Source organism: Artemia sp. Qi Xiang Cuo, chromosome 19 (genome assembly GCF_049724085.1).
Source record: "Artemia sp. Qi Xiang Cuo chromosome 19, ASM4972408v1, whole genome shotgun sequence".
NCBI classification, from domain to species: domain Eukaryota; kingdom Metazoa; phylum Arthropoda; class Branchiopoda; order Anostraca; family Artemiidae; genus Artemia; species Artemia sp. Qi Xiang Cuo.
In genome coordinates this window covers 16526022-16650114 of record NC_142812.1, presented here as the reverse complement: position 1 = coordinate 16650114, position 124093 = coordinate 16526022, and the positions used below count along the sequence as shown (strand labels likewise).

The 124093-nt window shown below is 35.5% G+C and overlaps 1 protein-coding gene across 1 annotated transcript; it reads right to left on the bottom strand.

Annotated features, from left to right (window-relative positions):
- Positions 1-2573: 2573 nt before the first annotated feature.
- On the bottom strand, positions 2574-50494 carry Faa (fumarylacetoacetate hydrolase). The gene is made up of 9 exons (XM_089105604.1): positions 50384-50494; positions 37425-37535; positions 33871-33992; positions 29040-29180; positions 26547-26797; positions 16930-17136; positions 9533-9681; positions 6308-6425; positions 2574-2787 (listed from the first exon to the last, which is right to left on the bottom strand). The coding sequence occupies exons 1-9, from the start codon at positions 50465-50467 to the stop codon at positions 2705-2707; spliced, it is 1266 nt and encodes a 421-aa protein (XP_088961730.1). The 5' UTR covers positions 50468-50494; the 3' UTR covers positions 2574-2704.
- Positions 50495-124093: the final 73599 nt, after the last annotated feature.

The window sequence follows — 124093 nt, the reverse complement described above, 5'->3', positions numbered from 1 at the left end:
GGGACATGAAATTTGCTCGAAGACAGTAAATAAGATAAAAGGAAGAAAAAAAAAGGAAAAGTGAATGAAAAAAACAAGACAGTTTAGAATTGAACAAAGAATGAAAGGAAGAGAAGAAGATACACTTCTGATAACCTTCGGAGCCCCCCTTTTGGTGCCCCAATAGAAAATATTTGAAGCACCAAGACCATCGAAATAGAAGTATTTTTCGCCCCCTGGACCTATTTTAGCTCTTAATTTTCACCCCAATTTTCTAAAAATCTCCTTTTGTTTGTTTCAGAATTATGAAGTTTTTAGGGAAGAAACACTCCTTCGTCAATGTTGCCACATGTGAGTAGATTTTTCGGGAGCAATGTTCCCGGAAAGTAGTTACCCTTCCAAAATTTCAGTCTTAAATTAACATCAATGGTGGCACTCCTATATACCTTAGTATCTTGTACTGATACTGCAAATATAGAGCTAATCTTGAATTATGTTTTTAATCACCCAACGAATTCCCAGTAATACTTGATAAAATCAAAATAAAATTTTAAATATTCACAGAAACAGAAATCTGTAATATTTCAAGCAACAATGACGTCAAAATAAAAATATTTCATACCTTAAGACCCCGATTTTCTAAGATTCTCCTTTAGCTGTTTCAGAATTATGAAGTTTTTTAGAGCAGAATGACTCCTTCGTCAAAGTTGCCACGTAAAATCGTGAAAATAAATAAGCAACAGAAACAGAAATCTGTAATATTTCAAGCAACAATGACGTCAAAATAAAAATATTTCATACCTTAAGACCCCGTAATACTTCCCAGTAATACTTGATAAAATCAAAATCAAATTTTTAATATTGACTGAAACAGAAATCTGTAATATTTCAAGCAACAATGACGTCAAAATAAAAATATTTTCACAGAAATCTGAATATCTGAAATCTGAATAGATTTCAGACCCCGATTTTCTAAGATTCTCCTTTAGCTGTTTCAGAATTATGAAGTTTTTTAGAGCAGAATGACTCCTTCGTCAAAGTTGCCACGTAAAATCGTGAAAATAAATAAGCAAAACTAATTAGTTAAATTTGACAAAGCTTTTCGTCTTCAGAAACTTAAACATTAATAATTTGTGATTCCTAAATACAATTAAATCTACAGAGGAAGCTATACCTTTTTAAGCTATGCCTTAAGCTTCTTCTAAGCTATACCTTAAGCTTCTATAAGCTTCTTAAGCTATACCTTCTTAAGCTATTACCTTCTTAAGCTATACAACTGCATCCTAAAAGGAAAGCTATACCTTCTAAAGCTATACCTTCTTTTCCTTCTCAAATAAACATTAACAATCTGTCGACTCCATAAAACAACTTAACCCTCAAAGGAAAGCTATACCTTCTTAAGCTATACCTTCTTTTCCTTCTCAAATAAACATTAACAATCTGTCGACTCCATAATACAACTTTACCCTCAAAGGAAAGCTATACCTTCTTAAGCTTTTTTTGTGCCTACTGTTTTCAGCTTTTTTTTTCGCTGATTTTTTACCTTTTTTTAAAATGTAGAATCCACTACAGAAATTATTAACTGCAAAACTTCCAAAAACTACAGAAAAGCATGCGGGGAACTCATTCACTAGAAATTGAATTCCCAATTTTCCCCTTTATTAAGACAAATGGTTGTGTAGGTTTCCACGGTTCAAACAATCTGATTATAGTTCGGATACTGATACTTGTATCAGTATCAAGTATCTGATACTTGAGCAGTGTCTCAATTGTGTGTCGTCTGGCAAATCTTCATCTTTATTTTTATAACGTAAGAAACATTCACTTTAATTTCTGATAAGGTCATTTAATAGCCTACGAAGTATTTCCTTTTATTAGCAGTATCTACACACTTAGGACCCATTTTTACAAAAATGGTAGTTGAGCTCATCAATCATTGAGCTCATGATCTCATCATCCATCGGAATAAAAAAATCCATTGGTAAAAAGAAGTGGATATTTCCATTTAGTTCTACACTGGTCTCAAGACAGAGCTAAACTAGAGCTATTGGTCAAGTTCAACAAGAGGTGGACGAGAGAAGCGTTTAAGCTCAGGAGGGAGGGACAAGGATCGAGTGGAGGGAGAAGGAGGGTGGGAACAAACTGTCGCTAAACAAATCCCGCACCAAAACACAAGCTCACGGTTACGCGAATGAATGAGCTCATCGAATGGTAGTTGAGCTCATTAATCTTTGAGATAATTAGCTCATCAATCTTTGAGCTAATTGGCTCATCATCCATCGAAGTGAAAACAGCCATTGGTAAAAAAAAGGAGGATATATCAATTCGGTTCTGGTCTCAAGACAGAACTAAAGTAGTGCTATTCGCCAAGTTCAACAAGAGATGAACGAGAGAAGCGTTTAAGCTCTGGAGGGAGGGACAAGGGACGAGTGGAGGGAGAAAGAGCGTGGGAACGAGCTGTCACTGAATAAATCCCGCAACCAACACACAGGCTCACGGTTTACGCGAATGAATGACTTCCAACCAGGTCAGAGCTTCGTGAAAATTGGCCCTTACATGGCAGAGATTTGCCAAACTAGCACTAAGATCAAGAATACCAATACCAAAAGTGTATTAAAGAATAAAGAGATTAAAGACATTAAAGATAATTAAAGACTGGAGAATAGATAATACAAAAGTAAGAAAGGAATGGACGGAATTGCAGATAAGCATCTTAAATGGCACTTCATTGACTTATTGGATACGCAGGCAAGACCTTCCCAGTAACCTCACCAAAACCAACTCTTACTCCATCTTTTTGGCTGTGACCTGAAAAATTTTATTACCTTTAAGTATCATAAACATTGAAAAAAATTGCCACCTAGACCTACCTAAAGATTCACACCGTAAAACAGCGTTTTTCTCAGTGACGATTCTGGTATCTCTTACGTCCGTAGTAAAATCTTGAATATCGCCCCCTCCCCCTGTCTCCTACAAAATTTGTAGGTTTAACTTCAACAAAATATTAACAAAAGCATTTTCAATTTATCAATTAATTAATAATTTATTGTTTGATTTTTTTAAATTTATTATTTTTTCATTTTTTTTAACTTATTCTTATTTTAGCAATTAATAAATAATTTATTAATTATTTTCATTTATTAACTTGTCCCTCAACTTTATTTTAAGAAAATAAAATTAAAGAATGATTATAACTGTTAGATTACTTATTTGAAATTATGTGCCCACAAAAATTCGGCACCCAGGGCGAGAGCCCCCTCTACCTCCCCCGCCCTAAAAAAACGCCTCTGTTTAAGTACCAAGGACATACAAAATTGTTCCATGTACCCATCTTAGGTCTATTCATTCCCGAAAACAGGGTTTTTATGAGATTTTTTATGTTTGTTTTTTTTTGTTTATTTTTTTTGTATGTTCAATGTTACCACATTGAACAATGAAAATGAATAAGCAAGACTATTTAGTTAAATTTGGCATAGGTTTTGTCCATAAAAAAATGAACAATTTGCTAATTCCCAAAATGAACTACAACACTTTCAAAAGAAAGCTAGACCTTTTGAAGCATAATGTTGCCACTGATCGGCATGACCTTTTTATGGTGTTTGAAAATAAAACCGTTATTTATTTACCTCCCTTTTTGTATCTAGAACCCGCTACTACCAAATGCTGTATAACTACATATGGAGTATTTGAATTCCCAAGTTTTTCAAATTTTGTAATATATATTTATGGTTTTGCAAAGTTTTTACTTAACCAATTAAAACTAAAATACCTCATTTTAACTGCCTATAGTACTTTAAGTCAAAATTTAGTTGCTGACCCATTACATAGATCTAAGTTTTAAGAGAGGCAATAAGGATGTTAAGTAGAGCCGGGCGTGATGAACTCTTCTAATCTGCTTGTTTATGAATTAAGACAAAGGTTCCTAAACTTTTCAGAGCTTCTCACACTTTTCAGGTTTGCTCGGAAAAACTGATCAATCACGCCGTAAAATTGTGTTTTTTTTTTAAATTCTTTGAACCACCCTCTAGCGAAAATATTTCAGTACACCTATAGACTTGACTTTTATTAACATATATCAATGATGGTTATAATCTATCATAGAAATACGGCTATGATCATATCCAGTCATAGGACTGACTTCTGGGGGGTTCTTTCGGAAAAAATCATTAATCATGCCTCAGCAAATATTTATGGCAAACTCAATATATATATATTCACGTCTGGGCAAATTATACTTAACCAATTCAAACTAATATATCACATTTTAACTGTCTTTAGCACTTTAAGCAGCCACAATGCAAATTATACTTAACCAATTCAACTAATATATCCCATTTTAACTGTCTTTAGCACTTTAAGCTGGCGCAATGCAACTTCTTAAAACCAATTCAAACGAATATATCACATTTTAACTGTCTTTAGCACTTTAAGCAGCCACAATGCAAATTATACTTAACCAATTCAAACTAATATATCACATTTAAACTGTCTTTAGCACTTTAAGCTGCCGCAATGCAACTTCTCTTAACCAATTCAAACTAATATATCACATTTTAACTGTCTTTAGCACTTTAAGCTGGCGCAATGCAACTTCTGAACAGCTAAGAATATATTTGCTGGCCCACAACATAGATCTGAGTTAAGCAAAAAAAAGCGCTAACAAATTAAGTAACGGAGTGTTGATGCACAGCAGTGCTAAGATTAGATTGCAGTACAAATGATAGAGGGGATTCTGAGCTAATAGAAAGACCAAACACATTGGAAGGCGAAAAAGAAAAGAGGAATTAGTGTGTACAATCATGTTAATAATTTGCACAATTTAAAGAGTGCGCCATATAGTCCTTGTCGGTGAACCGTGTAAGACCAAACAAAAAGCAGGTCGTCCCCGAATTGAATTTACACGCCACTACTACTACTACTACCAACTCACCGCAGAACCAAGCCCGAATGCGGGGAATGTCGTAAAGAAAGATTTAAGGGGAAAATGAACTTCTTGGAAGGGTGTAAAGAGCTTTAAACAGATTGGAATAGAGGAGGAGCGCACGTAGCTGTGCTGGCCTCAGGGTACTTAATGCTGCAGGGTTGTTATTAATGGTAGGAGAATTAAACCTGTGCATGTTGTGCAATATTTTTAATGTGTGCATTGATATGTATTACATTAAAGTAGTGATCATTGTAATTCTAGCTTAGATTGGGTGCTTTAATGCCTTTGGTTTATTTTTGGGACGTATTTGTGAGCCACTACTTGCAGTCCTTCAGTGCATAAGGATGTTGGAAAGAGAAGCGGAATATCCTAGTTTTTAACTAGCCGTTGTAATTATGTCAAATTTTGAGCCAATAAAGAGAACTTTTAACCTGATTGGTTATTTTGAATAGAATTTTGGGCCAATGATAAGAACTCGGAACCTGATTGGTTACTTTGAATTTAATTTTAAGGCAGTTAAAAGAACAAAGAGTTTTCTTTTTAGTTACAACAGTTCTAAAAAGTAAACAATGTGGTAGAAGTATGCATAATAAAACGATGATTTATGAACAAGGGAGTTCAAACTAAAAATCATTTTGTGCGAAACACTTCCAAAACCCCATGGGAGTTGTTATCAAGAGTGGGGGAGTAGTGAATATATATATATATATATATACACACACACACGCACGCAGAGAGAGAGAGAGAGAGAGAGAGAGAGAGAGAGAGAGAGAGAGAGAGAGAGAGAGAGAGAGAGAGAGAGAGAGAGAGAGAGAGAGAGAGAGAGAGAGAGAGAGAGAGAGAGAGAGAGAGAGAGAGAGAGAGAGAGAGAGAGAGAGAGATGTAGAGAGAGAGAGAGAGAGAGACACACACACACACACACACACACACACACACACACACACACACACACACACACACACACACACACACACACACACACACACACACACACACACACATTGTATTATATAATAAAACGATGATTTATAAACAAGGGAGTTCAAATTGAAAATTGAATTCCCCCTTCCCCCAATGGGAGGGGAAAACAACTGAGCTATATATATATATATACACACACACACACACACACACACACACACACACACACACACACACACACACACACACACACACACACACACACACACAATATATATATATATATATATATATATATATATATATATATATATATATATATATATATATATATATATATATATATATATATATATATATATATATATATATATATATATATATATATATATATATATATATATATATATATATATATATATATATATATATATATATATATACATATATATATATATGTATATATATTAAGGTATCGCCTACTCCGTATTATAACTTCATCATGATCCAAAAGGAATTTTCTAGTTACTCCATCCTCCAACGGAATTTCCTTAGAGCCTCTCCAGCTCAGTTCAAGCATTGAGCCAAATTCGTGAGCCTCCTACAAAACAAAACAAATTTTTATAATATCTCTTATTTCTTCAACATTTGAGGGGTTTCCGAAATAGCAATGTATGTTTCTCACTTTCTAATTTTACAAGTGGCCTAATGTGACGATCTAAATAAAAATACCGTGCAATTCTACGTTTGCAGTTTCTAAATAGCCTTTGTAGTTTCAAGTAGCCTCTTCTAAGTAGTTTCTACAAGTGCCGCCTAGAGATTAGTGTTTCTATAGATGGCGTATAGTAAGAAATAGATGGCGAAGATTAAGGATCAAGTGCAGTAGAAAATAATACTAATGACACATAAGAGACTTAAAAACTTCATGTCCTAAAATCTAAAAAAAACGCATAAAAAATTTATAGAAATTTTATTACGCTTTTACGAGTGAGAGAAAATTTTCAGGGTGGAAGGGGGTTTAGCCCGGGACAGGGGCGGATCCAGGATATTTTTAGGGGGGGGGGCAAAATAGGTTGATCCGATAAACTTGCGTTAGGGGCAAGTTTACGTAATCTTGTGGTAATTAATTAAATAACACTACTTTAGACTACATTTTAGTGGTGGGGGGGGGGGGGCTGGATCCAGTCACTAGCCCAGGAGCCACTGGATGATGTAAAAATAAAGTAAATAATGAAAAAGATGTAAAAATAACACAAAAACTTAGGTTTTTAGCTTCGTTTGGTCTATCAGCTCAGTTTTAGCATTGATTCAAATCCGAGAACCTTCTGCTAGATGAGTCAACTTCGAATATATATCTTAGTTCCTTTATGTTATAAAGTTTCCAAATAATAGTGTATTTTGCTCACATTACTTATAGAAATATGTTTTGATACACTATTCTACACCCCCCCCCCCACAAGACTCTGTAGCCTGGAATGCAGAGAAAAAGAAAACACACACACACACACACACACACACACACAAGGAAAATGAAAAAGACAAGAAGCCAAATTCAATTGACTACTTGACGAGTGTTGTGCCATGCACAACACATGCAGTGTTGTGCATGGCACAACAAACAAAAAACGCCACAATTCCAAACTGGCCCAGAGACATCAACCTCACGAGGGCAATAAGAAACAGAGAATACCGGTGAATAAAAAATTAGACTATCTAAAGATTATAAATTATTAACACGCTTCCCTTGAAGGCCCGAAACGAGTGCCACATTTTAGATGGCGTTTTTGGGCGTTTTGGACTGCATTGTTTACTTTTAGATGGCACTTTTTAGGCACTTTTTAGGCTGCACGTTTTTTGCGAAATTGAAAATTTTACAACAGGAAAACAGACTATTCTCAAGAAATTTGCTTTTCAATCAAGTTGGCCAATAGTTATAAAAGGAACTGTAACACAGGGATAAGACATGACTTTGAGTCAGGAAGACAATAATAAATAATATAAGTAACAATAAATAATAATAAATAAGTAATAAATCATAAGTCCGACAGTATTGCAGGCAGCACGAGAAACAGTTAGGCGATTGACTGGTCAAACCAACCGACAGGATTGATATCAAATGTTGCCAAAAATACAAAAAATATTACGTAGAATGCTCAGAAACAAGAGATAGACTAGTTTTAAGCGCCACAGCACCTTGACATTGAAGAAAAACGAAAGACATAAAAGTTGACATAGACTAAATTTTACTTTGAAACAAGATTTTAAGAATTAATCCACTAATATATATTCGAGCTAAAATTTCAAATTCAGCTAGTCATTTTATTAAACATAAATAAAAGTCAAATGACAGAAAAAATTAGTCAATGACTAAATCAGTCATAAAATCAAAATGACATGTTTACATTTAAGAACTTATGGGCATTTTCGAAAACGTGAATTGAGAAAAATAAATTGACTTCGAGACTGTTTTCAAGTTGAAAATCATCAAGAAGAGAGTAGATTTGAAAACTAATCAAGTTTTGAGTTGAAATAATAAGAGTTAAAAAGCCTTTGTGTTCCCTCTGATTTTGCGACAAGCCTACAACTGTAAACTGAAACTAAAACATAATTACAAATTTAACGTGCGCGAAGATAACTGTAACATGATAACTACAACTACAACAATAACCTGTAACTGCAATGTAACTACAACTGTAACGGGGACAAGATAATTATCTCATTAAATTCGTTAATTTCAGAAAAAAAAAAAAAAAAAAAAAAAAAAAAAAAAATTATACCCATTTGTGTAGCTTTTCAATCCATTTTTGTACCAGGAAAAATTGCAAAACAAACAAAAATTTAATTCGGTAGGCGGATAAAGCTTGATTTAAGCTACTGAAAGATATCAGAATTGTTGACCATATACATGTTGACCATAGATCAAGACTATAAAACCTCAAGACATTGTTGAAATATAACTTACAAAATTAACAAAATCTTACAGGCATTTTGGTCCCTGAGAAACATTTTTGGCCATCCCTTAAGATTTTGGTAAAAATTGCACCTTTTAAGGGTCACAAAACCCCTCTGAAAGAAAATCTGATGCTTGCCCTTCCCCTAAAATGTTAACTGAGTGGTAACGATTAGAATAACAACCCTGGCGAAGAGACTTGTCATGATCTAAAACGCACGAGAGCAATTTGGCCCCTTAAGATACATTTCCGCCCTTCTCTTAAGAATATTTTGGCACAAAACTGTATCTTTTTCAGTTCAAAAAACCTCTCCCTCAGGAAAATTTGATGCTCATCTCCTCCCCTAAAACGTTGACTGAGTGGTACAGATGCGGGTAACAACCCTGCCAAATTGATTTGTAATGGTCTAAAACGTTTGGGAGCAATTTAGCCCTTAAGAAACATTTTCATCCTTCCCTTAAGAGAATTTTGGCACAAAATAGTATCTTTTTAGGATAACAATCCTGGCGAAGAGATTTGTCAAGAACGCCAGGCGTTTTGTCTAGAGAGGCGTTTTTAGACAAACGTTTGAGAGTCTTTAGGCTCCTTATAAATCATTTTCGTTTCTTCTCTTATGGACATTTTGACACACAACTGCACTTTTTTAGGGTTATTAGGCCCTTTTTCCAGAAAATCTGATGCTAATCCCCTCTACTAGAAAGTTGACACTGAAGAGGATAACCAACCCTGGAGGAATGAGAAGAAAGACAATACATACAGGGCCACTAATAGTACCAGAAGCAAGTAAATCTCCAACTCTTAAATTACAGCCAGAGGAAGCGTGATGAATAAGCTGTTGCTTCATTGTCCAATACATATATTTGAAATTTGATTTGGTTACAACTGACTCCTTCGTGGCACATCCAGCTGAAAAAATAACAAATATATATCGTCAATATATATCGTTACACCTTATGATCTTATTTGACATTTTAATAAATTGAGAGATGACAGGTCTGAAATTAGATATCATCGCTGTAACATTTTAATGGTTGTATCTGAGATTTTGACAGATGGCAGATCTGACGGTTGAAATCGTCACTACTGAACCAAATGATCGCATCTGACATTTTGACAGATTTGACATTTAAAATCGTTGGTGTTACATCTAATGGTCGTATCTGACATATTTAATATTTGACGGGTCTTACATTTGAAATCGCCGCTGTTATATCTAGTGGTCATATCTGGCATTTTGACATATTTGACAGATGACAGACCTTATATCTGACATCGTCGCTGTTGCATCCAATGGTCGTAACAGACATTTTATAGTATGACAGATGACAGGTCTCAGAATTGACATCAACGCTGTCCAATCTAAAAGGTTATATGTGACATTCTAACAAATTTACAGATGTGACATTTGAAATAAATAATTCCTTAGACCACACTGCTTTTCCATTTACAAAGAATTAAACAAGAAAAACGGGTTTTAATTTCTATAAAGCAGTGTATACAAACACTTAATTAAACAAAAATACTCCGAATATTTCGGTCCCACATCCGGGAGCCTTTCTCAACGGAAAAAAAAAATTCTTACAACAACATAAAAAACATACTAAACAAACAAAAGAAAAAATATAAATAAATAGGAAAAGAAAATTCACATATTAAATGAACACTTCCATTCACTGGCGTATAAACAAAATCGAATGTTTATATTGATTGGAACACACCTTCTCACATTATATAAATGGAAATCTGTCAAAAAATGAAAATATATTTATACTTAAACTAAAACACTAAAGGTCAGCTAACCCCCGGCCCATAACCCCTAATTAGATCTCACAAGTTCATCACCCAGTGTTTGAACTCTAAATTGAACAGATTCGTTTGCTTGCAAGCTTAGCTGCAGTTCGTTTACCTTTCCGAGCATTTAACCCAGTCTGACCTTTGTCCGCAAGGTCATCTTTCGTATCCGAACTATTATTAAAAATAATGCTGGTTGAAAATTTTACCTGCTTTTTAATTAAACTATTATAAATTGAACTGATCCTAAAATCCCCTTCATATCTATTGATACTAATACCCCCATATATTATCTTTTTTATTTCTATAATTTCCCTGAAGCTTTGTAAAAGTCCTACAGACGTATCTACTATTTTTGTTTGATCAAGTAAAATACTGTGATGAGGAAAATTATAAAGATGTTCTGCAACAGCTGACTCAAACGTTTTTGGTGTTTTGTTTTGTTTTAGAGCGCAATCTATGGCATTCTTGTGCTGCTGTAGCCTATTTTCTAAAATCTGTTGTGTTCTTCCCACATAAAATTTACCACAAGAGCATGGAATTTTGTATACTCCCTTGTGCAAATTTCTCGGTACCTTGTCTTTCCCTTTATTTAACAACGAGCTTACAGTTTGTCCTGATTTAAATGCTGCATTCATATTATGTTTTTTAATTCTCTTCTTAATTTTTGTGACAATATTGGGATAAAAGGCAAAGTTATGTAATTTGTTTCTTGATTTGACCCATCTTCTTCTAATATTTTTGGTTCTATCAACTTTTTTTTTCCTTTTTTCAATTAGTTGAGAAATAACATTTTCCGGATAGCCATTACCTACTAGAATATCCTTAATAAAAATTAGTTCATTGCTTATGTATTCTGGTGATACTAATTTTAATACCCTATCAACTAAATAAATAACCACACCCCTTTTTACCAGGATCGGATGATTTGATGCGAAAGACAAGTAACGGTTGTAGTCGGTTTACGGTAAATTGAAAACGCTAGTTTGTTATTATTTCTATGGATCAAAATATCAAGAAACGGTAACTTATTATCTGTTTCCTTTTCAATTGTAAAAAGTAATTCTCCTCCCAGATTATTTAAATGTTCCAAAAAACCTTCAATTTGTGATTCCCCATAATTCCAAATAACTAAAATATCATACATATATCTGCCCCAAAATTTAGGTTTTAGAAAATATGTTTCTATAGCTAAATTTTCTACATACTCTACATAAGTATTTGCTAACAACGGAGTTAAAGGCCCTTCCATTGCCAATCCCCTAATTTGATGGTAAAAATTATCTCTAAACGTGAAGTAATTAGTATTCCTACTAGTTATTCTGACTAAATTTAATATAGTTTCCAGTTCAATTCCCGAAGATAATTCTCCTATCTCATTTTTACGTTCCTCAAGTTTTTTTGGATAAAATACTAAACGATTTATCAAAAGGAATCTACGTATACATTGATTTTATATCAAAACTGAACAATCTAGATTCTTCTGATATTTCTACACTTATAAGTTTATCTTTTAAAAATTCCAAGTTTTTTATACACGAATCTTGGAGTTATAATAAAGTTTTAAGTGTCATTGCTGCCCAGTTCTCGATTTTTACCGTTGGTGAATTAGTTGTTGAAACAATAGGTCTTAAAGGGATACCTGTTTTATGCATTTTTGGCAAACCATATATTCTTGGGCTAACTGATCCCAAATATACATTGCCAAAAATACATAAAACAGGTAAATTTTTTTTAACAACTCACTAGAACACCAAGCCCCTGAATCCGACACAGCTGTCTAATCGACCCCATTCAATTCATAGCTTCAGTCTTTACCCCCTCCCATAGAGTTCACATTTTCTTTAAATCCTTTCTTATCCCAAAACGTTCAGGGACGGCCGGCCTTTCGTTTGGTCCTGGCCAAAAAGTACAATCTTTAGCACAAAAAGCACATCCCCATCTGTAAAACAAGGCCTAGCCACCTTAGTCTTTCTCTCATTATAGCTCTGGAAAATGGTATTGAACCACATTCTTTACAGAGCTTATTGTTTGATATACGGTCAGTCAAACAGTCACCTAAAACTAGAAAACTTTAACAAGAAAACCAGAAAACTAGAAAACTCTAGAAAACTTTTAGCAAATCTTCCTCAACCAGTCAAAGCACCCAGGCTTCAAAGCCATATTAAATCGCTTCTTAGCTTCGTTCAGAGTCAATACAGCAGAAAATACAGCAACACGGCATTATATAACCGTGAATACGACAAATACATCGGCCGTAATACATTATAAAGTATTGCCGATACCACCCAAATTCTACAATTTGTTATTGCCCCAAATCAAAAAATTGCTATTACACAAATTATTTTTTTGATTGGTTACTGATGAGCCTACTAATCTGCATATATATATTAAGAGAGGACAGCCGTCTCCCAGCCTGTTTTCTATCTAGATTTTGACAATTCTGAAAATCATCCAAAAGAATCGCAAATGATCTTCACCCTCAGAGGCCCTAAACTCCCTCTATTTTTCAATGAGTCAAATCAGAGCCAACGCTATTATTTATTCATACATTATCTTTTTTCCCCAGCACAACTTCACAAATCCCTCTAGTTGGAGCAAAACTTCCTACCAGCACAACTCCCTCTATTTTTCAATGAATCAAATTAGAGCCAACGCTATTATTTATTCACATGCTATCTTTTTTCCCCAGAACAACTTCACAACTCCCTCTAGTTGGAGCACAACTCACAACTCCCTACCGGCACAACTTTCTCTATTTTTCTATGAGTAAAATCAGAGTCAACGCTATTATTTATTCATACACTATCTTTTTTTCCCCAGCACAACTTCATATGGAACAGGTGGTCGTAAAAACTTCGGAGGGGACTCATTCGAGCGGGAATTGAAAGGGATAGTGCCCTATTTAAGATTCAGAAGTGATCGGAGGGCACCAAGTTCCCCTCCCACGCACTGTTTAGCTGCCCTTCCTCCAAAGATATCCGTTCAAGATTTTGAGATAGCAATTTGTTTTAAAATAGCCTAAAAGTCAATCAACTATGCATCCAGGGATAACATGCCACTCACAGCCCCTGGGACAAGGACTGTAAGTTATGCGAGTTGTCATTGATTACATATAGGGTTTGTTATTGGTAAAGGGGGCAGGTTGAACCTTGGATCTCAAAAAAAGGCTTGTTTGGGATTCAATTATTAGTTGACAGTAGCTTTTGTCGTTTTTGGTTTGAATTATAATAGGACTTCATTTCTTTTCGACTTATGGCTCTTTACTTTTCTTTGAAAAACTTCTTTTTCGCATAGTTTTAACAAAAAAACAATTACAAATGAAAGTTCAAATAGAGATAAAATCCTTTTAATAGACAGTGTTTCACAAATAGTGATTGAAACTCAAAAAAAGTACCAGATATTTGGGTCACATATGCAGTGACCGTCATGAGTAGTAAAACTAAATTAAAACAATTAAAAACAATAGTTAATATACGAAACAAAATAAAACTACATATTGTTTAATACTCTAATTCTTTTCAAAGCAAAAGCGGAAGCTAGCCTCTTTGACCCTCTTGGATCCGGTAATAATCTCATTTCCAAATTCTGGTTACTACATCCCACATATGAGCTTCCACAAGTACATGGGATCTGATAGACCCCACTTTGTTTCCCCAATGAAGTTAGATCCTTCCCAGAATTTAGAAAACTACCTAAGGTATTATTAATTTTTAAAGCTACCTTTAGACCATTACTCTGTAAAATTCTTTTAAGTTTTTCACTTAGCCCGGGAATATATGGCAAGAAACAAAAAACATCCTTCTCCCGATTTTTCTCCAAGACTTCCTTAGAAATCTCTAGAAACTTTTTCCTTCTTTTTGAAAAAATCTGGTTCATTAACCACTCTAGATACATGTTACTTTATTAGTATTTTTCTTAGAAAAGACAACTCCTCGTCAAAAAATTTTGGAGAGCAAATACTAAAGATCCGGTCAGGTAAAGAAATGATCAAAACAATTTTGACTTGGCGAGCATGACCGAAACTATAAGACAAAAATCTATTGTTATTTGTCGGTTTTCTGTAAATTTTAAAATCCAGACTATTTTCATTTTTTAAAAGAAGAACATCAAGAGACAGTTTCTCGTTCTCTTCTGATTCAACAGTAAACTATAATCCCCCCCCAAACAATTGGGGGGGAATATAATTGTTTTTATGTAGAAATTGGCGGGGGGATATAATTGTTCTTTTTTAAGTAGAAATTATCTACATAAAAAAACAATTATAAACAATTACGATTAAAATTTGCAGGATTAGAAACAAGTATAGCATTAGGACAAGTCCCAAATCTTTTCTTAAGATAAAGGAATAGAAAAAAATATATAAATAAAACAGAATATATGACAATTAAAAATGAAATATAAAGTAATAATAATAATACAATTGAAATTAATAAAAGTAAACACATATACAATTAATGATACAATTAACACAAGTAAAAATAATAGCAATAGTGATAAAGTAATAAATAATAGTAAAGTAAAACAGTAATGAATTGTAAAAAGTAAAATGGTGTAAAATAGTAAAGTAAAAACATATTACTATATGCGCTAGAAATAGCACATCCAACAATTCCTTGAAAACTCACTTAATTAGACCCTATCATCCGCGTCACGCCTAAAAGGTGTATCTTACAATTTTAAGTTTCTAAGATAATTTTCATCATATTAAAACTTATCACTTTTTTGTCACTGCCGTATAACATTTTCTTGCAACATGTAACATTTTTGTTGTTGTTGCACTGCAATAGAAGTGAAATGCTACAACCTAGTAAAGAACGGCCCAAGGTAGCAAAAAAAAAGAAAAAAAAAGTTAAATGGGTTGGCTAAAAAAAATTGAGCCAAAAACAATTAAACGGGTTTTTAAGCCATCTGGTGTAAAATATTTTTATATAGCACTATTTTTAATAAAGCGGTTTTCATTCACATTCAGCAAAGAAGTACTTAAGTAATTTGTTCTAACGAGCAGAAATTTTTCAGAATTTTGAAAGCGGACGAAACCCTTCACAAACGACATCCAATTGAAATAGGAAGTACATCAATTCCAATAGTGAACCAATTGGATTTTATTTCCCCCAAAATCAAGAAGTGTAGAAAACAGTTCGTGGTAACGAACTGTAAGTAAGGAGCGACCCGGCTCAATATTAACCGAAACTCTAAAAAACGAAATTGTGATATGAATAGACATATCAAAAGAGTCAGATTTTTATGCTGATTTCAAATATATAAGTTTCATCAAGTTTAGTCTTACCCATCAAAAGACTCTCTTTGACTCTCTGTCACAACTTTATTTTTAAAACAATAAAAAACTTTAGCGTAAAGAGCGAGGTGTTGAGGAGGGGACAGCCCCTTTCATATACAGAATAATTTCTGTAATTTCTGGTCGTTTTAAGTTTTAATGTCGCTCCTTACTTTTAGTCAGAAAAACTTGTTTTTTTATTAAATAAAATACATAAACGACTATGCAAAAATGATTCAACAAATAAAAAACAACGATTTACAATATCCTTAAAAACAAAACTGAAAAGAAGGCCAATATAAATTGAAAATCTCGAACACTTTTAAATTCTGAAAAGTGGGGGAAAGGGGCGAAGCTTATGCATAGAGAGAATATTTTCAACCTTACGATACAAATTATCTATCTTAGCTAACCTCAACGGCTCTTACTTAAATCTCGAGACTAATTCTTTGTTACTAAAACAAATTAACAGACAATTTGTTAATGAAACGAAACACAGTCGAGAAGTTTGCTGAATGTAAGATTTGAGAAAACCGATTTCATAGCCACAAAGACAAGTGACGTGTGACAGAATGCATTGGACGTGTATAATCTGGGCTATATATTGGCACATAAGAGGCGGGGGAGTGGTATGGTTAGGCTAAGGGCACTGTCTAGATACTTTACCCCTACCCCCTAATGTGCAAATATATAGGCCAAATTATATTATTAAATAAACTAAAAGTTATATGAAAGTTATATTTCATTAGGATTAACCTAACTTCGCTTCTTAGGTGTGTTTCGTTAGTTAACAAGTAACCAAATTCGAAATCCAAGTAAAAAAAAAAAAAAAAAAAAAAAAAAAAAAAAAAAAAAAAAAAACTTGCTCCCTTATATTAGGGGTTTACAGTTCTGACCTTGAATAAGGAAAATCACGTTTTAGCATAGGCAGTACTGATGCATCTGTACTTTTTTTTTTTTTTTTTTTTTTTTTTTTTAATTCCTGATTATATACAAACTCTCATAGTTTTCATGGTTGTGAGGTAAATTACCAAACCTGAATGGCTGTGAATTATAATCACATATAAAGCTCTATCAATACATACGTCTTATGGCAACCTCCAGATTGATATCAAAATTATATGGGTCCTCATGAACAAGATGTTTCATAGGTACAGGATCTTGAGGGAAATTTTCTATTGTGAATGGTTTCAAAGCGTCCATTGTAACAACCCAGGGCGAGATAGACGTTCCAAGGTTCTTAGCCAGGAAGGGTCCAAGAGGAACATACTCCCATTTCTGAATGTCTCGAGCTAGAAGAAAATAAAACCCAAGTCAGGGTGAGTAGTAGTTCAAGGTATGTAAGAGGGTCAGGCATGAGCATAACAAGTATTTTTGTTCGGGAGAGGGGGGGGGGGCAAAACAAACTAGTAAAAACACAACCAAAATTTGTTTATATTTTTTTCAAAATTTGTAAATTATTCCTTACGTTTTTATGATTCGGAAGAAATCTAGGAGTTCAAACTTCGTAACCCCCCCCCCTCCCTGGATATGGCCTTCGGGTCAGGTAAAGATGAGCTCTGAAACAAGATGGCAAAATTATGAAGCAGACCGCCACTGTGTGATTTCCAACAAGTAGAACCAAGGTCCAGGTCCAAAGCTCCCACGTTCCGAACGGATCCAAAAAACTCCCTATTTATACAAAAGAATAAATTTATCTTTCTTGCACGAAAAGATATACTGTAGTAAACTAGTAAAGAGCTAAAAAAAGGTAACGGTAATGTAATAGTAAAATAAAGTAAAATAAAGTGATAATAATAAAGTAATAGTGATAAAAATAGAAACGTGTTATACAGTAAGCAATTTACTGTAATAAAGCGCAGCAATAAAAAATAAGAGAAGAAGAAAGAATCGATCAGACACGTAGAAAAGAAGGGGGCTACAAGACTACAAGCAATAACTCATTTATTCTAGAAAATGTAATTTTAGGAAGTAGAGATTACGAAAACGGGACTCAATTTCTTTACTTTCCTACCCAGCCAACTTGACTAGGGTCGAGTTGGTATTAGGAAGGTATTAGGAAGGTATTATGAAGTTATTAGGAAGTTAGGTATTAGGAAGTATTAGGAAGTTAGGATCTTTTTGAATTTTATTGAAGGTTTTTTTAATATTTGCAAAGTAGTATACCTGTTTCCTGCGAGGTGTCCTTTCAACAGCACTGTCTTTGTACGGGGTGGGGAGTTGGTCGGAGGGAGGTTGGACGGAGAGAGTTGCAATAGGTTTTGAGTTTTAAGCTGCCGTTTCACAAGTACCATTTTTTTTGGGGGGGGGGGGGAAGACGATTTTGACTTTTAGTTTGAATTTTACTTTATTGAAGACTTTTAACTTTGAGTCATGTTCATGATTTTGTTTAATTTCTTCAATTTCACTAAGGACAACTACTTGTTAGGTGGCCAAAATGTCTATAGAGTAATGTACTAGTTACTGTTTCACCGGCACTTTCTTATCATCGACACGTTGCTCCTCCCCGATAGTGCTTAGGAATTTTTTCAGTGCCAGTTTGGTTTCGTTGACGAGCACTCAGGGCGTCTTCAACAACCAAAACGGTGAAAACTTGCAAAAAATTTTAAATAGTAATTGAGGATATGGCGTTTAAATGGTACCTAACATAAGTAATGTGCCAAAAACAATAGGCTTATTTAACCTTATTTAGGCTTATTTAATAGGTTTATTTAACCGAGGATTTGTGCATGAGGTAAGTCTGTGCGAAAATGGTCCCCAAAGTGCTCATAGACGAAATGAAGGCCCCAGTGTCATGACGTGTGATGACCTGTTTGAACGTTACGAAACCAATTTTGACTTCTTAGACATAGTGAAAATTGGTGACAAAACATAGCTTTTCGAATATAATCCTGAATCTGAACGTCAGAGCAGCGAGTTGCACACCAATGGGTCTTTTCGGCCAAAGAAAGCAAAAAACGAGCAAATCGCGGTTAGAGGTCTTGCTCACCTCTTTTTTTGGACAACAAAGGTTTAGTGCATCACGAATTCATGATGGGCAGACAGTTAACAACCGGTACTGCTGTGAAATGCCATAACGGTTAAGGCAAATGGTTCAACAACCACAAAAAGACATTTCTGACGATTGTACCACGATAATATACGGAGTCAAACCGAACTCATTGTTCGCGAGTTGATCGTGAAAATGGACGTCGCTACACTCCCTAAGCCACTGTTCAACCCAGATTTGGACCCACCGAGCTTCTTTTCATTCCCGAGAATCGAGAGATCATTCAAAGGACATCACCATGAGATGGTGAAAGGGGTAAAAACGCTTCAACCACATGTCTATGAGAGATCCTCGTTGATGCCTTCCAGGAAGCAGAGGAGGAGTAGGCAAAACGCTGGATCTTGTTGGAAGGATAGTATTTGAAAAGTGTTCGTACGTTTATGTTGAGTAAATGATGTTTAACGACAAAATTACCGGAACTTATGGGACAGACCCTGAAGGTTAAGTTTAATCACCAATTTAATTTTACTAGAATCAAGTCAATTAATTAAACTATATAAAAAATCTCATATCTACTTTTCAATAATTGCATTTTTTTGTCATTTACTCCCCTTTTCTATGTCTCTGTCCCTACTTTTCTCTACCATTTTTTTCCATATCGTCGCTGTTACGCCTATAGGCCAGACATTTTTAAATTTCTTAAACAATTACCAAGCAAGTTTGCTAAGGTACATTCAAAGGTATAATCAGCAGAATAATGTATGTTCGGTAACACATCGTATCTAATATGTTTAAACTTCACAAATAATTACCAAAAACCATTTGCCGAGTCAGATTCAAAGGAAGGATCAGCAGGACATGAATGTTCAATAAAACATCAGTCCTTCTAATCTATATTATCCTGCTGACCTTCCCCTTGAGAACAGCTTAGAAAAAGGTCTTGGACAATAACTACAGATAAGTGAAAATGCAACGTTTCGGCGTCAGGACAACTACATATAATTTAAGAAACCGACTATTTTTTACTTAGCCCAACCCCAAAAGCAAGCTTTTGGGGGTAACAATATTTCTTGCATTGTTTAATCTATTGTGAACCAGTTTAGCGCTTTTAAGAATTTAAGAATTCCTTTTAAGAATTTTTCAACTAATCAGATTTTTTTTTTGAAAAACCTGATTGATTAGCGCCATCTGAATCTAGGTTATGGTAAAATTTCATCGTGAATTTTAGCAATTATAATTCACTGCTTGTATTAACTAGCTACTGGTTGCAGTGACCAATTAACGGCAGAATGAAGATTACTTTTCGAACAGAGAACTTTTGGTTCCTTAGTTTTACAAATATATTTTAAGACCACACTGGCTATACACAAGGCCGGACCCGGGGGGGGGGTTGGCCCCCCCCCCCCGAAATGCTTGTCTGACTCGTAAAAACGTAACAAAAATGGATATAAACACATGTTTTATGTCTTTTTATTTTTTGTGTGTAAATTCCCCCCCGCCCCCCAAAAAATCTTTGAGTAACCCATCAGGTTACGCAAAAATTTTTAATCCCAAAAGTTTGTCTGGTGCCAATTCTTCTAAGAGGTTAAAAAATCTTCTTTTTTTTCTTTTTTTTTATATTTTTGATACCAAAAGTTCGGCGTCAGGACGCTGACGTTCGGCGTTTCGGCGTATATGTAATTTAAAACACCGACTATTTTTTACTTAGCTCAATCCCAAAAGCTTGTTTTTGGGGTAAAAATTTTTCTTGCATTGTTTAATCTATTAGGAATCAGTTTAGCAAAATGAGTTGATTGATTGTGACTCTTGAAATTTAGTCCATTTATAGATTTCTTAAGGTTTTTTAGGTTGTTCTTTCTAATTGAAAGTTTCTATCTTTTCTATTTATTATTGGTTTTTCCATTAAGGCAGTTGTTGAACAGTATCAATAATATAATATTTCAAAGCTTTTCAGCCATATTACAAGAAATAGCATAAAAATAAAACTGGTAACAAAAGATGAATATAATCAATAAATTAAATTAATGTAAATTAATTATTTTAAATAATTACAGTCAATAAATTCGAATTTAGTTGAAGGAGCTTATTCTAGAGTTAACAATAGAATGCACGTATCCTCAGAATCATAAAACGCTTCCTTAGTGAAACTCCCCAAGATTTACAAGTTAGAAAGATGTATTTCCTAGTCTATGGAACAGCATTTCGACAGACGTAAAAAACTGATATAAATCAAGTTATTATAAATTAAATTGAAATTAGATGGTTATAACAAAACGAAATAATAATAAAAAAAGAGAAAAACGAGGATTATACAAGCCAGTGAAACATATGAACTAAAATGCAAATATTTCGGTCAAGACCCCCGCTTGACCGTCCTCAGTGCAGGATAATAACATCAAAATTACTAATAAAACTCCATGGATACTATAAAAAAAATTCAAACCTTGAAACGAAACGCAACTAGAATTTGAAAACCCTCTCCATGTAACGGTGAGAGGGTAACTGAATGAAAAAATACAGTATTGAATGGGAATTCAATTTTTTAATTTATACAGAACATTTTTAAAAGCTAAACGCTTTCAGGGTAAAACATCATCAGAGATTAGGTTAGATTGCAAAATGTGATTTTTTTTAATATTTAAGTAAAAACGATCAGAATTTATTAGTTCATTATAAATGGGGCTTTAATAGGTTTCTCCCGTGTCTCTATTTAGAGCAACCTTTCGGTGAATGTACTTTTTTTATCTCAACTGCCTCCCTGAAAACTTGAATGAGACCTTCAACAGGGGCAATAATGGAGGTATTATCGAATAAAACGAAATGGTGCGGGTTGTCATACACATGCTGAGCTAAGGCGGAATCAAAAGTCTCAGGCATTTGGCATAGCTCCATAGCTTTGTCGATTGAGGACCTGTGTTCCAACAATCTCTCGCCCAATTGCTTATGGGTTCTTCCAACATAGAAACAGCCGCAAGAACATGGAACCCTATAAACACCACTGCCCAAATTAGGGCTCGTTTTATCTTTACCACAGTTAAAATAGTTCTGGATTTTATTAGAATTTTTGAAGGTAACATTTAAGTTATGTTTTTTAAGTATTCTTTGCAATTAGTCACCTAATTTGCGAAAATAGGGCAAAACAGTAAAAACTTTCTTATCACCCACTAAAGGGATGATATCCGTTGGAGGTTGTGGAGATGATAAATCGTTTTCTGCCTTTTTTTGTCTTTTTTCTATGATGGATTACAGTAACTTAATGTGATATCCATTGCAAAACAAAATGTCCTTCAGATAATTTAATTCTTTGATTATATGAGCCTTTGAACAAATTCTCATGATGCGATCAATTAAAGATATAACTAATCCTCTTTTTACACAAAGAGGGTGGTTGGAAGAGAAATGCAAATACCTATCACTATGTGTAGGTTTTCTATAAATTGAATATTCAAGGCTGGGAGATTTGTTGAAGATTAAGACGTCTAAAAAAGGCAGTTTATGATTATCTTCTAGTTCCAAGGTGAACTGAAGGTTGGAATCGAAACTATTAAGATGAAGTAAAAAAAAAAAGACACAATTTTGGCCAGTTTTGATGCCATTTCGATGTATACATCATGTGATATAAAAAAATGTGAATTTGCTCTTCAAAAGAAACTAGAAGATAATATTGACCGGATGGATTACAAAACATTAGATATTGAAACCATTATGCAACTTGTTCGCCTTTGCAATAGATATTCCTTATATTTTTTGGTACAACAATCAATTTTTTACCCAAACAAATGGGCTCCCTATGGGTACAAGCCTTTCAACTTTTTTGGCCACTTTTTACATGGAATTTATTGAAACCTCCGCTTTGAATACTTTTCCTCTGAAACACCGCTTCTGGGGCCGGTTTGTCGATGATGTGATCTCCGTCTGGAATCACGGAGAGATAGAACTTAACGCTTTTTTACTTCATCTTAATAGTTTCGATTCCAACCTTCAGTTCACCTTGGAACTAGAAGATAATCATAAACTGCCTTTTTTAGACGTCTTAATCTTCAACAAAGCTCTCAGCCTTGAATATTCAATTTATAGAAAACCTACACATAATGATAGGTATTGGCATTTCTCTTCCAACCACCCTCCTTGTGTAAAAAGATTATTAGTTATATCTTTAGTTGATCGTATCATAAGAATTTGTTCAAAGGCTCATATAATCCCAGAATTGAATTATCTGAAGGACATTTTGTTTTGCAATGGATATCCCATTAAGTTACTGGAATCCATCATAAAAAAAAGACAAAAAAAGGCAGAAAAGGATTCATTATCTCCACAAACTCCAACGGATATCATCCCTTTAGTGGGTGAGAAGAAAGTCTTTACTGTTTTGCCCTATTTTCGCAAATTAGGTGACTAATTGCAAAGAATACTTAAACAACATAACTTAAATGTTACCTTCAAAAATTCTAATAAAATCCAGAACTATTTTAACAGTGGTAAAGATAAAACGAGCCCTAATTTGGGCAGTGGTGTTTATAGGGTTCCATGTTCTTGCGGCTGTTTTTATGTTGGAAGAGCCTATAAACAATTGGGGGAGAGATTGTTTGAACACAGGTCCTCAATCGACAAAGCTATGGAGCTATGACAAAGGCTCGAGACTTTTGATTCCGCTTTGGCTCAGCATGTGTATGACAACCCACACCATTTTGCTTTATTTGATAACACCTCCATTATTGCCCCTGTTGAAGGCCTCATCCAAGTTTTCAGTGCGGCAGTGGAGATAAAAAAGTACATTCACCGAAAGGTTGCTCTCAATAGAGACACGGGAGAAACCTATTTAAGCCCCATTTATAATGAACTAATAAATTATGATCGTTTTTACTTAAATATTAAAAAAAGTTACATTTTTCAATCTAACCTAATCTCTGATGATGTTTTACCCGGAAAGCGTTTAGCTTTTAAAAATGCTCTGTATAAATTAAAAAATTGAATTCCCATTCAGTACTGTATTTTTTCATTCAGTTACCCTCTCACCGTTACATGGAGAGGGTCTTCAAATTCTAGTTGCGTTTCGTTTCAAGGTTTGAATTTTTTTTATAGTATCCATGGAGTTTTATTAGTAATTTTGATGTTATTATCCTGCACTGAGGACGATCAAGCGGAGGTCTTGACCGAAATATTTGCATTTTAGTTCATATGTTTCACTGGCTTGTATAATCCTCGTTTTTCTCTTTTTTTATTATTGTTTCGTTTTGTCATGATTAGCCAGTGTGGTCTTAGAAATTATTTAGATGGTTATAAATTAAATAGAAAATTAGGTTTGTTTTTTTTTTAGAAAATCCAACCTAATTAAGGTTTGAGATTAAACTTAATTTTCGGGAAAGACAAAGAAAACGTTCTAAAAAGAAAGAGGGTACTAGTTCACTCTAAATTTTATTTGAATAACCTTAGAATATCTTAGAATAACCAGGAAAAGTTTGCATTAAATAGATTAAAAATAAATTTTTAGGTTATATTAGGTTTTACCCCCTCCTTATAACCACAAAAACACGTAAGCCCGGCGTAACATAGAGGTTATTGCCATTAATGTTTGTATTCTTGTCTGTGGGAAATACATCTGATTGGTTAAAAGTGATCGTATGAAATTACTTTCAACCAATCGGAGGCCTTTCCCACTGACAAACGTACAAAATTTAGTTGCAATAAGCTCTATTGAATGCGAATAAGGTCTGTTTCATGAACTATTTCTGCGACCCTTTCAATCATCGATAAGAGACACGTACTCAGGTTATTAATGAGTAAAAAATAAACTCCATAAAGCATATTGTTTACTAACAAAAGTTAAAGGGTTTCACACTACAACTCCACTTTGTAAACTTTACATAACTCCTATTTGGGAACTTTATACAACTCCACTTTGGAAACTTTTTTTTGCAACAGAACAGAAATAAGCTAAAATTTAATTTTACTGCAACGTTGTTCAGTACTTCAAGCATTAGTAAAAAAAAAAAAACCATTTTTTTTTATATTTCTGAGAAGATGAAAGAGCTATCGCTAAGTTTTTTTTCGTAGCGGTACAAGTCATTTTGTCACACAATTGAAATTTTTCTTTTTTTTATCTCAAGCGAAGGCTCAAACTTGGCGATTCTGGCCAACTGGTTGGAAATAAAGTTGATACCATGCTAAGCTCAGAGAACAGCTTTCAAGTCCATGTATCCCAGTCAAGGCCGTATCCAGGAGGAGGGCGGTTAGCTCCCCCCCTCTGAGATTTTGTCTGACCCGTAAAAACGTAACAAAAACAAAAATGGATACAACAATTTTTTATGCGTTTTTGATTTTTTTTTGTACCCCCCCCCCCCCCGAAAAAAATCCTGGACACGACCTTGATCCCAATCTGAGCCTTTCCTTGATTTTTTTTCTTTTTAATGGAAGCGTACCTTTTTTACACGAACGCGTTAATTAGCAAAAAATAAAAAACTAACTTATGGGTTTGCTGCCTTTTTTGTGTGCTAACATGATCAGAAAACTGGGCTATCTAAAAAAAATGTTAGATAACACACGCGCGTACTTCTGAGATTTATTTCTGAGAGATGAGTTTATTTAATACTAATGATATTTAATTAACACTGATACAATTAAATATTATAATATCAACAAAATATTAATCAAATTAAATTAAATTTATCGAACTAAATTAAATACATTCATATCAATTAAATTAATCAATAAATTATATTTAACTATAACAATCAATAATTTATTAATGAATATTAAAAAAATGAGTTTATCTAATATAAAAGATGAGTAATGTTTAAACAAAGAGATTGAGTGCAAATGAAAGTGATCGGTTCGATTTAAAAACCGGTAAAAGAGTCTCGGATTTTCCGTATAACCATCATTTATATATCTATCATCAAGATCGCACCCAGGGGGGGGGGGTTAGGGGAGTTTGATCCCCTCCCCTCGCCGAAATGTTTGTCTGACTCGTACAAACGTAACAAAAAATGGATATAAACAAATTTTGTATGCGTTTTTTTAGTTTTTTTTTTGTGTGTACCCCCTCCCCTTCAGTACAATTAGTTTACTAGTCACAGACCTAAGAAATCATTATTTAGGAGAATTGTTTTTTTCTTGCGTAATAATACCATATTATAATTATATTTTAATATACCATATAATAACAGCATATAATATATTATGTGTAATAATATACTAAAACATATTATAACATACATGATAATTTTACATTATGTAATGATAGAGTCTAATATATTGTATTACTAAAATACATTTTAAAAATTAAAAATAATTAAAATACAATAATAGTCATTTCTCGCTTAACTGATGATTTTAAGAGTCTTTTTTTTTACTTTTTTATTTTTTTTCTCTTTGCTTACTTCTCTAGTATTTTATTCTAACGTCGTGAAAGAGGATATAAAAAAAAACATTGTTTATTACTACAAACGGTATACATGCTTAATCTTAAAGAAATTGGTTTACTTGCAACAGATTGTTTGTCAAAAAACTTTATTTAGTAGAGTTGTTTGTTTCTACTTTAATTACAATAATATCATACATGTAATAAACAATATATCATAATATACATGATAATATTATACTTTATTATGATATTTTCTGATATATACTATAATATATTACAATAATTCAATATGATAATTTTATAACAGTAGTAATATTATTATATAATAATATATTGCAATAAAAACTCACCACTCCAGTCATTAACAAGAACCATTCCAAAAATAAAGTCTTCAGCATTCTCCATGGAAATTGTTTCACCAAGCTTATTTTCTTTGCCAACAATGAACCCCATTTCTAATTCAAAGTCAAAGAGCTTACATGGGCCAAAAACAGGAGGGGCATCGTCTTTAGGGAGTGTTTGACCATTTGGCCTTCGTATGGATGTGCCACTCACCACAACAGAGGAGGCACGTCCATGGTACCCAACGGGAAGATGCTTCCTTAAAAAGAATATCTATCAAATCTTTGTTTGAAATTGGTTATTTGCATAATACAAGGCCAAAATGACCCAAATTCTGTCTCGGTACAAAAACAGTTTAAATCCTGAGACGGTGAAAAACGAGTCATGTCTAAGCCATGAATTAGCTTGGTACAAGATTTACCAAAGTGAAAAGTTAGGACAGGTATAATACATACATAATACATACTATAAAACACTATAATACATACTATAATACACTATTTAATACATATATATACATACATATATACATTATATATAATACATACTATAATACACTAGGACAGGTATAATACTTTTATTGCCTGGTCAAATATGCACGTATATGTCTATTGATTTCGCTAAACCAGTGGCAGATCCAGGGGGGCTGGAAGGAGGGGAGCGTACATGGGGGAGCTAACCAATATTTGCATTGGTTAAATGTCCAAGAGCCTGTAACCGAAATCGAAGCTAAAACTGCAATTTCAGTCACATATCTGAAATGAGTATTTTCTGAAACGGTTAAACCCGATCCTGGTGTTAGCCAATCATGTGTTCGCCAACCGTCCTCTTCAGCTAGCCGTCTAAGGCTAAACGTAAAGCAGGTCATCCACGGTTGGGGTGGGAGGATGTCGTTAGAAAAAATTTAAGGGAAATGGGAACTTCCAGTAAGAGTGTAAAGAGGGAGACTTTAAGTAGATTGGGATGGAGGAGGAGCGTGCGTAGCTGTGTTGGCCTCAGGCACCTTGATGCTGGAGTGTGTTGTTAGTAGTAGTAGTAGTCATGCATTAGAAACATCTCATCAATTTAGCCCACTCCCTATTCGCCCAATTACAGATCCTCCCTATTGGCCCAATTAAAGATTCCGACAAATTCCCAATTACAGATTCCGATTGGCCCCAATAGAGACTCCCTATTGGCCCAATTACAGCTTCTTATTAGCAATAAAACACACACAGCTTGATACAGTTTTTTAACTTGATATAGTAAAGAACGATAAATAAAAGTTCAAACTGAAACTCTTTCTAAAGCCCTTAAACATAGCATTTAAACCAGACATTAGTACACCTAAAGTTGATGAGAAGCTTCTGTGATGAAAATCCTCAGAAGCAAGTGTAAAACTAATAAAGTGTGAAGTGTAACTAATAAAGTGTAAAGCAAGTGTAAAAAGTGTAAAACTACAAAACAAGGGGACCAATCTTCGCTTGATAAAATGAAAGACAGTTTTGAATTTCTTTCGCTAAACGACTTTAATTTCATTTCATTTTTTTATTTTATTCATATATTCATACATTGGACGTCTGGGTTAATTGTGACGTCATTCGCATGAAAAGGCCCTAGACGAATTTTCCCAAAGTTGTGACAAATCTATATCGCTTTTTTTCATCAGAAAATGATGGTATGCCAATTTTCAGAAAAAGAATTATATGTAAAAATGCACAAATAAATATCAACACGATTGCTCTTCGTTCAATGAATTAAGGTTAAGACATGGCGCAGTCGCCACCTCACGAAGGAGGACCACAGTACCCATTGGGAAGAAATTCCCTAAAAAAAAACATTTGTTTTAAGCCTTTCATATACATTTTATCTAAGTGAGAATAAGTGCACTAAGTTTTATTTAAAATACACTTGCAACACACGTGAGCATGCTCCATAAGAAATGGAGAACATCTTTGAATAAAAGGGCGCGATAATACGCAGGGTTGTCATGATCGAGGAACAAATTTATATATTTTAAAAAACTATCAGTTTCTTTAGGGACGGTCGTGGCAATGCTATTTTACTCAATAAAGAACATCAAATTGGACTCCCTAAAAGTATGTACTAGACATGCTAATAGAATAACATGCTCTAATTGGCTAGCAATCGGGAAATGTATCTGAATCGGGATTGTGAAGTGAAATTAAAATTGAAAATCAATAATTTTTTAATTGTCGTTTGCTGAAATTACATCACTGAGTTCGTCGTGTTCGTAAAACCTAAACTAAAAGTTTCAGATTCTTATACGGAATCTTTAGAGAGAGTCAGTCGGCTTTTTTTAGTCGTGGTAACAAACCAAAACACTAAAAAATTGAATTTTTAGAACAATATAAAATCGGTATGAAAATCGGCACGATTAGTTATCAATTGGGCATCGGTGCATTTGCTTTCCCACAAAACATGTCACCAACATTTGTCGCATTGTGAATACTTTAGAAAAAATCGGTACAATCAGTATGAGAATCGGTATAATTACTTACCAATTGGGCATCAGAGCATTTGCTTTCCCACGAAACATCTCACCAACATTTGTAGCATGGTGAATACTTGAGTAAAAATCGGTATAATCTCCGATTGTCACAGGTAAATGCATTTCAACGTCCGATTGTCGCACTAATGCTCTAGAAAACAATTAATTATATCTATGAGTATAAAAAAAGAAGAAAAGGGGCTTTATTAAAAGAAACTAACAAATCAAGAACAAATCAGATTTTTATAAACGTGTATGGGTAAACATCACCCTACATGCACAATCACTACCAGCCATTTTACCCCCCCCCCAAAAAAAAATATAAATTAAAAAATAAATTAAATATTAACGACCTAATGGGATGGCGAAGACACAAAATAAAAAAATAGTCGTCTACTCTATCTCCTCGTCTCCCTCCAAAGAAAACAAAACAAAAGATGTAGATGGCACTTCGAAGATGGCAGTAACCATCAATAAAAACAAGTAATATGGTTGCGCAGCTTTTGACAGGTAGTCACCGAAATCTCAGCCATTTTTGGCATGTAATTGATGTTTAAGTGAGAGTTCTTTGAAGTATGAACAAATTTAGCATTGAGTTTCACTAAACATTTTTTTAAGCAAAAGCCAATACGCCTATGCAATCAATGATTGAGTTGGACACGGTGTACGGGGATTGTGCCCCATTATCCCCAACAGAGAAATCTTGAATTAAGGTTTCTTAATTACATTCCTGGCTAATGAATTAACTGCCTTAATGATTATCTTAATTAGCTTAATGATGATTTCAATGAGAATAATATATTGGCGATTCAATTAGAATGGTCCCAATCTAAAAAAAACATATTCTATTTTCTCTCGCATTTTTGTGGGTGATGTCAAATAAATATTTGATTTCATGGATGTTTTTTTTTAATAATTAATTGTTGCAACGTAGACATCATTTAAGATTGAATTTTCACTTCTTTTTCGCCAGTCGAAAATTGGGAGGTTTTTCTTTTCAAACCTGGCTCAATGTAACTATTTTTGTGCACAATTACGGCAACCTCATTTTTTTAAAATGTTTTTTTATGGATTATGTTTTTTTATAGATGAACGTTCAGGGCACCAAAGGAAGCAACCCCTGAAGATAACACAACTATTTTTCACAAAATGGTGCTAAACGACCGTGGAATTAGAATGAGAGATATACTATAACACAACTAATGTTCACCAAATGGTGCTAAACGACCATGGAAATGAGAGATATACTATAACACAAGTAATGTTCACCAAATGGTGCTAAACGACCATGGAATTAGAATGAGAGATATACTATAACACAAGTACTGTTCACCAAATGGTGCTAAACGACCGTGGAATTAGAATGAGGGATATAATATAACACAACTAATGTTCACCAAATGGTGCTAAACGATCGTGGAATTAGAATGAGAGATATAACAGAGACTATGAACACGTAGGGAGAACTTGTTTGCAACATAATGAATCAAGATTGCTCCATCATTTACAATCAGGAAATTTTGAGCACATAAATCTAAAGATGGCCGTACCCGCTTGGGAGGCGATGATTCTTCGGGGTGCCCAAAACCACCAATAAATGACGAGAACATCACTAAAGTTGATCGAATGGTGATAAACAAGAATTTAGAGTGAGTGATAAAACAAAAGCTATGAATATGTCTCAAGAACTTGTTTGTCTCATAATGAATCGAGGTTTTGACAACAGAAAGCTGTTCGGGCGCTGGTGTCGTCTTTGAACTAATTAGACCAAAAACCTGTTCCTATGAGCATTTTCATCTCTGTTGGCGCTGTTTAGGAGCAACAAACCGAACACTTGGCGCCAAATAATTACTGTGATGAAACTTGGACGCACCATTATATGCCATTCAAAAATACAGCCGACTGAAATGAGAAAATAAGTTTCAAATAAAAAGCAAAACTGCTGTTTCTGCTAGGAAACCTGATAGCCACTGTTATTGGACTAGCAATGGAGTTATCTTAATCGATTTTACACAAAAAGAGAAAATCATTATAGGAGCATACTAGCTATGATTACATGACAATTGGAGGGCAGAAATTAACGAAAAACTGACAAATTTCCAGAAAAAATTATGTTTTATCTTAACAAGATGTCCCCCCATACATCAACGGTTGAAATGGTAAAAATCCGCATATGACAGTTGTAGCTACTTTACCACACTCCTTACCAACTACATTTAGCGCATTTTGTTGAAGAAGGATGGTATGAGGAGGCCCAGAAAAAGCCCAAAAAACTTTCGTTCCTGATCAGTTTGAAACTTGCTGCCATATGTCCTTGGGCCAAGAGAGATGAGATTGAGGAAACAGGCCCCCTAAAGATGGGTCAAGAAAGTTTTTTGATCGTTTGGTAAGTTTCAGCTAAAATACCTTGGGCCCAGTGAGCCAATATTAAAAAAAAGCGAAAAACTATAGAAATCCCTGGAGCAAAAGGACCCTAATGTACAAAAAAAGTGAATCTCGGGGGAGAGTCCTTCCCTCCAAATAAGCTGCAAACAAAAGACCCAAAACACTGTTTTTTCTATTGGATCGTTGTTGGACTAAGGGGACCAGAAATGGAACAAAAAACTTCTTGTCATTGATCAGTACGAAACTTACAACCATAAGTCCCTAGGCCCTAGAAAAAGGTTTGTCGGGTCCAAAAAACGAACAAAACACTTTTTTCCTAGCACCGATTTGGAAAACCACAGATAGCTATTTCGATCGGTTTGAAAGTAATATTTACATAAAATCAAGAGAACCTTAATGAAGGTAGAATTTTGAAGAAAAAAAATATAGGTTGTATTTATATGTGACCAACCTCCAAAAATGTCAATATTTGTAAAATTCTTCCTAATTTCTCACATAAACGGCGTCTCTTGGGGGGAAGGGTAGTGACAATTGAAATATGAGCCTAAAACACATTTTAGAAGCCGCCAGAGCACCTAAACCCATACAATTTTAAAACGCTGCAAGAAAACGCTACGCTTGGCCATCCCTTAAATCCTGGAGAAGTTAGATTTCCCTTACAAAGCAATTAGATCTCACTTGCACCCATCTCCAGAAACGTCAATTTTGTATACTTCTTCCATTTTCTCACATAAATTGCCTCTCTTTGGGGGGGGGGGGGAATAACTAAAATGTGAGCGTAAAAACACATTTAAGAATAAATCAGAACCCCCACACCCACCCAAAGAATAAAATCGCCCTATCTCCCTCAGACCTGTGAAAGTACTGAAAGCATTATTAGGTAACATGGCTAAGATTTTATAATTTTAAATGACTTTAAAGTCTATACCATAATGCAATATAGGAAAAATATATAGCATATATTTTTAACATATAAAATAGTACCGGGAGACAATTTGAGCCTTTTTTTGATGTCATGACGTTCAAATGGACCTTAAATTAGAATTAGTGCCTTTGTAAAATTATGTTTTTTTTATTGGACCTTTAACTGTTGCCTTGGCTTGTCTTTTGTCATTATGAAAGACATATCACCGAAATTTTGTTTCTTTTACTTGTTCAGGTGGTGGAACATAAACTTCTTTTTCTTCCAACGATTTATCTCGTGCAGGGGTTTTGATTTTCAAAGGTATGGTAGGCATTGATGACCATCTTTGTTTCTTTTATTGTTCAGGTGGTGCGACAAAAACTTCTTTTTTTCCAACGATTTATCTAGTCAGGTTTTTGATTTTCAAAGGTATGGTAGGCATTGATGACCTTATCCATGTACAAATCCCAAACCCAATCATCATCGCTATCATTTTCAATGTGTTTGGTTTGTTTTATCTCGGCTTGTCTTTCGTCATTATGAAAGACATATCACCGAACCTTTGTTTTTTTAACAAAGGTATGGTAGGCATTGATGACCCTATCCATGTCCAAATCCTAAACCCAATCATCCTCGCTATCATTTTCAATTTTGACACGTTTTGATTCTCGCTGTCCAGGTTGATTTTCATTGACTCGCTCACATGTTCGGTGCCGCATGTCTTCTAACCGCGTGAATCTTTGCTCTTCATTTTCATTTTTGACTTGCTCACATGCTACGTAGCGCATGTCTTCTAACCGCCCGTGTCTTTGCTCTTCATTTTCATTTTGACACATTTTTGGATTTTGACAATTTAGCAATGACCTTTACTTTAGCTGCCCGTATTGGTGTCGTCACAATTGATGGTCCAGGTTGTCGATTTTTACATCTTATCACGTTTGATAGTTCAGGTGTTGGTTCCAAAGAATCATCATTTATAGTAACTGCAACTGCAAATTTTCGTTTTTTGGGCCTTTCAACATACATTATATTACATAACTAATTGTTGCGTTAGAAACTTAATAATCATATTTATGATATACATGACATCATACAAGAAAGTTCTTATATGATATCGTAAGAAACGGTTGTATGATGTGCCAGCATAGTACATAACTTCATTTGCAAAAACTAAAATTAAGGCTCTTAACGAGTTTTCTCAGACTTCTGACCTATCTAGATCTTTTTTTATGTGAGAATATCCCAAGATACCAATTTTCCCTGGAAAATATGGAGCCGTTTTAGAAAAAAAATACATACGTAAATAAATACATACACATACAATTATTGCTCGTTTATAAAGATATTATATAAAAAAATTGAATACATGAAAATATATATTTGTATATTTAATATATATAATAAATCATATTTCCAAAATTCAATATAGTATAACACGATATCTATAAATTATATAATAATATACAGACTATAACATGTAATTTATATGAAAAGTATTTTTAATATTTATTTTTCCTATTTAAAATATATAAGAAAAAAAGGAGAAATATACCTTTCTCTGAGATTAGTGTCATCTCTTAAAGTCCCATTCTCCTTGTCGAGTAAAGACCTCAAGTACGTTCGTGCTTCTCTCCATGCTGGTCGACCAAGTGCAATGAAGTGATTTAATGTTTTCTAAAGCACAGTAATGAAATTAGCCAAACAAATAAGAGAAGAAATGATGGTAAAAGGAAGATAGGCTAAAGGCAAAGTAATAAGAAAAGGACTCTTTTGTGACTTTTATTCATTGGTTTTAGAGAGGCATTTTAACTCCAGCTGTATGGCGACCAGCCATGACATTACAGGTTGCTGACCTGTAATCAATTTTTAAGTACTTACAATAAATAATGCAGAATGCAAAGTATTTTTTAAAGCACTTTTGAAAATCTAAAAGCAGGAAGGGGGCAATTTTGATTTTTCTTTTACCCATTTTTTTTTAAAGGAAATGCTAATGTGGAGGTGGGGCAAAAACTTCTAGGTAAAAATCCCCCATTGGACTGGTATCCTTCCTACAAATTGGTCTCAAAACAGTTTTTGATTGTTATGTATCGTAAATTAATTACCTCATCCTCTTTCATCACTAACTTTTGCATAAGAAGAGCACAAAAGGTAAGTAGCAAAGATAACAAAAGGTAAGTACAAGCAGTAGCGGATCCAGGGGGAGGGCGAGGGGGCGCACCCCCCTAAAGCAGTCTAAAGTAGTGTAATTTACTTAATTAACGCAAGTTTGTGTTAAGCAAACTTGCTCCAAACGCAAGTTTATCGGATCAACCTATTTTGCCCCCCCCCCTGAGCACAAGGGCAACAAAAGGTAAGCACAAAGGTAAACAACCATGGGTGCATTTTCACGAATATACAGGGAAGGCAGATATTGTTTTAAAACAATTTTTAATGACAATTGTGTTAATTTTTTTTCAATGAAAATGTCTAAAATAGATATTTTTCTACATATAGAAAATGAATGGGCAAAAAGATTTAGGGGAAAATCCCGTCCCCCACCGAATAGTCTTCCTTGCCATAAATAAAGCAGTTTTTAATAATTAAGAATCGTGGATTTATTACCTAAACAAATATCAGATTATATAGAAAAAATTGCAATCAATGGCGTCAATTCACAAAAATTAAGGAGGATGAATTTTTAAAATCTAGGGAGGTGATTTTGCGATTATTTTTCAATTTCTTCCATGAAAATAACGAAAAGGGGCATTTTTTTTTTTATCGAAAATACCTAAAAAAGAATTCAAAATCTGGGACCCCAAAAGAATCTAGAGGGCATATGCTACCCGCCCCTCAATTTTAGGCCACTAATTGGAATAAGAGAGCAGATAATGAACCCCGAGCCCCCAAGCATCTAAGAATGGTAACTGCATTAACATTACAGCAAGCAAACAGTTTGCGCTAATAAACTGTAAGTAAGGAACGACTCGGCCGAATAGTAACTAAAACTCAAAAAATAGAATTTGGGAAAAAATATTTATTTTTAACGTTACCTGTCAAAAGCTACGGGACTGAGGAAATTTGTCTGGTTTTCAAAAAGAGGGGAGGGGGGTCAAAACTCCCAATGGGTTAAGCAACCTTAATGAAAATCACACCATCAAATTCAGCATATCAGAGAACCCAACAATAAAGGTTACAAGCTCCCATCTACAAAAATATGGAACTTCGTTTTTTGGCTAGAAAAAAGATCACGGACACGTGATTATTTGTTTGTTGTTTTTCCTCCTAGATATGATCTTACCAAGCTAATGGTCCTAATTATCGGAAGAGGGTTCATTCGACCGGAAATCAAAAGTTCTAGTGCTTTTTCTGCCTTTTCTGGGATTTTCTACAGAGATTTTCCATGGGGAGAATTTTCGGTGGTGACGAGTGTTCCCAGGGGCAATTACCAAGGGGAAAATTTACACGGGACGATGGAAGGGAATTTCCTGACATGATTTGAGAAACGGTCTGAAATTGAATATAAAAAAATAATTTTTTTCAACTAAAGCAAAGAGAAACATTAAATCCTAAAACATACAGAGATTTTTCCATTTATGAAGGGGCTGTCCCTTCCTCAAGCCTCGTTCTTTACGCGAAAGTTTGACTTTTTATCATAATTATTTAAGAATGACTGCTCAAACACAAGGGCCATCAAATTTGAACGGGAAGTATTTTTAAAGAATTTTAAGAATTTAGCGTAAAGAGCAAAGGTTGCAGAAGTGGCAGCCACCCTCACATACAGAATAATTTATATCCGTTTTATGTTTTAATGTTACTCCTTACTTTCAGCTTAAAAAAACTGATTTTTAAACAACTTTTTGCCTAAGAAAGAACATTAGATCACTAGTGAAAAAGGACAATTGACAATAACAATTTTTTTTGATACAATCTTTCTTGGGAAAATAACGAACATGCAAATGAGAACATCTTTCTTCCAAAAAATAGGAAATTTTTTTATTTTTGTCGATAGAAGTTTTATGATTCGTTTTGTGATTTGTGAGCCTACGTTTGTGATCAAAAACGCTTCTTGATTGATTCTTGTGTCCTTGAACCCTGCAGTGTTTTACTGCAGCTGAGTTCCTACTCTGGGTCCTTTATTATCCAGCTGAGATCAAACCTACAGCGCCATCACAGGACATTTTCATACGCGTTTGATTTCTTTGATTTTTCGTCAAGTTCACACCCATTTTTCAAAATTATAAAATGCTTTGATCCACACTTGAAATATTTGTGCAATAGGAGAGCCATTGTCACCCCACAGAACATATACGCCTATTACAGTCTTGATCCAACAATATTGCTCAGAATGAAGCAACATTAGGGGGTTGGGGTGGGGGGGGGAATAATCCTCCCAAGATTTGAAACTAACGAATTGCACATGTAAAATATCAATGCTTTTGTTGCATGTATGGTTATCAAAATACATTTTTAGGAGTTTTACCAAGCTACTCATTTCATTACATACGGTTTGTTACCACAAACTGTTGGATTATCGTAACAAGCCCTAGTTAACACCCAGTCAAAAGTAGAGGGCCCAAAATACCCCGTGAAGATAATGGAACTAATTAAATAAGAAGGATATTCAAAAACCGTAGATTAAACCCTACCAACATACAGGGGGACATACAGAATTTCCAACTAGTATTGGTATCGAGGAAACCCCTCAAAAACATCTACTGGCTTTAGTTAGTAACTCTTCCCCCAACACAGATGTTCTATCTATTCTTTGCCTTACAAATTGTAACCTACCTATGTTCACAGTATGCTCCGAGCATGACGTGATTCTGCATCCTGACAATATCAAACAGCTTGTAAAACATAACGGAAGTATGAAGTCTTTTCAAACATTTCCATATCAATTTGCATAGTCAGAAAATCTTCAGAAAAAAGAGCTATGTCTACTTACGTCAAAGGGCCCATGAACAATAAAATCACCTTATTTGGTTAATATACAAGCCACTCCCCAGAAAAATCTACTTTTTTCTAGTTTTAAGCCCCATCCCTTAGCACGGATGTTTAGATCCTCCTTCTCCCCTTGTATATGCACTTGTTTTTACATCTACTAAAAATGATATATAAGAAACAGACCTCAGTGAAAACATGTTGTTGGGAAGATAATACTGGTCCTGAGAACAGACGTCGAATCACAAACAAATCCAAAATCCATTCTCCAATGGCCACGCCAATGTGATTCTCCTCCTTAAAAATAAATTCAACATTTAAGTTATTCTGTTTCGATTAGTTAAGTGTGATACGCGAGCAGTAGTTGCCAAACTAGGAGGGTTTAGATACCCCTATCCTCGAGAGAGATTTTTGTCTCTTTTAGTATAGGTCAGATTCAAAGGGAAAGTAAAACTTCAATAATACATTTCTGATAAAATAATTTAAAGATCGCTTTAAGCTATAGATCTCTCTAGGCTATATAAAAAAATTATTCAAATAAAACTGGCACATATATTTTGATTACTCATTACTATCAATCTGAATAATATTGGCTTCAGATCAGTGCAGCTTTTATTTACAGGTAATTATAAAAATTATTTATAGGTAACTTCCAGGTTCAGCATGGTGTAGCATTTATTTACAGGGTGGTATTACATTTTTTATGGCTTTGAACAGCCTCTCACAACCAAAGGGGGGACACTGAAGCTATGTCAAATTTAAAATATTCCCAGAGCCTCTTCTCCCCACAATCCCACCCAAAAGTAAACAATGCCATCTAGTCAATCTGAATAATATCGGCTTCAGCTCAGTGCAGCTTTTATTTACAGGTAATTTATAGGTAATTATAAAAATTATTTATAGGTAACTTCCAGGTAAGTATTGGCTTCAGCTTGGTGCAGCATTTATTTATAGGGGGGCATTACATTTCTTCATGGCTTTGAACAGCCCTTCACAACCAAAGGGGGGCCACTGGAAGTGCAGAAGGTTGATTTCTGTTCCTGGTTCCATTTGGTTTTACATACTTTTTATGGATAAAAATGCTGCTTAACAAGAAACAAGGAATAATAAGAACCCCCACTTTTTTAAAATGTTCCTACCACCAGTCATTGTCAGTTATCAGCATTTTTAAAGTTGTCATTTTTTGCTGGTAGATAGTTCACTGAGAACGACTTAGGGGCAATTAAACATAAAAGGCAAAACTGATCACATAAGCAAACATCAAATTTCTGCTTCTGGGTTGCAGAGGCCTCAATTCACAAAAATGTAGGGGTAGGGGCAAGAATTGTTTATAATATTTTTCTTACCAGAATAATACTCGTAGTTCAATATGGTAGATAGCAAAAACACAGAATAGCTATGAAATATATATAAAAAAGTGCTTTTGAAAACTAGGAACGCATGCCATAGGTGCCAAACAGGTAGATTTAAGATAATCTGTCTTTATAATGTATCTTTTAAACCTGAAATCGTGTTTTGTTTTTATGACCCACTTACATTTTGGCCTAAAAAAGAAACTTAATGTTCTGCTTTCCCTTATTGAAAGAAATTTTGATCCCTAAGCCTTAAGTTACTGTTCAACTATGCAATATTGTATTTAAGTCTTAAATGAACCTTTCAAATTCATTCGATAGCTTCAATCTGATTCAAAACTTTCAAATGAAGAATCAAATGAAGCTCAAATCTAAATAAGAATAGACTGCATACTTCTTTAAGAGAAAATATGCCAACAAATATCATTGTCATTATCATTAACACATATCATTGTCATTGTCAGTGGCATTATATCATTGTCAACTGTGAGGTTTTGTACAAGGTTATTCTAGAGGCCTAAACACGAAGTTTAGGCTCCCTTTTCTGCAAAAAAAGAAAGTTGGACCCCTGCTCCTTAACAGTTGCATGCACTAAGAGTAAGGAAATAAGGAGAGTAAGGCTCATTGAGAGTAAGGAAATTTAGGTATAAAAGCATAAGTTTTGGATTCAGGCATACTCCCTCCACCTACAAAAAGATCCATTGAAGCTCCTCCATAACATCTGATGCCCAATTATACGCCTCCAGAGGTGAACTTATCAAGTCTAAAATGAATAGACTTAGTTAAAAGAAAGTCCAAATTGACTTTTTATTTCATGGGAATACGTACGTTCTTAGGAACCAACAAACCAGCTTGAGGTACGCTTATTACTGTATCTGAAACTGGAAAGCTCAATATATAGTTTCTTGATATATTTGAACTGAATCGCTGACTCAGAGACTTCACTCGAGTGGCTTTTTGGCACCCTTTGGGCTAAATTTGCAATAAATGCCATAAAATGGCAGTAAGTGCTACTTTGTCTTGGCAAAATGTATTCTAGTAATTAAAAAATTCATAGAATGTTAAATTTTGTTTCTAATGAGGCTTCCTATGATATTCTAAGATTATGGCCCAATACAGTCGCCCCTGGAAAAAATAAATACAAAACAATCCCTGCAACTATCAAACCTATCCAGTACTGCATTACATTATTCTTTAATGTAGGTTATATGGTTAATTAGATTGGTTAATTATAGAGTTAATTATATTATTGTTAGTTAAACGAAACATAATTAAGAATTATGCTTAGGTTAGATCTGAGAAAACTGGTTTCACACCCACAAAGACAAGTGTCAAGTGACAGAATAGATGGGAAATATATAATTTGGGCTATATATTTTAACATTGGGTGGGAGTAAAGTATTTAGACAGCATGAAGTTATAAACATTTCTTACATCATAATATGCAGAATAATCATAGCTAACACATTTTGTATGCAGACCCCCTACATTTTACCCCTCCCCACTGCTAATGTGCAAATATATATAAATGGCTATACATGTGCAAATATATAGCCCAAATTATACATTTCCCATCTATTCTGTCACTTGTCTTTGTGGCTATGAAAATGGTTTTCTCAGATCTAACCTAAGTGCAATTCTTGAGTGTGTTTCATTTGATTAACAAGTACAGGCTATATGTTACCACAAAATACAAATAATCAATTTTTGGTAACATTAATTTCAAGGGATATTTCAGGGAATCCAATTTTCAGGGAATCTTTAATAAGATTATGTGATTAATTTTAATACTTATAGATCTTAGCTGTGTGAATCTCTTAATGCGTTTCTTAATTGTGTTCTTATTATTTGTGTGGACTATATTTCTGACAAAAAGAAGTGTCCACAAAACTAAAATTATATCACCTGCTTAGGGGTGGTAGTGGCCACCTTCAAAGAGTATCCATGAGTGCACCAGGGGTACTCAGTATTTTGTATCAAGTATTTTGCAGGCACCAAGACATGGCTAATTGTAGAAAAAGCCAAGACAGATAGATCTGAGTGATTGAGAGGCAAATCTGGGATAAACCCTTTTTAGGATTGTATAAAAATGATGTCAGTTCATTTGTTGACAGATAAGCCTGTCTATCATCAATCCATACATGATTCCTATGACAGAACTAAGATAGGTAGTTACACAATTAATGGAGGAAAGATTGTATTGATTTTGGGTTGATGCATGACTGACAATATCCACTGGACTTGTATACAAAATCTGGGACTGGATTTGCTGAGACTCAGAGGCAGCAACAAAAGTGAACCTAATCCTAATAGGCCTAATGGCCGCTTCTAGTCTAAAGGTGGAATATTTTGTCATAGGATTGCAACATGACCAACAAGTCCCCTGGACTTGCAAGCAAACAGTGAAACCTATAGTTTTCTAAGTGTTTGGTTAAATGGCATGTGTAAACAGCGGGAGTAAGTGTTACTCTCTTATTGGACTAATACTTGTGTGTTAGCTTTTGGAAAGCTAGCACTGATTGTGTGCTCAGTCAAAGAGTATCCCTGAGTGTACCAGGTTTTAGCAGTTGCTAAAAGGAAAGGTCTTGTAGTACATGTGTGAACAAATGGTGTCAGAGCCCAGAATTTAAATACTGATGGACTCCTGTGCCCAGTAGAGACAATCCAGATGGTTTTTCTGTAATATAGGGGATAATAAACTTTTCTATATCTTGGGAGGGGAGGGGTGATGAGGCAAAGGGTATTTGAAGCCTGAGCCTCAATCCAGATTGTATGTGTCTACCATGTAACAAAACTTGATGTCACCTGATAATTTGAAACCCTAGACTCCAATATGGCCTTAGTTGGCCAGATATAGCCATAGGCTATAAAAAGAGTCTACTGATTTTATGGGTTTATCACTACCTATTGTATTTATTTCTTACCAACAGTTGGCAGGAGGATGGAAACATCTTGCTCACTGCAATAACCTTTCCAGCCCAGGTTGCTTGAGGTGAAAGGAACCAGGGTGGTTCATAGGCAGAGGTTGCCAGCTGGCAACCCATCTCAACCAAAACGTTGGAAAAGAGACAGAGCTTGCTAGTCACAAAACACAACTCTAGAGGTTGCTATTGAAAATATGTGCCCCAAAACAGAGAATAGGACAGAAAACACTACCAGGACATCAAAAGCAAAGAGCTTTGCCAATATTGAAGCCTGAGCCTCAGCCCAGACTGTATGGGTGTACTCTGCTACAAAACTATGTCATCTGATAAATTAAAACCCTAGGCTTGAACATGGTCATAATGGGTTATATACAGCTATAATTTTAAAATAATAATTTTTTGTCAAATTTTAAAAAGCAGCAAAATTCTGAATTTATTAGCCTTGGGCTATTAAGAGCAGAGAGCATTAGAGGTTCTGAGATGGAATCACAACGTCAGCAATTATTGTATTGAGAAAGGGCACTGAATGGTGAATCTAATGGTATATTTCTTTATTCCCTGCCTGATTTCTGCCCAATATTAAACCATAAACATTTTCCTTTCCTTTCACGTGAACCTTCCTCCAATACTCTATGACAGCTGGTTTGATAATCACCCCCAGAAAAAAGGAGGCACATAAAGGCTACCTATACAAAATGTGATTTCCTTTGTTGACTAAGGTGAAAGACTGCCAACATCTAATTATGGGTTTTTGACAATGGTAATTTCAATGATATACAAATACAAATGCTATAGATGACAGCCTTTTTTCTTTCTTCGAAGGTAGCAGAGTAATGTGGGTTAGAATTCATTGCACAAAAGAAATCAAATGGCAAAACGAAATGCACCATTATATCACCTTAAATTACAGCTTGAAGCAATCTAAGGATTTCTCCCTGTGAAACTCCAGAGTTGATGATTGATAACTCGTTTTCATTGTGCTCAGTGACTAGTTGCAGTCAGATGACCAATACATTCCCAGTCAATTTTCTACTCCTTTGAGGACCACTCAGCATCCAGTCATTGTCTCAAAATGCCAACAGAGCCAGCAGTAATGGTAACTTCAGAGAGTTTGTTCCAGTCATTGACAATTCTTGAGGAAAAGGATTGAATGATGACTTCAGTTGGGGTTGACTGCTTTGCAAGTTTCAGCTAGGGGTAAGTGGTATATGCAGGGATGGGATGGGGTAAAAGGTGGGACATGGTACTTATCTGCCATCTAGCATTCTTTAACAAATCCAATAAAGCCACCTAGTATAGTTCATTCAATGGCAGACATTACAGTTCTATCATTTTGGTAAGTTGGTATTTTTGTTTTTGAGAAAATCGACTTCAGAGTTTTGGGCAATCAACAAAAAATATTTGGGCAATAGTTTTTTGTGCTTTATTTTGTAATGATTTGCAGTAATTGTGTGTGTAAGATAGCAAACAAAAGCTAAAACATCAGGCCACATCACGAGGCTATCTTGTGGAAAAATATGTAACAGTAAAAAAAAATCGGACACAATTTACAAGTAGAGGTTGCATGGTATATACTGGGACAATGACAAGTGGTTTGTTGTGGGACATGATATGCCACATGTTGGAACCTTTGGTTCTTGTTTTTTAAGATAAATCCCCTTTCTTTTTCTCGTTTTTGGTTTGTAATTATCCCCTTTCCTCTTGGTGGTAATCTTTAATTTTCTCTTAATAGTGGTAATGCCATTTTCTTTTGTTGCATAGGCAGTTAAAGTCACAAATTGTAACTGTGTAGTTCTACAGGTGAGTCACCCAGTTAAAAATTTATTTTGGATAGCAAATTTTGGGTGAAATTGATGGGGAGAGAAAACGGTAATAAAGTTGATTCATTTGAGTTGACGTTACAACTGGTGAGGGCTTGGGTTGGTTGGAAATAGCATGTTTATGGATAGAATCCACCCACACCCAATAGGCTGCTTGGTCATTCTAGGGGCAAGGTTTTGTAATTGTCTTTAGGTCTTATATTGAGTTCAGAGAATATAGTAAGAGTTCTTTTCTTTATAACTTTGACTTTTTTGATTAGCCTAGGCAGTCTGAAGCCTAGAGAGAGGCTGAGAATAAGATTAGCTTGGTATAGGAAGAGAATCCTATACTAAACAAGAGATCTTTCCTTGAGGGAAAGAAAAGCGAAGCGGGGGGTTTAATCTTATTGGTGCCTGAGGCCAAATAGTGTGGCACTTTTATACTGCAGGGAAAGTACACTTGTCAAAGAACCCTGATGGTTGAGACGGAACTGCCAGAGACAGAACAAGTAGAAATCCGTGGCGCTTGAAAGTTACCCTGACTCTGAAGTACTGCCAGGTTACTCTCTTAGGATTAGAGATTCCCCAAGAGTGGCGTAGGCACATTATTAACATCCTCATCTCCCCCCACCTCTGCCACTACCACACGAATTCTTACAGTTCAGTCCATACATTGCATCTTTTTTTATCTGTTTTTACTTGTATCCTAATGATAAAAATAGCTCATACATCTTTTTTTTTTTTTAATTTGACATCAAATAGAAGAAAATGCCACAATTTCCAAGAGCTAAGTGGGAGGAATATTCTAAATTGGTCGCTGAAAAGAAATTTCACCAGCATTTCATGATTAAAGCAGCTATTGTAGCATAGACCTAGAGGCTGGCTTACCAATTAGGGCAGTGGCAGAGAAACATGGAGTATCCAGGGTTGTCACCAGACCAAAAAATTTCGTAATGTTCAAACTCTTAAATGTAACTTTTGATAGGAAAGTTTCTTTTCAAGGCAGGATGCCTTAATTTCGCTATCAAGAGTGGTACTTAAAAGAGGGAGGGGACTTTTGTTGCCTATATAATTTGAAAAATATATTTTATATTATTATATAATAATAATTATTATATTATTTTTATATAATAAAAAATATATTATTAAAATCTTCCCTCCAACTTTTAAAAGATGCCTAAAAAGTATACAATAATAACAATTTATGCTTCTTTACCTTGAGGAATTTCCTATTTATTCAACTGTAAGTGCTGCTTCCGGTTTACCTGCACAACAGAATGACACCCCCCCCCTTGGTGCGTGTATATAACCTCAGGCTACTTTGCTTATTTTTTTTTTAAATTGACATTATTGGTGTTTTAAACCAAAAGTGTTTGAATCTATTTACTAGAACCAAAAGTTGATGAGTAATGCGTACAAGATAAAAGGCCAACCAATAAGCACGCGACAACTTAGAGTTTTACAGGAAAGAAAATAACCAACTAGATTTTTTTAATTGTTAAACTTCAACTTAAACAATATTAATAAATCTAGCTTCTTAAAAAGACCCAAAAAATCATTTTAATTGCTCCCTTCCCGTCTAATATTTTAGATTGGCTTGGTCTCAGTCACGCCTCCTCCAGCTTCAAATTTGCATCGCTTCTACATGAAGATTTGAGCAATTCCAAGTGACAGAGACTTTCTTTTGTTCTTATTTTATCGAAAAAGAAATATTTCATTCGTTGTCTTCAGTTCCTGTACAAAACAGCAGTCACTTACATAAAATGCCTTTTTCCGTTTTTAATTTGAATTGTAAATAGCGACGAAGACCACACTTCCTTTCCATCATAAACAACAAGTATAACAGCATGGAAATTTTTATACAAGACAGTGGAACGCAACTTTTAAATAAGTATTTCGACCCGATGTCAACCAGTCCTGGTTGAACTTCCTTGAAGTAATGCTATTAGGGCTGTTTTGAAAATTTTAAAAGAACTTTTTTCAGTTTTAATGAGGGAATTTTAATGTAAGTTTCTTTTATATTGCTTTTTTCTTTGTTTGTTTTGCTTAGTACGGCCCTTGGATATAGGGTCGAAATATTCTTTTGAAAGTTGCGTTCCACTGTCTTGTATAAAAATTTCCCTGTTGTTCTACTTATTGCTTATAATTTGAATTGTAACTCCAAACCAAAAGAAATCAAGAAATAAAAGAAGAGTTCATATAATTCAACCACAAGAATGTTAGTTTAAAGTTTGATGGGTCAAAAAAAAAAAAAAAAAAAAAAACTCATTTTCGAATTGAACTAAAAAGTAGAGAATTATTTTTTTTTTCTCAAGAATATATTAATAGCCTATAAGTGAATGTGAGGGGCACAAAAAAAATTGGGTTTTACATAACATAAACACCAAATTTATTTAGGTTTTGAATGCATAAGCGAAATAAGTCGATGATTTGAGGAAAACAAGTAAAAAAGATCAAATTATGAAAAAACGAAATGTTTTTTGCCCTTAATTTTCGCCTGTATTTAAAAATTCTCGAAAAAACATATTTTCAAATTTTAATTTTCCAATTAAAAAAATATTATGTCTCATCCAACATCACAAACTAAGTTAACACAGCCTCAGAAAGTACTCATACAGTTGTGCTATACTGATAAATATGGGAAGTAACTGAAAATTCGGAAGTGGTTGGAAAATAGTTCAAAAATTAAAAAAAATTGTGCAACAAAAAAATAAATGGAAGATGTAACAAAAAGATCAGTGAGTTAATAAAAATGAACTGGAAATGGTTTAATTTAAAAAAAAATTAGGGGGGATAGTAAAAAAACCTATAATTTAATAAAGAAATTCCAAGAAATTTAAGTTCTCAGGAGGTTGGGACCCCAACCCAACCTGCGTGGTCCCTATGAATCAGTGTTTAAATAAACAGCAAGCCTACCCTATACAGATACTGGACTGTTTATCTTCTTCATAAAAATGGGCACTAGTCTAGTTGTCTTTTTCTAAAGCCAAATATTTAGTGATTGTCCTTTTCTGAAGAAAACATGCTAAACACACAAGCAGTACCATTATATTCTTTATTTTATACCATTTTCAAATATCATGGCTCCTTTTCTGATAGTACAGATGGGGAGGGGGAGTATAATGTCAAAAAAGTGACCATGATACTTGGGAAGTCTACCATAAAATCGAAAATTCTGGCTCAACTAACCCTCCTCTGTGATTAGATATAGCTTGGTTATAACCAAAAAATGGCTCATTTTTAAAGTTTCATGTATTTTGTCAATATCAGCTGTTAATAATCCCATATAAAAAGAGCAGGTTTTGTATATAACCTGATATTATGTCCAACCAATCAGAAAGGGGGGGGGGGGTTGTTACCCAAAGAATAATACATATATCGTTTTATAATCACATATTTAAAAAGAAAATATAAAGAAAATAACTTTTATTATTATTTACCTGTTTTTATTATAAATTTGTCTTCCTGAACCTTCAGCTAGCCCCTTTCCCATATCAGTTCAATATGACTGTTGACTGAACAAGATTCAAACTCATATGATGAAATTGAAAGTTGGTAAGGCAACTAACTGACTATTGTTACTTGTCACTAAGCAAATGATAATCTTATGCTCATGATGTTTTTTAACTTATAATGTGAGTAAGCAAAGTGGGTATTTTCTCATCCTAATAACTGAGTAATTGCATGATAAGATCAAATGACCGCAATGTGAAAGAACGTTGATACTCATGTCAGTACAATTAAAATGGGAACAGTGGATTTTTTTTTACAGGGGAAAAAATAGATTACTCAGAAAATGTGAAACTTACTTATCATTCAAAAGCGTAACATAATTATAACATAAATTCAAAAACGTAACAAAAATGTAACGTTTTTTAGTACTGTAATGTAAACGTACTGTTTTATTTAAAACGTACACAAAATGGTACAAATGTAACCTTGGTGGCAACCCTGGGAGTATCATGTTCAGCCCTTCACAGACACTTCCAAAAATATTCAAAACTCAGTGTTGATGGAAAAGCAAATTACAGCGGTGCCCAAAAGTTCGAATTTGCTACTATTTTTATGCCTGAAGAAGAAGCATCACTCTCTCAATACCTGCTGCAAGCAAGCAGAATGTGTTATGGTCTGACCAGTCAAGACATCAGTACCCTTGTTTACAACTACACCATTGCAAACAACAAGACTGTCCCAGACAGCTGGACAGACTCCAAAGAAGCCAGCATGGACTGGTTAACTGGATTTTGGGCTCAAAACCCAGAGCTTTCGCTTAGAAAACCAGAGGTAACAAGTTTGGGGCATGCCACAAGCCTTAACAAACACAATGTACAGGAGTTTTTGACCTACTTGCAGTCAGTTTTTAAGAAAACTCCATTTACAGCAAGTGACATATTCAACTGCAATGAAACCTCAGTCACTACTGTTTGTGTTCCTCCAAAGGTTTTTGCCAAGAAGGGTAGGAAAATAGTGGGCAAAGTAACCTCAGCTGAGCATGGTGTGTTTGTGACTATGGTTGGAACTATCTCTGCCAGTGGGCAGTACCTTACCCCCTACCTTATATTCCCACACAAGAAATTTCAACCTCACATGCTAACTGGTGCTCCTGCTAACTCTGGGAGAGGAGCCTGTTCATCCTGATGGGTAAACCAAGAACTGTTTCTGGAATATCTCAAACATTTCAAGACTTACTTGCATGCTTCAACTGAAAGCCCAAAGCTTCTGATAATGGACAACCATGAGTCCCATATCTGTTTCACAGTTGTGCAGTTTGCAAAAGACTCTGGCATCACTTTACTAACAATACCACCTCACTGCACCCATTGGACATTTGCATGTATTTTCCCTTCTAATGCCAATACAACAAGGCTATGGACAACTAGATGCTGTCCAACCCAGGGAAGACCATGACAATATACAAGATTGCATCTCTTGTTGGCCAGAGCCTCCCTGTATTGTTCATACGAAACAACATAATGAGGGGCTTTGAAAAGGCAGGGATATGACCCTACAACCCAGACATCTTTACAAAAGAGGATTTTCTAAACTCCACTGTAACTGACAGACCTGTACCTTATGCTTTCAATTCAGTTGAACCTAGAAACAACCTGGCCAAAACTCTAAGTACAAGTGGGCCAGAACAATCCTCTACACCTGTTTCACTTACTATGACGCCAGAACAAGTTTAGCCATACCCTAAAGCCAAGCCACATGTACTGAGTGGCAGAGGCAGGAAGAAAGGCTCTACAAAGATTCTTATTGACACTCCTGTGAAAAGACTTGAAGAACAAGAGGCAGAAAGAAAAGATAAGAAAGCACATGGTGGCAGGGCTAGAGGAAAACTTGGGACCATTGGAAGAGCTAGAAAAGCAGAAAAAAAAGACCAGACAACAAAAAAGCTATTTGTGGATTCAGAAGGAAATGATGATGAAAAAATTATTCTTGATGATGACAGTGATGACTCAATGAAACTAGGTAAATCAGAAGATGAAAGTTAGAAAGAGGAAGAGATCTTTGACAGTGTCTCTACAGGAGATTTTGTTAAAGTTGTTTACAAAGAAGAGTATTTTCCTGGGTCTGTCCAAGAGAAAAACAAGAGCAATATCAGAGTGAGTCTCATGTGCATGGCAGGTCTAGGAAAGTGGAAGTGGCCAGACCAAGAATACTCAATATTTTATTGAAGGGAAGACATTTTGAAAAAGTTGTCACCTCCTACCCCAGCACCCAGTACAGCTTCCAGAACAGCATCATACTTTGTGTTTGCTGACTGGTAGTCTAGTCTTGTGCCTAAGTTATTTTTACTTTTGAAGTTGAATTTTTTTATATAGTTTTTATATGATGAATAGTTGAAGTTTTCTACCAATGCATGAATCTTTTTACTATGTCCTAGAGTATACCACCTCAAGTCCCAAGATATACCACCGCCGGTACTTAGGAATAAAAATGGTATAAGCAGGGACACTCCTCTTTTTTTTCTTCTAGCTATACAAGAAAAATCTGGAAAAATCACAGTTTATACAGCAATTCTGGGGCTTTTAATTGAGTCATAGACCATTTTTCTGCTGAAATGTTAACCATGCATTTTGGAGGTTTTCCAAAATCTGTTCCTGTATATACCAGTCTCCCCTAGTCACTTCTGGTTCTTAAAATTAGGACCAACAACAAGAAAATGCTAGGAGTGTTGGCTTTCATTAGTTAGTATATTAGAATGTCAACACCTCTTTTTCCCCTGTAAACAATTGTTGAGAGTTTCAGTTTAGCTTGCTTTGCAGCGTAGGTGAGTTTTTGCATGCCAGATACCATTTTAGTAGCATTTCTTCCCAGAATGACATTGTATCTATTAAAATATGGGGACACTAAAGACATTTCAACTTCAAGTTTGGGCCAGACTAGTCCTTTGTAGAGAAGACTAATGACTCTGGGGGAACAATTGAGAGTATATTCTTCATCTGTCCCAGAGTTGAACTAGCACAACTCTGGACAGGGGGTGGGGGCAAAAATTTCTACATTAGGGGGGGGGCAAATTTTGTTTCTGATGTAAATGGGAGATAAGTTTAAACTTTACCAACACCCTCCTCCACTAATGTAGAAATATAAACCCTGAATTGGCATATATAGGGGGGCTGAAATTCATTTCCAATAGTAATGATTATTATATTTGTAATCAGCATAAAAAAAAAAGGCATCAAATGGTGTATTCACTTTATTCCTAACTCAATAATATGATTTGGTAGAAATTTACCATTATATATATAGGAGTGGGGGTAAAATTCATTTGTGAAAAAAATGATTAGACTATTATATTTGGAAAGAGCATAGCCTAGGATAAAAAAGGCATTGAGTGGTATGTTTACTTTATTTGTAAGTCAATAATATGAACTGCGAAAAATTTACCATTTCTATATTGGTAAGGCTATTAGACAATCCAGAAAGCCAAAAAACAATGGGTCTTATTTTTTAGGTCTATTAGGCTAGCCTAGATCAGAACAGCAACTGTAGTCTAGGCATTTGCTAGCCATTATACAATTATTCTTTAAGAGAAATAAACCAAAATTATTTGACTATTTTCCTACATTTGTGTTCTTTCTTGAAAATACACCATATGGTAAATTATCAACAGAAAAGTCTGAGTTTTCCTGAATGCTTATCCAAGACATGTTTTTGATTTTTGAAAAATGCGCTATTTTTTTGCAATAGATGACGTATTTCGACATTTAAATTACATTCAAATTGTATCCGTGGGCCTTCAGAGACTGGATTCTGTCTCAGACTCTGTACAAGTTTCCTGCTCAGAATGGTTGAAAGTCCAAGGTATTAGTATTTTCAGAAATAGGAAATTCACAATAATTGTCATCTAAATATGTATTTTCAGTTCTGAAAATGTTGCTTGATAGTTCGTATTTTCAGCTTTCAACCATTCTGAGCGGGAAACTTGGACAAAGTCTGAGACAGAATCCAGCGTCTGAATGTCCACAAATAAGCTAGATTCTAGAAAAGAAAAGGTAAGGTAATGTTTGAAGAATAGTCTAACATTTAACTGTTTAGGCAATCATTTAACTGTTTAACATTTAACGTCTAACTGTTTAGGCAATCAGACGAAAACCTTTCTTTCGTCTGATTGCCTAAACAGCTGGTGAATTTACTGACTTATTTACTGGCTCTTTTTTGCCAAATCCAGAAATAAAAAAATAAAAGTTACAGAAGAGGTTTATTCTATCCAGAATTTTGTTTTGGTTTCTGACTTTTTTGTAAAACGTGAAATATAGATATGCTTTTAGTATAAAAAGCTTCTGGAATACACTGTTTGAAATCGGAAACATAAATGCATGAATGTCTAGTGAATTTATCAAAAGTTAAAATGCCCCGGGTGAGTATTCATCAAACTCTTGACTTTTCTTTTCGATTTCTTTAACTGACGGTTTCCAAAATTTTACGTATCGTTTAAAATTTCAGATATAAAATTTGCAACTGAGCACTTTAATTAATTCCTTACGGTTAGCTTGCTGACTGCAAAACAACACGACATCATTGTTTTTTTTTTTCAGTGTGTCAGCCAAATTATTGACTCCTTTTCCCATGTAACAATAAACAGAAAATTAAGAGCGGCAGTCAAAATCAACAGATTTTCAATTTCCTATCAAGATTTCTAGAAAGTTCTTTCCGCTAATTTGTTATTAAAGACAAAATGGACGTAGCTTTTTTCAAGCTTAAATAGCCGTATTTCGTCATCACGGGCGTATTTTACACAAACCTTTCAACTCAGATTTATTTTTTTCTTATCTAATGTACATTTTGAGCCATTTTTGGCTGACTTTATATGTTTGAGAAAGATTTTCCATAGAGAATTAGATATTTTATTTAAAATAAAACTATTATACGATTTTCACGGTATTTTGGATAATCTACTGGTATATAATTTGTAGTTACTTACTAACTCCTTTAGATTCCTTTTATATTCGGCATTTTCTGGAAAACTAGAAGACAGGTAGCAATTTACACTAGCTGTCTACATTGGTTATTTAAGCTAGTGTAGACTACAAACTGACTCCCAGTTTTCCAGGGTTTTATTTTCTGCCGGTCCTCAAATTTGTCCTTCTAGGTTTCAATTAGTGGGAAAGTTTCTTTATTTGACCATTTCTGGGAGTTTTTAAAAACTTTCTTTCGTTTCAAACCCCATGGCTTTCTTTTTAAATTCATTGTAAAGCTTCCAGAAAGCAAACCATCTTCACCCCCCAATTTCTGGTATGCCGAACCATTTACCGGGGTCTTTTTTGTCGTACCCAGGAAATGAAACTGGAAAGGCAGTATTGATCTAAACTCTCCAGATTTTCTGCTTTTTTGGTCTCAGTTTTCTAGAAAACGCCGAATCTAAAACAAGGCTTTAATAAATTACTTAATGGTTACCCAAAGCAATTTTTCGTTGAGAGTTAACGTTTTTTAAATGTTAGACTATTCTTCAAACATTACCTTACCTTTTCTTTTCTAGAATCTAGCTTATTTGTGGACATTCAGACGCTGGATTCTGTCTCAGACTTTGTCCAAGTTTCCCGCTCAGAATGGTTGAAAGCTGAAAATACGAACTATCAAGCAACATTTTCAGAACTGAAAATACCTATTTAGATGGCAATTATGATTGTGAATTTACTATTTCTGAAAATACTAATACCTTGGACTTTCAACCATTCTGAGCAGGAAACTTGTACAGAGTCTGAGACAGAATCCAGTCTCTGAAGGCCCACGGATACAATTTGAATGTAACTAAATGTTGAAAAACGTCATCAATTACAAAAAAATAGCGCATTTTTCAAAAATCAAAAACATGTCTTGGATAAGCATTCAGGAAAACTCAGACTTTTCTGTTGATAATTTACCATATGGTGTATTTTCAAGAAAGAACACAAATGTAGGAAGATAGTGCTTTGAGATTAATAAGAATATAAAACTATCATTTACAAAAAATATTCGACGCACAGTAAACACTATTTATAGTCTCAGAAAACCATTTGTTACTACTGGCCGCTTGTAGCGCTAAAGAAAAGACGTACTCAACTAAATGAGTGAAAAAATACCTTAGCCCCCCAAAAAATTTTAAATAAAGAAATTAGTACCCTGCAATAGAGCAAAAGACGTGAATTTCAAACACAAAAGTCCCCACTCTAGCTCATACAGAAGGCTATCAACTTGGGAAAAAAACCTACAAAATTAAAAATGTTCAAAAGTGATTTATTTTATATTTGAACCAGAATTTCTGAAGATGACAAAGGACAAAAAAATCTTTTTCTGTATTGACTTAAAAACTTTTACACTTCCTCCTCCCCCGCTCCGTTTAAAGTTGCTCCATAAAGTCCCGCTCCGTATTCCAAATATGGAAAATTGTCATTCTATCAAACAGTTCGTGGTAACGAACTGTAAGTAAGGAGCGACCCGGCTCAATGGTAACCGAAACTCTAAAAAACGGGATTTTGATACCAATAGATACATCAAAAGAATCAAATTTTAATTCTGTAATTTCAAATATATAAGTTTCATTAAGTTTAGTCTAACCCATCAAAAGTCAAGTGCCTGAGAAAATTTGGCTAATTTTCGAAAAAAGGGGGAAAGACCCCGTAAAAGTTATAGAACCTTAATGAAAATCACACCATTCTATTCAGCGTATCAGAGAACCCGACTGTAGAGTTTTCAAGCTCCCATCTGCAAAAATGTGGAATTTTCCATTTTTTGCCAGAAGAAAGATCACGGATGCGTGTTTATTTGTTTTTTTTCTATTTGTTTTTTTGTTTTTTTTCCCAGGGGTGATCGTATCGACCCAGTGGTCCTAGAATATCGTGGGAGGACTCATTGGAACGGAAATTAAAAGTTCTAGTGCCATTTTTAAGTGACCAAAAAAAATGGAGGGCAACTAGGCCCCCTCCCACGCTCATTTTTTTCACAAAGTCACCCGATCAAAATTTTGAGATTGCCATTTTGTTCAGCATGGTCGAAAATATGATAAAAATGTCTTTGAGGATGACTTGATCCTCCACCCTCCCCCGGGGGAGTGCTTAAAGTTATTAAATTTACTCAAGTTTAACAGTTAGTATTGGTTATTGGGAAGCATACAGTCTTTTTCAGAGGAGATTTTTTCTGGTAGGTGGGGGAAGGAGAGGGTCGGGGGCTATATGGAAGGATCTTTCCATGAAGGAAGTTTTCATGGGGGAAGGGACATTGCTATGAAGGGGGCGCCGGATTTCCCAGCATTATTAAAGAAAAAGATCAGGAATTAAATAAAAAAAACAAGTTTTTCAACTGATCAACTGATTGTGATTAAGAGGTCATTTTTCAAGAACTGGAAAAAATTCGAACATAGTTTAAAGAGCAGGGTATTGACTAGGGGGCGAACCCTCTAATATACGTGTTAAAAATTTATGAATATATAAGTTCGTTACGTAAGTTAATTCTAAGTTACGTATATTTATTACTAATAAAAACGTTCGTAAATAAAATTAAACAAGTTTCGTGAAAGCCATTTAACCAAATATAATATGCAAATTTTGTTTTAATTATTCATGTACGGTGAGCCAAAATCAAAACCTGCATTAATTCAAAAACGTTCAAAAATTAAATAAAAAAAACAAGTTTTTTTAACTGAAAGTAAGGAACGACGTTAAAACTTAAAACGAACAGAAATTATTCCGTATATGAAGCGGGCTGTCCCCTCCTCAACGCCTCGCTCTTTACGCTAAAGTTTTTTTATTGTTTAAAAAAATAGAGTTGTGAGAAAGTCAAGGGACGTTGGCCCTTATTACCAGGTAAATGTCGCTTTTTGTTTCTTTTGCTAAATTGAACTATTCACACTAAGGAACTTTCTGGTTCATTCATTTCTTTTTACTTCGTATTCTTCGGTTTTTCCTTTTTTTGCATCGCAGACAGGCTAATTGGTTGGATAGTAACTGCGTAGTTAGAATGATTCGTCCCTGATAGAAGTGGATTTTTGGACAGTCAGACCAGGGCTTCCACTATCCCCGAATTTTCGGGGATTTCCCCGAAAATCTAAGTGTCTCCCCAAAAAAAATATTTTTCCCCGAATCCCCGAAATTTCCCCGAAAATCACTCAACCACGGTTCGACCCCTAGGGACTATCCTTAGCAAACATTACTTTACATACCATCATTTTTCACTGCTCTCTTGTTCGTTAATTTTCGTCTCCTGTGTTGCTTTGCATAAGAACCAGACCGATACAATTTGATTATAGACGGTTTTTTAAATGTTCACAAAAGTATTACTTTCTTTTACTTAGGTTTAATAATTTCAAAGGCAGTATTGCAAATGGTATAAGATTCTTACATTTAAATCATTCGTGGTCAAGTATCTTGACAAAATTAGCCAAGAATTATATTTAAAGTTGTTTAACGGAACGCTCAGTTAGATTCTGGATTTTGAAATTGAACTTCTAAAGAAAGAGAATTGTTTTGAAAACCGAATCATAAGTTTAAATTTGGTTTTCTTTTCCCGTTTTCGGTTTTGGACATACTGTATTAATGTTTAATACTTAATAGTTGACCGCATAATATATTGAAGAAATTGATCTTTTTGCCAGAAATTCTTACCATTTAAACTTTTGTTTCATTCGGTATGTAAAATTTAAGTTCTTTTCTTTTTATCTGAGAATGGTATTTGTCATACCACCCTTTATCCTCAAACGTATTCACCCAGCACTCCCCTCAAAATTATTATTCTGGCCCTTCACCCGTGTAATATTTTCAGTGACCTAATATTTTAAACTGTAGTTTTAGGAACCTTTTACGGTCTTACAAACCTGTTAGATAGGCAAAGGAAATTTTACGGAAAATATATTCTGCTCAAATTCGGGATAGCCAAGTAAATTTGTTTAAATATCTAAGGCCTACCTTTACAACCTCTAATGCTTTAGCAATTAATAACCCTGTATGAAGGCGAATTCTGAAATAAAATATTGTTTTTAAAAAAATGTGGTATAATTTATTTCTTCCGCCCTAAATACGATCTTCTTATCATAAAAAATGCACAACTCCCTCCCCCTCCTAATGAGGCAAAATTTAGCTACAGACTATGTAAAAGGTTGGAGAATGGAGGATTCAAAGGGAAGCAACCCCAAAAATATTATCCATAAAAAAATTACGATAAAGCTTTAAGTAAAAATTTGGGTATTAGGCTTATATTGTTTTCTTGTCAAGTTTTAAATATTTTCGGACTTATTTATCATGAACAGTTGGTTAATAAAGCCAAATAATATTAGCGTGAAGTGAAAGAATTAGTAAATTTTATAGGATTTGTAGCCTACAGCTATCATGTCCAGGCATTAGATGGGCTGATATAAAAATGAGACTGCATTAAGTATTATATTTGGAATATGGAGGGTGGAATATGGATGGCTCCCACCACAGGGTTGGTGGGAGGGTTGGGGGCTAATCGGTGACTATATAGTAATTATGAGGTAACCAAAAGAAAGAAAAGCATAGTAGAAACAAACAATGAAAAACATGTATGTTCGGAGGAAGTATTTTCCGCACGGCGGTGGGTATTTTCCGAGGATATTTTTTGCGGGGGATATTTTCCACAGGGGTACTTTCCGTGGGAGGTTTTTTTCTGAGGGGGGGGGGGGTAAACACCTAAGTCCTTAGAAGCAGCATGAAAAACCAATTATGTCTCAATTGTCGTAAAAATTCTCTTTTTCCTTTAAGTTTAAATTTACTTGTTTAGTTTAGTTCTTGTTTGTTTTAAGTTTTAATATTACCCCGTACTTATAGGTTGAATTTGTCTATTCAATTTACTTAACTAGAAACCACAAACAATATTTGTTTTTGTTTTTAAATATTATAATGAATTTCTGAGATTAATGACTTAATAAAAAATTGCTACTCGTGTTTACAGTTCACATTTGTTCACTATTTTTCTTTTCTTTTTTTGAAAGCAATTTTGAAGTTTTTGCTGCAATATCAGCAATAAGTGTTTTCAGCTATGGGTTTCAATCCCGGGCTCTGGCTCTAAAACCTATTATGTAAAAGGCTTGATTTACTACACAGATACAAGCCCTACTTGAGCCTGAAAACGAAGCTAAAACCAATTTTGGCTCCCAAATTTTCGCAACGAAATTCCATTTTGTTTTTTTCCCCGAAAATCCCCGAAACTTGAAGATTTGTCCCGGAAAACTCCCCGAATTTTTAAGACTTGTCCCCGAATTTTAATTTTCGAGAGTGGAAGCCCTGAGTCAGACTTGGGTAAAGTTTCTCGGGGGTGAAAAGGGAGAACTACTCCTTTCATTGGAGGTGACGCAAAGCTTCACGTTGTACACTGTGAGGGCTAGGATTAGCTGGTCCCCATGTGTCGTACCTTGGTTGGTTTTTATTTTTGTCTACGAGACGAGAATTATTTTTCAGTTTTTGTATGAGATTTGATTTGAAAAGAAGTAAGCTTTTCTTTCTACTTTTGATTTTTTTTTTACTAACCTAAAGTTGAGATGGGTTATTTTATTGAGTAGAGTTTGGCACAGGGAGAGTCCTATTTTATTTGAAATATATTTTCAGGTGGAAAGAAGAGTTTTTAGATGATTTTTGGGCTTGATGACTTAGGCCCTTTCAATGGCATCTTGTGCCAATTAGTTTGGCTCATACATACCGTGGAGAGTGCACTTGTCTCATCCCAACTGGATACTGGAAATCAGTAAGGGCAGAACACGTAGAATACGGGATGCGTTGGAGCTAATTGTGGCACGGTAATGCCAGAGAACTTACATTAGTAGCTTCAGGACTATACCTGGTAGCCCATTAGATTTACAAATATTGGGAACCGAATAGTACACGATAGACTGTGAACTGCTCAAACAGGATACTATATCCTGGCGGTGGCCAGTAGTGGCACTTTGCCACATAAGCCGGCACCACCAGACCTTAAACTGGTGGCAGCTACAGGCTGGGAGCACTACCGGGACATGGTAGCAAATTCAGCACGCGTTTTCGAAGATACAAATTAATTTATCATATTAAAAATTGCTTAGAGAAACACAGAATTAAATACACTAATGTTTAGTAAAAATTCGACGAGCCTGGCTCCACTCAAGAAAAATGCTTATGAAAAGAACTATATCAAGGTTTTACTTCGATTTAAAATTTTTGTAGAAAAATATTAGAAATTAGGAACCGCTAAAAACAGTACAAGATAATGGCTGAGGAATTCACAAGAGTAAAACGTTCCAGCTCTGTTACGTGAAAGGAGCTGTGCCCAGGCAAAATACCGAGAATTGCAGGATAACAGTAGAATCAACGGGAAGTTCACTTCCCTCAATATCCTCAAGCGGCGATTTGACAATAGACGTATAAAAGCATAAAACACCCTCGAAAAGTCTAGAAATGAGGTCACCTTTCAACGAAACAAAATTTCAATCAGGGAGCAATATAACTGATTTGTACATGGGAGGCAACTTTCCAACAAGCTTACAAATAGAGCGATCTCTAGTACGAACAGAGGGGGGAAACCAGGATAGACAGCAGAGGCAAAACTAGTGATCATAGGCAGCGCAATCGCGCTGCCTAAGTATAGAACGATGTTGGCACAACGTATTTTTTTTCCCTTTAGACCAGGACACTTCGTATCGAAGGGAGTTGTCGTAGAAACTTGAAAAAGGCTCATTGGATTGGAAATTGGGATGGCTAGTTCCCTTTTTAATAGTCGAAAGTGATTTGAAGGCAACTAACACCCCTTCCACGCCCACCATTTCCCCAAACACATCCAATCAAAATTTTGAGATAGCCATTTTGTTCAATGTAGTTAAAAATTTTAGACTTTAGGTCTTTGAGGATGATAAACCCCTCAGAGCCATCGGGGCAAGGATTGTAAGTTTTGCCCTGGGGAAATAAAGGTTTTTATAGATAGTGATGTTGTAGAAACTTCAAAAAGGGCTCATTCGATTGGAAATTAGAAGGGCTTGTGCCTTTTTTAATCGTCAAAAGCGACTAGAAAAACATATAATGTTTTTTATAGGAAGCGTTGTCATGTAAACTTCCAAAAGGAATCATTCGATTGGAAATTGAAACGGCTAGTACCCTTTTTTAATAGTCGAAAGTGATTGGAGGGCAAGTAGCCCCGATCTCACGCACATATGTTTCCTTTTCATTAAGAAGAATAGACACGGTTAAGATACATTTGATTTTTTGTTAAATATTTGATCATTTAAGAAATTTGAATTTTATTTTTGACTAATAAGAAAACACTCCTTTAAGATATATCTGATGTATTAAAAATAATATTTGGTCATTTAAGAAACCTGAGTTTTATTTTTGACTAATAAGAATACATTTGGTTAACATATATCTGTTCTATTAAAAAATATTTAATTATTTAAGAAACTTGGGTTTGATTTTTGGTTAATAAGAATGGACATGGTTAAGATTCATTTGATTTATTAAAAAGTTGATATTTAAGAAAGTTGAGTTTTATTTTTACTCATAAGAATGCACTCGGTTAAGATATATCTCATGTATTACAAAAAAAAATTGATCATTTAAGAAACTTGGGCTCTATTTTTGATTAATAAGCACACACGGTTGAGATATATCTGATTTATTACAAATATTTTATCATTTAAGAAACCTGAGTTTTATTTTTGACTAATAAGAACGCACTCGTTTAAGATAAATTTGATCTATTAAAGAATATTTGATCATTTAAGAAACTTGGGATTTATTTTCGATTAAGAAAAATAGACGCGGTTAAGATACATCGGATTTATTGAAAGTATTTGATCGTTAAAAAAAAGTTGGGTTTGATTTTTGATTATTATGAATACAAGTTCAAGTTCAAGTTCAAGTTCATTTAATTTCTCATTAAATCACTACAAGACAAAATAACACTTTTACAATATGAATCAATGGAAAACAAAATATTTACAGAGGGTGCCTACACAGTGAGTTATACTCGAAAACAAAACACACGGTTAAGATACATTTGATCTATTAAAAATATTGTTGGTTTAAAATTTGAGTTTTATTTTTGATTAATAAAAATAGACTCGTTTAAGATACTTCTGATTTATTAAAATATGTTTGATCATTTAAGAAACTTGGGGTTTATTTTTGATATTTGATATTTGATTTACTAAAAATATTAGATCATTTCAGAAACTTGAGTTTTATTTTTAACTAATAAGAATACATTTAGTTAAGATATATCTGATCGATTAAAAATATTAAATCATTTAAGAAACTTGGGTTTTATTTTTTGGTTAATAAGAATATACATTGTTAGGATATATCTGATTAATTAAAAAATATTTGATCATTTAAGAAACTTGAGTTTTATTTTTTGACTAATAAGAACACATTTGTTTAAGATTTATGTGATCTATTAAAAAATAATACATTATTTAAGAAACTTGGGTTTCATTTTTGGTTAATAAGAATAGACTTGGTTAAGAAACATTTCATCTATTAAAAACATTTGATCATTTAATAAAGTTGAGTTTTATTTTTGACTAATAAGAATGCACTCGGTTAAGATATATTTGATTATTTAAGAAAGTTGGTTTTATTTTTGATTAATAAGAATATACATTGTTAAGATACATCTGAGTTATTAAAAATAATTGATAATTCAAGAAACTTGAGTTTTATTTTTGACCAATAAGTTTACATTCGGTTAAGATACATCTGATGCATTAAAAAATATTTGGCCATTTAAGAAACTTGGGTTTAATTTTTGATTAATAAGAATACACTCGGTTAAGATATATTTGATCAAACAGTTCGTGGTAACGAACTGTAAGTAAGGAGCGACCCGGCTCAATGGTAATCGAAACTCTAGAAAACGGGTTTTTGATACCAATAGATATATCAAAAGAATTAGATTTCAATGCTGATTTCAAATATATAACTTTCATCAAGTTTAGTGCTACCCATCAAAAGTTACCCGAGAAAATTTGGCTGATTTTCAAAAAAGGGGGAAAGACCCCCTAAAAATCATAGAATCCTAATAAAAATCATACCATCATATTCATCGTATCAGAGAACCTTACTGCAGAAGTTTCAAGCACCTATCTGAAAAAAGAGGAATTCTGTATTTTTTGCCAGCTTGAAGATAACCGGTGGGTGTGTGTTTTGTTTTTTTTTGTTTTTTTTTCCAGGGGTGATCTTATCGACACAGTGGTCCTAGAATATCGAGGGAGGACTCATTGGAACGGAAATTAAAACTTCTAGTGCCCTTTTTAAGTGACCAAAAAAAATGGAGGGCAACTAGGCCCCCTCCCATGCTTATTTTTTTACAAAAGTCACCCGATCAAAATTTTGAGATAGCCATTTTGTTCAGCAAGGTCGAAAATATGATAAATATGTCTTTTAGGATGACTTAATCCCCCGATGTTCCCAGAGGGAGGGCTAAAAGTTATGAACTTTACCCAATGTTAACATATAGTATTGGTTATTGGGAAGTAGGCCCTATACAGAAGTTTTCAGGAGGTTTTTTTTTCTCGTAGTGGGAGAGAAGGGTGGGTCGGTGGTTATGTTGGAGGATCTGTTCATGAAGGAAGTTTTAATGGGGGAAGGGAAATTGCCATGAAGGGGGCGCCGGACTTGCCAGCAATATTTATTGTTTATTGGGAAGTATACAACCATATTCAGGAAGGATTTTATCTGGAGGGGGGGGGCTAGAAGAGTGGGTTACTCTGGAGAAGATTTCCGTGGAGGATGTTTCTTTGGGGTATGGGACATTTCTATGAAGGGGGCGCCGGATTTCCAAGTATTATTTAAAAAACGATCAGAAATTAAATAAAAAAAACAAGTTTTTTGAACTGAAATGTAAGAAGGAATATTAGAACTTAAAATGAACAGAAATTATAACGTATGTGAGGGGGTTCTCCCCCAAGTCAATACCTCGCTCTTTACGCTACAGTTTTTTTTTTAGTGCTTTCAAAAGAGCTATCTATTCTAATTAAACGGCCTTTGTGATTCAGGGGTTTGTTAATAAAATTTTTTTTTTTTTTACTTTTAACGTAATAAGCGTGGTATTGACTAAGGGGAGAACCCCCTCGTATACGTAATAACATATACGTAATAAAAAAAACAATAAAAAAACAAGCGATACGGCTCAATAGTAATCGAAACTTTTAAAAACGGAATTTTGATGTCAATAAATGTATCAAAAGAATGTGTTTATAGTGCTGATTCTAAATATATAAATTTTATTAAGTTTAGTATTACTCATCAAAGGCTACGAGCCTGAGAAAATTTACTCGATTTTTTAAAGAGGGGGAAACATCCCCTACAAGTGAAAGAATTTTAATGAAAATCACACCGTCAGATTCAGCGTATCAGAAAACCCTATTACATAGGTTTCAAGCTCATATCTGCAAAAATCTGCAACTTTGTATTTTTTGCCAGAAGAAAAATATACGAATATAGAAGTTAGTTACGTAAGTTAATTTGTAAAGACATCCATTTAGCAAAAGAAAAGTAAAATTTTTATGCAAATAAAAGCTGCATTAACTAAAAAACGATCAGAAATTAAATAAAAAAAACAAGTTTTTTAAACTGAAAGTAAGGAGCGACATTAAAACTTAAAACGAACAGAAATTATTCCGTATATGAAAGAGGCTGTCCTTTCCTCAACGCCTCGCTCTTTACGCTAAAGTTTGACTCTGTCTCACAACTTTATTTTTTAAAACAATAAAAAACTTTAGCGTGAAGAACGAGGCGTTGAGGAGGGGACAGCCCCTTTCATATACGGAATAATTTCTGTTCGTTTTAAGTTTTAATGTCGCTCCTTACTTTCAGTTTAAAAAACTTGTTTTTTTTATTTAATCTTATTAAGAAAGCCATCCAGTCGTAATAGAGGCTCTCAGATTAAAAAATTCTTGAATTAACTCTTTTGGTATTAAAATTTCCAATTCTGAAGATGAAATGGTAAAAAAAGAACCCATTAGTATGCATTGGAATAAAAGCTTTTACCCTCTCCCCATAACGGGCCAACAGGGTTGCCAATATTGCACAATTCCTGTCATTTTGATAGAAGTTTAGTGAAGGTGGTAGGATTACCGTATATAGAGAAAAAAAAATTATACAGAGAAAAAAGATTTCACAGGTGGAACCAGACATTATCGTCATTAGTTGTCTCCAGAGTGTTCTGTCTTGGATGAGCATTGGAGCTTCATTAGGGTTGATTTTCCAGGTAGTGAGTTGACCACGGACGACTATGGTTTAAAATGTTGCTAGAAGAGTACGCCTTTCTTCTTTTTACCTTCCGTTGAATACTAATACCCGAAGGATGGCGATAAGATTTATCAACAGGTAACGTATTACCCGAACAATAAGAAAGAAGCTGCTTCTAATTGTCAACTATTAGTTTTATGTTTGCCCTTTCTTTGAGCGGTATCATCTCTGGATATCTCACTCAAGAATATCCACCACCAGCCACATTTTTTATTGGTTTCGGTAGTCCAAAGAAATTTAGCTCCTCATTGTCATGACAACGCAAGGATACATTTCCAATGAGATCCCCATTAATGCTTGTTTCATAGTTCAAGTATTTCTTCTTGTCAGCATTCAACGCAACGATGATTTTATCGTGTGCACACACTTTCTTAGAATCCCTATCTAGAAGGATTTTTAAATTCTTAGAAATTTACTACACCTTCACATACAAGTATTTAAATTCAATTTTAAATACCATATTCAAATAGTACATAAGAGGAATTTTTATGCTTAATAGTTTACCAATGCTTGGGGATTCGTAAAAAAATTAGTTGGGAATGTGGTGGGAGTAAAATTTTTCTGCCGCCTTCATTTTTATGATTTTGGATTTGGCTTGATAAAAAGTGTATTAAAAGGGCCGGTATATCAGAAAGCGAGTAGTGAATACTGGTTGTTTTCTGCTCTAGGAGCTAGCTATGTCTGATAGGTATCTTGTGGGGGGGATAATTAGAAGGGTCTGTCCAAAATTCTGCTTTGAGATTAATAAGAATATAAAACTATCATTTACAAAAAATATTCGACGCACAGTAAACACTATTTATAGTCTCAGAAAACCATTTGTTACTACTGGCCGCTTGTAGCGCTAAAGAAAAGACGTACTCAACTAAATGAGTGAAAAAATACCTTAGCCCCCCAAAAAAATTTTATAAAGAAATTAGTACCCTGCAATAGAGCAAAAGACGTGAATTTCAAACACAAAAGTCCCCACTCTAGCTCATACAGAAGGCTATCAACTTGGGAAAAAAAACTACAAAATTAAAAATGTTCAAAAGTGATTTATTTTATATTTGAACCAGAATTTCTGAAGATGACAAAGGACAAAAAAAATCTTTTACACTTCCTGCTCCCCCGCTCCGTTTAAAGTTGCTCCATAAAGTCCCGCTCCGTATTCCAAATATGGAAAATTGTCATTCTATCTTATTAAGAAAGCCATCCAGTCGTAATAGAGGCTCTCAGATTAAAAAATTCTTGAATTAATTCTTTTGGTATTAAAATTTCCAATTCTGAAGATGAAATGGTAAAAAAAGAACCCATTAGTATGCATTGGAATAAAAGCTTTTACCCTCTCCCCATCACGGGCCAACGGGGTTGCACAATTCCTGTCATTTTGAAAGAACTTTAGTGAAGGTGGTAGGATTACCGTATATAGAGAAAACAAAATTATACAGAGAAAAAAGATTTCACAGGTGGAACCAGACATTATCGTCATTAGTTGTCTCCAGAGTGTTCTGTCTTGGACGAGCATTGGAGCTTCATTAGGGTTGATTTTCCAGGTAGTGAGTTGACCACGGACGACTATGGTTTAAATGTTGCTAGAAGAGTACGCCTTTCTTCTTTTTACCTTCCGTTGAATACTAATACCCGAAGGATGGCGATAAGATTTATCAACAGGTAACGTATTACCCGAACAATAAGCAAGAAGCTGCTTCTCATCGTCAACTATTAGTTTTATGTTTGCCCTTTCTTTGAGCGGTATCATCTCTGGATATCTCACTCAAGAATATCCACCACCAGCCACATTTTTTATTGGTTTCGGTAGTCCAAGCTCCTCATTGTCATGACAACGCAAGGATACATTTCCAATGAGATCTCCATTAATGCTTGTTTTATAGTTCAAGTATTTCTTCTTGTCAGCATTCAACATAACGATGATTTTATCGTGTGCTCACACTTTTTTATAATATGTCATTTCAACTTTTTTGAAAATATGATGCAGGTGTTTATCCTTCCAATGTACGAAAATTACTGATTTAATGCATACAATAAGCTAGGTAGTGTTGATAACCAGCCATAGAGTACTACTGGGACAGCCGCGTAGTGTCTATGGACAGCCATAGAGTACGATTGATATAGTTGCATAAATAAAAAAAACAAAATTGAATAATTTTCCGTCCAAAATATTCCATGTTAGAAAAAAAAGAAAAGCGCAACTACAAACATAATTGTTCTAAAAGTAAAAGTCACGAGTAACAAATCTATAAAATTCTCATTTTGTATTTCGAAAATATTAAATGGGAATTTTTTTGTTTTAAGTATATTGTCATTCTAACATGTAAAAAAAAGTTGAAAAATTTTCTTTGTTAAAAAAAGAAAAAAAATATAAGTTCAAACAAAGTTAAAAAAACAAAGTTAAAATAATAAAAAAATGGGGAGAGGCTTATTTTTTTTTTTTTTGGGGGGGGGGGGGTATTGGGGCCCTTGAAGGTTGGGGTCCTTGGTGGTTGGGTACTTTGATAATTAGGATTCTTGATTGTTGAGGTCCTTGGTGGTTGATGTCCTTGATGGTTGGGGTCCTTGATGGCTGGGGATAAAAAAAGTATAAAATATTGAGGGAGGGGCCAATAAAGTTGGGGACAGGGGTATTAGGGCCCTTGTAGGTTGGGGTCCTTGGTGGTTGGGGTCCATGGTGGTTGGGGTCCTTGATGGTTGGAGTCCTTGGTGGTTCAAATCCATAGCCACCTCACTACTTGATTTCTAAGGATTGTACTGGATTTCTAAGGATTGTTCTGGATTTCTATATTAGAATTCTTTTCTCGGCTCCTACGACTTTATTTTTTTTTTAACTTTAGGCATACTCCAATACTAAACAATATTTTATATTAGCCGCACTACTTATTTGGTACTTGTGCATTATAACGACTACAGCCAAGGAGTGAAGCTAGGTTAATCGAATTAATCGATTTGTGAAATGTTGAATATATTCTGATCATATTTTGACACTTAAATAATATGACGCGGTAGTAACTATTCCCTCAGACTTACCTTTAGTTGATAAGCAATTTTAAGCCTTTACCTTATGTACTTTATTTTATGTGATAGTAAACCAAACATCTGATAATATATTTTTTATATTTTTATTCTGTTAGAACTATTTTGGATTTAGTTTGAACGCTTTATAGTATGTAAGAAGTATTTTGGACGTTGTTAGAATTTTTTTTGTGTTCTGTAACAAACATTTTGTGTTTTGCTGCAACTATTTATTATTCTGTTAGAACTATTTTGGATTTGTGTTAAGTAATCTTTGTTTTTTTAGAATGATTTTTTCTCTGTAAGAACTATTTCGGATTTTATTAGAAATTTTTTCTGTTTTATAAGAATTATTTGTGTTTTGTAAGAACTATTTCGGATTTTGTTTGAACTTTTTATGTTTTGTAACAAGTATCTGCATTTTGCAGTTACTATTTTTTTAATCTTTAGAAGTATTTTGGATTTGTATAAACTATTTTTGAATTTTGTAAGAATAATTGTTGTTTTATAGCAACTATTTTTGGTTTTATGAGAAGTTATTTTGCTGTTTAAGATATATTTTTATTTTGTAAGAATTATTTTGGATTTTTTTTAAACTTTTTGTATTCTGTGAGAACTATACTCGATATGGATAGAATATTTTGTGTTGTGAAACATGTTGTTTTTGCAGCAACTATTTTTTATTCTGTTAACACTATTTTCGATTTGTGTAAAGTATTTCTTTTTGTATTTTTTTATGAAAAATCTTGTTTTGTAATAGCTATTTTGGAGTTTATTTGAACTTTTTGTAATGGCAAGAATTATTTGCGTTTTGCATGAACTGTTTCGGGATTGTGCTTGAATGTAAAAACTGTATGATGTAAAAACTATTTGTATTATGTAAAAACTATTCCGAATATTGTTAGATTTTTGGTGTTTCGTAACAAGTATTTTGCATTTTGCAGCCTCTATTTGTCTATTCTATTACAACTATTTTGGATTTGTGTAAATTATGTTTCGTATTTTGTAAGAAATATTTGGGGTTTTGTTAGGAATTTTTGTATTTTGTAAAAGTTGTTTCTCTTTTGTAAGTGGTATCGTGCCACTCTGTTCTCGAGGTCGGATTTTTCATGCCTTGGATCTATTAAACCCCAAGAAAATACTGAAAAATATGATAAAAATATTAAAATATGGAAAATAATCTCTTAAAACTATCAAAATCTCGTTCTATTATCCCTAAAAAATATTCAAAACATGAAGCAGATTTTAAAATATGGAAAATAATTGCTTAAAATCTCAGAATCTAGTATGTATTTAGACGAAAAGGCCCCAAGATATGTGTGTAATCGATTTTGCTCTGCCATTCAGCTCTCGAGATTGAATTTTTTCATGCCCTGAATCTACTAAACCCGGGAAAAATAAAAAAATGTGATAAAAATATATTAAAATTTGGTCAATAATGTTTTAAAACTCTCAACTTTGGCCCTTAAGCCCTAGGAAGTATTAACAAATTGAAAAAAAATGTTAAAATATGAAAAATAATCGATTAAAATCCAAAAATGCTAGTATATCCTTAGTCGAAATGGCCCCCAGATGTTTGTCAATACGCTATCACTGTGTCACTCTGTTCTCGAGGTTGAATTTTTTCATGCCATGGATCTATTAAATCCAGGGGAAATAATGAAAATATGAAAAAAGATATATTAAAATATGATAGATAATCTCTTAAAATTCTCAAACCTCGGCCTATAAGCCCTAGAAAATATTAAAAATATCAAACAAATGTTAAAATGTAGACAATAATCGCTTAAAACATTCCACAGCTGGTATGTTCTTAGTCAAACTGGCCCCAAAATACAATAAAGTAGCTACTGTCGATGGCTAGACATAAAGTACTGCGGGGGCAGCCGCATAAATAATTCTGGAACTGATGGACCTTAGAGTGGAATTGGCGGAATTGGAATCGTTTAATCAGTGAGCAGAAGTGGTGGATCTGAAACTGACGGAACCGGAACTGTGGAATGGGTGGCAGAATCTTTGGAAACATGGTCAGGACTGTAACTGGGCGGGGGGGTGAAACCTTGGGAACTTCTCTTCAAGTTTAAACGTTCGATTTTAGTTGATAAGGTTATTTTTGTAGATAAATGAGTAGGGACCCATTATCCAATCCGACGGGGCACCTCTAATGCCATCTATAACCAGTCTAACTGTACAAGATCACGTGTCACTTTTTAGGCCTTTTTGATGGTTATATTGTTTGTTGGTCACGAGTGTTATGTTATGTTGTTGTTGTTTCATGGTTATGTTATGTTGGTTGGTTATGAGTGTTATGTTGATGTTGTTTCATGGTTATGTTTTGTTAATGGTTATGTGGCTTGATGTTATGTTATATCGATGTTATATTATATTGCTATGTTATGTCATTATGTTGTTATGTTATGTTATGTTGCTGGTTATGTTGTTTCATGGTTATGTTATGTTTGTTGGTTATGACTGTTATGTCGATGTTGTTTTCATGGTTATGTTTTGTTGATTGTTATGTTGTTTGTTGGTTTTGTTGTTTTGTGGTTAAGTTGTTATGTTGATGGTTACGTGGTTTAATGCTATGTTATTTTTACGGTTATGTTATGTTATATTATGTTATGTTGATTCCGTTTCTTAGTTATGATGTTACTTGGTTATGTTATGTTTGTTGCTTATGTTATTTTGTTCGTTTTTTCTATGCCTATTGAATACAGATGGGAGTTTACAACATTGCCAGATAAGAGAGAGTCTAACAGGACGATGTTATTGATCTACTAATGGAACAAGATCGCAGTGGATATAAGGAAAGATTTTTGCAATAGTTGCTATTAGTGTGAGAATAGAATTCAAGGAGTGAGAATAGTCTGACTTTATTCGTTCAGATATATTTGCAATAGTGAGTGGAATGTTTACACTATTAGACGTTGATAGCGGAGTTGGTAGCAGCAGCAATTATACAAGAGCACCAAACATGGCGGTAGAAATCACAAGAGGATCACGGCTTTGTCTTGAATGGGATGAAGTAGATTCAAGATATGCGTTATCATTGAGAAAATTTAAAATGGAGGATCAATTGTGCTTCGCTGCAAAAGTTGATATAGCACATATGAATAGACTTCAAAGTGCTTTGAATGCAATAGTGAAGTATATAGAGAACAATAAGTTGTATCGATAATTGTATATGTGTAATATATTATTGTTGTAATTATACACACACAATAAAATTGTTTTGAAATCGAAAATGTCCCCTTTCTTTTTGTTAGATTTTAGGTTATCGAATATTCTTGAAGAAGAACGAATCATGGTTAGTCTAGAGTCAGCAGTGAGAGTGTTAGGATTAAAAAAATGAATAAATTTGAGAAAGAGAGAATTAGATCGAATCTTGTGATTATGGAAAAACGTTTGATTCTGGATGACGATTTTCTCGAGTTATCTCTTCAACGGAAGATATTCTCTTAGGGAATACCTGACAATATAATGAAAACTTACTCTCCCCTATTGGACTATTGTATGAAGCTTTTACGACGTGACTCAAATGCTTTTACTCAATTTACTGATATATTAATTGAAATAAAGCAGAATAATATCGTGGATATACTTTTGAAAACATTGCCATAGATTCTATGTAGATGGCTACCCCTTCGAAAGAGGTTATGTAACGTCACAGAATTACTCCTCTTCCATCCCCCTCTGAATTTATCGAATGTGGATCTGTTTCTTTTTAGCTGTGAGAGAGTTGACATCGGAAACCAAAAAATGTTCTATACATGTCCACTATGCATGTACACTCTTGGCAGTTGGTCATCATGTGAGAATTGTACAATTGTTGATGACTATAATGAAAAGTGCAAATTATGCAATCCACGTAAATTACATAGAGGCTATGCAGTACAAATTAAAGACTGTAATTCATGTCTTGAAGAGATTTTTGATTCTCACCCTAGAGGGCAACTATGCTCCAATTGCCACTATGACAAATGTGATCAGTGGGAGAATACTTATCCCGGTATGATTGGAAAGAGCCCCAAACGCGATTTTAGTTTATTTCTACGAGATTGGTATTGTCGTGGTTTTAAATTATTTTGGGAGGAAGAATCATGTTTACGATTCAACTGTTTGGGTAACAATACAATTTGGTTTCTACGTCATCTTTGTGACAACACTGCCTATTATGACTATAAACCTAGTGATTTTTATTTGACTGTTACCGAATGTGATTCACCATTTGAAAATACTGTTTGTAATATTGCTTCAAATAGACAAACTGAATCAAGTGAATTTCACAATAAGATTGTACATAGTATCACTGGATATACAAAGAGATACAATAAGAGTGAAGTTACGTTATACTGTAGAAAGCGTGACCCTGACTTTGCAGCCAATCAAGATCAATATACAGTGAATTCAAATGATCTACCAGCATTAGTGGTTCTCGAAAGGTACCTATACATAGAAGAAGAAGAAATCTAAAGTGTAGAATAAAGACATTATTGTATATATACATTTTTCTTTATTAATAAACAAATTCACATACATTTTTAAGCACTTTACTCATAGGGCACTAAAATGAATATTATACAGGTCTGAGAGAATATTTTCCACCATAAAGTCGTTCATACGTGGATTGTCTATATAAATGTTGAGAAACTGCTTGTAAGTATAGCCGCGACATCTGACCAAGAAAAATAGTAGCACATGGAAACCGTAGCTTTTAGTCCTCAGATCCTGTACTCTCTTCCGATTTAAAATAATAGTTTACCCATTGCTCTCAATATAGTTGCTGATGTCAGGAGTGTAGAATGTATAGGGTAGGCCGAGAGGATCCAAAAATTCAAAGCGTCTTCATAGTTTAAAAGATGCATAAACAATGGCCGGTATTCACGGTCCACGGACTTCTATTAACAATGATTAGGGTATTGTTGGCACCTTGAATTTTTCCAAGGAAGTCCGAGGGCAGACAATAGGATCTGTATTTGGACATGTAGGGGTCCATATTAAATACATTGATTATTTGACTGGTTTTCATGGTGCAAGATCTAGTAGAACACTGCCTTCGGGAGTGATTTCCCAATAGGTTTCAAATTGATTTAGCGAGATTAGTGCAATACTCTCAGGTAATGGGTTGGCAAATTTACAGTCTAAACGCACACTCCCCGTTCGTACTATACTCATATCTTGGGTGCCAGACAGGTCTAGTAAAATAATACCATGTGTTTTAGCGAAAATTTCTTCGGTTATACCATTTTCAAATAGTTGTGAATCATGATCTAGGGTTTGCATTGTCAGCTCATACAATGTCCTATAGGATTTATCAAAAGATAGATTGTAGAGTGGGATTCCATTTACTTTGCAGACAAGTGATGAAAGCCAAAACAGTTCAAATTTATGTGGACAGTCAGTTCACTATCCTATCGCTCTAGCGCTTTTTACAAATGTCAATGTAATTTTTACAGAATTTCGCCATTGATAAAGGTTTAGTCGGTGAAGGTAAGCAAGCCTGTGACAATATGACGTTCATTGGTGATTGTATGAGGGACCAGTAGTTTAATAGTATTTCCACTGGCTCTCAGTTTTTCCACTGCCAAAGCAACAGAACTCATAACTTGTTGTTTTCGTACATTTAGTATTGCCGAGGTGAGGGAGAGAGTTAAATCTGGATTGGCAGCAACTTCTTTTCGCAAAATGTAATCGGATGGAGCAAGTGTCAATTTTATATCAACTTTAATATTAAGTGTTAGCCATTGGGGTATATTATATATTTCATGATATATTTTTCCAACTAGATGTAATTCACTAGTTTTAGCATTTTTAAGTGCATCTGTATTATCAGTATCTGTAATATATTCATATCCATTGGAGGTGCCTCTCAGTTCCTTGTATGACTTGGGTGTCATCAACATGAACTGCATATAGCTTGTATAATTTGAGAGATTGTTGCTTGTGCTCACCAAAGTGCCATTTATGTAGACAATGATTTGACGAAATAAATTATTTAATATACAATTTTCAAAGGATATTTTTATCAGCACGAACTGGCACTGTATTGTCGGATCTCCGGACTTTCATTCGTAAATCTATAAATATCGAAGACATTTCCATAAAGTAGTCTTCATTGGAATAAATTTGAAATTGGATATTATCGGAGAGGGGTTGTCGAGGAGAAAATTGTTCATAGTATCCATGTTTTACACTCACACCAACATTTTATGCATTGAATAGATTTAAAGATGAAGTGATTGAAGGTTGGGAATCCTTATGCGGTAGATATGCCATTATTCAGTCTATGAAAAGAAATCCAGTTTCCATCTAACAATTCTCTTCCTGGGGCTTCTTCTTCTGTTTACTGTGCGTGTCGTCTTTTTCCTTCTTTTCTTTCACAGGGGTTATGTCTTTCGTTGGTGACCTGAGTGGAGACTGATGAGTGGTGCACTGTTTTTCGACCTTTTTAAAGCTTTTCCATTTTGGTGAGATTTCAATTGTTCACCAAGGGTTCACGCACTGGACCTAGGATTTTCTGAAGCACTTTTTTTTTTAAAATCCTTGCCAGAGCTCCAATCGTATAGTAAAGAGGATGCAAAATCTGTCTCAGCCGGTACAATATATTTTCTAGCCAGAGGTAGTGCAGAGCGAAACAGCTTGGTAAACCAACTGCCAAGACCATAGCCAGACATTGATGGGCGACCTTTGTAATAGTCCATTTCATTGCCCAGTTGTCTTGGGCCAAAGTATTATCATATCAGTCAATATCAGGTATGAATACAACTTTTCTATTAGTCATCTTGTTTGTTTTGAACATCGACAACAATGGGTCGAAAATGGCATGTAATCACAGCCAAACCTTTTGATATTGCTAGGGGATCACCTTATTCAGTTCTTAGTGTTAACTGACAGAGTTCCAAATAGGAAGTGTTTACGGGGATACACTGAAGATGCTTTATATTGTAGTGATGATTCTGTTCTTGATTGGTTTTTCGTTCAAGAACTCGTAGGAGGGGGACATTGCTATTGCCAACTCTGGATGTTTCAGCAAATGAAGCGTAGAGAAATATACGAGTGTCCGTGGAGAAGGCAGGCGGGTAGTCAGCAAAAATAAAATTAGTGTTTCCAGCACTTTTACCATTGATTATATTGAGCTTAAAGCCAAGAACATCTTTTAGATTATCATTGAAAAAAACCTTCTCATCGCCAATGGGTGAAATAATGTAGATCTTGCCCTCTTCCTTTGAATAGTTGAAATGAAAAGCTCCTTTTTTACGAGCGGAAATTCTTTTATTGATAAAATGACATAAATCATTCATACAGGTGAGTTCTTTGTAGGTTAATTCAATATATGGATAATACATCCAATTGATCATTTGAATTTTATACTGTTTACTATCGGGTGGTGGCAGCAAATCATGGGGTCTAATTTTTATATCATATTTGCGATCTTTTCTCAGGATGTCATATGTATTTTTGAGAATACAGTCGACAAGAGCCACTTCATACGCACCGTCGAATTTGATAGTTGGGGAGAGTTTCGGCCAAAAATCAGTTGTTCTATTCAAATCATTGTAGAGAGGATCAGAAACATTGGACATGAATGTCACAAAGAAATCATTGAGCATTGTTAATGTCTTCAACTGCAACCCAAGAATCAAAATTGGAGTTGTATCCTAGCCAACGAACAAGCAACTGTTTCTTGCCCCTACGAGTACGACTCTTTAATATCTTTTCAATTTGATAAATTTCACTACTGTTTCTAACTTTTTGTAGTTCATATTCAAAAAACCGCTGAGGTTCTCATCATCTTTGGTGTCTCGCAGCCGATATGTCGTGGGTTCAGTGTATAGCATTTTGGAAACTTTAAAAAGTTCAGGGCTCCATGAATAATTCCCCTTTTCAAAAATATTGGTGGTTCTATTAATTCGAAAAGTATCGCCAACATTGAATTTTTTCTTCACATTTTTTTGTTGTTGTTTTTTCACTGGAATATTGCTTTAGGAAAGCAACAAATGTATTTTCACCGCAATGAGCTTCCTGAGGGCTAGCACCGGACAGGGATCGATGTGGTCGTTGGTTATATATTTGTATGATTTTATCTAAATCATGAATAAAAGCAGCAGTATTTTTAAAAGCAGTATATTAATAAAAGCATGCAATATCTTAAAATTAATAAACGAATCGTTCTTATCAATCGTTCAGCCAATGCAGCCCTTATCGGACTGTGACTATGATAGATCTTTGTATTATATTTCAGTAGAAAATTTTGCACATGAGGATTAACAAATAAACTACCGAGATCTCATTGAATTTTTCTACATAAATCCTGTTCAAGAATACTTTCTAAAGCCTGAGCAACTTCAACACCTCTCTTTGATCGCAATGGAATGGCATATGCACAGCGAAAAAAGACACTGATTGCCACTTGAATATATTTGTAGGGTGTATTGTGATGCAGTTGAATCGCGTCTAGAGTTAAAAGATCAGTTTGCAAAATATGCAGAGGGAAAAAAGCCTTAGTTTGTCGATATTGTTTGCCACGAAGCCTACGATTCCGATGCAGTGTGTAACTCCGCTCATTTTCTAGATACTCTTTTGCATTTTTGAATGTACTGCCACCTATGTCAGAGGCAGCTTTAGAAAGCGTTGTGGGGGAGCTTAGACTTCCCACTTCACCGATATTTTCATAGACATGTTTCAAAACTTCGTCCATTTTGAATGCAAACACGTAGTGTAATGTCCACTCCCCTTTTGCACACTGGAGGGTGGTGCTTTTGACAATGAATTGAAATCAATACGTCTTCGCTTTTGTCTAGCTGTCGTTATCATCGTTGGTTTTATCAAATCATTGCTGCTGCTACTAGGAGTGCTAGTATTTTCCAAGATTGATTTATAATCTTCTTCTTTTTCTTCTATTATTGGCAGTAAAAAAGCTTCTTCTTCTTCTTCTTCTATTATTGGCAGTAAAAGCGTAAAAAGGCTACCGCCCGCTTGATGGAGACGTTTTCTTTTAAAAATTTTTCCTTTGTTTTTGCAAGCCAAGGCACGTACAGTGGAACGATTTTGCTTTGTCTGTTGTCTAAAACCTTCTGGCAAGTGTACATTGCCCTCAGTTAAATTTAAACAAAGTTCAGATATTAGATTAATAAATTCTTTGTCAACACCATGTTTGAGTATGGCCTTCCTGAATGGGGGTTTTGAACCGCCTAGAACGGAAAATAAATGCCGTTGTTCGTGTAGTTTCTTCAATGTCATGATGGCAACTAATAGTCTTTTCTACTGTTCACCGGAAGATATACAGTAATTTCTTTGTCGAAAATATCTGTGACTACACGTAGATCCTTGGGAGTATTCTGATTAAGATCTAGCAAAATGTACCCATAGGGCTTGTTTGTCGCCTGGCTGTTCGCTGAAATCAGAAATTGGAGGGCACCTGGATATATTTGCTTATTGAGAGTAATTAGAGACCAAGAATCACGAACAACTCGGTAGATAATATAGATGGTGCAATTCAAAGCAAGGGTTCTCATGCACTTGCTCTGACGAAACAGATTGTGTAGAACTAGGGTTATGGAATTGTGTTCATGATGAGAGCGAACTGTAAATAGTTGTGGCATTTCCTGTGAGAACTGTTCAATTGATTCAGCTAAATCATCAATAATCAGCCATGAGTTTGGTTCAATACTATTGAAAACGCTAATTCCCCGTATGAATTGTATTTGCATGGATGTGGCAGTGGCAATAGCTTTTATTTGATCGTAGGACTCTTGGCAAATACTATAGAAATAATAAATTTTCTTTGGTTTTTCCAAAAACTTTTATTACAATTTTAAATTATTTTAGCTAAAAGTGTCGTTTTGCCTGACATTGAAGGGCCACACATAAACAACCTGAATGGTGTTTTAAATTGATACATACTGCCGCTATTGACAGCAGTCAGACTACAAATTACTGTAAATCAAAATTTTCTAATGAATGAATAATTATTTTCCCTTAGATCTACCTAGTATGTTATTCAATAACAAGAACAACAAAAACATATTTTTTTAATTTATTGACAAAAACAACTTAAAATACAGCAAGAACTACAATAGCACACACTATTTGTACAACAATAGCAACAGAACAACATTTTTCATTTATTGACAAAAAAATTAAAATACAACACGAATAGCAGCAGAGTTGAACACTACGACTAAAATATTAGAGACCTGACAATTGACAACATTTAAAAGATCTCCCCCCACACCTTCGGGGCTGAAGGCCGCGGGCCGAAGGCCAGCTGCGGGCGGGACCTCCCCCCGGAACCGCGCGGAAAACGGAAAAACAAACTCTGTATACAATAGCCGCTGCTGCAAAATGATGATGATTTTAATTGTTGTTGCCCCACCCGCCCACCAAGTCCTTTTTTTGTGAATTTAAGTTAACTTATCCAGACCGAGTTGGTTTCGATAGTCCACACATTCAACTCGATCTGAAATTCGATAGTGACCGTCGGGGAGTACTTTTACACCATTCTCAAGCACATAGATCTTGTCGGTTATGCATGACATGGAATTTTTTCCCACTCTAATAGTGGAGTTCCTATACTGTAGAGAGTGAATTGCTAGCACTTTTGCTCTTGGCATTAGACAACTGTCCACACAGTTTCTGTAGACACTCATGTCGAAATTATTTTCTACAAAGTGTGTAGGCACCCCTTTGCACGCCTGCTTTATATTCTTGCCGTGTGTTCCCACACAGTAAACTTTAGGAACAGGGAACACCCCTCTGGCTATTAAATCACTCTCCGTCTCCGATTTTAACATTAATAGTTTATTGGGGGCCTGGCGTTTCACCAACTCGTGGTAGATGCTCTCATTCCAATCAGTGTAGTCCATCCACAAGCTGATATGCACCCCATTTTCCAAATCGTTTAATAAATTCCCGGTTTTAACTTTTAACAAAAGAGAATCTGTGTCCCCATAGTAAACTTGAACCTTCCCTCCGTTGACCACTGTACCTTGCACACATTGTAAAAGAACGATAACATGAGTTTTTTGGAAATTTCAAGTACTGAACTACCCACCGCAGTATTCTTATTCAGGACAACATTTCTCTTTTTTCTGTGTAGAAGAACCATATTCGGCTCTAAACTCGTGAATGTTGTAAAATTTGGATCGGCGATAATTCGTGCACATTCTTTGGGGCATGTTACGACGTCACAACGTGATCTGTTTCGTACGCTTTCACACATTTTTCTAAAAGCTGAATTTAAAATAAGTTTATACATTTCTTTTTCGACTTTATTTTTTGTCTGTGAGCGTTTACTGATAAAAGTGGCAATAGACGCTTTCAAGTAGGGTTTCTGATTGAATTGCAGGGCCCTGTGTATTTTTGTGACCCTGAAATCATTGATCACCATCCATCACATTAGGACTCGGTGAACAACAATATTCTGTTTCGGGTTGTGACGTGCAAAAACTTTCTGCTTGGAGGGGGTTCAATGCATGCCCATATTTTTGACCAAAGATCGTTTGTATGAGCTCACAGAATCTTTGGCCACATGTCTATTCATGCACGGAAAACAAAATCTTTTACTGTCTCCTGAAGTTCCACTGGTATATGTCCGTCAATTTCAAAGAACCATCCTTGTGGACCATTTTCCTCGACAGTGTAAATGTTGGAGATGAAACAAGGATTTTAAATCCAATCGTAAATGCCACATGGTAAACAGTAGTGATACATTGCCTAGGAGTACAATGAGTTCATGTCAAGAAAAACTACATTGGACTTTACACCATCAGCAGAGTTCTGGCCAGTTGGATACGTTGTTAGGACTCGATCCCCATGAAAAACATATCCCCCTCTCATTGATCTTTCTGAAACTAGGTGTTGATCCACATCGGTGATCATCCCTATTTCCTCCCTACTAATTTTTACAATTATGTCCATGACGAGGTACGGTGTTGAAAAATAATAGCCAATGTCTAGCCCGAATTCTGAATAAATTTTATCTGTATTTTTGCAGACAAAATCCAAAAGAGTTAACACATCACTGACCAAGTACATTCTACAATAATCCCAATCATTTTTACAATTACCCTTAGCCCATACCCTCTTAGCAAATTAATAGTCCTCGTCAGTGCAGCCACTATTGGTAAGTGGATTATAGAATGCATCGATGGGAGGGAGTTTCTCCTCAATAACCGTGCACCATAGCAGTAATATTCAAATGCATATATACCTTTACAAGTCAATAATTCATACATTTCACTGTCTGCAAAGCGCTGTTTAAGCTGAGGGAAACTATCAAAATTGTCACTTTTCTGCACTTGAATGAGTTGGCTGAGAACCTTTTGGAAAAAACTGTATGAATCTACAAAACGGATTTTATTCCAGCACGTATGCCCATTATCCACTGCCTGCCATTTCAACTCTAAAAGCACTAGCTTCTCAGCAGATTTGGGGATAATATTTTAGGTAAATGAGTCATTTACCCATGGACTATCTGCTCCCCCTCCTTCCCTGTGCATACGTGCCAAAGCCGGTAAAATAAATTTCAAATTATAATTTGAATTGTGAGTGAAAACCGGTATAAAAAACTGCTGGCTTACATTCACATTGCACGATTGGTGCGCCACACCAAGAAAATTACAACCCCCCGAAGATATTTCCTGCCACAAGTGATCATGGTCGCAGACTTTCTCCTTCCCCCCTCTAGTCTTTTCCCCCCTAGTCTCTTTCCCCTTAGTCCCCTCTTCAAATTCCCCCTTACAATCCCAGCATATTTTCTTATTTTTAATGACCAGGCGAATCTCTACTGACAATATTATTGGGTAGTGGGTATTTCTCAAACGGGAAATAGCTCCATTTGCAGTGACAATTAATTTATTCAATGCTTTGATCATGAAATCATCCTCGTCCAATGTTTTGACATAGTGTTAAAGCTGTCTCTTTGTGCGTGGGCATAGGAAGCTACTATGGCTTGATATTCTTTGATACGATTCGGAAATTGGGGGTCATTGATATCCACCAGCTTAGCCTCACAATCCAAACATATTTTATTGCTTTGCAGGAGCGTATTCTGAAAATTTTTAAAACTTAAAATTGCACGGTCACCCGAAACTGTTTCCACTGATTGATAGCTATGTATTTTACAATGTAACATGTGATTTTGTAGCTTTAAATCACTACGAAATCTAGACAGGCACACTGGGCAGTAAAAACATACCCCAAATTCCTTACCCCCCCAGAACCCAACTAATATCCGTAATAGGATTGAAATGGCCAATTGAATTGGGCACACTAGGCGGTGTGTACAACAACCAAACCCAGTGTTTCACCGATTCAATCAACGGGCCCCTTACTGGCAATATTACACCCTTTTTATTAGAACGCACAACCTCTTGGAATTCCGTTTCATACTGGAGCACAGTAACACCGATATTTAAATGTGCATATGCCTGTTCAAAAATATCTATTGCCATGAGAGTTACCGGAAATTTTTCCGCTAAACAAGAAAAATCTACTGGGGGAAAATCAGACCCCTCCTTCCCATGCACGGCCCAGTAGTGCAAATTTTTCTTTGTAGCATCATCTGCTAGAGGTTGGAAAGCCGATATGAGGAAAGTTTACATGAAACATTTTTGACTTGTTTTGAAACAGATTTGTTGAACACCCTGATATCCTTCTAAATCAGGATTATATTTTAAAACTGTACCCGTGTCCCTATGCCTCCCTCTTAATATAAAATCTAATTTAAATTTACATATATTTACACTTAAATTTTTAACAAATAAACCACTGACCTGCTTCCATTCTCATTAGAATTTTCGAGAAGAGTGATTATATTCTCGACCCATTGCATAAATAGAGTATCGTAATTTTCCAAATGAGGAAACACTACCAACATCTCAGTGTTTACATGATGGTCATACACCTCACTATGACTCTCATCTAGATAAAATATTTTTAAAACAATTGAGGCTTTGATACTGTACCGACCCCCCACACCTGAATCTGGTTTTCTACAAGTACACTAATTTTTTCTACATGTTCATGAACGATATAAATGGGGTATGTTATAGAATTTCCCCCCATAAGTGTATTAAACGGATCACTAAATTTTGCAGTAAAAACGGCTATTGTATTCAATATCGAATTTCTTGTTGAAATTCCGGTAGCGACGAGAATTGTGTATCATTACCACCTTCCCCTTGTATATCATCATTAGCTAAATCCTCTCCCCCTGTGTATCACTATCTAAACCCCCTCCCCCACTTTGTTCAATAATAGGGCTGGTCCGTGGAGTAAAATCTCCCAGTTCACTTAGCATACCCTCGAGTGTATCTGGGCCGAGTGTATCTTGGCAGATGTGAGAATCTGCCAAGGCCATTTGTTCTTCAATTATACTTGGTTGAACTGGGACGATGTCCATTAAATCAGTGGGGGGAGGGTTCTCATCTAACTCTTTGGAAAAATTATCTAAAATTTGCATTGTATTCCGGCTCAACCACGGAAAATCACCCTCTGAAGTAACTGCATTGCCTTGTTCAGCTGTACTAGCGTCTACATCTAAATAATTATTCAATAAATTGTCAATAAATCCGTGTCAGAAGGTATATCGTCTAAATTAACTCTATCATCACCATAACACTCCCGTAAGGACTTACCGTATTGTTCGAGATCTTGTTCGTCGATAGCTGGTGTTTCAGTGACCTGATCGTCTTGAAACACTATTGGTGGTTCAATTTGGATCATTTCATGACTTGTTTCTTCAGCTGGAGGGGATGGTAGTGCAGATAGAACCGATGTAACCTATAACGAAACAACCACTTAATTTCAAGGTGTATAAAACACCCTATTTTTTTTAAAGTAGTGACTATATTTTCATATCATTTAAAACATTTGCTTAAAAAACACGCTTAGTAGTAGTAGTAGTAGTAGTAGTAGCAGAAGCAGTAGCAATATTACTATCTGTGTGCACATAGTACCATTTGGATAGTTCACTGTCCCCCTTAACAACTCTATATATATCCTGAAAGTTTCACTTTAATACCCCCTATGTATTACTGTTATATCATATTTACAACCTAAATAAACAAAGTAGGTTCTGATTTTTTCCAACATTCCCTGAAAGTTTCATCTTAATACTCTTTATCTGGTTTGGAAAACCCAGGATCTTACTTGCCCCCCTTTGCCACATCGAAAAAATTTTTAAAAACTTACATTAAGATCTGCAGCTTGCATGTTGAGGGCTGAAGGAGGCTCATTCTCGCCTTGTATGGAGGGCGTTGGTCTTGAAGGCCCCGGCAACGCTTGATAGGGGGTGGACGGAGAAGCAACGTCACAGCCATGTATAGGCAGGGTAAACTGCATATACATGCAGTGATGTCATGACCTTGCACGAATTAGGCAGGCAGAGCTGGCCTGGAAGGAGCTGAAGGTCTTGGCCAACGGCCAAACTGGACAACTGATGTCCTCAAAGGGGTTTTATCAGTTGTTCTCACCCTCTTGTTGGATGGGGGACATTGCTCAAAATTTTTCTTAAAAAGATATTACATTTTAGTTTTTCATTTAGCGAAAAACCGGGAATTATGGGGTGGGGGGGATAAATTGTCAAATTTAAATAATTACTAGACTACAAACTCATAGCATAACTTTCGATATGTTATAAGCTCAAGAAACAGGGGGTATTTAGATATAGACTTGTTAATACAGTTCCAGCATATAGGCTTTAAATTAGATGAAAAAATGTTCGTTAACCAAGTAAATAGGCTTAAAATTTGCGATCAGAGGTAAAAATGCTAGCCAATTTACACTTATTATAGACTTCATGCAACCCCACTCCCCTAAATTAAAGACATTGCTTTCTAGCCTTGTACATCAAAGTTAAAAACCATAGTCTTCACGCTCTCCCCCCTGAGAATATAAAAGAAACTTTATCGAAAGAAAGGTATAGAATTAAATAATAGACACTAGTAAAGCTAGAAAAAGGAATAATGGCTCTCGTTTTCCCGCGAGACATTTCAAGATGTACCTAAAAATATGCACTCTAAATGGCTGTTAGCATCCCCCCGCCTTTTACATACTTTCCATGTCCTAAAGATCTGATAGGCATTAATTTGCAGATAGTTAATTCCCCTCTTTTATACAACATAGAATTACGCAAAGCATTGAAACCTCACAAGCTTAATTAACAGCAATCTCTTTCCAACCGAATGTTGTTTAAGAAGCTCCCCTCTTGCTGGAGATTACAGCCTTCATCACATACAGTTTTTTCTAGACTGCAAAGAGAGCCGATTCTATTTTGATGGTTTTAAACGCATGATAGAGAAATAAAAGTGTTTGGGCAAAATAATTATTTTTCGAACGAATTAATTGATGATAAATGATGGGAGGAGGGGGGAGGGTTTACGCAGTGGAAAAAACAGTGTATTTTGAAACAAAGTATAAAGTTGTTTGTTTTTTTTTGGGGGGGGTATACCCTGAATTTGAATATATTGGGGGGGGCGGACTACAAAAAATGATTTTATTTGTAAAAAAAAGAAAATTTACTAAACAGAACTAACATTATAAATTTGTGTAGCTATAACTTCTAAATCCACAGTATTCGTTGTTTGCTCCATTATGTCTTGAAGCGATATGTTACTTTAACCAGAAAGCGTGATCATTATAAACAAAATCTCAAGGTTAAATTGTGATGTAAGAGAAACCTTACATAAATCCATTGACCTAGAAATAGGTGTCAATGATCTTGTCCCGTTAGACTCGCTCTTATCTGGCAATGATGTAAACTCCCGTCTGTATTCAATAGGCATAGAAACATCTCTGATTTGCCTAGAAAAAGGTACATAATCCTGTTCCGTTAGACTCGCTCTTATCTTGCAATGATGTAAACTCCTGTCTGTATTCAATAGGCATAAAAATATCAAACAATATAACATAACCAAAAAACATAACAGAACCAAGAAACAACATAACTAACAAACAGCATCAACATAACATAATATAACATAACATAACATTAAACCACATAACCATCAACATAACAACATAACCACCAAACAACAAAACCAACAAACAACATAACCTTCAACAAAACATAACCATGAAACAACATCAACATAACAGTCATAACCAACAAACATAACATAACCGTGAAACAGCATAACCAGAAACATAACATAACATAATATAACAACATAACATAGCAACATAACATAACATGAATATAACATAACAACAAACCACATAACCATCAACAAAACATAACCATGAAGCAACATCAACATAACACTAATAACCAACAAACATAACATAACTATGAAACAACATCAACATAACATAACACTCATAACTAACAAACAATATAACCATCAAACAGGCCTAGAAACAGACACGTGATCTTGTTCATTTAGACTGGTTATAGATGTCAGCAGAGGTTATAGATGGCCCTACTGAAATTGGTAAAAAGGGCTTAGGAATGATAGTTTGTACCAGAAGGTCTAAGGGCCTGCTAAAACGTGCCGCGGTGGCGTGAAGAACCACGGGGCATCACGAAGCGGTTGGCTTACGAAAACACGAATCAATGAATTTAAAGCATATTTTTTATCAAGAAAATATTTGAAAAATGCTTTAATAATGATAATATGTATCAAAGAGACGTAACAGGCCAGCCAAATGATGGGCATGAATTGACATGGTGTATCACGAAGGGTTTCGCTAGCGAAAACACAAACCAATGGATTCAAGGTATATTTTTTTATCAAGAAAATATCTGAAAAGTGTCTTAGGAATGATGATATGTATCACAGGGATGTCACGGGCCAGAGACGTATTGCCAAGGTAACGTGAATTGACATGATTTGTCATAAGGGGATGGCTTGTGAAAACAAAACCAATGGATTTAAAGCATATAGTTTTTTCAAGAAAATGTCGTAAAACTGCCTTAGGAATGATAATATGTATCACGAGGGGATGGCTTTCGAAAATTTAAACCAATAGATTTAAAGCATGATCTTTATTATGAAAATATCTGAAAATGCCTTAGAAATGATAATATGTACCACAGGGATATCACGGGCCAGCCACATGTTGCCACGGAGGTGTGAATCGATAGGGTGTGTCAGAGGGGATGGCTTGCGAAAACATCAACCAATGGATTTAAAGCATAATTTTTATCAACAACATATATCTAAGAAACGCCTCAGGAATGATAATATGTATCACAAGGATGTCACGGACCAGTCAAATTTTGCCAAGGTAGCTTGAATTGACATGGTGTATCACGAGGGGATGGCTTGTAAAAATAAAAAGCAATGGATTTAGGGCATGATTTATATCAAGAAAATGTCTGGACATGCTTTAGGAATGTTAATAGGTGCCATAATTTGCAAGGTGCCAGCCATAGTATCAGTAGTGTAGCTATAACAGTTTCAGGAGGGCAGGTAGCCAATCATTCCAGGAGGGCAGTACCCATACCATACAAGCACACAGTACCCCCTTACTGTGTCAATTAAAGGTACGGGGCAGATGGGAAATTACTGTGTCAATTAAAGATACGAGGGTGGTACCAAATTACTATGTCAATTAATGGTACGGGGCAGATAGGAAATTACTGTAACAATGAAATGTAGCAGACAGATAGGACATTACTGTATCAACTAAAGAGACTGGACAGGTATATGGATGTTTTATGTTTATGGATTTTTATTGTTCATTGTATTGGTATTATATTTCATGTTTTATTGTATGGGAGTCTGATTGTTATTACAGAGATGGTTTTTTGATATATGGCTGTATATGCGTGTTACTGTATGATTGATTATACGTATTATTATATGGTTGGTGTTTTATTTAATGTTTTTTTTGTATGGATGTTTTATTGTATGGATATATGGTTTTTCAATCATCATTCCAACGGGGCTTTCCCCTTGCATTCCAACGGGGCAGTATGGTTGGTGTTTTATTTAATGTTTTTTTTTTGTATGAATGTTTTATTGCCCCTGTATTCCGATGGGGCAGTATGGTTGATGTTATATTTAATGTTTTTTTTTATATGAATGTTTTATTGTATGGATATATGGATTTTTATTTTAATAGTTTTTTATTGATGTCATTTTATTGTACTCTAATGAAGATATTTTTCTTTTCCAATGATACGATTTTTTACATTCTAAGGATTTTCCCATTGATTTTTATGAAATTTATGTTTGATGTAGGAATCGAACGTGAGACCAGTGATTTCCTAAGGTAAAAGAATGACACGTTAATCGTGATACTATTTTTTACTTTCTATGTATCTTCCCATTGATTTTTATGATATTTGTGTTTGATGTAGGAATCGAACGCGAGACCATTGATTTCCAAAGGTAAAAGAACGAAACGTTAATCGACTAAGCCAACAAGCCATTGAACATATTATGATTTTAGAAATACATCTAATGCATTTTTTCTTGGACACTGCCCAACTTATTTTAAGCGTCACAATATCGTAACAAGTTCATTCCATTGAACTGGATCAAGTTCAAGCACATTCGATTTATCAATTGGATTTTTGATAGGTGTTAAAAGTAACCTGTTTCGGGGCATTTTTATGGCATCATCGTGAGAATATGCATACCACGATGATTTGAGATGCATACTAGACAAACAGTTTCTTCTGATGCTTGGGCCCCAAGTCCTATCCCTATCCGTCAACCCTATCCCTACACCCTCCCTTGTTTGACATCTCTTAGAATGACATGAAAAATACTTAAAACAAAAAATTCACATTTAATTGGAATAAGCAAACACCCACCCAGACACACAGGCAAAAAGAGTGAGAGAGACAAAAACACATACAAATACGTAGATTCAGACACACCATCTGAGAAAGACATGCATTTGGAATAAGCAAACACCCGCCCAGACATACAGGTAACAAGAGCGAGAGAAAAAAAACACATACAAATACGTAGATTAAGACACACAAACTGAGAAAGACATGCATTGGAATAAGCAAAAACCCGCCCAAACACAAAGGCAAAAAAAGTGAGAGAGATAAAAACACATACAAATACGTAGATTCAAACAGACATACTGAGAAAGACATGCATTGGAATAAGCAACACCCGCCCAAACACACAGGCAAAAAAGAGTGAGAGAGACAAAAAAACATACAAATACGTAGATTCAGACACATAAACCGAGAAAGACTAGCATTGGAATAAGAAAACACCCGCCAAGACACACAGCCAAAAAGAGTGAGAGAGACAAAAACATACAAATATGTAAATTCAGACACACAAGCTGAGAAAGACATGGATTGGAATAAGCAGACACCCACCCAGACACACAAGGAAAAATAGTGAGAAAGACAAAAAAACATACAAATACGTAGATTCAGACTTATAAACTGAGAAAGACATGCATTGGAATAGGCAAATACCCGCCAAGACACACAGGCAAAAATAGTCAGAGAGACAAAAACACATAAAGATACGTAGATTCAGACACACAAACCGAAAAAGACATGCATTGGAATAAGAAAACACCTGACCAGACACACTAGCAAAAAGAACGAGAGAGACAAAAACACATACAAATACGTGCGAGAGAGACAAAAACACATAAAAATGCTTATATCCAAATATACAACCCGAGAAAGACATGCATTTGAATAATGAAAAATACGCACAAACACCTGGGTTAAGATAGTGCGATGATTCTAATCACTTAGAAATACGTAGATTGAGACAAACAAACAAAGAAAGACATGCATTGGAATAAGCAAACACCCGCGGAGACACAGGCAAAAAGAGTGAGCGAGACAAAACACATACAAATACGTAGATTCAGACATACAAACCGAGAAAGACATGCATTGGAATAAGCAAACATCCGCCCAGACACACAGGCAAAAGGGGTGTGAGAGACAAAAAAACATACAATTACGTCGATTCAGACCAATAAACCGAGAAAGACATGCATTGGAATAAGCAAACACCTGCCCAGACACACAAGCAAAAAGAATGAGAGAGACTAAAAAACATTCAAATACGTAGATTCAGACACACAAACCGAGAAAGACATGCATTGGAATAAAACAACAACCACCCAGACACACAGGCAAAAAAGAGTAAGAGAGACAAAAACAAATACATATACATGGATTCAGACACATAAACCGAGAAAGACATGCATTTGAATAAGCAAACACCCACCAAGACACAAGGGCAAAAAGAGTGAGAGAGACAAAAACAAATATATTTACGTAAATTCAGACACACAAATGAGAAAGACATGCATTGGAATAAGCAAACACCCACCCACACACACAGGCAAAACGGTGAGAGAGACAAAAACACATAAAAATACGTAGATACAGACACACAAACCGAGAAAGACATGCATTGAAATAAGCAAACACCCGCCCCAGAAAGACAGGCAAAACGAGTGAGAGAGACAAAAACACATAAAAATACGTAGATTCAGACACACAAACCGAGAAAGACATGCATTGGAATAAGCAAACACCCGCTAAGACACAGAAGCAAAAAAAGTGAGAGAGACAAAAACACATACAAATAAGTAGATTCAGACATAAAAACAGAGAAAGGCACGCATTGAAATAAGCAAACAACCGTCCAGGCACACATGCAAAAAGAGTGAGAGAGGCAAAACACATACAAATACGTGTTAGAGAAACAAAGCACATCCAAATACGTGGATTCAGACACATAAACCGAGAAAAACAAGCATTGGAATAAGCAAACCCCCGCCCAGACACACAAATAAAAAGAGTAAAAGAGACAAAAACACATGTGAAAATGTAGATTCAGACACAAAAACCGAGAAAGACTTGCATTGGTATAAGCAAACACCCGCCGAAACACACAGGCAAAAAGAGACAGAGAGAAAAAAAGACACAAAAATATGTAGATTCAGTCACCAAAGCTGAGAGAGACTTGCACTGGAAAAAGTAAACAACCACCCAGACACACTGGCAAAAAGAGTGAGAGAGGCAAAAACACATACAAATATGTGTGAGAGATACAAAAATACATACAAATACATGGATTCAGACATATAGACCGAGAAAGACATGAATTGGAATAAGCAAACACCCGCCCAGAGACACAAACAAAAAGACTGAGAGATACAAAAACACATACAAAAACGTTGTTTCAGACAAACAAACCGAGAAAGACATGCAGTGGAATAAGCAAACACCCGCCCAGACACACAGGCAAAAAGAGTGAGAGAGACAAAAACACAAACAAATACGTAGATTCAGACCCACAAACCGAGAAAGACATTCATTGGAATAAACAAACACCTGCCCAGACACACAAGCAAAAAGAATGAAAGAGACTAAAATACATGCATATACGTAGATTCAGACATACAAACCGAGAAAGACATGCATTGGAATAAGCAAACAACCGCCAACACACACAGGCAAAAGAGTGAGAGAGACAAAAAACACATACAAATACGTAGACACACAAACCAAGAAAGACATGCATTGGAATAAGCAAACACCCGCCCCAGACACACAGGGAAAAAGAGTGAGAGAGACAAAAACACATAAAAATACGTATATTCAGACACACAAACCGAGAAAGACATGCATTCTAATAAGCAAACACCCGCCCAGACACACAAGCAAAAAGAGTGAGAGAGACGAAAACACATACAAATACACAGATTCAGACAAACAAATCGAGAAAGACATGCATTGGAATAAGCAAACACCCGCCCAGACACACAAGCAAAAAGAGTGAGAAAGACAAAAACACATACAAAAACGTAGATTCAGACACAGAAACCGAGAAAGACATGCATTGAAATAAGCAAACACCCACCCAGACAAACAGGCAAAATGAGTTAAAGACGCAAAAACGAATACAAGTGCGTGTGAAAAAAACAAAAACAAATACAAATACGTGAATTTAGACACATAAACAGAGAAGGACATTCATTGGAATAAGAAAACACTTACTCAGACTCAAAGGCAAAAAGACTGAGAGACACAAAAACACATACAAAAACGTAGATTCAGACACACAAACCGAGAAAGACATGCAGTGGAATAAGCAAAAACCCGCCGAGACACACAAGCAAAAAGAGACAGAGACACAAAAACACATACAAATACGTAGATTCAGTTTCACAAACTAAAAGAGACATGCTTTAGAATAAGCAAACATCCGCCCAGACACACAAGCTAAAATAGTGAGAGATACAAAAACGCACACAAATACATTGATTCAGTCACACAAACCGAGAAAGACATACATTGGAATAACCCAACACCCGCCTAGACACACTGGCAAAAAAAGTGAGAGAGACAAAAACACATACAAATACGTAGATTCAGACATACAAACCGAGAAAGACATGCATTGGAATAAGCAAACACCCGCCCAGACACACAAGCAAAAAGAGTGAGAGACACAAAAACACATACAAAAACGTAGATTCAGTCACACAAACCGAGAAAGACATGCATTGGAATAAGCAAACACCTGCCCAGGCACAAAGGCAAGAAGAGTGAGAAAGACAAAAACACATACAAATACACAGATTCAGACATACAAACCGAGCAAGACATGCATTGGAATAAGCAAACACCTGCCCAGACACACAGGCAAAAAGAGTGAGAGAGACAAAAACACATACAAATACGTAGATTCAGACCCACAAACCGAGAAAGACATGCATTGGAATAAACAAACACCTGCCCAGACACACATGCAACAAAGAGTAAGAGAAACAAAAACACATACATTTACGTAGATTCAGACACACAAAGGAGAAAAACATGCATTGGAATAAGCAAACACCCGCCAACACACACAGGCAAAAGAGTGAGAGAGACAAAATCACATACAAATACGTAGACACACAAACCGAGAAAGACATGCATTGAAATAAGCAATCACCCGCCCAGACGCACTTGCAAAAAGAGTGAGAGAGGCAAAAACGATTACAAATACGTGTGAAAGATACAAACACATACAATTACGTGGATTTAGATATATAAACCGAGAAAGACATGCATTGGAATAAGCAAACACCCGACCAGACACATAAGTAAAAAGACTGAGAGACACAAAAACACATACAAAAACGTAGATTCAGACACACAAACTGAGATAGACATGCAGTGGAATAAGCAAAAACCCGCCGAGACACAAAGGCAGAAAGAGACAGAGAGACAAAAACACATAAATATACGTAGATTCAGACACAAATAATAAAAAAAACATGCATTGAAATTAGCCCCAACCCGCCCAGACAAACGAGCAAAAAGAATGTGGCACACAAAAACACATACAGATACGTAGACTCTGTCGCACAAAAAGAGTTCGGCGTGCATTGGTAATGGCGAGTACTCACCCTGAAACACAAGCAAAAAGAGTGAAAAAGACAAAAACACATACAAGTACGATGAGTTGGACAAAAGTACCATAACCAAAATTCCTTAGTATACGCACACACCCGCCCAGACACACAGGAAAAAAGTGTGAGAAAAAAACATACAACTACGTAGATTCAGACATAAAAACCGAGAAAGACATGCATTGGAATAAGCAAACACCCGCCCAGACACACAGGCAAAAGGAGTGAGAGAGACAAAAACACATTCAAATACGTAGATTCAGACACACAAACCGAGAAAGATATGCATTGGAATAAACAAACACCTTCCCAAACACACAAGCGAAAAGAATGAAAGAAACTGAAAAACATGCAAATACGTAGATTCATACACAACAACTTAGAAAGACATGCACTGGAATAAGAAAACACCCACCAACACAAACAGGCAAAAAAGAGTGAGAGAGACAAAAAACACATACATTTACGTAGATTCTGACACACAAACGAGAAAGACATGCATTGGAATAAGCAAACAACCGCCCCCACACAGGCAAAAGAGTGAGAGAGACAAAAACACATACAAGTTTGTAGACACACAAACCGAGAAAGACATGCATTGGAATAAGCAAACACCCGCCCAGACACACAGGCAAAAACAGTTAGAGAGACAAAAATACATACAAATACGTAGATTCTGACACATACATTGAGAAAGAAATGCACTTAAATAAGCAAACAACAGTCCAGATATAGAGGCAAAATGACTTAGAGAGGCAAAACACATAAAAATGCGTGTGAGAGAGACAAAAACACATACAAATACGTGGATTCAGACACATAAATCGAGAAAACAATGCATTGGAATAAGCAAACACCCGCCCAGACACACAAGCAAAAAGACTGAGAGACACAAAAACACATACAAAAACGTTGTTTCAGACAAACAAACCGAGAAAGACATGCAGTGGAATAAGCAAACACCCGCTTAGACACATAAGCAAAAAGAGTGAGAGAGACAAAAACACACACAAATACGTATATTCAGTCACACAAACCGAGAAAGACATGCATTGGAATAAGCAAACACCCGCCCAGACACACAGGCAAAAAGATTGAGAAAGACAAAAACACATACAAATACATAGATTCAGACACACAAACCGAGAAAGACATGCATTGGAATAAGCAAACACCCGCCAAGACACACAGGAAAAAAGAGTGAGGGAAACAAAAACACATACAAATACGTATTTTCAGACATACAAACCGAGAAACACTTGCATTGAAATAAGCAAAGACACGCACAGACATACAATCAAAAAGAGTGAGAGAGGCAAAAAAACCTGAAATAACGTATATTGAGACCCATAAACCGAGAAAAACGAGTAATGGACTAAGACTACACCTGAGCAGACACAGAGATAAAAAACTGAGAGAGGATGAAAAACATAATAATACGTGGATTCAAACTCATAAACAAAGAAACAAAGGCATTGTAAAAAGTAAACGCTTTACTAGATACTTGGCAAAAAGAGTGATAGAGACAAAAACACATACAAATACTTAGGTTCAGACACAAAAACCGAGAAAAACATGCACTGGAATAAGCAAACAACCACCCAGATATACAGGCAAAAAGGGTGAGAGAAACAAAAACACATGCAAATACGTGGATTTCGTACCACAAACAGAGAATAACATGCAATGGGATGAGCAAAAAACCGTCAATATTCGAGAGAAAAAAGAGTAAGACAGATAAAATCTCATACATTGGAGTATATTTTGACAAACATGCGTAAAAGAAATGCACTGGAATAATCAAGCAACCGCCCAGACACACAATCGAAAGAGTAAAAAATAAAAAACACATTCAAATATGCAAATATAGACACACAAGTCAAGAAAGTCATGTATTGGAATAAGCAAACATCCACTACAGACACACAGGAAGAAATAGTGAGAGAGACATAAACATATACAAATATGCAGATTCAGGAGCAAGAAATGAGAAGGACTTGCACTGGAGTAAATAAAACTTGCCTAGACACACAGGCAAAAAGACTAAAAGAGATAAAAAAACATAAAAATAAGCAGATTCAGACATACAAACTGAGAAAGACATGCAATGAAATAAGCAAACAACCACCCAAACACACAGGTAAAAATAGTTAGAGAGGCAATAGCACAAACAAGTAAGTGTGATAGGGACAAAAACACATCCGAACACATTAATTCAAATATATAAACCGGGAAAAACATGCATTGGAATAAGCAAACACCCGCTCAGAAACACAGGCAAAAAAAGTAAGAGAGACAAAAACACATACAAATACGTAGCTTCAGACACACAAACCGAGAAAGACATGAATTGGAATAAGCAACCACCCGCACAGAGACACAGACAGAAAGAGTGAGAGAGAAAAACACATACAAATACGTAGATTCAGACACACAAACCGAGAAAGACATGCATTGGAATAAGCAAGCACCCGCCCAGACAAACAGACAAAAAGAGTGAGAGAGACAAAAACACATGCAAATACGTAGATTCAGACAAACAGACCGAGAAAGACATACATTGGAATAAGCATACACCCGCCCAGAAAAACAGGCAAGAAGAGTGAGAGAGACAAAAAACGTATACAAATACGTAGATTCAAACACACAAATCGAATAAGACATGAATTGGAATAAGCAAACACCCGCCCAGAGACACAGGCAAAAAAAGTGAGAGATACAAAAACACATACAAATACGTAGATTCAGACACAAAAACCGAGAAAGATATGCATTGGAATAAGCAAATACCAGCCCAGACACACAGACAAAAGAATGAGAGAGACAAAAACACATACAAATACCTAGATTATAACACACAAACCGAGAAAGACATGCATTGGAATAAGAAAACACCCGCCTAGACACACAGGAAAAACGAGTGAGAGAGACAAAAGCACATACAAGCACGTAGATTCAGACACATAAACCGAGAAAGACATGCATTGGAATAAGCAAACACCCGCCCAGACACACAAGCAAAAAGAGCGAGAGACACAAAAACACATACAAAAACGTAGATTCAGACACACAAACCGAGAAAGACAAGTAGTGGAATAAGCAAACACCCGCCCAGACACACAGGCAAAAAGAGTGAGAGAGATAAAAACACATACAAATTGATTCAGTCAAACAAACAGAGAAAGACATGCATTGGAATAAGAAAACACCCAACCAGACACACAGGCAAAAAGAGTGAGAGAGACAAAAACAAATACAAATGCGTAGATTCAGTCACACAAACCGAGAAAGACATGCATTGGAATAAGAAAACACCCGCCCAGACACGTGGCAAAAAGAGTGAGAGCGACAAATAAAACATACAAATACTTAGATTCAGACACACAAACCGAGAAAGACATGCATCGGATTAAGCAAAAAACCACTCCAGACACAAAGGCAGAAATAGTGAGAGAGACATAAACTTATACAAACTCGTAGATTCAGGCGCAAAAAATGAGAAAGACTTGCACTAAAGTAAGCGAAACCCGCCCAGAAACACAGGCAAAAAGACTAAGAGTGGCAAAAACACATAAAAAGACTTAGATTCACACAAAAAAACCGAGAAAAACAGGCATTGGAATAAGCAAACACCCGCCCAGACACACAGGCAAAAAGAGTGAGAGAGACAAAAACGCATACATTTACGTAGATTCAGACACATAAACGAGAAAGACATGCATTGGAATAATCAAACACCCGCCTAGACACACAGGCAAAAGAGTGAAACAGACAAATAAAACATAGAAATTATTACATTTAGACACACGAGCAAAGAATGTTAAGTATCTGATTAAGAAATAACCCACTAAAGACACCAAGGCAGAAATAGTGTGAGAGACATAAACATATACAAAATTTCAAATTCAGGCGCAAAAACTGAGAAGGACATGCCCTTGAGTAAATAAAAACTACCCAGACACACAGGCAAAAAGACTAAGAGAGACAAAAACACATAAAAATACGCAGATTCAGATATGCAAACTGAGAAACACATGCATTGAAATAAGCAGACAACCGCCCAGACGCACAGGCAAAAAGAGTAAAAGAGGCAAAAACACATGCAAATACGTGTGAGAGAGACAAAAACACATACAAATACGTTGATTCAGACACATAAACCGAGAAAAACATGCATTTGAATAAGCAAACACCCGCTCAGAAACAAAGGAAAAAAAGTGAGAGAGTCAAAAATACATAAAAATACGAAGATTCAGACACACAAACCGAGAAAGAATTGAATTGGAATAAGCAAACACCCACCCAAATTCACAGGCAAAAGAGTGCAAAAGATAAAAACACAGGCAAATATGTAGAATTAGTCACACAAACTGAGAAAGGCATGCATTGGAATAAGTAAACAGCCGCACAGAGACACAGAATAAAAGAGTGACAGAGAAAAAAAACACATACAAAAAAGTAGATTCAGACACACAAACCGAGAAGACATGCATTGGAATAAGCAAGCACCCACCCAGACACACAGACAAAAAGAGTGAGAGAGACAAAAACACATACAAACACGTATCAGACACACAAACGGAGAAAGACATGCATTGGAATAAGCAAACGCCCACCCAGACACACAGGCAAAAAGAAGTGAGAGAGACAAAAAACGCATACAGATACGTAGATTCAGACCCATAAACCGAATGAGACATGAATTAGAATAAGTAAATACCCACCCGGACAAACAGGCAAAAGGAATGAGAGAGACAAAAACACAAACAAATGCGTAGATTCAGTCACACAAAACGAGAAAGACATTGGAATAAGCAAACACCCACCTAGAAACACAGGCAAAAAGAGTGAGAGAGACAGAAGCACATACAAAGACGTAGATTCAGTCACACAAACCGGGAAAGTCATGCATTGGAATAAGCAAAAACCCGCCCAGACACAAAAGCAAAAAGAGTGAGAGAGACAAAAACACATAAAAATCCGTAGATTCAGACACACAAACCGAGAAAGACATGCATTGGAATAAGCAAACACCCACCCAAACACACAGGCAAAAAGAGTAAGAGAGATAAAAACACATACGAATACATAGATTCAGTCACACAAACAGAGAAAGACATGCATTGGATTAAGCAAACACCCAACCAGACACACAGGCAAAAAGAGTGAGAGAGACAAAAACACATACAAATGCGTAGATTCAGTCACACAAACCGAGAAAGACATGCATTGGAATAAGAAAACACCCGCCCAAGCACGTGGCAAAAAGAGTAAGAGAGACAAAAAAACATTCAAATACGTAGATTCAGACACACAAACCGAGAAGACATGCATTGGAATAAGCAAACACTCGCCCAGACACACAGGCAAAAAGAGTGAGAGAGACAAAAACACATACAAATACGTAGATTCAGACACACAAACCGAGAAGGACATGCATTGAAATAAGCAAACACCCGCTCAGACGCACAGTCAAAAAGAGTGAAATAGACAAAAACACATACAAACACGTAGATTCAAACACACAAGCCGAGAAAGACATGAATTGGAATAAGCAAACACCCGCACAGAGACACAAACAAAAAGAGTGAGAGAGACAAAAACACACAAAAAATTGTAGGTTCAGACACAATAACCGAGAAGACATGCATTTGAATAAGCAAGTACCCGTTAAGACTCACGGGCAAAAAAAGTAAGAGAGTCAAAAACACATACAAATAAATAGATTCAAACACACAAACCGAAAAAGAAATGCATTGGAATAAGCGAACACCCGCACAGAGACACATAGAGAAAGATTGAGAGAGAGAAAAACACATACAAATACGTAGATTCAGGCAAACAAACCGAGAATACATGCATTGGAATAAGCAAGCACCCGCCCAGACACACTGACAAAAAGAGTGATAGAGACAAAAACACATACAAATACGTAGATTCAGAAAAACAAACCGAGAAAGACATGCATTGGAATAAGCAAACACCCGCCCAGACACACAGGCAAAAGAATGAGAGAGACAAAAACACATACAAATACGTAGATTATGACAAAGAAACCGACAAAGATATGCATTGGAATAAGCAAACCCCCGCCCAGACACACGGACAAAAAGACTGAGAGAGACAAAAAACGCATACAAATATGTAGATTCAGACACATAAACCGAATAAGACATGCATTGGAATAAGCAAATACCCGCCCAGACACACAAGCAAAAAGAGTGAGAGAGACGAAAACACATACAAATACGTAGATTCAGTCACACAAACCGAGAAACACATGCATTAGATGAAGCAAACACCCGCCTAGACAAACATGCAAAAAAAGTGAGAGAGACAAAAACACATACAAATAGGTAAATTCAAACACACATACCGAAAAAGAAAAGCATTGGAATTGGCAAACACCCACCCAGACAAACAGGCAAAAAGAGTGAGAGAGGCAAAAAAACATAATATTACGTCGATTCAGACCAATAAACCGAGAAAGACATGCATTGGAATAAGCAAACACCCGCCCAGACACTTGGCAGAAAGAGTGATAGAGACAAAAAACATACAAATACTTAGATTCAGACTCACAAACCGAGAAAGGCATGGATTTGAATAAGCAAGCACCCACTCAAACACACAGGCAAAAAGAGTGAGAGAGACAAAAACAGATACAAATAAGTAGATTCAGACACAAAAACCGTAAAGATATGCATTGGAATAAGGAAACACCTGCCCAGAAACACAAGCAAAAAGAGTGAGAGAGACAAAAACCACATACAAATACGTAGATTCAAACAATCAAACCGAGACAGACAAGCTTTGGAATAAGCAAACACCCGCCCAGACACACATGGAAAAAGAGTGAGAGAGACAAAAACAAGCACAAATACGTAGATTCAGACACACAAACCGAGAAAGACATGTATTGGAATAAGCAAACACCCGCCCAGACACACAGGAAAAAAACAGTTAGAGAGACAAAAACACATACAAAAACGTAGATTCAGACGCACAAACCGAGAAAGACATGCATTGGAATAAGCAAACACCCGCCCATACACACAGGCAAAAAGAGTGAGAGAGATAAAAACACATATAAATACGTAAGTTCAGACACACAAACCGAGAAAGACATGCATTGGAATAAGCAAACACCCGCCCAGACACACAGGCAAAAAGAGTGAGAGAGATAAAAAAACATACAAATACGTAGATTCAGACACACAAACCGAGAAAGACATTCATTGGAATAAGCAAACACCCACCCAGACACGTGGCAAAACGAGTGAGAGAGAAAAAAAACATACAAATGCTTAGATTCAGACACACAAACCGAGAAAGTCATGCATTGGAATAAGCAAACACCCGCCCAGACTCACAGGTGAAAAGAGTGAGAGAGACAAAAACAAATACAAATACGTAGATTCAGACACACAAACCGAGAAAGACATGCATTGGAATAAGCAAACACCCGCCCAGACACACAGGCAAAAAGAGTGATAGAGATAAAAACACATACAAATACGTAGATTCAGTCACACAAACCGAGAAAGACATTCATTGGAATAAGCAAACACCCGCCCAGACACGTGGCAAAAAGAGTGAGAGAGACAAAAAACATACAAATGCTTAGATTCAGACACATAAACCGAGAAAGGCATGCATTGGAATAAGCAAAGACCCGCCCAGACTCACAGGTGAAAAGAGTGAGAGAGACAAAAACACATACAAATACGTAGATTCAGTCACACAAACCGAGAAAGACATTGGAATAAGCAAACACCCGTCTAGAAACACAGGCAAAAAGAGTGAGAGAGACAGAAGCACATACAAATACGTAGATTCAGACACACAAACCGAGAAAGACATGCATTGGAATAAGCAAACACCCGCCCAGACACACAAGCAAAAAGAGTGAGAGAGAATAAAACACATAAAAATACGTAGATTCAGACACACAAACCGAGAAAGACAAGCATTGGAATAAGCAAACACACACCCAGACACACAGGCAAAAAGAGTGAGAGAAATAAAAAAACATACGAATACGTAGATTCAGACACATAAACCGAGAAAGACATGCATTGGAATAAGCAAACACCCAACCAGACACACAGGCAAAAAGAGTGAGAGAGACAAAAACACATACAAATGCATAGATTCAGTCACACAAACCGAGAAAGACATGCATTGGAATAAGAAAACACCCGCCCAAGCACTTGGCAAAAAGAGTGAGAGAGACAAAAAAACATACAAATACGTAGATTCAGAGACACAAACCGAGAAGACATGCATTGGAATAAGCAAACACTCGCCCAGACACACAGGCAAAAAGAGTGAGAGAGACAAAAACACATACAAATACGTAGATTCAGACACACAAACCGAGAAAGAAATGAATTGGAATAAGCAAACACCCGCTCAGACACACAGTCAAAAAGAGTGAGAGAGACAAAAACACATACAAATACGTAGATTCAGACATACAAACCGAGAAAGACATGCATTGGAATAAGCAAACACCCGCACAGAGAGACTGACAAAAAGAGTGAGTAAGACAAAAACACAGACAAATACGTAGATTCAGACACACAAACCGAGAAAGGCTTGAATTGGAATAAACAAACACCCGCATAGAGAGACGGACAAAAAGAGTGAGTGAGACAAAAACACATACGAATACGTAGATTCAGACACACAAACCGAGAAAGACATGAATTGGAATAAGCAAACACCCGCCCAGAGAAGCAGACAAAAAGAGTGAGAAAGGGAAAAACACATACAAATACGTAGATTCAGACACACAAACCAAGAAGACATGAATTGGAAAAAGCAAACACCCACACAGAGTAACAGACAAAAAGAATGATATAGGCAAAAAAACATTCGAATACTTAAATTCAGAAACACAAACTGAGAATGACAAGAATTAGAATAAGAAAACGCCCACCCAGAAACAAAAGTAAAAGGAATGAGAGAGACAAAAACATAAACAAAAAAGTATATTATGACACAGCAACCGAGAAAGACATGCAGTGGAATAAGCAAACCCCCGCCCAGACTCACAGGCAAAAAGAATGAGAGAGACAAAAAAAGCATACAAATACGTAGATTCAGACACATAAACCGAATAAGACGTGCTTTGGAATAAGCAAACACCTGCCCAGACAAAAAGGCAAAGAGTGAGAGAGACAAAACACATACAAATACGTAGATTCAGACGCACAAAACGAGAAAAACATGCATTGGAATAAGAAAACACCCGCCCAGACACACAGGCAAAAAGAGTGAAAGAGACAAAAGCACATACAAATACGTAGATTCAAACAAACAAACCGAGAAAGACTTGCATTGGAATAAGTCAACACCCTGCCAGACAAACAAGCAAAAAGAGTGAGAGAGACAAAAACACATACTAATACGTAGATTCAGTCCCATAAACCGAGAAACACATGCATTGTAATAAGCAAACACCTGCCTAGACACACAGGCAAAAAGAGTGAGAGAGAAAAAACACATGCAAATACGTAGATTTAGTCAAACAAGCCGAGAAAGGCTTGCATTGGAATAGGCAAATACCCACCCAGACAAACAAACAAAAAGAGTGAGAGAGACAAAAACAAATACACATTCGTAGATTCAGACACAAAAACCGAGAAAGACATTCATTGGAATAAGCAAACACCCGCCTAGACACGTGGCAAAAAGAGTGAGAGAGACAAAGAACATACAATAAGAAAACACCCGCCCAGACTCACAGGCAAAAAGTGTGAGAGAGACAAAAACACATACAAATAAGTAGATTCAGACACAAAAACCGTAAAGATATGCATTGGAATAAGGAAACACCTGCCCAGAAACACAAGCAAAAAGAGTGAGAGAGACAAAAACACATAAAAATACGTAGATTCAAACAATCAAACCGAGAAAGACATGCTTTGGAATAAGCAAACACCCGCCCAGACACACAGGCAAAAAGAGTGAGAGAGACAAAAACAAGTACAAATACGTAGATTCAGACACACAAACCGAGAAAGACATGTATTGGAATAAGCAAACACCCGCCCAGACACACAGGAAAAAAACAGTTAGAGAGACAAAAGCACATACAAAAATGTAGATTCAGACGCACAAACCGAGAAAGACATGCATTGGAATAAGCAAACATCCGCCCAGACACACAAGGCAATAAGAGTGAGAGAGATGAAAACACATATAAATACGTAAGTTCAGACACACAAACCGAGAAAGACATGCATTGGAGTAGCAAACACCCACCCAGACACACAGGCAAAAAGAGTGAGAGAGATAAAAAAACATACAAATACGTAGATTCAGTCACACAAACCGAGAAAGACATTCATTGGAATAAGCAAACACCCACCCAGACATTTGGCAATAAGAGTGGGAGAAACAAAAAACATACAAATGCTTAGAGTCAGACAAACAAACCTAGAAAGTCATGCATTGGAAAAAGCAAACACCCGCCCAGACTCACAGGAAAAAACAGTGAGAGATACAAAAACACATACAAATACGTGGATTCAGACCCATAAACCGAGAAAGACATTCACTTTAAAAAGCAAACACTCGACCAGACACTTGGCTAGAAGAGTGGGAGAGACCAAAAAACAAACAAATACTTAAATTGAGACAAACATATTAAGACATGCAGACAATGGAAAAAGCTAACATCTAGTCCGAAACACAGACAAAAAGTGTGAGAGTGACAAAAACACATAAAAATATCTAGATTCAGACACACAAACCGAGAAAGACATGCATTAGAATAAGCAAACACCCGCCCCTGACACACAGGGAAAAAGAGTGAGAGAGACAAAAACACATACAAATATGTAGATTCAGACACACAAATCGAGAAAGTCATGCATTGAAATAAGCATACATCCGCCCAGACACACAGGCAAAAAGAATGAGAGAGACAAAAACACATACAAATATGTAGATTCAGACACAAAAACCGAAAAAGACATGCATTGGAATAAGCAAACACCTGCCAAAAACACAAGCAAAAAGAGTGAGAGAGACTAAAACACATACAAATACATAGATTCAAGCACACAAACCGAGAAAGACCTGCATTGGAATAAGCAGCCACCCACCCAGACACACAGGCAAAAAGGCTGAGAGAGACAAAAACACATACAAATACGTAGATTCGGAGACACAAACCGAGAAAGACATGCATTGGAATAAGCAAACACCCGCCCAGACACACAGGCAAAAAACAATGGCGCGCCACTCTAAGTGAACCTAGACTAACCCAACTTTTTGCATATCTCTCTCACTATGACTGTGTGTCTGAGCAGGTGTGATGCCATCTATAATAATCTACGTATTTGTACGTGTTTTTGACTATCTTGCTCTTTTTGCCTGTGTGTCTGGGCGGGTGTTTGCTTATTCCAATGCATGTCTTTCTCGGTTTGTGAGACTGAATTTGCGTATTTGTATGTGTTTTTTTGTCTCTAATTCTTTTTGCTTGTTTGTTTGGGTGGTTGTTGGCTTATTACAATGCATCTAATTTTCGGTGCATTGGTCTGTATTTATATATTTATATGTTCTTTTGTCTGTCTCATTCATCTTGCCTGTGTGTCTGTGAGCGTCTTGGCTTATTCAATTACATCACATTATCGATATATCGGTCTTAATCTAATTAATTGATATTTTTTTTGTTTCTCTCATTCGTCTTGTGTTTTGCTCTCTACGGACGTTTGCCTAGTCCAATGCATGACTTTCTCGGTTTATGAGATTGAATCCAAGTCTTTGTAGGAGTTTTCTCTCTCTCACTCTTTTTGCCTGTGTGTCTGGGCAGGTGTTTGCTTATTTCAATGCATTTCTTTCTCGGTTTGTGTGTCTGAATCTACGTATTTGTATGTGTTTTTTTCTCTGTCACTCTTTTTGCCCGTGTGTCTGGGCGGGTGTTTGCTTATTCCAATGCATGTCTTTCCCCCTGGCGGAGGTTTAGGGAGGGAGGGTGTAGGGATAGGGTTGAGGGATAGGGATAGGACTTGGGGCCGAGGCATCAGAAGAAATTGTCTGTCTAGTATGCATCTAATTTCTGAGACCACACTGGCTAATCATGATAAACAAAAAATCGCGAAGAAAGGAAGAAAAAGAGGACAATTAACAGCCAGTGAAAAAATTGAAAAATTATGCAAATATTTCGGTCAAGACCTGCTCTTGACCGTCCTCAGTGCAGAATAAAACTGATAAAAATATAAAAACCAAACCTTAAAATAAAAACACCAAACTAAAATTGGATGACCCTTTCTTAGTAACGGTGAAAGGGTTACCCTTTGCCATGGTAACAAGGAAAAGAAAAAGTGAGGTTATCGATCCGATAATTCACATAACTTTGATGTAACATCAATGTTTGTGTCAAATGTATAACAATAATATCCCCTAAACTTATTTTCACTAATCGCTTTTCTCTTTTACATGCGAATTATTTCCGAGGATAAGAAACACGCGATCCATAGATCACAGATAACCGCAATAGGGATCTTATCGATTCAAGCAAAAATGATTGCGCTGTGCACGTTGTCGGAATGGCACCAAGAAATTCCCGGAGACACTGCATTGATAGCATTTGCACTGAATTTATTTCCCAGAACATAATATTGGGAAAGATTTGTTGGTTCAGGTGTCTATGGCAAAAATCCATTAGGGAAATCTTGGGTCTTATATTCGATTTTTAGAGCAGAACAAAATCTTTGATGACGGAATATAAAGGTTCCCTCCATCGAAACATATCTTTTGTAAGCGGCTTGGGGATGTCTTGAGGAGAAAAACACCTTGAAGAAACAACATCTCGAAGAAAATGTCTCGAAGAAAAAATCTGGATAAAGATAAAATCTTGAAGAAAAAGAAATCTCGAAGAAAAAAGCGCTCTGAAGAAAAAAAAATCTTAAAGAAAAATGCCTTAAAAATGTGTTGAAGAAAAAGGTCTTATGAAAGTCATGAAATGCCTTGAAACGCCTTGAAATACGTCTTGAAGAAAAAAGTCTTAAAAAATTTCAGGAAACATCTAGAAATGTCTTGAAAACAAAATGTCTTAATAAACGTCTTGAAATGTCTTGGGAAAAAAGTCTTGACGAAAAATGTCTTAAGAATGTCTTGAAATGTCTTGAATTGTCTTGAAAAACGTCTTGAAGAAAAATGTCTTAAAAACATTCGCATAAGTATTACGTAACACCTACGTGTGCACAATACATCTTCCTCAGTTACATTCGGAGGTTCCCTACTTGACTAGCTGCCCTTGAGCTCTAACAAAAAAAGTCACGCGAGATAAGGTCGTCCTCAATAAATATACATAGGTAAAAAATCTCCTATCACGTAACAAATAGGTGCGTGTAATCAATAGTACCGGCGTCTTGAGCGAACCGCCGTTAAACTTCTTCATGATTAACAGTGAAGAAGAAAAGAGTAATGGCTATGGCTGTCATGGAATCCAAAGGGCCCCCACTAATTACAAAGCACGCATGACCCAAACTTTGAGTAAAACATGTTAAGGCATGGCAAATCCAAATCAGGTAGCGATCCTGTCCTTACAAGTGATCAGAGGTATAATCACTTTAGTGCTGAATTTTTGGAGCTTAATGTGATCTTGGAAAGTATCTACGAGAAGGAACTTGGTAAATGTCCAGTCAATCAATGATCTCAGTTTTATCGTCACTCATTTTCTGGTGAATAACTGTATTTCTCTGCTTCTTAAAAAGAATTCCGAACGTGTTGATGGAATTCCTAGTTGAGCAATTGACACGGCTTTGTGAAATTATTTTTTGCTCTGAATTGGCGCCAGATCTATTTAGTACTGGTATAGTTAGTCCTGTCATTAAAAAGGGAATACATTTCGACCAGTGCTCTTCGTTCAGACCGATTACTGTTTCCCCTTTACTGTGTAAATATTTGAATTAATGGTTATTGACAAAATTATGATGAAGTGTTATGCACCAGGTAATCAGTATGGGTTTAATAAAGGGGTTGGCCGATATCATGCACATCATCTTATTACTAGTTTGTTGCCACATTCTAATGAAAATGATGACTCTGGTATCCATGCCCCCATTCTATTGACTGCTTACAAACGTGGAGTGAATTTTTCAGTTGTTAAGGCTTATCTGAATATGTGTAGGAAGATGAACGCTAAAATTAAGGTTACTTTATTCTCTGGTCTTATAGAAATTACTCCACAAATCTTGATTAAGAAAGGTATTAGTCAGGGAGCTCTGGCCTCTCCACCCCTGTTCAACAATAGTAATGCTGAACCTCAACAAAAGGCTATTATGACTTGTGTAATTAGTGGGGTTGATGCATCCATGGTAAATTCCGCTGATGCTATTCTGAACGTTAGTCGAACGCAGACTAGAATAGAAGAGAATTTTCGTGGGTACTTCCGTATTAGCCAGTACACACTCGAGAAGTGAAGTTAAATTAATCCAAATGAAATATATTAATATTTGATAGAATATAACACTTTAGTTTATATAATAATATCATTTGGGCTAAGAAGTTATAATAATTTACTTTATATTAGACCGGGGATAACCTACCCCCCCCTCCTAATGTGCAAATATATAGTCAAAATTACACAAGTCCAATGAATTCTGCCGCCCTTCATTTGTCTTTGTTGCCACAAAACCGGTTTTTTTAGATCTTACATTCAGCAAACTTCTCGAGTGTGTACGGCTTAAATGGAAGTACCTTTCTGTGTGCTGTCGGAGAAGTAGGACCAAATCGGATTAAAGTTGGGAGTAAAATTGAATTCCTGGTTTTTAATCGCCGTACCCAAGATCCAGTCTCTTTGTCTCTGGGTTCCTTTGTCATTCATGAATATGATCACATAACTTACCTTGGAGTACCAATGGGAAAACATTTGCATGCAACACAAACTTTGTTGAAAGATTTTTTTGCGAATAAGAGTAGGAAAGCCTATGGCTTTTTAGTTGCTATGAAATATAAGTTTAGTCGCCGCATCCTAGGATCTATTTACAATGCTTCTGCAGTTCTGCATTTGCTTGTTTCGCTTTTGTACATTATGATGAACTTACTATTATTATTGTTATTATTATTACTATTATTAGCTCGGAAAGCTTCAACTTAATACCCCCAGTCGTTCTAGAGATATTGCTGAGGTGTTTTATTGGCAGCTGTACACACAGTGCCTTTTGATTTAGTTTATAAGCAACATTTAGTTTTAAAGCATAATGGGTAAACAGCATAATTGTAGTGGATTGACACATATAGGAGTACCACATATCCCTGGAGACATAGTTGCTGGACATTTCTACTATTCTCAACAAAATGGCTGTCTCAAAATTTTGACTGAATGTGTTTTGAAAATGGATGGGCTTAGCAGAAGGGCTCTTTACCATTTAATCTCTTTTTACTCTTAAAAGGGGCACTACACACATCCGCCTAAATATTCCTTAATATCTTCACCTTAATACTTTTATTTTGCGTAGTAGCAATAGTAGCAGTATGTGCATAGCACCTTTGGTTTCTTTACCATTCCCTTCAACACACGCTGGAAGTTTTAACTTACTACCATCAACCATTCCTGAGGTATTTCTATTACGTCCTATTGACAACCTGTGTGGGCATTGTGTGTTTCCATTTAGTCCATACAGTTTCAATACATTCCAATTTTTTCGCTTTAATACCCTTAGTTTTAAAAGCAGTAGCAGTAGCAGTAGCAGAAGAATTAATAGTAGTAGCCTTAGCCTTAGTGGCGTAGCAGTAGAAGTAGTAATAATAGTAGCAGTAGTAGTATGAGTAGAAGCAGTAGCATTAGGATGCAGATATTTCCTTTGGTTAGTTCAACATTCCTCATAGCAAGCCCTATTAGTTTCAACTTCACACACCAAACTGCTCCTAATATATTGCTGTTATACCCTTTTGACAGCCTGCATATAGATGGCGTGTTGTGGTTCAGTTCATCTTCCCTCCTAAAATTTTTTGAAAATTTTACCTTCATACCATTAGGCATAGTTGTAATAATAGTCACAATAATAGTACTGGTATTGCTAGTTGTAGTATTAATTGTAATCGCAGCAGTCCTAGTAGTAGCAAAAGATTTAACACATTGCTCTTTGGGCAATTGAACTTCCCTCTCATCAGGTCTTGGAAGTTTCAACTTAATACGGTTAGCCGTTTCTACGTCATTGCTGATATGTTCTTTTGATAACCTGTTGTTCATATACTCTTTGAAATCTTCATCTTAAGGCTGTTAGCCTTACAAATAGTTGCACTAGAAGTAGTAGTTGAAGTAGTAGTAGTAGTAGTAGAAGTAAATGTAGTAGTGATATTAGTATTAAAAGTAGCGTGCACCTATTGCCCCTTAGTCAGATGATCTCCCCCTTTAAGCATTCTTGGAAAATTCTAACTTAATACCCAAATCAATTCTAGAGATACACTCTTTTGACAATGTACATACCCATAGCGTCTTTTGATTTAGTTCAAATTTCCCCTCAATATTGTAAATGGAGTAGTGTGGTAGTAGTAATGGTAGCAGTAGTATTAGTGGGAGCTGTATTAATGGTAGCATGAAATATTGCCTTTTTGATCATCTCCTTCATCATTGCCTGAAAGTTCCAAGTTAATATACTCAGCCATGCTACGCCCTTGTTGTGACTGCCAAAGAAGCAGCTGCGTTTAAATCCAAACTGTCAATTTAATGGTACACCAATTTTATTACATTTTTCTAGTTTTTCTGGTTACTTATTGTTTTTACAATCGGTCTTACCGTTTTGGGTTTGGCACACCAAAAAAAAGAGAAATAAAAGGAAGTGATTTTCAGAGCTTTATTTTATGTGATAAACCAAATATTTGATGAATTTGTCCCTACTGGCCATTCAATGCTCTATCTAAATATGGCAGTGATTCCTGGTGTTAGCTCTTGTCCGCTCGCCGAAGAATTTCCGAAGAAGTAGATCATTATTTCAATTTCTATTACTTTGAATGCGATTATCGCCTTTCTATGCTTTATTTTGCCATTTTTCTGAAAATAAGTAAAAAAAGCCTTATTTTCAGGCTAAGAGAGTAAAGTGACATAGATAGTGCAACATAAAAACTAAAGCAATAGAGCATCAGTATCTACTTCAGCCATATTTTTTTACGTTGAAAACAATTTTGAAGTTTTGCTGCAATATAAGAAGTGTTTTCAGCTAGGAGTTCCAATCTCGTGCTTTGGCTCTAGAACTTACTTTGTAGAGATGCTTCATTTACTATGCAGATCCAAGCTGTGCTGGACCCTGAAAAAAAAGAAGATAAAGCTAATTTGGGTTCCCAATTTGGACCCTGAAAACGAATTTAAAACCAATTTGGGTTCCCAAATTTTCGCCCCGAAATTCCATTTTGTGTTTTTCCTACTTATTGTGTTAACAGTACCTCTACACCAGAACATGGAAAATCCTTTGTAGTCGGTTAAAAATCCTGGGCGAAAGGTGATTCCCGTGGAGCCGATTTTATTTTTGGGGAGACACAGATACTTTCGACAAAATCCCCGAATATTTGGGAATTGGGGAAACACCAAGTAGAAGAAACAATTGCTCCATATGAGCATGTTTTCTGCTGTAACCTGAATTCAGCGTTAACTTTCTTCAAGTTTGACCAGTTTCAAAAAATGCAGTGAAGTTTTTTGAATATACATAAGTTTTTTCTACTTTTGTTGATTGTCTATGAAAGTATCTTGTCTAAAAGACAAAACTCAGTGGAGGAGGTGTTCAAACCCCATCCCCTGAACGTCCTTGTTTATTACCAGGAAACTAAACTTGAACAGCTTACGCTTACTGAGAAACATGCCAGGTTGTAGATAAAGAATTGTTGACAGATTTTTCATTTATTGTCGTGAGAGAATTGGTCAGAGCCCCAATTTAGAAAAGTTAGCGTTAGTTAACTGGATCTCTGTTATGGCCCTCTTCAAAAATTATTTGAATAATTGCGATAACGTTATTATTACAGAACAACTTATAGGAATCTTTAAGAGTATTTATAAAAAATGTTGCATTAAATTAATTACACGGATCCATACAATTTCAATTAGATTTTTAGTTGCACAATTTAAACCCTCCCCAGAAATCCTAAATTTGTCCAAATTTCTGGGCACTTATCATTCAAATATTGAAATATTTTTATTATTATCTCCCCTCTTCCCCCCAAAAAATTAAAATCTGACGTGCGTGCCTGTTTCATTCTGTAAGTATTACCTTGAGTATCCAATTTCAGCTATTTCTCGGTTTCCAGGGACATCTAACGACTCTAAGTTTGGACAGCATTCAGCAACAGCAAATAAGTCAGCATCGGATATTACACATAGACCAGCCAATCCTAATTTCTTCAGAATTTGAAAAGACTGCACAGGCTGACTAATACGAAGTGATACGGCACATGTACTAAAATGCAATTTATTATTAAATTTTATTAGTATTTATAATTTATTTTATAAATTAAAATAAATGAAGTGTAGTTAATTGAGAAGATAAATTGAAAAGATAATTGAAATATGAATCAAAATAATTATATCACTATTAAATTGTGCTAAAATAAAGTTTCATAGTGTAGAATTTTATAATATAAGAATTACATAATAGAACTACATAGTATGATGGTTTTTTCTTTATTTCTCTAGGAATTTTCAGGGCCCGCTATTAAATAGCGGGCTAATCTACTAAGATAATTTGCCAGCTACCAGCTTACCAGTTACCGGCATACGGGTTGTGCAGGATTTGGACTGTAAGTAAAGATAGTCGAACTTACAGTCTGCTGAAAAACAAGAAAGATATGCCATCGCAAAGTGTACAAAATAGCGTTTGAAAATTCACAATTCCTTTATGCAGACTATTGTCCCCTATTTTTAAAGAACAGATAGTGACAATTCTGATCGCTCTAAGTTAATTGTCTATCTTCTCAAATTCAAAACTCTCCAGTTTTATTTTCAACTGTTCTTTGAAAGCTCTAAAACTATTCCTTTATGCACACTATTGCGATCTATTATTTTAAGAACGAATAACGATTTTATTTGTCCCAAAGTGGATATTCTTTATGAAACTTGTTGATAACTTAAAATAAACAAAAAACCTAATTCACTGGGGCTACCCACAGTTTAAAGATATAGCAGTAAGTTTACCGCAGATAATTTCTGGCTCTTCATTCTCGGTGCGAACAAACAGTCCCTCTCACTTATTCTTGCACTATCGCGTACAAACAGCTCCTCTCATTTGATCTGCCATCAGCAGTTCAATTACCCTGGAACACGTATTTTGGCAGAAACTTTCTCAAAATGCCTTTGAAACCAACTTGAGTCTTCGAAACCTAGTTTTAATTCCTAAGAACATCTAATAATAATACTGCAATACTAATCACCGATTTTTATATCTATTTTCGAATAAATTAATTTAAAATTACTTTCTTCAAAATTTAGTGTTCCAATGTTGAAGCCAAGTTTCACGTTCAAGAGAAATCTGACTTTTCTACCCGTGAAAAGATCTAATGTCGCTTATGTTTCTTCGTTCTGTGGATCACTTGCACCTCAGTCTTGGTTTTTATAATGGGTGAGATAGGGAAAGATATACTGTGGGGCTACCCCTGCGCTGGGAAAGCTAACGGAAGATTAATTACCTTGCCTCTCTTCAGCCTCTTTTTTTATTTTCATCAACCTATTCTAACACAACATGACTACAATGTCTAGGGGGCAACGTGGTTCAATTTCACCAGCCTTAATTTTAAAATACTGCGTAAAACCGCCTAACTTTCGGCTAAATAATGACAAAAAAACATTTGCTTTAGTTGACACGCTGTAAATAATTGTAAATATTGACATTATCAATACACAATCAATACGCAATATGCAAGACGGAAAGTGTTTCCGTCTATCAATATTTCCGGATTACTTAATTATTACGTTACTATAGACGTTCTAGGTATAATATAGACGATAGAAGTGTGCTAATAGGCACCAAAGGACGAGACCCTACAATACAACCAAACACGCTATATTTTGGAACTAGATATTCAGGGACGAGATTCTATGAAGCAAGCAGACAGGTTTTTCTAGGGTCATTACCTAAACTAAAGAGATTTCCTTGACATAATGTGTTCAAAGTGCAATGGACCTCCTTAAGAAAATACCAGTTTCGGCCGAAGGGCCCTTAATCATGTTTTTTCGTATAAATTGAAGATGAACCAACTCTTTTTGCATCAGTTTTAAAAAACTGTTGCAGCCATCCGAATAGATTACCTGCCTTTCTTGATAAATTATTCGTAGTGAAATGGAAAACTCCAAGAGAATTTTGGCAAGTAGATGTTTTTTTCTTGCTTTATAATGAACAACGAGACTTTTTAATATACCTAACTATAATAATTTGGGGTGTAACTTTTCTGACAGGCACCCGAATGCGGGCACAATTGTTCTGACGGTATCCCCCTTTTAAATTTTATCTGATATGTAAAAGCCATTAGATCTTCTTGGGTTATAATAGGAGCTATCTATCGTGGGCCTATTTGAGATTTAAAATTGTTTTAATAACTTAGTGTATGTGTTTTAATGTATGGGGTAAGCTCTGGTATTGGGGAGGGGGACAGTGCCCCGATTAATATTCTGAACAAAATCTGTTGAAACTAAAATACAAATTGTGTTATTTTTTTACGCATCGTATTTAAAATACTGATAGGGTAAGCTGCTCCTTCTTCATAGGGAGTCATGTTTCATTTTTACGAGTTTAAGCAGATTTGAAATAATGAACGGAAATAGTTTATACCCCATAAGTTTTAATTGTGTTTTTCCTAGTTGAAAAAGCATACATTTTTTCTTTTATCCTGTGTGATGAAAAATAGATTATCTAGCCCTCTCTGTGGGACTTACCTGGCAAAAAACTGAAAATTAATTTTTATTCAAGGAAATTGATGGTGAATGGCCCGACCAGAAACGAGCAAAGGTCGATGCAAAATCTGGACCCAACATGGTTGATATGGACTTAATTACATCAATGAATATGGCCAGGGAGTTTGTGATCACGTACGCACATCCATGTGCTAGCCAGGACATTTCTGAAGAGTTAGCTACACGTGTCTCTCAAATGATGCCAATTCCTGACGTAAGTGACTTTATCAGCTAGTTACGTATATTAGGTTATGGAGTAATTGCGGGGAAAAAGAGGAGGGGTTGAGAGGGCACAAAAAACACATACTTCTTAGAGTTTCTATAATACACATACAAGGGGGGGGGGGAATTGATTACGAACGAAAGTTGTGTGTATGTGTGCATTAACTCATTGCCCATTTATAGAAGACGGAGGGGGGGGGAGCTTTCTTCAACTTTATTATGCACTTACAATTTCACAAGGAATATAGATAAAGAATGGTAAATTAGCGTCAACCTAAGGGGTTAGATACTTCTTGTTACATTTTATGTAATAACATTCATTGATTCATTTATTGAAATCTCAATTTTTCTAATTTTTTTATTTGTAAAGTGCTTTTACGTTACAAATAGAAGGAAATATGATTCTTTATTGGTTTTGTTCTTGTTATTCTTGAACGAGTAGTAATAGGGAAATTAGTTAGTCATTAGACATCTATAGTTTACAGTTAGTTGTAGGTGAGCTGTTGAAGCGAACAGCAATATGTATCAATTCAAAACACCATTCAGATCGTTTCTGTGTGGTCCCTCAATGTCAGGAAAAAACGATCGTCTTTACCAAAATAATTAAAAATTGTGATAAAATGTTTATGGAAAAGCCGAACAAAATATACTATCGCTATAGTGTTTGGCAGGAGCCGTACGATAAAATAAAAGCTATTGGTAGATCGGTGCAGATACAATTCATACAGGGACTTGATGTTTTCGAAACTATTGAACCAAACTCTTGGCTGATTATTGAAGATATAGCTGAATCCATTGAACAATGGTCCCAGGAAATGTCACAATTGTTTACTGTTCGCTCACATCATAAACAGAATTCGTTACTCTAGTTCTACACAATCTCTTTCATCAGAGCAAATGTATGAGAACACTTGCTTTGAGCTGTACCTACTATACCATCTACAGAGTTGTTCGTGATTCTAGCTCACTAATAACTCTCAATAAACAGATATATCCTGGTGCTCCAAAATTTCTACTTTCAGCGTACAATCAGGCAACAAATTAACCCTACGGCTACATTCTATTGGATCTTAATCAAAATACACCCAAGGATTTACGTGTAGTCACAAATATTGTTGACAATGAAATAACAGTATATATCCCCGTGGATAGTAAATAATGTTATTAGTTGCCAACGTGACACTGAAGAAACTACATGAAAATATTTATTTTCCGTTGTAAGCACTTCAAAACTCCCACTTAGGAAAGCCATACTCAGACATGGCTTCCATTGTACGTGCCTTGGCTTGTAAAAAGAAAGGAAAAAAAATTAAAAGAAAACTTATCCTTCAAGCGGGTGGTAGCTTTTTTACACTTTTACTACCAATAATTGCAGGACTTGTAAACAGTGTTCTCTAGATGGCTAAACCCAATAGATTGACTTCAATAGAACTCGCTCTTTCACCAGTGGAACATTTTGAGGACAATCTGAGTAAATTAATTAACAATGAGAATATTGAAGATGATAAAAAACTACTTTTACTTCAAGATGCACTTCACCGAGTGGACAAACATAAGCACTATCGAGCGAGACAAGTCAATTTGAGTGTCATTGATAACAAAATAGAAACATCTCTTTAAGATTCTGCTACTGGAACACAAATAAAGAAGGAGGAGGAGGAACTGAATTCAATAGTGTCGTTCATTGGCATTCTAATACCACACTCATAGCATGAACAATGTAAACGACTCATAACATATCTCATGGAAAGTGGTCAAGATCATATTCAAGTTGATAGCAATGGGAAACAAATTATTATACAAGGGATGAGTTATAATCTACTTGATTTAATCTAGGATATGGTTACAAATCGTAAAGGACTTTTATCATTTGACAGTCATCTATACAACTTTCTAATTACATTGAACTTCCCCAAAAGTCTTATTAGCAATAGGCAAATTTTAAAAAAATTAAATGAACATAGTCCATCGTCATCAACATTTAAACAAGAAAAAGAAGAAGAAGAAGAAGAAGAAACAGGTGAAGATTTTCAATGAATCTTGGAAAATACTAGCACGCTTAGTATAAACATTGGTTTGGAAGAGGACGAGACCGATGATAGCTAAACAAAAGCGAAGACGTATTGATATCAACTCAACGTCACCTTCATCACCCACTAGTATACAAAAGGGTAGTGGACGTTACACTACGTGTTTATGTTCAAAATGGTTGAATTTCTGAAACGTGTTTATGAAAATATTGTTGAAGCGGGAAATCTAAGTTCCCACGCCACTATTTCCAAAGTCACTGTTGTTGACACTTAAAGTGTACAATACTATCTACAAAATGAATCAAGTTGCACTCTACATCGATATCATTTGCTTCGTGGTAATCATTGTCGAAAAACGAAAGCCTTTTTCCCACTGCGCATAATGCGAGCAGATCTCTTAACTCTAGATCAGATTCAAAGGCGTCACAACACACCATACAAGTACATTCTACTTGCAATCAGCGTTTTTAGTCGCTATGCGTGTGCCGTTCCATTGCGGACAAAGAGAGGTGTTGAAATTGCTCGGAATATAGAAAGTATTCTTGAACAAGATTTGTATACAAAAATTCAAACGGATCGGGGTAGTGAATTTGTTAATCCGCATGTTAAAAAGGTACTAATGAAAAATAATACAATGCTCTATCATAGTCACAGTCCTATAAAGCCTGCATTGGCCGAACGATTGATAAGAAAAATTCGACTTTTAATTTCAAGATATTGTACATTGAAAAATACACCTGCTTTTATTCATGATTTAGACTGATTTATAATCAACGACCCCATGGATCATTGTCTAACTCAACCCCAACAGAAGTTCATCATTCTGATCATAATACACTTGATACTTTTCTTAAACAGTATTCCAATGAAATGTTTGCGAAGAAAAAATTCAATGTTGGTGATACTGTTTGAACTAATTGAACAACTAATGTTTCTGAAAAGGGGAATTACTTGTGGTCCACTGAACTTTTTAAAGTGGCAACAATCCTAGTCACCAAACCCGTAATTTATCGACTACGAGACACTAAAGATGAAGAGATTTATGGTGGCTTTTATGATTATGAATTACAGAAAGTTAAAAATAAAAGTGAAGTCTATCAAGTTGAAAATATATTTAAGAGCCGTACTCACAGGGGCGAGAAACAATTGCTTGTTCGTTGGCTAGGATACAACTTTGATTTTGATTCTTGGATCAGTGTTGAAGACACTAACAATGCCCAATGATTTTTATGTAACGTTTATGTCCAACGTCTCCGACCTTCTCTACAATGATTTGAATAAAACCAGTGATTTTTGGAAAAAACTCCTCCCCACCATCAAATTCGATGATGGAAAGTATGAAGTTGCTCTTGTCGATTGTATTCTCAAAAATACATATGATATTCAGAGAAAGGATCGTGTGTATGAGATAAAAGTGATAGCATTCTACTGGTCACTCTTTGTCGAGTATGAATGGGTTGAAGCACTAAAATCTAGTGAATATCTCCATGTCATACTGAAATACAAAGAACATGGTAGTATGACTGATTTGTGCCACCAAATCAATAGAAAAATCTCATCTCGTAGGAAAGGTTCATTCCCATTTAATTATTCGATGGAACACGATAGGATTTACATTAGCTCACCTGTTGACAATAAAATGACTCATCTCAATGATAATCTGAGAGACGTTCTTGCCTTTAAACAGAATATGATCAGTGTTAAAAACGTTGGAACTGTTAGCGGGATGAATCATGTTATTTTTGCTGATTATCCACCTGGTTTCGCCTCGGAATCAAGTATATTTCTTTATGCGTCCTTTATAGAAACATCGAGAGTTGGTAATTCAAATGACCCTCTCCTACGTGTTCTTGAATGAGAAACGTCCAACTAGTTTGTCTCGCAATGCGGCGAAAGGCCTCGTTAATAATCTCTTTTAAACACTTAATGCATTGGATTCAGGGCGTTAAAAATAAGAAGTGAATTGGGTGATCCTTTGGCAGCCGCGCAGGATCTGGCAGTGATTATGTATCATTTTCGATCCATCTTCGCTGCCTAAGACTAATAATAGAAGAATTCCATTTGTCTGTCCTGATATCAACTGCTTTGTTGGTGCACAAAGTCTTCGTCAAATAGGTCATGGATTGGACTATTACAAGGGGCGTTCTACAATGTCTGGCTATGGCCTTGGTAGTTGGTTTGCTAGGCTATTTCGATCTGCAATACCCCTTGCCAGAAAATATCTGGTACCTGCTGCATCAAATTTCGCTGCCTCAACACTACAGAACTGGGGATCGGGTAAAAATTTGAAGGAGAGTGTTAAAGAAATTATTAGATCTTCAGCAAGAGCCGTTGGCAAGCAATTAAAATCTCAGCAAAATTGGAAGGGTTGCAAGGGTGCGTGGTCATCATTCACTCATCAGTCTCTACCCAGGTGGGAAACGAAGGACATCAACAAAGACTTTGGGGAATAAAAGTAAGAAGACTAATAATTTGAAGAAGAAGAAAAAGATTGTTAGATCAAAGAAGGATTTCTTCTCTTAAGGTGACCTATCCCTCCCACACAAAGAATCACATCCATCAATCAGCTCCTCATTGAATCTATTCACTACTAAAAATGTTGATGTCAGTGTCAAGTATGGGTACTATCAACAATTTCATCTTCATCAACCCCTCTCGGAAAATGTACACTTTCAGATACTTTCCAATGAAGATTATTTCATTGATTTATCATCAAAATTTATTGATTTATATGTTGCAGAGAAGAAAAAGTCAGACAATAAAACTCCCAGTGCTGGCGATGGCCTTTCTTATGAAAACTGTATCTTACACAACTTGTTCAAACAAATTAATGTATTCATTAATGGAACATTGGTGAGCATTAGCAATAATTTTCCAACTTCGCAAGCCGTTTTCAATTTATGAGGATGGCTCCAGAGTCATATAAGGAGTTGAGAGGAGAGTCACAAGACTATTAACAGATATCAGGCGTTGATACTGGTGGCGATCGAACTGGTGCATTTAACCAGGAGTATCATCTAGTTGGAAAATTAAATCATGAGATATTTAATATATCCTAATGGTTACCTCCCAATGTGAAGATTGACATAAAGTTACAACTAGCTCCATCGAGTTTCATCTTGAGAAAAACACTTGCTGCAGCACCTGATGCAAATGTTATTATCACTTCAGCAATTATTCATGTTCGAAAACAACAGGTTATGAGCTCTGTTGCATTGGCAGTGGAAAAGGTGAGAGCCAATGGTAACAATATCAAACTTCTTGTCCCCCATACGATTACCAATCCATGTTACATTGCCACTGGCTCTCCCAGTTATGCCGATTCATCATTTATCAATGGAGAAATCCCAAAAAAAACTCGCTTTTGCCTTTTTGAAGAGTGCTTGTGCCGTTAGATTCTTGACTGCATTTCCCCATGATTTTAATTTTTGTTCTATCTAACCTTGTGTGCAAAGTGAATGGAATTCCACTGTTAAACTTTATCATTTGATAAATAATCTTACAGAGCTCTGTATGAGTTGACTATGCAATTCCTAGATCATAACTCAAAACTATTTGAAAATGGAATAACCGATTCAATGTTTTCAAAAAATCATGGTGTAATTGATTTGGACTTGTTTGGCACTCAAGATATGAGCATATTACGAACGGGGAATGTACGTTTAGAGTGCACATTTGCCGATGCTTTGACTGAAAGTATCACATTGATATCATTGAGTCAATTTGAAATCTACTGGGAAATCACACCCGACGGCAGTGTCCTACTAGATCTTGCGCCATGAACACAAACCAAATGATCAGCGTATTTACTTAGGATTTATAAATGTCCCAATATAAGTCCTATTGTATACCATCGGACTTCATTGAAAAATTTCAAGATTTAACAATACCCTAATCATTGTTAATAGCACTTCATCGAGTTTGAAGACAGGTCATTGGCTATACATCTTTCAAACAGCGAAGAATATCGAATTTTTGAATCCTCTTGGCCTATCATATAAATTCTACACTCCACACATCAACAAATTTATTGAAAGCAGTGGGAAAAATATTATTCAAAATCGGAGGAGAGTAAAGGATTTAACGAGTAAGACATGTGATTTTCATGCACTACTCTTTTTCATGTTCAGATGTCTTGGCTATAACTACAAGCAATTTCTCAGCATTTACGTTAAATCCTCGTCTGAACGACTTCCTAGTGGAAAATATACTTTCAAACGGTTTTAATATTGATTTTAGTGCCCTACGTATTAAATGTTCTAAAAATGTATGTAGAACTGTTTATTAATAAAAAATAATGTATATACATGATAAAAACGACTTTTCTACTCTTTAGATTTCTTCTTCTACTACATATAGGTATTTGTCGAGAACAACTAATGCGGGTAGATTACCAGAATTCACTGTATACTGATCCTGATGTACTGCAATGTCAGGGTCACATTTTCTACAGTATAATGTAACTTAATTCTTATCATGTCTTTTTTTATAGTCAATGATACTATTTTCATTCTTTTTGTTAAATTCACGTGTTTGAAATTGCCTATTTGAAAAAATGTCATGTAAAGTATCGCAAAAGGATGAATCACATTCTGTAAAAGCCAAATGAAAATCAATAGGCATATCATCATAATAGTCATTGTCTTCATAATAATGACGTATAAACCAAATTATTTTGTTATTCCAACAGTTTATTTGTAGACCTGGTTCCTCCTCCCAAAACAACTTAGAGCCCCCACGATACTAGTCTTTTAGCAATAAACTAAAATTACGTTTCAGATTCTTCCCAATCATACCAGGATATGTATTCTCCCACTGATTACATTTATCGTAGTGACAATTAGAGCATAGGTGTCCTCTAGGGTAAGAGTCACACATCTCTTCAAGACAGGAATTACAACCTTTAATTTGTGCGGCATATCCTCCATACAATTTACATGGGTTGCATAATCTACACTTTTCATCATACTCATCAATCATTGTACAATTCTCACATGGTTACCAACTGCCCAGTGTATACATGCATAGTGGACATGTATAGAATATTTTTTCATGTGTTGACACTCTCACCACCAAAATGAAACTGAGCTACGATCAACAAATTGAGTGGGAGAGAAAGAGAGAAAGGAGTAAATCCTCTTTAAACAACGTCTTTCTCGTGAAGAAAAATTAGTCTTAAATTTCTAAGGTAGTGTGTTCAAAAGCAAATCCACAATATCATTTTGTCTTATCTCGATTAATATGTCAATAAATTGTGTAAATGCCTTTGGAGCATGACGTAAAAGTTTCATACAATAGTCTAATGCTGGAGAATCAGTTTTCATTATATCGACGAGCATTCCCTGAGAAAATATATTCCGTTGAAGAGATAACTCCATAAAGTCATCATCTAGAATCAAACGTTTTTCCATAAACACAAGATTCCCTATAATTTTCTCTTTCTTAAATCTATCCATTTTTTACACTCCTAACACTATCACAACCAACTTCAGACTAACCAGGATTCTTTTTCTACTTTAAAAATATACGCTAACCTACAATAGAAAAAAATATCTTCGATTTAGAAACAATTCTATTAAAAATAATTACAACAATAATTATAATCACTGATACAATTTAATTTCCTCGATATATTTCACTAGTGTATCTAAAGCAGCTTGAAATTTGTTTATATGCACTATAATTAGTTTCGCTGCAACGCATAATTGCTCCTCCAATTTAAATTTGCTCAATGACATCACATATCATCCTATTCAAGGCTTAGTCTACATCCTAGTGTAATTTCCACTGCCAAGTTTGGTACTCTCGTCCTTGTATCATTGCTTCTACCTGCTCCACCATCAAGCTCCAATAGTGTAAACATAGCACTCATTTTCTATGCTAATATCTTGTCAAATAGTAGAGTACAAAAAATAAACTGCTCTCTCTCTGAATTCAATTCTCTTACTAATATGAACTACAATGAAAACCACTCCTTACATCGAATCTGATTGCTATAGATTGGTTGCTATGGCATCATAGCTATGATAATCGAGTTACCGTATATGCAGTACCCTCTGTATTTGTTCTCTCTCTTTGGTCCAGAAAATGGGTGTTGACACAGAAACCTGTTTGGTTGCACTATAGCATCTCGTCCCTGAAAATCTAGTTCCAAAATATAGCGTGTTCGGTTGTATTATCCCACTCCGCACATGAACATTAATAAAAAAAATTCTAAAAATTAAGAGGTCTTAAGGATATTACTGACTGTACCAATCAATCAACAGTTTTCAGCTGATCCGGACAGGGTTATCCACGCAGCAAGACCGGGCATTATTCTAGTCACATCACCAATTTTCTAAATAAGAACTTGTACCATTCTCGGGCAACTGTTTTGCAATGTTTGGTGTGAGACATTCTTCAGAACAACTTTAGGGGGGATTGATTGAACAGTATTCATGCACAAGATGAGTCAAAATTTGACATGAACTCAAAGTTTTCAGTTTAGTGAAATCTCCTTTCAAAGAATACGAAAAACCAACAAGAGAGAAGACGGAAGTATTCTATGCAGACATTTTCTATTTTCTATCTATCTGTATATTTTTCCGTTCTCTATTGCTTGTCTATTTTTTCCTGTCTATACGTTATTCAAACAGTTCGTGGTAACGAATTGTAAGTAAGGAGTGACCCAGCTCTATAGTAACCGAAACTCTAAAAAACGAAATTATGATACCAATAGATGCATCAAAAGAATTATATTTTTATGCTGATTTCAAATATGTAAGTTTCATAAAGTTTAGCGCCTGAGAAAATTTGCCTTATTTTCGAAAAAAGGAGGAAACACACCGCTAAAAGTCATAGAACTTTAATGAAAATCACACCTCAGATTCAACATATCAGAGAAACCTACTGTAGGAGTTTCAAGCTCTTATCTGCAAAAATGTGGAATTTAGTATTTTTTGCCAGAAGAAAGATCACGGATGCGTGTTTATTTTATTTTTTTCCCTAGGGGTAATCATATCGACCCAGTGGTCCTAGAATATCGAAGGAGGAATTATTCGAGTGGAAATTAAAAGTTCTACTGCCGTTTTTAAGTGACAAAAAACGGAGGGTAACTAGACCCCCTCTCATGCTCATTTTTTCCCCAATAACACCTGATCAAAATTTTGAGATAGCCATTTTGTTCAGTATGGTCGAAAAATATTTACTAAAATTTACGAAACTTATTTATTTGAAATCAGCAGAAAAATCTGATTCGTTTGATGTATCTATTGGTATCAAAATCCTGATTTTTAGAGTTTCGGTTACTATTGAGCCGGATCGCTCCTTACTTACAGTTCGTTACCACGAACTGTTTGATTGTTGACGTTGTTGAACAAATGTCTTATGAACGCAAATCTTGGACGAATATAATAGCTGGCACGCAGTTAAACCTCGCTGTATATAATTCCATTTAACTTGACTTTGTACAAATTCCTTTACCGTCATAACGTCGTTTGTCGTCAAAGAATTTATTAACTTAGTGATTTTTATTTTGTTATTCTATTGATTTATGAGGTGGTCAAACCCTGACAATTTTTTCTAGTATTCTAGAGGTAAGTACAGACCACTTTGGTAAAAATATTGAGAACAATTTTAGTTTCATGAATAGACTTAGATGACGATTGCATGCTAAAATTGATGTTCTTACCATGTTTTGATTCTCAGAATGTCTATACTTTACCGTCATAATGTCCTTTGTTGTAAAAGGGTTTTTCAGCTGATTGATTTATTTTTGTCATACTATTGATTTATGAGGTTGTCAAATAGTGACAATATTTTCTAGCATTGTAGATACAAGTATAGACTGCTTTGTTTAATATCATGTAAGGAACCTAGTAGTGAGCGAACCACAGCCCATAGTAACCAAAAGTTAAAAACAGTGTTTAGAAAAAAGCTACCTAGTGAAAGAAATTGCCATCTGACACTGATTCAGGAATGGTGACTATTATTTTGGTTCGTCTTAAAAGTAAAGATTTGTTACGAAAAGAAATTTATGGTGATTTCGAAAAAAGCCTGAAACCCCTCGAAAATGGTGTCAGATCGAAATGAAAAGCTTACCATTGGAATCAGCATGGTTGAAAACCTTTCACAGGGAAATTAAAGTCCCCCTCCTTAAGCAACAAAGAAAATCGCTTTTTTTGCATTAGTAGCACTGATCTGTCTTCCTTTTTTTATTATTTTTTTTTCTAGTAGGACTAGGAGGCGGCCAGACCATCATAGAGAGATGGGTAATAGCTCATCCGAAAAGGAATTAAATTAGTAAGTGAACTTTCTAAGTGACCAAAACGATTAGAGGGCAACTAGCCCCCCCCCCCCTCCCTACAGGCTCTCTCCCCCAAAGTCATCCAATCAAAATTTTGAGATAACCGATTGTTCAGCATAGTCCAAAGTTCCAATATTTATGGTTTTAGTGATGATATGACCCTCCATAGTCCCTTGGGAAAGGGTTTTACGCTGTATTGGTATTGGACGTATCGATATCACATGTATCGGTATGGGCGTATCGTTAATGGGCGTTTTGATATCGCCTTTATCTTAGACACATTTTTAGTAGATCATTTAAAAGATACTACTCATATATACGTCCTTCCCTACTATAAATTCCACCATTAGCAAGTTTCAAATGGCACTAAAAAACGGCATTTTGGATGCCTTATCTTAAGTGGGAAAGCTGGGTCTACTGGGCTACCAGAACTTTTTAGACTGACGTTTTATGGCTCATTTGAAAGCTATTGCTCATATCTACGTGATTTTTTTTATCAGTCCTACCATCTGTAAGTGTGATATACCACTAAAAACAGGGACGTAATTTCGTCAACACCCAGGGGGGGCAAGGTGGACCAAACATTCCCAGGTCAAGTGAAAATGTCAGTGAGAAATAAAAAAAACTTTATGGTACCATAAATACGAAGAATCATAGGCAGCGCAATCGCACCGCCTAAGTGAAGAACGTTGTTGGCACAATGTATTATTTTTTTTGTGTTAGACCAGGGCACTTCGTATCGAAGGAGTTGTCGTAGAAATTTCAAAAAGGGATCATTCGATTGGAAATGGGAGTGGCTAGTGCCGTTTTTAATAGTCGAAAGTGATTGGAAGGCAACTAACACCCCTTCCACGCCCACCATTTCCCCAAAGACATCCAATCAAAATTTTGAGATTGGCATTTTGTTCCATGAGTTGATTTTCCGATAGAAATTATGTTTTTGAGGAGGACACTCCCCAAAATTTTTATAGAAAGCGTTGTTAAAGAAGTTTGAAAAAGAGCCCATTCGATTGAAAATTTAAAGGGCTAGTGTCATTTTTAATAGTTAAAAGTGATTGGAGGGTAACTAACCCCCTCTTACGCTCCCCATTTTCCAAATCAAATCTTGTAAAAATATGGAGGTATCCATTTTATTCAACGTGGATCAAAAGTCTTAAAATTAGGTCTTTGAGGATGACACCCCCCCCCCCCACAACCCTCAGGGTAAGGTTTATAAGTTATGACCTGGGGCATATAAGGTTTTCATAGAAAGCGTTGTCGTAGAAACTTCAAAAGGGGCTCAATCGATTTGAAATTGAATTGGATATATTGAGAGATCTATTGTCCTTTTTAATAGTCGAAAGTAATCAGAGGGAGAATCAACCCCCCCTCCAACGCCTATCATTTCTCCTAACATTTTCGAAAAAAATTTTAATATGCCCATTTTGTTCAACGTAGTTCAAAGGTCTAGAAATTATGTCTTTGAGGATGACAACCCTCCCCCCTTGGCCCTCATGACAAAGGTCGTAAATTATGCTCTTGGGGCATATAACGTTTTCATAGAAAGTTTTGTCGTAAAAGCTTCAAAAAGGGGTCATTCGATTGGAAATTGAAATGGCTAGTGCCCTTTTTAATAGTCAAAAGTGATAGGAAGGCAACTAACAACCCTTCCACGCTCACCATTTATCCAAACACATCCAATCAAAATTTTGAGATAGACATTTTGTTCAACATAGTTGAAAATTCTGGAAATTAGGTGTTTGAGGATGACAGCCCCCTCAGAGCCCTCAGTGCAAGGGTTATAATTTATGCTCTTGGGGCATATCAGGTTTTTACTGAAAGTTTTGTTGTAGAAACTTGAAAAAAGGACGCATTCGACGGGAAATTCAAAGCGCTAGTGCCCTTTTTAATAGTCAAAAGTGATTGGAGGGCAAGTAACCCCCCTCTCACGCCTACCTTTTTCCCAAACACATACAATCAAAAATTTTAAATGGCTATTTTGTTCAACGTAGATAAAAGTTTTGGAAATTAGGTCCTTAAGGACGCCAAGCTCTCCCCCCCCCCAAATAGCCTTCAGAGCAAGGGTTTTAAGTTACGAACTTGGGCTGTATAAGGTTTTTATAGAAAGCGTTGTCGTAGGAACTTGAAAAAGGGCTCACTCAAAAGAAAATTTAAATGGCTAGTGGCCTTTTTAATAGCCAAAAGTAATTGGAGGGAAATTAACCTTCCTCTCACGCCCACCATTTTCCCAAACACATACAATCAAAATTTTGACATGGTATTTTTTTTCAACGTAG

Excerpts from the sequence above, each read along its gene's own strand:
- Faa (XM_089105604.1), bottom strand. The coding sequence starts at position 50,467 with ATGTCTTGGATAAGCATTCAGGAAAACTCAGACTTTTCTGTTGATAAT. Across the intron at positions 29,181-33,870 it reads GACACTAATCTCAGAGAAAG|AGCATTAGTGCGACAATCGG; the intron begins GTATATTTCTCC and ends ATTGTTTTCTAG. Across the intron at positions 6,426-9,532 it reads CTGGTACTATTAGTGGCCCT|GAGGCTCACGAATTTGGCTC; the intron begins GTATGTATTGTC and ends TTTGTTTTGTAG.